This window comes from Gavia stellata, chromosome 11 (genome assembly GCF_030936135.1).
Source record: "Gavia stellata isolate bGavSte3 chromosome 11, bGavSte3.hap2, whole genome shotgun sequence".
Lineage (NCBI taxonomy): Eukaryota > Metazoa > Chordata > Aves > Gaviiformes > Gaviidae > Gavia > Gavia stellata.
The window spans coordinates 25,748,382-25,892,560 of record NC_082604.1 but is presented as its reverse complement, the minus strand read 5'-3'; the positions used below and the strand labels follow the sequence as shown (position 1 = coordinate 25,892,560).

The following is a 144,179-nucleotide window of genomic DNA, read 5'->3' as shown; positions in this document are numbered from 1 at the left end:
TAATTTTTCGGAAAAGCTCTATCTATGCCCACCCTGTAGATATGTGCGGTTGTAGATCTATGTATCACTTCTTGGCTATCCAGACCAGGTATTTATGTCTCTGCCAATAACCATAACTCCCATACCATTCCTTCAAAGCATACCTAGAATGCATGGCAAGATAATAATTTTTTAATCAATCATATTTTTTCAGTTTATTTGCTTCGTGTCTAGCCCTTCCAATTTTGCTGGCTAGACCATTATTTATAATTGATGCTCCTTTAGGGGAAAAAACAGTCTTTACAGAAAAGCTAGCATTTCAGGAAAAAACCACTCTGTTTATGATCCAAGCCAAGCTTTAATAAGTGCAAACTATTATCTGTTTGAAATTTATGCATTCTAAGCTGTATTTCATTTGGAAAATTTGCATTTGTCCCATATGTATTCAAGCTAGCAGGCACAAAATAACTTACACAGTTTTTCTTGACTATATAGTCTGTCTGGCAGTAATTTTCCTTCATCATCCTGGTTACAGTACAGTTTTCAAGATTCTACCCTGACAGGCAATTTGTGTTGAGAGCCTGTGGAAACACATATGGATTTTTTGATCTTGAGAAGGAAACGTAGTTTGCATAATGTGTATCAATTTAAAAATATGTCCTGATGCTCTCTTCTTTGAAACAAATTTGGAGTTGTTTTCTGTTTGACCAAAAATGTTTTGGTGAAAAAGTAGAAATGAATTATTGTCTGTTTTAACAAAATAATTCCAAAGACCATGCAAACTGGAGCCAGCTTAGGCTCTCTTAACTGTCAGTAGACAAGTACTTCAGAATAAAAAGTGACATCAGCATCAGGAAAAAAATACTATTTTTAGAAGATTTTTACACAAACTTCACCTTTAAAAACAACCAGTAGCTGAATACAGAGGAGGCTAAATCATCCTAAACCCCCGTCTCTGCATCCTTCTGCCCTGTCTTTGTTGTGACAGAGCAGAGCAGTGTCCACAGTGTAACTGTGCCACTAGCAATGGCCGATGTGTTTTCTGGACCTTACTTGGAGCATTGTTTTGTAGCATTTAAACATGTTCTTTCCTGTAGAAAAAACATGTTGTTAGTAGCCACGTAAATACAGTTCTTCATATCATGTATTCTATAATAATGCCTTACTGAAAGGCATTGTACATGGGATACTTACCTGTTATCTTTAAAGAATGTAAAAGTAATACATTATTCTAGATAAATTATGTCGCAATCATTGTTACAATACGCAAGGCTACTTTTAATTACAAAGTTTTGGCTAGGAAAAATGCAAGACTTTCCTTTTAGTTTATATGTGAGATAATTTTCTGCAGAAAAATTGGCATTCAGCTTCCAAAACTTAAATGATTCATACCGACTTTCTGAGCTTTGGATCAAGTACTTTAGCTGGAAGAGTATCAAGACCCTGTTTTGTATGAGGTTTGGACCATTAGATTTACATACATGGGAGATGAAGTAATGCAGAATTTGATGCTGGCATTCTATACGTCACCATATTTATAATTAGGTTATTTAAGTTTCAGCCATTTTATGTGTCTTCTCCAGTGTTCAGTTCTATTTTTTTGTTTCATTTACTTAGATCTGATTTTCATAATCAAACATAATTTTGTATTTTTGCAATCAACTTTCACAAATGTAGATCACACAAAATAAAGGCGTGCATGCCTAGTTTCTCCCAGAGTCACTTTTCTTGAAAGTAAATGTAAAGTTTCTAAGGAAAAAAACAACTGAAATTCAACTAAAATCCATCTGGTGGAGTTGTGCTATAAGTTATAAACCGTCTGTGTTTCTTAAAGCTATTCCTGTTGCCATTACCTACCTTTGTTCTCATACTGTTCTTGACAACAAGGGAAACCAGATTGGTTAACTTTGTGGGTTTTGTCTATTCCGTCCATATTAAAATATTTTTAAACTGTTTTCGAAACTCTGTATTTAAAGCTAAAGTTAGAAAGAACACCTGAGCACAGAGGCAACAACCTTACCAAGATTGACTTTTAGGTTTCGTACCATCCCATGTTCCTACTTCGGTTTGCAATCCCTTAAATTTGTTTCAAGCTTCGGTTTCAAACAAAATCAAAGGCTGTTTATTCCTGTTGTGGAATTATTGGAAGCAGCTTTTACTCCATCAGGACTAAGGAACTCTGAAACTCTTAAGACGTTTTTAAATGGATTTCCTCTTTAACTTTAGGTAAGGTACATAGGGCTTAGCCCGCTCATTGCTGAGCTGAAAGATGCAGAGCTGAAAGATGCATGGGAAAGTAAGGTGGTCTGTTGAGTTCAGTACTGGGAAGTTTACAGGCAGATGAAGACCAGGCATGTGGGCCTTCCTAGTCAAATCCCTGCATCGCATTCCCTGACCACATTTCCGTACCCTGGGCTCAGCCCTTGAGATAGATGAATGTTACAGTGTTTGTGGCCCTCAGGCTTGATTTGGCCAATTTTACTTCCACCCAGCCTCGTGCCATTCCCAGAGGAGATGAGCCACTGAGTGCAGCTGCGTGCCAGTATGGGGAGATGGGCTGCAAGGGAAGGCTGCCAAAGGAGGAGAGGAGGCTGCTCTTCAGAAAAGTCACTCTGTGTCTGTGGTGGGCTGTAGCACCAATGTGCCTACAGCAGGGGCTGATAAATAGACAGGGAGACACTGCCTCCTGTGAAGGTGAGGTCTCAGACCCAAGATTTCAAGCTTTCCGAGGTTGGAGAGCTATGAGTTACGTTCATACTGAAAATGAAGAAGGAACAGAAAGTAGAATTCTGGTTTTTTCTTAAGGTCCCTTTGTTCACTTTCCACAAACTCATGTAGTTCAAATTCCACTTCCATGAACATTTACCAAAAGCCAGTTTTAAAATCTCATATACCAGTATTTGCAGGAAATGAACTTTAAATTTGCTCTGGAACAGCTTGTGCTTGTGACCAGGCAAAAAATGGAAATCACATCGGTTTTACTTACCTGACCATGCACTACTAATACACTTTCAATAAAAGCAGAGTATTTTTAATCTTCAAGAGGAGGCCGGGTTAGTTATTAGTTGTGAATTACTCGCTCCACTTTGTCATACAGCAAGAACCTTGTTTTCTCCCTTCCTCCACCATTTTTGGCTGCAGGTACATACATGGAATGGAAGCTACCAATCAATCAGCTGTGAAGCATGTTATACTTTTAGTCACATCAGATCCCATTTAAGATGGTCTGGAGTATTAAAGCTATTTAAATGCAGGCCAACCCCTGAACAGCATAATCCCCTTTGCTTGATAAGAGGGGGCTGGTTAAGTCTGCTGGGAAGATGAACCCAAGCAGGATGCACGTTCAAGGAAGACGCTGGTGGAAACACGCCAGTTATCCAAGGAGCTTACTTGACCCTTGTGGTCAGTGAGCTGAAGCTCATGCTCCGTGTCATAAAATACTCCAGCATTTCAGCCTGTCATTCAGTAAAAGCCCTGAGATCAAAGTCTCTATTACCTGTTTGGTTTACTGTCAAAACTGTCCTTCACACTTCCCAGAACTCCAGGGCTACATTGTCATGTTCAATAATTTCTTAGCATTCTTCATAAATAGGGATTTCCTTGCTCAGCCAGAGCTCCTTGTTTGATTATAAACCTTGGGCTCAACCTTGGGCTCAGCTAAGCACATGCAGAAATTATCTCAAAACTGCACAGAGGAATGCACATCAAAGCATCTGAGTTTACCTGACAAAAAGAGGTATTGTTCACCTTGAAGAGTGGTGCAAAGACTAGGTAATTAATTTGTGCTTACAAATGCCTTGAAGAAAAAACAGTAGTGCCTTTATTGGTCCTGTTTTGCCCAAAATTCAATCAAAAGTATCAAAAAATGGAGCCAAGTTTCAAGTTTTTTTGTGAGATCAGGTGAGTTTCAGGTTTCATTACCAAGTTTCAGGCAGCTCTGTAATCTGCAGCCTACGCATCTGAAGGTAAAGCAGGCCGATACCTACAAAGAAAAGCACTTTGCAGTAAAAAATGGAAGGGATTATCTCAGTGCTTCCAGTGAATACAGCTGCTGGATAGTGTTTTATTTGTTCACTTTGTAAGGATAAAAAAAATGAACTTGTCTTAAGCCATTCAGGTTTAAGACAGGCTTTATCTCCCTGGTTGGAGGGAAAGATTAGCACTTATTAGAGCCTAATCTTAATCATATCCATTTATAAATAGGGCTTCAAATTGTCTAAAATATTTAAACATGATGAAATGGAAATACTTAAGACAGCTGAAGTCTTAAGAGAAAAAAAAATCGAAAACCTGAAGATTTATCTACAAAGATTAAAGTAACTTTCATGGCAAAGCCCTAAGAAAATAAAAGATCAGAAGAAGGACAACAGCAGCCTTTGCTAGTGTCTGTACAAGGCAAATGAAGTTATAGATGTACTAAAATGGCTTAAAGAAATTATAAAGACTTAACCATTGAGTTGCTGTTTCATAGCCAAAGACAGCACAACCATTTTCCTTTGTCTAATCATTTGTTCGTCTGGGTGGTTAGACAGTCTTCACTTTTCATATAAAAGAGTGTTAAAGCATTCAGGTGTATTCAGATATTAAAAATAGAAGTGGCCCTTTTTCCCAAACTGTGGGAAAGAGAAAACATAACTTCTTGTTCATATACAGATCTTACAGTGAAGAAGCAAGAGAGTTACTCGATGATCACAGGGTGAAGCCAGGTGGCAAGTGTTGCCGTGAAGACATTCCACATTTTAGCCACCTGAAATTTCCACCTCTGCCCAGGATCATCCTTCCCTTTTGCTCAAAAGCTTCACCATCATAACTGAAAATGGTCTCTTATGCCCAAACCTCTGAGAAGCTTGGATGTGAAAGGCCTTTTCTTGAAGGCTTTTCAGTAGAGAATTGGTGTGAAGAGCAGGATGGCAAGATAAGCGCAGTTATATCCAGTGTTGAGAGGGGTTTGCTGTCGTGTTTAGTACCAACAATGGCTTTTTCCAGGTGTGTGCATCATCAGATGTAGCCATCAAGCCTGAATATTACCGTGTCAGTGCTGTATTCAAACAGATGGACAGCAGTTTTTTTCTGGGTAGACAGGGAATTGGCAGTTGGGTTTTTATGAAAAGGTAGGCTGAACTTGGTTTGCTCCTTCTCCACCCCAGTTACTGACCTATGATAACAAATTTTTAAATGCCCAGGGTTATACAGATGTGAGCCTAAACTCACCTTGCATCCATTCCTCTCTTCCTCGGACTCACAGCACTACTTTTCTTACCTGATATCCCAAGCCTCTCAATGCTGCTTTTCATACAGCCATTTATAAGACTGTTGCTGCCTTTCCATGACCTGTCGTTAATATAGGTCTCATATAGGTCTTAGCTGTTTTAGGGCAGCATTTATCTACACTGAACTGAGCAATTCTGATGTTTGAAGTGGTTAATAACCTTTTCCTTCGAATTTCACAACTGCAGCGTCTCAGTTTCTCTCTATTCTGCAATGAGAAAAAAGAGGAATCAGGAGATAGTATGTCTAAGATTATTTTTGTTTACAATAACATGCACAAACTTCCTAGAAAGATTGAAACTAAGAAATCCTCAACTGAACTTTATATATCAACATTCACTTGGCATGGTTAGTGAGTGCACCTCAGTTTTGCAATTTATTTCTGTAATAGATTTGTAGACCTTCTTCAAAGCCTTGACAAGGTATTTCTATGTCATCATCAATATTTTCTTCAAAAATTGAATATGAGAAACAGTAAATGGGCATTTTGTACTTGAATAATGATTGGCTTTAACAGCAATAACAAATTATTTCCCATAGCCCTAGTAGAAATAGTTCAACTATTTCACATATGTAAAAAAGTGACACAAAAAGGAATGCAGATCACAGTCAAGTTTTACAGCCAGAACACCAACATATCATCTTTCAAAGAACTTTCACTGGAATTGCATGCAAATATGAGGAAATATTGCTTATTTAGCAAGTCTGTAGGGGAGAGTGAGAGATGCTTCTCTGGAGAAGGTTTTTAATATAATCATTAAAATAATTCCATCCAGCAAAAGTTTGCAGTTTTGCTTTAGCTAGGCTTTGCAAGACTGCAGTCTTGCCAACTTTTCTACACTTTTACTGTTCCTTTGTTCCAGCTCCTATATATTTAGTAGACTATGTGCAAAATGTGATAAGGATGGTTTGGTCTGCTTGTATGAAAATCCTTTCATTGCTAAACCACTGCAATGGCATATTGAAATAAGAAAAATCAAAAGTTCAGATCCTGTTTTTCTGGGCTTGTAGGGATATCAGCTCTTAGAAGCACATGTCATACTGCTATCATTTCTAACTTGCTGAATAACTTTTAACAAGCTGTACAGAAAGCACTGTGATCAACAGACAAATGTTCCTGGAGTCATTGACATTGAAATCAGTGCTAGGTGGGTCAGAAAAGGTGATGGAGCAAAACCGATTTGTGCATCGTCAAACTCTTTGTTATGTTAAAAAGAGAACTCACCTGATTCCTGTGTTCAAGTTGCTGGGAAACTTTCCAGCATAAAAGATCTTTGCAATTTTTCCAGTTCTGTAATTAAGTCTTGAATCGTTTGCAGCAGGCCTTCAGAATTCAGAAAGTCTAGAGAAACGACTTTTATTAGTTCTGTACAAGTTTGCAAGATGTAAACTTTGAAAAGATTTCTCTCCTCCAACAATTTATTAACAGATACGCTTAGCTCCCTTTAGGCACATAGCTCCTAGAACGGTACCTGTATCTCTGGATAAGGTATCTAAATGCACTGCACAATGGATGGGAGAGGAAAGCATCTCAGGAAGCTGATCTAAAGCAATGATTGTGCAAATTCTTTCATTCTATGCGAGAATTTCTTTCTTGTTCTCATTTTAAGAACTACAAGTGTAAATATATCCACCCCTAAAATATTCTGCTCCATATCCCTCCAAAAAGTGAAATACTTTGTCCCTTGATCATCTAAACCAGAGGTCTCAAATGACCATTTTTGACCTCGTAGCAGAGCCTCCTTTCCATAATTAGTGATTTGTATAGAAACGTCCTCTCCCCTACTAGCAAGCGGGTTTTCCCCAGTCTCCTTCAGGCTCTGTTTCTGTGCTTTGTTCTGAGCTGTCATTGTTGGCCTCTTTAAGTGACCACCTTTATTTTTTTTCTAATTGTGCCTACTTCGATAACGAATAAGAGATGAAGCCTGTGAACTTCAAAAAGAGATGGGGTTTGGATTTCAATTATGCTAGGTGATTGTGAACAGCAAGCTAATCAGACTGGGACACATCTGAGCAGAAATTGAACTGTGATGCTTAGGGAACTGCAGTATCAATATCAACGATCTATTTTCCATGTTTTTACATTATTATTTTGGACTTGGGTATCTCAGTTCTGCCTGAATACTGCTAGAGGTGCCAAAGGCCTTTACTAGATAGATTTCTTAATGTGCTTTTCACAGAAAACTGTTTACAAAATGCCATCATTGAATGTAATCATTGTAAACACTGGTACTCTACAAATGAGCCCTCTCTCCAAGTAAAATCCTAGTAGACCCCACAAAAAAGTACTTACTGTCTCGTAACTACATAAGGGTGTGGCTGCTACAATATAGAGGGTGGCTGCTAGCTACATCTGTGTTAAAATTACAACCTTGGTCACGGCTCCACCAGAATTTTAGATGAAGCAATTAGCATATGTTAGATATTTGGCTATAAACAAAGATGTCTTTATAGTGTAAATTTTGTAATCTAGTTATTGAATCATTACTGAGAAAAGACAAGACGGAATGTCTATCAGGAAATTGCTGACAATACCACAAATAAAGAAGAAAAAGATTCAAGTTGTGTTTAAAAAAAATCAACAAATAAACAAGCAAGCACAAAACAGCTGTTGTATTAAGAACAAAAGAAGAAAAAAAGGAAAAAAAAAAAACAACTTCACTGTAGAAGAGCTTCACTGGAGTCCTTTTTTGTCCCAAAAAGCAATAGAAATTAATCATCTCTGCTGGCATGCCAGAGTTACAGACTAAAACATTAGTCCTGCAAATAAATACAAGTGAAGATCTCGCTGTTAGAAAATTCATGTAAAAATCATCCCAGCAGAGGAATAAGATCAGACATTTTCTTCCAATTCCAGCAAGCTGACAAAAGAAAGAATTAGATATCAAGTCACAGTGTGCATGAATTAATCAATATGGATTTCAAATACATCTCCATGATAGTTGTATTAAGATGAACAAACAATTATTGCATGGGCAAAGAATAAGCTGCCAGAGAAACAGAATTTTTATTCTGAAATTCAACTTTTCTCATCTTTTTAACACTTACTGAATAAAAACAGTGCTTAACTACAAATAATGAGATTGTAATTTCAGAAAATTACATCTTACTATCTTTATGTGATTATTCCATATGTCTTCCACTTTGTGATCTTTTTCAGCGTTCCTGAAAAAGCATGAAGCCTACATATTCAAAGGAAAGGAAAATTTACTTAATGCTAATCATTACTGTGAACTTTGATTTTTCATCAGTTACTAAATGTCCTTGGCATTAGAAAATACCACAGTGAAATGTAATGTCACAGAACATTACCAATTCCATTTTCCTTACCAATTAAGCTGACCTTACCTGCACTTATTATTTATTTGAACAAGAAAAATCTAAACACATAATATGTATTATAGTCAAACTACTGTTGCACATCTCTCAAGTTCATGTAAAGTTGACTGCTTTTGTGCTACACGTTGGGGCTTATTCAGCATTTGTTCAGTAGAGAATTACTACTTAAGGTACAATTAGTGATATTGCATTCTTCATATAGTTCCTTGCTTTCACAGAGACCTATGTAGTTCTCTAAATGCCTATCATTATCCGAGACTTTCCATAATTCACTTCTGAAGACATTCCAATAAAAACACCGATTGTGTAATCATTAAAAACAGGAATTTATCTTCTTTTTATGGCATGCATTTGCATGTCTTACAAATGATCTGCCATTGATTCAAACTCATAATTTAAGAAGCATCTTAGTTTTCACATCATAAAACAATAGAAATTTTGTCATTAAAGGCATATTGTTAAAAATGGTAGTGTGAAAGGGTGTGGGGAATTCCCTGTCTTCCCCCCAGCACCCATTTGCTGATTGCCATCATATGGTGCTGTAATAAAGTCCCAAAAATGCTGCCTTATAGTAGTGAAATAAAGAAATGAGATGTGATTACTATTCCCCAGTTCAGCAGTGCCAAACACTACTACAGTAGTTGTAAGGGACTTGAACTGTATCTGGATGAAGAACAAGGGAAGCTGGGATGAGTAATTAGGATTCTTTCTGAAAAATATTCTAATATAAGTACTTGCTTGTTTTAATGCTTAATTTTATTCCGATACAGTGAAAAATCTTAGCAGAAGGACTGCTGTGCGAAGGAAGAGTAGCTGAAGATCAGTTAAATCTGATATAATAAAGAAAATAACCTGATAGACTTCTGCTGTATTCTAATGCGGGAGTCTATGATCTGTTCTTTTATAAGAATAAGTCACTTCTCCACTGAATGAAGAAATAGCTTTTATTTTTCCCTTTTTTAAATCAACAAGATCCACCTTTGGGCCATGAAGAACAGGCTGCATTTGCCCCTTGTGAGTTGGAAGTATGGTCAGGAGTCAGAATCTGCCACCACAGGCCACTGTCCCATCACTCTTGCAGCAAAGAATAGTGACACATCTTAGTAAAATACTTTGTTAAGTCACAAGTTAAAGAAAGACAAGTGAAAATTATACGGAGAAAGAAAATCTGCCTCAGTCTTTTTATGGATGCTGTGTAATATGCATTTTCTTTAAGGACCTAGCACAAATAATCATTGATAGTAACTGGCTTGAAATAGCGGGTGTTTTTACCATCTTCCACTCAAGACACGGCATTTCATTTTAAAACTTACGCACAGGGCATATTGTAACTATATTGGGGTTTAACTGTAGTTATTACTTCCCCTGCAGGCATTTGGCAAATAGAAGACTTAAAATGGCCCATTTAAGTGATGATGGATATGCTCAAGAACAGTGGTTTACAACTGAAAATGTGCTGGTTAAGAATTAAAATCTGATACTGGCAAACTCCATCATAAAAATAAAGTCAAGTTATCTCCAGTTCCCTATCAGCATCCTTGCTGGATGTAGTAAATCACTTTTTCGGCATTAAAACAAGTTGAGAAGCAGCATAAGGACCAGAAAACTAGAGCAGAAATTAACTTAAAGGCAAAATTAACATTCCCAAGGTGTAATACAAAAGTGGTGCCAACTGTCAGGGCGCAGCAGTGCAGGGTTAACTGGTGCTGTGCAGTGAAGGGCTCTTCCAATCCTTTGCTCCCAGTCTGCAATATTCAGAAGTCAAGCAAGCAGGGTTCTCAGTCTGCGCAGAGCAGGGGTTCTTGTCTTCGCTGGGATGGGTGGCAATGAGTCCAGGAGGAACTAGGTCTGCTTACCAAAACCAATGGAAAAATTCCCATTAAATTATGAGAAGCAAGATGAGAGCTTGATACCATGAACATCCTCATAAAAGCCTTCAATTTTTACATCGTGAAAAGCAACAAAAGATAATGGGAAGAAGTACAATACCAAAAATATACTACTTAACTGAAGACTTAGTTCTACCTCTTCCTCCTGAATTTCGGTAAGCCAGTCTCAAATCAGCTGACCTGTAATACATTTTTGTACCACTTCTATAGCTGTACCTTATGCAGAAGCATTAAGACTAAGCCGGACTTTTGTGGCTGTTGCAAAATCTGGTAGTTCTCATGATTGTCAGAAAAATGACTAGAATAAAGGCAAAAAATTATGTCTAGTAATTGGTGATTAAGGCAATAATTAGTACTTGATATACGTGGAGAATGCCGCTTATATTAAAATACCAGTTCTCATTCTCTGGGGAAAGTGTCGCATTGATACCTCAGTGATGGAGGACTCTTCCTTACTAAAGCTGCTTATGGGCAGCCTCTGTGTTGACACTGTTTCACCCTTCTGGGCAGTGGAACTCACCAGAATAAGTCTAACCAGATCAAAGTCTGCACTCAGCATGATTTTTTTTTTTTTATTATTTGCCCAGAGGAGGAGTAGAAACAAAATTTGCAAACACTTCCTATGAAAAAATTACAATGGTATCAGCCAATATCTTTTAAATAAAATTAAAATCTAAAAGCAGGTACTGCTTGGAGTCTGTCTACAGAAGGCTATCACTCCTAGCAGAAGAAAGAATTTCTTTGTTTGCGTGAGCAGAAGCCTTGATACATGTGAAAATAATTTGTGTCCATGGCAAGAACTTGCAATACATGGTGGTACCTATCCTTTTAGAGAAGTAGATTATTGTTTTTGCATTAGTAGTGCACCATCCTTCAGAGTCTAAAACCCTTTATAGTCAAAATTTCCCTGTGAAGAGTCAAATTTGAGGTTGCAGTAATGGCCAGGTGCATCGTTAGAAGTCATTTACAAGACAGGGACTTTTTGCTTGGGGAGTTCCCAATATCGCAACTCCTTAAGCTATAGAAAATACATTCTGTATAACAGTATCAAGAAATGCTTCTGACAGCTGAGAATCTAAAGAAGATCACTGATGTTTTCAGAGCAGCTTAGCAGCTTTCCTGTCCTTTACAGATTAGCCGTTCATGTGAACAGGCTACGGTGGTGCTGACTTCCAATTCCACTGAGCAAAGTCTTAAATCTGTCACGGATCACAAATTCATTGTAAACCAAACATTTAGGACATAGGGGAAAGTGGGGAATAACTGGCAAAAAATGATTCTGCAAAAGCTGTAGAGAATTTACCATCTGTTTTGTTTTCTATCCAGGTACTTCTGGGCTCTGAACAAGCTTTTGTGTCTTGGAAATTCACCAGTTTTATAGCCATCTGAAAAAATTCCTTGTTGCTATGGCAATACCATTTTTTCACGATGAATCCTTCTTGAAGGTAGAGGACATTGGCAAGATTAAATGTAAATCTTTTTTTTTTTTTTTTTTTTGGTGGCGTGACAGACAAAAGTGGCTGGAGCGGGGAGAATTCCTCACCCACAAAACAAATGTTACTAGTATCATCTTCATTTGAACAACATAAAGCAGCTGTGTAATAGCGTTGTTAGCCATCCACAAAACACATCCATAATCCCCTGAAACTTGTGGTACGGTGCCACCGATGCTGCTTTGTGAATGAGTTGCAATGTTCTCCATGTTGCCTTTATGCCTGGAGGTCTGTTCTAATGAAACAGAAAGTTGAGAGATACCAATAATGATCTCCCCTTCCAAACAGGCCGTTAGTGTCATCTTTGTAAAGGTGATAGGTAAGGAAATTAGGTATCTCTGAAAACTGGCAAAATCCTTGTCAGATTCACACAAAAGAGGATGCCTTGTCATTTTATGGCAAACCACAGCAGGTGGAAGCTACCTGCAGTTACAGGCAAAGTAATGAAGGCTAAAGAGTGTGTGAAAAGAATGTGATAGCAAATGTTCTCTTTTTTTTTTTTCCCCTCTTTATTTTTTTTCATGCACTCTGCCTGCATACCAACACACCTCCAGCTAACGTCCCCCAGATCTGACCCTTAAGATGAGCAACACAACAGACAGACAGACGTGGTAACACTTCATATCCTACCCCCCACTCAGAGCCCTCCTATAAATACAATCTGATGGCTACTGAAGCCGCTATCGACCCTGCTTGTGTAGAGTGGAAAATAAAAAGAAGCCACCCCTTCAGCATTAAGACCTAATCTATCCTTCTGCAGCTCAGACATGTGCAGTGATTTACGACCAAATTTATTCCGCCCCTAAAATGCACTTAACATCACAAACAGGCTCAGGGAATACTCAAAAAAATTAAAACACAGCTCAGCAGAAGCATGGCAAATCTGTCTGTTAACCTTACGAGTTTCTTCAACGGGTAATACAGAATAAAATTAATTTCAAAAACAAAACATGAAAAAAAGCAATTTAAAGATAGCATACTAATGAGATCTTTTGGTCTCTAATAAATTGATGCCAGGAGCTGAAGATATAAAGTGTTTGACTAATGGCATTCCAGTGTGGGTAGCATGTTAGAGATACAGGTGATTTTTTAAGTCACTCGTGTGCTTTGACTGTCGTTATTGAGAGTACTGATAATTCGAAATCTTCAACTTACTGATCACACATTTGATTCTAATTCTTATTTTTGAAGCCTGAATCAACTGCAGTTCCAAAGCGTCTCTACTGATGTCACTAGCATTACAGCTAAACTGCTTTATGCCAGTCAATCAGTAGTTCAGTTTATTACAGCCTATTTTTTCCTCTCTTAAGCTCCGTACTCATCTTATTCTATTCGTCTGATGTTGTCATTTTTACAACCTTTGCAGGATATGAAATTTATTTAGTGTTGCAGCCACCTACTGTCAGTGCTCTGCTCGTGCCATGTTGTATCAATAGGCAGCCTGAAAAGAGACCTTTCCGCCAGTGACTGACTGCGGGACACTTGGCAGCAGTCAGAGAGAGGGTGTTTGATGCAACTTGTCTGTTTAAGTATTTCTAACAGTGGGGGAACAAATTGTAACAGCTAGTAATCACCTGCCTGAATGACTAGACTTGCGTCGTAGATCTTTGTCTATGAATACATGATAAAAGCCAGGTTATCCCTTGGTAGGTTAATATTTTTGAGAGTCTAGAAAGGGCTCTGGTAGGAAACAGTGGTTCAAAGCAGCATTAAATATGCTGCAGACTTTTTATTCTAAGTGCAAATCAGTGACTGTACTTGTTAAGATTGTATTAGAATGACAAAAAGTAATTAAAATAGACTTACTGCCTTTCTAAGTTTTGAGATGTAAATACTCCTGCTTTTAAAAACATGAATTCATCTTTTCCATACAGGTTGCACACATTTAAAATGTATTATCAAAAACTGTAAAATCGCCTTTTGAAGTATTTTTTTAATCTTTCAGTGTCTGTCTTGCTTTCTGAAACAAGACAGTTGAAAATACTCATTAGACAAGGTTGGAAGAGAATGGAGCTACAGCCAATTCCTGACAAAGGACCAGAATTTGACACCAGAAATCACTTGTGATAGTAATGAATATTTCTTTCCCCCCGTAATTTTAGGGAGGATCTCATGAGTAAAGTTTGTACACACAGTAACCCTGGGTGTCAGATTGTAACTGCACATGTGGCCATAACCCCTTCATAGGGACCAAGTCCTTCGTTTGAGATGTTCTGGGTAGCTACAGCTTCCTTGTGCAAGCTGGAACTGAACAAATGCAGCACAGCGGTCAAGGACTAAGGTCTCCAGCCATCACCTGCCTGGTCCCACCATCAGCAAGGCTGTAGCTGCAGGGTGCCTGCAGAGCACCAAACACATTCATGCTACGCATCAGGAAATCCTCACCTAAGGATTTGATTTTGCCTGTATTGAAGCCAACGGCAAAAATTCTGACTTCCAAGATGTAGGATCAAGCTTTAGACAACATGTATTTGATTCCAGGTGCTTTTTGGTTGTTTCTTTAACAGTCTATCCAACAGAAGTGTCTACGTAATCAGCGTGTCTCTGAAGGTCAAAGATGATGGTTTTGACAGATATCTTTAACACACTTTTAAATGAATCCATTTCTTTTAGCATTATTTGCTACGTTGATTTGTGGTTGTTACCATGTGAAAAATTCTTTAAAATAATAAACTACTCCAGTTGACGCCAGTAGCAGGGAATCCATACGTTTATTACACAGTATAGACAACAGCAGATCAGGAGATACTCACCATCAGTATTTCCTTAGCATCTCAAAGCTTGTTTTAAGTGCTTGTCCCTCTAACCCCTACTGCCCCATTTCGAGAAGCAGAGCAGCACCAAGAAGGGCAAAGAGCCTGATGGAGATCCACCTCAGCTGCACAACGCTCAGCAGTGCAGGGACAGAGGTAGTCTCCAAGCCAGGCACATCCCAGTAACAGCGAATGCAGAGCTTTGCTATTAAGCACTTGTCATTATAGCACGGTTTATTGCACTTTTTCCCCTCCGAATGATTGAAACCAATTAAATTCTTGAAACCAGAAAAGTGACATATCTTCAAAGTACTACACTTCTCTGAGAAAATTAGATAAAACGGTCCTGACTTTTCTGAAGTTTTATTGCTCAGTGTCTTTAGCTCATATGTAAGGAATGTGATTCTGTGATTCTGTGATTCTGTGAACTTGTCTCATCTTTTGGGAGCATTATCTCTGACCTGTAACAGGACTTTGTGTATATCAGCCTCTCAAGTAAACTTCTGCATCTGAATGGGTGTCAGATCTAATCATGCAAAAATCCGTATAAGTGAAAGTTACAATTCATATTTATGGCTTTCTTACAAGTATCACTTGGCTTAAGGTAAAATATACTCACGGACACAATGAAAATTGTTTCACAACTTAAAGGAGAGGGTTTCTTCCCTCCTGAGAAACAAGGTCGATGATTGACTTGTTTGGCTGATTTGAGCAGCAAATGCTATATAGACAAATGTTATATTACTCTTACATGCAATACTAAGCCTGTAATACTGTAGCATTGTGCAGTACTCACATGCAAGTAGAGAGTGGCTCTCATGACATATATGAACCTGGATTTTCAATTGTGTAATGCCTCCATCCAGAATTAAGTCAAGATCACTACAGGTACTGGTATAAATCTGACCTTAAGTAACATTTAAAGACTAAATTTTTTCATTGAAGCTTGGATGCCCAAGTCCAACTTTCCTTTAGAAATGCTAGTTTCAGATATTGACTCAGAAGTACGCTTCAAAAGGATCACCAACACCCACACACCCTTCTCCTCCATTCAAAGAACTGCCACAGCATATTTATTTTGTTCTGTGGGAATCTTATTTATCACTTGACAAGCACTATACAAAGAAATAGGATATCTCTAATGTGTTAGCCTAGAGTATAAACTTCAGTCACATTAAGGAGCTGAAGGCAGGGATTTTAAAAGCATCTCACTTCAGCTCTTTTGAGAATCCTGCACCAAACCCATAATTCTGTTTATCACCTGCACTGTCCTAAAGGCATTATCTGAAAAGGAATAAAACCAAGGGGACTCTTCCCATTTACTTTAATGGGCTTTGGATCAGTGCCCAAACATGTTAGGTTTCGGAGATAAATATATATTTAATTTAGTCAAGTTTTCCAAAAGAGCTTCTGTTGAGATCAATAACGAACTTACTGGTCTTCTGGGAAAAGAGGTGAAGCCCACGCTTACCGCACTGCTGTACTGCTGAAAGCTTAAGCAAAAGTAACCTGCATTTAGGCAGTGGTAATACCAAATGCAATTTAAAGTATTTAGCTTTCCTATGTTAACAGCTGTCACTAACTACTGTTGCAACGCTGTCTCATCTGAATAACCATCACTAATACATTAACTGTTCCCAAAACCCATTTAAAGGATTAACGTGTACGACTACCTGGAAAACAGTATCACAACTCCCCACCGTTTGGTCTTAAAGTAGGTTTGCCTTGAAAAATAAAGACTAAAACAAGGACACAGCTAAGCTTATAATGAAAAACAATTTGATTAATGCACCAAGGCCCACAACAGGCATGTGCCAGCTTTGTACCAAGAGGTTGCCGTCCTGAACCGAGCAGTGTTAGCTGGGCTGTCGGGTCTGCCTTCGGTAAGAAATTAATGGAGGGAACAACGTTTCAGTTTAATGGGATGATGAGACCTTAAGAAGTACTTACTTCTATCCCAATTTACCTGACATTTTTGTTTGCCTTGCAACCACTTTTGAAACAGAGTTCAGAGCTCTGTATTTGAAACCAATATATTACACAGGGTTTGTGATGATCTTGTCCTGCACGGCTCCATGAGGGATTGCTCTGTCCCATGTCCCTTTCCTTTCTTCCCATCGGAAAGGAAATCAAAAGCAACTTCGGTGGTCTTCCGCAGTCAGCACAGGGGCTGCAATTCAGCCCAGCCTTTACCCGGGGCACACTGTGCAAATGCAAAAAAAATCCTCAATCCATCACTAGCTGAACAGGCGTACGTGAACAAAACAGCTTTAGCCTAAAAGCAATCTAGTCTAAACCAGAGAAATATTGTGACATTAAAAGCACTGGAAATACATTATAGAACATCTAGAAAGCTTTTAATCTGGATGAGTCTGAGATAAGGCTATTGTCACTTATGGGAGTCGTCACAAGCGCGTTTCAACTCAGTAATGTATTATCCGGTCTGTGTATGCTCTATCTATACCAAAAACATGATTTGTGGCCGTTTTACAAACATCCATTGTCACTCTGCGTATTTTAAATTCAAGCTTGCTCAAGCTTTAAAGGAAGAGAATGCCATAAATAATGTTTTAGAAACTTCTGAGATTGACCGAAAAAGCTTTTCTGTAGATAAAGGTGACACTAGTTTAAAGTCCAATATATTGCCGTCTCCTAGGACTAGAAGCAGGTGTTGTGGGAGGGCAGGACTCTTCTTTGTTCAAGAGAGATGTTCAAGAGAACGTCAAGAATCTTCTTTGTTCAAGAGATTTAATTTCAAGCCCTGAGGACAGAAATAATCAAGCCTAAGTCACTGGTACAGCAAAGCTGTCGCCCATTTGCACCTCAGACCTGCATAGCTGCGATCTGGGGCAGATGTGCAACAATTGTTTTCCATTTCAGGGAGGCAAGAAAGGGCATCGCTACAGCAGATCAATTTTTAAAAATTGGCCTCTGCTTGAAACTCCTCAGGTCTGAAATTAAGTTTAACTGATATGAAGAAGAAAATGTTTCATGTGAGCATCAAACAGTCAAAAGGGAAAGTACCCTCTGCTCCCGCTGTGCTGGCAGATACATCTTTCTGTCACCCTTCATAATAATCATCTCTCTGCCTCTTCACACCCTCCAACTGTGCAGCGGTCAGCCAAAGCCTATCTGCTTCTACCCTGCAGTTAAGACCCTCCTGTTGATCTTTGCCATACCGTTTACAAACCTACCTACATACTCATGTGTAAGAACTGCTTGTTTCATTTCACTATGCCATTTGATTATTTTAATTATCTAATTTAGAATTAGAGTTTCTCAGAGCAAGGATAATTTTTCACCGCTTAGAAAGCATCAAGCATCTAGTATGCATGTAATTGAGGTCCTAAAGTCATTAAGGCAACAATACAGGGGAGCTGTAAAAAATTATCAGAGAACACACAGACAGAAGATATGAGATACAGTTCTGGCAAAAAAAAAAACCACAACAAAAATTTAAAGTTCTATTCTTCAAGTCTTTGGCTTAATTACTTAACTCTCCTCAGCTTGCCTTACTTCATGAAGTTGTCTACCGATTCTTATATCCGTGCCACTAGGTGCTAAAATGGCTCTGAATTGATGAACACATATTTGATATTACCCATTATTGTGTTACTCTGCAACTATGTTCTTGTAGGAGGAGATTTCATTTACTTTAAAATGTACATGATACTGGAAAAAACAAGTTTTGATCTTGTAAACAACTATGAACTTGAGATTTATTTTTTTAAAAGCATATGTAAACCTGAATAGTCCTGCTGAATTCAGTGTGAGTAACGTCTCAAATCTTTGCAGGATTTGGTCTGGAAAATTACACATGGAAATTATTCCCCAACAGGATATTCTGCAGATTGACTTAAACTTGAGGATGAGCCAAAATACTAACATTATTTCAGTAAGATATGTAAATTGGTTTGAATAAAGTCTATTTAATAGTGAGAAAATACTTTCCAGTAGAAATGATAAGACAAACACTCAACCATATACTGCAGAGAGCAGTATTTCTTGAGCAGAAGCTGCATCTGAGGCTGGAAACCAGCTCGTTGTTTTCTTCCTACAATCTGACCTTGCTCCTTAATGAATAGCAAAGCTCCCAGTGGAGAGAGAATTGGGGCTTGAGTTTTTAGAAAAAGTACCTCTTAAAACATTTCCGTCAGGTTAAGCAAGCACTTGAATAGTCAATTACTTTCCGCAAATTTATCCAGAACAGGTATTAAGCTAGAAAATGTAGGAAATTAGGTTGTCTACAGAGATTTCTTGCCCTTCAGATTCAAAAAGGAGATTAGAGTAAAAGAATATCAGAATATTGGGGGATTTTTCATATCCAAAGAAACACAAAATTTTTTTTTCATTTTTTAGTCCAAGGGAAAAGAGCCATGATTGCCGTGATTAGTGTTTTGACACCACCTAATCCAATCAAGCATCCAGCTCAGCTGCTAATTGTCATTTACATATGGCTTCACAGATACAAAGGGATGTCTGGTAGAACTGTGAGGTCAAGTTCGGGGTCAGTACTTATTTAATCATCTGAATTAATGAATATCAAAACTTGGGGACAACACATGCTTTGGAAGAAAATCACAGAATCACAGAATCACTACAGTTGGAAAAGACCTGTAAGATCATCAAGCAAACATCAGATTCTTCTCTGGCCTCACACTCACATTTCTCTTTTTAGGGTTAGAACAGGAAACTCTTGACAGAAAACCTTACATTTGGAAGAAGGTAAATAACTGACAAATACTTCCCCTGGACCCAAACTATTCAGTTTAAATCACATCTGGATTTTATCGCTCTAAGTTTTAAAACACTCCAAGAACATCTGAATGCCTAGAAACTTCAGCTGGACTTCAGTCAGAGAAATGATTCAAAACTGACAAAAAAAGCATAAAAATAACCTCATTGATTTCAGTTACTTTGATGAAAAACACAGGACAAGCTAGAGAATTGGGATCCTAGTTAAGACCTAAGAGCTGTGCAAGAACAAGATCCCAAGTAATGACGGAAAATGTTGCCCCTAAGAAAAAAGGGAGTGCATTGTAAAAACTAACAGCATGTAGCGAAGGCAGTTGCACGCTGTATATGGTGTTCTTTATACACACCTTCCTTTGTAAGAGGAGGTTTATTTTTCTTCCAGCTTTGCTTGCTTCTTATTTCTTTTTATCTTGCCTTCACTGCACACTTGCTCACAGAGTTGCCTTGCTTGTTGCTCACGATCATGAATTTCTTTTGGGAACAGGCTCTTCGCATCAAATACAGCTTTCAAGGCTACAAAACAGGAGTGAATTCCACATCAAAATGAGTTATACATTCGGTGAGGTACACTGTGAAAATCAGGCTGCTGGAAGAGGAAAAAAAGAAAAGAGGTAGACCTCAAGCACGATACTTCACAGACAACAACAGTGAATTTTCTGCTTCCCATTTTGCTGACAAGTTTAGCTTTTTGGTAATTTTGCTCCCAGTTAGGGAACCAAGGCATGTTCAGTCCTGAGGACCCCACTGTATCCATCTCTCCCTCGCACCCTTTGAGTTCATTGGCCAGGTCTAACAAATCTGATGGAAGAGTGAAGATCTCAGAGAACTTAATTCCAACAAAACAGAAAAACAGATGGACTGGATGGAGGAGAAAAAGCCTTTTCTTTGGAGAAGTACAGCAATGTAACGTTGGTGCCTATAAAAGAGCAGGGAAGGACAGCCCTTCTTTGGGGATGCCCCCATTCCTGGGAAATCCTCAGCCAGAGCCAGCACCTTGTTGGGCACTGAAGTCAAACCCAGTCAATCTCAAGGGAGAAATCCCTGGGAATGTGCTTTCACTGGTGCTTTTGTAACTGCTTATTATATTTTGTTTCGTCCCCACTTAAATCTCTATTAAAAATTTATTAAAAATGACCAAAGGGAGAGGCCTCCCTCTCTGTACGTGCTGCCGGTACCAAAACCCTTCCAGTGTCAAGCAGAACTTCGCTTTTTATTTTTTCAAAGATGCAGTTAATCCCCTGCTCGACTCGGGAGACTAGACTGGCTTTTTTTCCTTCTCCAAATCTCCATTCTTTTAATTTATTATAACTTCTATCTGCCATTAAGAACTCAAAAAAAAAAAAAATCAAATTATCCTCTACTGAAACAAGAGCATTAAAACTGTTAACTGAACATCTGCATGACTGAGCAGGTTTACCCTGCAACCATTTCTTTACATATATACAGCAGGCTGATCTTCAGGGATTCCTCCAGTCCCAGATTAAGGACAAGATTCTTTCTTCTCATGTGCATATATCACTCCCACTGAAGTCAGATTAGTTCATTAATAAGAACATTGAGCTGTTACTGTGACACCTGATAGTGTCTCATTTGAGCAGTGTAGGCTGGAAGTCTGTACTACTTTCTTTGGGAAAGAGGCCTGAGGAATTAACTTGTTAAGAATTTCATACACTCGTATATTGTTAACCAGATGATGAGCATTGCCTCATCAGAACATGGATGAGCTGCAGAGATCAAAATTGCTGCAATCGTTTAGGCTAAAACTTCACTTGCGTTTAACAAGCTATGAATCCAGTACGCGAAGACTGCATTTTATTCCCACGTGATTTTTAACGCTGTAGAGACCGTTCAAAAAAAATAAAATCAAAGGTACACAATACTCACTGAGCCCTGCTCGTTACTGTTCAGGCAGGAAACAATACCCTTTGTGCAGAGAAGGAAACCAAGAGGCAAAAAATCCAAGACAAGTTTTTGTCCAAACTGTGGAATCTCACCTTACAGCTATAATTACAGGTACTTAGCTCTTGGGAAAGCTACAGGACTTTAGCTATTGATTTCAGTAAGCTTAGGATGAAACTTGCAATGATTTAAAGGATTAGAATTTTAAAGATGTAAGCTGCATTTCTGGCTTCAGTTAATTAAAAGGAACATTAAACTCCCTCCTCCATAAAACTAATTAATACATTACCAGGGTTTAATACTTAATTGGTGTATTTCAGATACAAGAAAGCAATTTAAACACGCACTTAAATGTGAACAGTTTTGGCTAGGAATTTTTGTTAAAGTTAGCTGCAAAAAGAAGCTGATGCCTATTTACTGATACCCTGATCCGAAAGGCAGTAGAGCGCTGCCCTTGGCTTTAATGAGAGATGGTTCAAAGCCTCAAACAACAAATCAGTTCACAGTGCCTATGTCTACAGCACAGCCACTGCAGGAAAAATTCTAAATAATCAGTGTGCTTGAGGTGTAACTGTGTCCACAATACATTAAAAATACTCAGTGGCGCAAACTGGACTGACATGACAGAGATTTGTATTGACAATCCAGCTGTTTCCTCACTATAGTGGTCACTGAGAAGCCAAGTCCACTTAGAAATAAAATACAGATTTACTAACAGCTGTGCTTATTTAGTTTGATAACGGTGATATTCACACATAGCAATTACACTTCATTCAAGTTTTGCTTTTAAAATTGCACTGCCCGCACTGTTTTTATGGCATTATCTCTCATTTACCTCTCATTTGGAGCAACTCACAGTGATGCGGGAAGTGCAAGACTTATTCTTCTTTTGCTTGACGAGGATGAGCTTTGGATAGTTAAAGCTAAAATAATGGAAAAGTTCTAAAATGCTGGACTCATCTACATTAAAAGCACAGTATTTTACACCTTGCCTTTCACAGGAAGGGCAGAGAGAGGTGGAGAGAGACAGGGAGTGAGAGAGACACTGCTAATGAAATCCTTACTGAGAAATAACATCCCTTGGTCAGATGAAAACAGGCACGTCGTTAAAAAAATTAAAGCTTATATGACAATTAATTCAGCTTCAAAGTATTTAATTTAAAGATTGCACATTTGGCCTTGCTGAGTCAGCTGTGAAGTGTCTAACACAATCATGTTCTTTCACCTCATTTCTTTCCACAAGCTTAGCTATTGACCTTCGCTATCCATCTCACCGAAAGCCGATAGTGTCTCACAGAAGAGCACCAAATACTGACCTTCAAATAACGGATATTTGTATCTACAAACCGTGATCAATTGAATCGTGTAATGTGCATGGTTTTAAGTGTCATATATCCTTCATGCCATAGTCAGATTGTTAGCTATTGTGTTTCGAGAGAAGAATAGGGAGAAACTGCAAAGCAAATTGCAAAGCCGTCAGAAAGCCTCATCAAGGATGCAAAGACACTAATGAATGCACAAGTCAGTTTCTAATGAAACGAATTAAGCAGTTACACAAACCTTGCCAAGAGCCAGCTTGGCTTGAACAGTGGAAAGGTGTCTCTGAAGCAAGATGACACCTAGATGGCAAATACCTATTTTAAGGAGACTGATGCTGCTGACATTTTATTGAGACTTTGTTTGCTTGTTTAGTAGGGACACCTAAAGCAGAATGTTGTGTCTGAAGGTGCTTGGTAAAGGCGGAGTACAGAAGCAATTAGGTTTCTCCAGCCTCCTTTTTAGTACTATGTTTACTTTCAAAACATTTCCAACTTTGTTCCATTTCATCAAAAAGTTCTTTTTAATGACCAATTATGCCATCACCAGGCACTTACACGTTCAGCATTGGTCAGGGAAATGAGGAGTTGTCTGATGCTGCTGGGTTTCGACTGTAACTACACTAAGAAGAAAATTATTTCTCAAGTTAGCTGAAGTAGCCCCTTGCCTAGCTTTCATTCTCCCATCTTCTGTCATTTCACAGTTGAATGAAGCTTATGTTTTCCAAATGGACTGAGGGAAGTCTCTCATCTTATTAAACATCATACTTGGGCAGAAATCATCTGGTACAATATCCAAATATCATTTTCCTCTCATACTCTTGGATATATTTTTTAAAAATCTCTTCACAAATTAAAATCCTTTTTCTTTGGTCAAACAAATTCAGAAGCCTGTATTTCAGACTCATTTTTTCAATTAACGTGTAAAGCCTGATCCAGTGTCTGATGAAAGAAGTTCTGATTTTTCCAATCAAATTCAGTGGGTTATGGAACATGCCCTTACAAAGTAAGAACTTGTTGAGATAGGATTATATGTCTTACTACTTACTTGAAGCCTCAAATCACCTGCTAAGCAATAAATCTTGGAGTTCTCGATTACCTTCATCTCATTTTAGCACAGATGGTAAAAGCTAGTGACCTTTATTTTTTGCCTTTCTGTGCTGAGAGCTGGAGTAATGAGAATATAATGAAGGTCTACTTATTTTCCAACAGGCTAGAAAGACTGAGATTTTCAGAGCACCTCTCCGCTGTCTTTTCCCTAAAGTATTTCTCAGGGAAAAGAACAAAGTCAGACTCATTCATGCTATCAATCTCCTAAAGGGCTCCAGTATTCAATGACTTAAACACACCTTAAAAATCCAGGTTTACTGAAAAAACAAATGCAATTGTGCTTCTATGATAAGTTAATTTTTCTCATCTAATCTTCATAATATTACTCTACCAAGCAGAAAATATAGTTACAGGCAAAAAATATTCAAGACTTCTAAACAGATGTGTAGGATAAAAATATGATTATTTTTTGCTCCTTAAGACACAGTCAGTTCTTTACTATCTTTTTGGGGGGGGGGAAGTCACCTTTCTTTCCTAAAACCAGATTCCACTTCTGTTAAAAAGCCAAAACTCTGCCTGCTCTAGATGGGATCCTTCCTAAATGAGATGAACGCAGCGAGTACAGTAAATGCCGGGAAATTGGGCCAGCCTCTTGAAGATAACTGATAGTCTTAATGACTACTTCGTTTTGTAAAAACAAGTCTGTACGGAGAAAAATTCAGGTGCTATGTTTCATTTGTTGCTGAAATATTTAGATGTCATTTGAAACGATGATACTAAGAGAGCCAGTTGGGCCCCCATCAAAAGCAAAAATGTCTGTGGCACAGCTGAAATAAATCTGTACGTGGCTGCAAGTCGCATCACTCGTGGAGTCCCCGAACACAGCAGACTGAAGGCAAGCGTCTCCCTCAAGGTCAGGCTCACAGGAGGAATCTGTACCCATCGATCTGGGGAGCAGTTATCCACCGTTTGCTTGCCAATGTCTACATTTAGATGTTGCACCTGCTGTCGCCTTCAGTCTTTTTCTTGGCTACAGAACTGCGAGATTCATCCGTATTTGAAAAGCATTTGGGGGGGTATATTTTTTATATACATACATTTTATATATTTATTTTAAAATATTTATATAGCTATATGTGCATATATGTATGTAAATATGGCATGAAGCAGACCTTTAGGGAAGAATGCAGAATAAAAGTTTTATTGCCTGCCAGCTAAGTAGTAAGCTTTAAACAGCCACAAGAACTCTTAAGTAGTGCTCTGCTTTTAGGCAGATGATACCTTTTATAACATGGCTGAAGAAAGAGGTTTGAAACTCTAACTATCCTTCAGTAGGAAGGCTCTTATTCTTTTGGGTTTTTTCCATTGTGAAAAGGCAAATTAAAAATCAACCCCAGAATATACTTAGAATGTGCTTAGATATACATGTAACTAGGGAAATTATGTCAAAATAGCTGTTTACCACTTCACTGCTTCATGTTGTTTTGGCATTTAAAAGTTTCTTTCCTCTTTGAATTTTTCCCATAAAAATGAAACACTTTTTTGGCTAAAGTATAAACAGAAAATCCAGAGGGTAGCATGTACTGTATCCTTTCCCCAGGATGCCCCCCCCCTTCCAGAAATAGCGACTGTTTCCACAATACGGATGAAAGGATGGGACATACAAATGTGTTTGCAAGTCTATGCAGCTTCTGTTTCAGCAAGCATAAGCAAGAGGACTAGTTGTAGCAATTTATGGTCAGACCAAAAGCCTTTTAAATCCAAGAGAAGGTTTCTTCGTGATTACGGAGGGCTTCAAATCAGCTAAATAGCCATTTGCAAATTATATGTGAAATGACCTACTCGTACAAATTCAAGCTAGATGTTTAGCAAGTGAGCCAGAAATTCAACTTACAGAAAAAGGCTCCTAATCATCTTTTTTTAATGAAGTTTTAATTATGTAAAAATTAGTAACTGGTCTAGAGGTTTATACATTACCATAAACATCTCCAGAACAGAACATACTCAGAAATGCCTCACATCACTGCAGAATTGGAAACTAGGACATGTTGATGTGATCCCACAGCAATTTTTACTAAAAGCACTATTTCTGAGGAATCTGGCTCTAACAAAAGAGAGACTCCCTCACGAGGCCACTTTCGAGTAAAATATTTACAAGAACACCCAAAAGCCAGTTTCTTTTTCATGTGCTTGTAAAAATGTACCAAAAGTGGAACAACTTGATCTATTTATCTTTGGGCACTTCTAAAACTCGGAGAAAAAACCTCTGCCATCCCCTCCCTAAAAAAGAGGTCTCCCAAGGCACCTGTTGGGCTGGACAGTGGAAGAAGAGGCTGGCACCTCTCCGTGTTCATTACCATGGTTGGGAAGAGGCAAAAAATGGCAATGCCTCGGAAAAATGCCTCACAAAACAGCACTTATTTAACAATTTGCTATTTTCCTATCAGAAAATATGGTGTTGGGTGCAGTTCAGGTCTGATTTCTAACTGCTTTATAGAGTGAAATCTAGGGGGAATGCTTTGGGATTCGATTCCTGATTTAAAGTATATTAAAAAAGTTTTTCACTGAGTGTTCTTCTTATCTGCTGCTCAGTCTTTAACAAATACTTTATCCCTTGTAGAAATAACCCCACATATAACAAAATTACCTTCAATTTTAATTCATTTTAATGATTCAGATGGTATTGCTAAGATTAAATTTGTGAATGTTATCTAAAAAATATTTTCATACTGTAGGTGTTTAAAGATTTTATGTTCAGAAAATTTAATGCAAGGAAGTATTTTAGTGCAATTGCATTTTACTCTGCTTGTATTTTCTATAGTCCATGCTACAGAAGGTTATTGAAGAATGAAATCCTTAAAAGCATACCAAAGCGATAAAGATTAATACATCATATTGTCAGCAGGACTAAACATTATCTTCCGTAATAGCATCTAACAAACCACACATCATTTCTGAGAAAACAGAGTCCATAAATGTAATAATAAAGCGACGTACACTATATTAGCAAACAGGCATCACACTATACCATCCCCCTTCCATTTGAAGGAGACAGTTTCTAGCACACAGACGAGATGCACTCAGCACCTGACACCTGGGCGATGCCGGGAAATTCCATTTGCTCTTTGCACATTGCATGGATCCATGTTCCTAACTGGGGGATGGGGAAAGCAAAGCATGAAAATCTTGAGAAAGCACATGAATTTACTTAAAATGTGATTTCTGTTAGGTTAACAAACAAATGGTTCAAATCGGAGACAATCTCGATGTTTTATTTTAACATAAAATCTTGAAGCCTTCCAACATTCTCCAAAAACTTGGGTCTGAAGTGTCCTATATTTTCTGCCTTTTTATCAATTTTTGAAAAAAAATTGCCAAAGCATACCACTGCATAAACCCACCTTTTATAAGTTACTTACAAGTAAAATCACTGTTTATCCTCCATACCAAAATTAGGAGATTCCTCTTCAAGAAAAGGAATTGCTTTTCTTTGTGCCTTCATACTCATCAGCCTTTTTCCTTGTACTTGTTTTTTGCATTATCCTTCCTGTGAAAGGCAAGATTTTCAATTTGCTGATTTTCTTCCTAAAAGTACAGAGCAAAGAGTTGCTTGAAGCTTGAATAATTTCTTATAGTCTTCAAATAAAATAAGCAGACTCTCCTATATGTAAATATATCAGTTGTCATCCTTTTCCCGAAAGAAAAAAAGGAGACAAAGGAAGCAAGCACATATCTCCCTTGAGACAGCCAAAGAGCTATGGTATTTATTTCTACCATGGCAGTTCTTAAAAGTGTTGTTTTTGAAAGTCAGAATAACTACCGTACCACAGCTACTTTTCATTGGTATTTCATCTTTCTACCCAAGTACTGCCTAAAGAGGGAAAAGTTGTTCCTAAGGTATTCCAGCTTTCCATGAAAGAGACCCTGAGCATTGCTCCGGTAACACAGAAAGGGATGTGAAGAAGAACGAGCAATGAAGTCACCCATTAAGAAAATGGGAAGTAACTGGGCTGTATTTTTGCTATTAGAAGAAATATGTTGATGGATGCAAGTGCTCCCTGTGTCACTGAGAGCAACACTACAGAGAGAATGGGTGCATCGTCATCCCTCTGCACACAGGTCTCCGGAGGGGTGACACAACCGGCATCTCTGGGATATCCCGGGCAGGAGATGGGGCTGGGAACCTTCTCACTGGGCCCCAGACAGCAGTCCTGGTCAAAAAAGAAAATACCCAGGTACCTGAATACAGACAGGAGGAGTCTGAAAGCTTCCCGAGGACCATTGCTTACTGCTTGTGATCCCGGCCCTGGAGGATTGGTAAGGAAAAGTCTCCTTCTGCTAATCGCTTTTTGGGGTAGATGGGAGGGGGAAATAAATAGGTTTTTTTAGCTGCCTGGTTGAACACTCAGTAGAGTCAGTAAGAGGGCTCCCGTGGACTTCACTCAATGGCTTAGACCTGAAGTTTGAAGCTTTGCTCCATTTTTCCCTTTGCTAAAAAAATAATAATTAAAAAAAAGCAGTAAGTAAAACCCAATTCCTTTGCACTTGTCCTATCGAATTAGAGAACAAAAAAATAAGGTCGACTGATTTCTTTGCACTCTACCTATATAGTCCATACTGTCACCTGCCTGACCTGTTAGGAGATCCTGACTCACTTTATCAGTAGCCGTGATGATGGATCCAGCTCCAGCATGAGCACCACACCCTGCCATCATCTGCCTCCCCAGGGTATTGCAAAGCTTCCACGGGAAACAAAGTTTGCTCCACGCTCCTCCTAAAACACAAATGTGGCCAAACGGGCAGGCTGAGCAATTCTCCACAGAAGCAGCCTCTGTTGTGCACGAACTCATTGTTCCAGTCACTTTTTAAATATCAAATGGGACAAATCTGCAAATAAATTTCATCCGCATGAAATACATATTGCAAGTTGGTTGCTAGATGCATTCATTTCCCTGAGCAATGCAAAATGCAAGAGAGTTATAGCACAAAAACGTTCTTTCAGAAATTTAACCTTTATTTTCTATTCATGAATACTGTGATTGGAAGTAAATCTCTGTGTAAACAGTTTTCGTTATAGGAGTGCAAGTAACGTAAAACGGCATACAGATGCAGGAAAAAAAAAATAGCTCTATGAATAGATTTCTTCGAACATAGTAAATAAATCCATAGCTTTTCAAATTGTTTTGGAGACATATGATGCAGATTCGAAGAATGCCCAGTAAAAACAACAGAGAATATATTTGACATTCTCAAGACAGAAAACACCTGAAGATACCAGTACAAAACCAAAATGTGCCGTGATGTATTTGCTATGCAACCTCACTGACTTTAGAGCAATTTCATGGGCTATAAATCTGTACATATTATGATTCTACGTTTGTTGCCAGACTGGGTTTTGACTATTTAAATTCCCTGTCAGTATCAGTTATGGTTAAATCATTTCACATAAAAAGTGAAATGGATCCATAACAAGACTTAATGCTTTATTGTTTGAAAAACTATTCCAACATACAATTAAAAACTCCAAGGTCTCTAATTGAACCAGGTTTTCTAGGAAGAGAAAATTAAGGATTGTTACATGCTTAATAAATCAGGGCCATTAATAACACCCATTTTCACTAAATTTCATTTTATTCATTATAGACAAATTGAGCCAAGCCAGTGTACAGAAAATACTTTAAAACACCTGCCGATGAAATTTTCCTTCTACCGTCTAGAAAGAAAAGCCTCATAATAGCATGCTGAAAACAGTGTCAGTCATTAAAATCACCTGCAGACATTGCGTGCCTTCTAGAAGTCCTTCTTTAAGCACAACCACATCGCTGTTTTAGTCACGGTGTATCTACAAGAGATGTTCCCAGCTTTTATCAAGGAGCTTGTGTTTGTAAATAGGTATGACAAAAAGTCACAGCTAATCTTCCCATTTTTGTACTTAACTGCTTTATGAATCCCAATGTCTTTTGAAGAGAATTTGCACATTCGTACAATTTTATTATAACGAGCTAAATTCTGCCATCCTTCATCATGATAAAGAGAATCATATCCCGGAGATTAATCACTGAATTTCAGTAGAACCATTCATTGACTAATGATCAAACTCAACAAACAAGGCGGCAGATGGTGGCCATATGAGATTTCTAGTGCCTTCTTTAATGAGCACAAAACACAGCCTCTACCTCATTTGCACATCCCAGCCACTACATCAATGAGTTGTCTACACACAAGCAGCTGCCTGAACAGAAAAAATGTTGCCTAATTACAGGGCCAGATCCTCAGCTAACACAAATTGGCCTTGCTCCTTTTAGATCAGCAGAGATGGAGAATTTATATCACCTAAATATCAGGTTCATGACTTCTGGAGGGGGTCTGTGGGACTGCAGGATCAGCAGCAGGCACCTTGTCCCCGAGGGCTGCAACAACCAGCTCCCCGGCAGCGTTGGCAATAACTCTACACCAGCTTACGCAGGATACCAGCAGCAGGCTGAAGAACAGACCCCTAAAAGCTCAATAAGCTTATTGTTCCTTTGACATACCAGTGACATTCACAGTATTGTAAGCCTTCCTCATCTAAAATATTTAGCTCCTTAGAAGCAGTCAAACAGATATGCATCCTAGCTGGCACATACACGCAGTAGATCACTAATTTATTCCTTACAGCCCTCCTGGGTGCTGTATGTGCTGAGACAACTGCATTCCTAGAAATGGGCATAAATATCTGTATTTATTTTCCCATCATACTGACTGGGGAGTTGGGGAGAGGGAGACAGAATAAGAATCATATAGAGAAAATGGCTTGACAAATACTCTCAGTACACTTCCTTCAGTGGAGTACTCGACATTATTTCTCGTCTACTGTGCTACAGTTTAGAGTGGGCCATAATTACGGATTTCCAACTGGCATGATGATTATTACATATTAGATATTAGTCTGTAAAGACTGTCAAACCAAGGAAATTTTCAGGTTTTTAGTAGCCTCCAGGGTAGGGCTCTGCAAGACTCGGTTTCATGAGCAGTTAGTGTTATTTATAGTCTAGAACTAAACAAGGCAGAAATTAAGGGAATGCTCCTTGCTGAAGGTAATGATATGAAAATGCTGATGTAGGTCTGTGACAGTAGGCAGAAGCAATAGCCTTGAGAATATATTGAAAGTGTGGAGGTGAACAGAGCGAGCACCACCTCAAGGCTGCTTTGTGTCACTCTGACAGGACAAAGTCGTAAATAATACACCACCACCACCACCCCCCGCGGTCTACACTCAATTATCAGTAATTTAGTAGCACCCGGGATATTATATGCATGGGATAGCGCAGTTTAAGGTAGGCATTTTCCATACTGCTATTCCAACCAACTTTTCCACCATAGCTCCTGGACTAAACAACACTAACTTTAAATGAATCAGCCAATCCTGAGTCAAACTTATGGGGAAAAAAAAATTCTTACCAAACCTAATATATACGTGCACTATATGAAAGTTCACCTTAAAAAGGTTAACAGAACTTGCATTCCTATAGGAGTGTAATGCTGGTCACTGGAAAAGAAAAAAAAAGGAAAAAAGTGCTTTTTGTAAAGATCAGGCTATTAAAATATTGGTAAAGGTCTTCTAAGGAAGTGAGAAATGAGTCTTAAGGCCTTTGATGTTGTGTATATCGCTAGCAACTCCCATGGACCCACCGCTTAACCCCTGTCCTTGGGAGGGAGGGGGTTTCGTTTCAGGTTCTTATCTCAGAAGGAGACCAGCATGTATCATCTAAGGGTGACGCAGAGCTATGGCATGACTGGGAAGCTCTGCATTATGAGGATTACATTTGGGACCAAGTCAGAAATGCTCAATGCTGACTGCCTGTAGACTTTGAACTAGTTTGCTGCCCAGATTGATTCCTTCAGTCTCTGAGATGGGAGGATGGGAGAAACGGGGAGGAGTGAAGCATTTCTCGCTGCCCCTATTAGGCCAGTAATAAGGTATATTCTCGAGGGCTTTCAGTCCTGCCTCCTTAAAGTCAAGACATGAGCTTTGACTCGTATCTTCTTTCAGTGCCTGTGTAATTGCCAATTCTATTAGCAAAAACTGAACTTGCAATCTTCAGTATCAAAAAGCATCTAAATGAAAGGCTGAAATGCTTTACCTGCTATCTCTGCTACAACGAGCTGCTAAGGAACACAACCCAACTAAGCCAGCGAGTTATTTAAACAGCTAAAACCATACCGATTCAAAATTAAATCAATGAGGAGTAAAAATTACATAGAGCACTACATTGGAAATCTTTTTAAAATTTTTTGTGTGTACATTGTACTTTCATGCATGATGTGCTACACGGAAAATGTTATTTTGATGCCTGTACGATGATACGCACCCAACTGTCCTTTCAGTCCCTCTGCTGTAAATCACACACATCCCTACATACCTCTGGGAAAAAAATGCTTGTATTTGAAAAAAACTTGTCCACGGTACACAAACTCAGTATAAACATACATTTGTCCTTGACTCTCAAAATTATCCGATTTGGTCACATCTGGTAAGTAATACAGCTTGGCCACCAGCCAGTACCTCGGTCCTCCCCCGCCGTGCTAGAGCCAGCCTCGTGTGATAACGAGGGCACGTTCCCGGCTGATCTATGAGGCAATAAACATTCTGCTATCTGTAACGAGAGTACGTGGCAGTAAAATGCGGCACGGAGGGTATGATACTGATACCGACCCCCCTTTCCCTTCTTCAGCTTGAACAGAAAATTACTTCACGCTGTTCAGGTGGAAGGCTGTAATTACGCTCATAAAAGATGCACAAATAAAACAGTCACAAACAAATGAATCTCGTCACGCCTTACTACTACGGAGAAGTGTTTTATCAGTATTGTCTTTAACATGATTATTATTTCTAATAGGTTGAACTGAATTTTGAACTGAGTTGCTATAAAAATGCTGTCTGCTGACAAATCAAAGGATAAACAGTAACTGCCAGAAATATTATTTCTCTACCAGCATTAAACACTGCACCCGGCTTGCAGCAGTACCAGCCTTATGGGTTATATATTCTTATCAGCAGACATATCAGTCATATTATATCATGGCTACAGTCACCCAAATATATATAATGAGTATCTCATAACATCTGTTACCAGCAAAGTACAATGACATCCTAACCTCAAATGACACTCAGATCTACAGCAGGGGTATGTAGATCTTACCACCCGAAGAAGCGCTGCCGATGCTTTTCCAACGATCAGTGCTTAAGAAGATGTCAGTACTTACACAGAATTGTATGAAAGCCAAGGAGGTTTCAGTTAAGCACTGCATTGATAAAATTCTTCCCATTTCTGTTTCTCTATTGATTGGAAAGAGACAAACTGAGGCAGATAGCAAAATTTGTGTCTCCCCAAGGATCACGATAGCGAGATTGTATAGGATACAGGTGGACATGGCAAAGTTACAATCAGGGAAAACATATAGCTGTCTTTGTACCTATGGTAATTTAATAAGACTTTGCCAGATAGAAATAGGAGGTAGACATAATCAGTAACAATAATCTTTTCTTTAATTTTGCCATTTGCTTTTAGGAAGAAAAAAAAGGCAAGTCAGTCCAGTGATCCCAGCTGAAAAATTACAGGTTCAATAGGCTGGTAGAAAGAAAAATAGACTGATCTTCACCAAAATAGAGGCCTTACAGTCCTGTCTAATGTGCAGATTACAAACAGATTTTAGTCAGTCTGCAACAATATTTTGCATAGTACAGCGATGTTTTCTTGTCTGTAGATGAACGTTGACTTTCTACTCACCACACCAAATAAAACTTAACTTTATTTAAAAGAATCAAAGCCATATCTACAATTGGAAAAAACAACAACTCATTGAAAGGACACCGTAGAAAATAAAACAAACTCCGTCGCTCTAATTAGAACCTTAAGTGCCTATGCGAGAACACAGATGAGTTGTTCTCAAGCAGAAGCCACTTAGGACATTGGTCTTGTAGCACACCATAAAGCCCAGGAGGGCTGACTGGCTCCAGAAAGCTCAGGCAGAAACTCAGTACTCGAATGGTTCCAGAAAGTGTGCTGACAGCTAATCGGGATTCATTTCATCTTGTTGTTAGTCGCCTGTATTTTGACCATATCCAAACCAGTTTCCTAGTCTCCTACTATGGTCAATGGCGCTTCAGAGAGCAGTTCATCCCACCCACGTAAGCAAGCTAAGAACATAGTCAGCCTATGCTGCTTGGAGGCAAAACCTACGTTTGCTGGAGACAAAAAAATACAGGAAAAAAAAAAATCAAGACAAACACTTAGATGATTGAATTTGGGTGAGGTGAAGTTTAGACCGAGGTGTCAATTGAAAACAATGTAATAATGAATATTATTCTCGGTTCATTGCAAACATCACGGATTCAGAGGTTCAAAGGGAGTTTTAGCTACTTATGAGCTACGATTACTTTGCAGGCAGGCATGTGTGAACAGCAACAGTATGTTCTCACCTTGCAGCTGGGAGTTATTACATAAAAGCTGTAAGTACTATAAATACGCAAGGCAAAATATGTAGAGAGGCAGCACGCACCCTTGGTACTAAAAGGCATTTTTCCCCATTTCCAGCGCATTGCCAATACCTTGTATCATGCATGCTTTTGGCCATAAGTGGGAATTTTCCTTGCTGAATTTATATCCTAAAAGGCACAGAAAGATATTTGTTTTGAAAGTTTCAAAGGAGACAAAAACACAGAAGTGATTTATCCCTTTTTATTCCTCATCTCATAGTGAACAACTGCTGCATAAGTCATCTCTTTAGATAAAGCAACATCTGTATTCTTTGAATTTCTAAGTTTACAAATGAAATGTTTGCAAATTACGTCTCAATATTTTTCATAATAATGGTATAAAAATTTATCAGAGAAGTGCTTTCTATAATTTCGTTTCTTTTAAGATCTTGAACAATTTTAAAGTGCATTTTCTCCCCTACTATAAAGCCGGCAGAACAAAGCCTTATGAAGTCAATATTGTGGCAATCCTATGCCGTAAACACCAATCTTACAATAGCCTGAATATGGACGGACCCATGGCTTGAAACAGGATTTGTCGTGCAGAGCTGGTGCCTTACTCTGCAAGAGATATGGTAAGGCATTTCTTCAATGGTGCTGCAACTTTTAAAGCAATATTTAGTGATGTGCAGCCAGACCTAAATCTTCTTCCTGCACTGAGTTGCCAACCAGCCGGTGAGTTACTAAGCTTTGAGAAAATTAGACTTTGATCGATTTTTAGCTTAAAAAACTGAAGCAAACAATACGTTTCAACAATTTATCCTTTCCTGCTTTTTCTTATAACATGTACGGTACCTGTCCCAACATCCTGTTTAGTACCAGGACTTGGGAGATGTCAACTGCTCTGTCCTTTCCAACACTAAGTTTACGATGACAGTGAAATCAAACTTCTAATTAGGAAAAAAAAAAACCTTAGTATAGGCAAACTAGAAAAATGCTCTAGTAATTTCAGAGTCAATAAAGCAATGAAGGAATATAGCAAAAACAAATATATAAGCAAAAAAAATTGGGTAACAGAAATTACTAAGTCACATACTACTATGACCAAGTCACATCCCTCCCATTATGGATTTTTTCCCACCGAGACACAGAAGAAAGGAGCACGGACAGTATCCCCCATTTTATGGGCAGAGGAAACAGACAAAAATTAAATTACATGTTGCAGGTCATAAAGTATGATAGTAAGAGAACTGTGTATCAGAGGCAGGATATGAACCAATGATATGATAGAAGATGCACATTTTATCCAAATCCCCACACTTCTGTTTGCACAATTCAATGCTTTGAAGGAAACTCCTCTGTTTTTCTGGTAAACCTATGCACGTTCAGCAATTCTGACATCTCCAGCATACAGCAGACTTACTGCCCTTACGCAGAAGCATCTATTTCATGTGCAATAAAACTAACGTACTGGGACAGATGAGATTCAGCATGTGTTACATAGATTGCTCTGGGTACGCAGACTGTCTGGGACTGCAGGATCCTGTTGGCTTGGCTTACAAGTTAAAATACTAACCAATGGTATAGTAATTAGTGCTCTGCTGCCTAAGCAGTGTCACTGATAGGTACATGTGGCCTCTTTTCCCTTTCGGAGGGCTGTAGACACCCCTCCAGCCCAATGCCTCACTGTTTTCTCAATCACTGCTCATAGGGCTTTAGAGATACCTACCTATCTCCGTTGAGCAGGCTAAAGACTGAGGAAGAATTCAGGTCACTGATATGCCCCCTCCTAGATCAGTGCTCATCTGTGCTCGAACACGCTCACATTGTATGTAATGATTTTTTTTTTCCATATATAACTGAGTTTTCCCCGCACTAGCCCAACATCATGCTAAAACCCAATGAAATAGGGTCTGTACATTGCCACACACCGATATGTGCTTTTCCTAGTCTGATATTCATTAATACACAGTCTGGCTTCTACAGATTAAAATAGCTTTTCAAAAGATGCAGTTTGGGGAAATATTGGTAGTACATCTCATTTTAAATGTAACATAATTCATGCAGCAGTAATTTATATTGACAGTAATTTCAGGTAAGATGTATTTGCTATTAAAGCTGGAACGCATTTCACGTATTGGTATTGCAACGATGCATATTTCATGGCAGGAATCTATTTTAAAGGTGTTGCATACATTTGTTTTATGTAAGTGAGGTTCAGGGAGGCTTCATCTTATTTACAAGACAGAAAAACTGAAACAAGGAATTCCCTTGCTGTATCATCCCTGCTGGAAACACTTGACCTCAGCTTCAGGATACTAATTTAAAACTCTGACTATTCTTAAAATTTGGACTTTCCCTCGTTTATTCTTTGAAGAGCACCATGATTGCACCTGCTTTTTTCTTATTACAGCTATTTAAAATAGGGCTATGGTTTTGTAATCCTGCTTTTTAAAAGTCGAAATGGAAGACAGGTATAATATATAGAAAAGCTAATAGACCTAATGTTCTAAGACAGAACTTTTGTATTTAGACAAGTCCTAATGTAGCATTAAGAGAAGCCTCTTTTCCAGGAAATGCATGTTATTATTATCATTTATTAGGGCTGCCCACTTCTCTGAAGTAACCTTCCTCTGAAAGCACTTCTTATTAGACAAAGCCAAGAGTTTAATTCACATTAACCTCAGCATCAGCATTCTGGATAATGGGGAAAGGTATAATGGCATAAGCTTAATCTTTCTTACAAGACTGAAATCAAGGCAGCAAGAACAAAACATTTAAAAGAGTTTGCCATTATATAGAGAAGTTTCTGCCTGGGAAGTACCACCAGATACCAGAAATACTTAGAACTGGCACATTTGATTTAGACTGCCATATTTCTTACAGCTACACAGCACACAGCCAGCTTTCAGTGAGTTTGTGGTAGACTGAAGTCAGTCCTCTTGTCCAAGCCGCAGGATAAGCCAGATATACAATGTTTTTGGAACCAAATCAAGCAACTTTCTAAAGCATCACCAGAAAAGTTAAGCAACAGCACGGTCGAGCAAGCAAGCACCGTGCTGGGAGCCACAAGACTGATTCCTTGGCCAGCTCAGCTGCTGAATTTGTGCATTACTTTTATTAAACTAGTGCTCTTTCCACTACCACCTTTTTCTCTGCAGCACCATGAATTCTCTGCATATAGATTTTCTGCTGTGGATATACATGATGTGTTTTATTATACAGCTGGTAAATGAAATTGGATGTGTCAGAGCTGGCCCCCTCTGAAGAAGTCAATTTGGTCAGTAAGTCAGGAGGAGTTTAGTGTGCATTCAGGTTAAAAATTAACAGCGCTGTATACTGGCCAGTTCTTTGTGAAGTGGTATTTTCACCTGGAGCATATACACCAAGGTCCAACACTAAAGTCTCCTTAGCCCATGTGGTGGTTTGCAACGTGACCAAATGTTTGAGAACATTACAAACGTGTTTAATTGTTATTGCCTTTTAACACACCAACATTTTAATACACACTGCCAGTGTCAAAACTGGCAGGTTATGATCTTTACCAACGTAGCTCCCATTTCAAAATCTTGATCTTACAGTGACAAATATATTAACCAGTAATGACACATCTCTCCAACTGATGAGTACTCCAACTAAGTTTTCAAGGGTCTCATACTACACAGGGCACAGCATGTTATAGGGCCTGCTAGAAAGCTGCACTAAAGGGCAGCAAAAACCATTGAGGTCAGATCCTTGTGTGGTTTCTGATACAGCCTCTCTCATTTAGCTGACGGGAAATAATTGAGTAAGAAAAGTGAGATTTCTACCATATGGTGCACAGTCCTCGAAGCAAGGATTATGTGTCATGGTTTATGTGTATATCTAGGGTTTTAGATGAGCAATGAAATCAAACTCTGTTCTCCCAACGGCATTATGGCTTCAACATCTTTCTTAGCAAGGCAGTGGAAAACAATATGCTTTTGTCTTGACATTTTGTAATCGGGTAAAACTGCGAGAGAAGCCAATACCTTGAAAGGCTAAAGGAGAAGGATGGGCCTTCCTACACCTTTACGGTTCCACTTGTGCTCCCGGTTAAAACCTCATCTCACTTGCATCCAGTGACACAGTGCTAAAACTCAGCATCCCCATGACAACCAGTAAACGGTTTGATTTTCTGCCCACTGCCAGTCAGCAAGAAGATAACAGTAGATCCTGTGTTTGAGCTAATTACCTAGGGGAAAGCAGAAACTGTGATGAAATATAAAGTCTTGCTATATACATCTTCATTACAATAATCTCATACATATGTGCTCTGAACTTACAAAACACGAAAATCTGAAATGCAAATCACAGAGCAGTTGGCATTGATTTTTATTTCTTTCCTCCCTTTTCAATTCATTAAAAAGATTTCTGATCTATTAAAGCTCCCGGGAAGACTGCTGAGTCGCTCCTTCGGAGTCATCAGCAGGGGTGAAGCAGGGCATCACCACAAATACAGCCGCACACCAATTACAATTTGGGAGGCACGTCTAAGAGAAGCTGTTTGGCGGTTAGGCAGATCTTCCTTATTTCTCTTGAATGACCGACACCCTGAGTAATGAATCACCAGTCCCTGGAAAGTGAAATTCAAGGAGACGGAGAAGACAGCAGCTGCATTTAGAATTCATCGGTAAGATCAGATTTACAAGTTAGGAGAAAGTTCATTTAAAATCCACTGTGATTGTTTCTTTTCTGTGTTTTGGTCAGTGGACATGAACTTGATCAAAGACAACAAACTCCTAGTATCGTTTGCTGTAAACTTACGTCAGAGTCATGTTTGATCGCCTTACTTCAATCCAAAGTCAAGAAATCATCTTGCAATGCAGCAGAAAGGGTCATTTCTAATTGTCCTATCACAGTTATAGCCCTATTTTTATAAAATAAAACTGTGTCTGGCACTTGATACTTAAGAGGCATCATAGCAAGCCTCCTATACGCGGCTTATGACTGAGCCACCGCTTGTGTAAAGATGCTCCATACGTGCTCAGTGGTATTTTCATCTCACAAGTAAAACATACACACTGCACTGTTCATTGCAAAAAATAGCTCAGGAATTTTTCCTGGAAGTAAATCCATTACATCTTTCAAATTCTTTTCACAGAAGTTTCTCACTATTTCTCTGAACTTTTAAAAGACAAGACCCTCTATTTCTTCATAATGCGATCCAAACCTAAGAAAATATCCTGGTTCTCGCAGCCAATGCGTACAACTAAACTGGACAAACCGTACAGCATAAACTAATGTTTGATCTTAACACTTAAGGCCATAAATATAATACTAATCTATTCTAGCAACAACTGGTCAAAATGATCAGAAATATTTTCTTCTATGCTTGTAAAAAAAGTTCAGTGAAGTGAGGCAGAGTGAAGGTGCCCTTTAGAAAGTCTTATTTAATTACTTAAACCTATTTGAGAAGCAATATACTTCATACTTACCACATTACAAAGACTGCTTCTGCCCTTAAAAAACATCTCAAGCAGTGCAAAAACTAAACTCTGAATATAAGCAAATTTCCTTTTAACATGAAATTTGGTATTTTCTTACACGTTCTAAGCTCTCTGCCAATTATTGAAGGATACTGAGAGGGTAGAGGTTGCTCAGAAAGGAAAGGAACGGGATAAAAAGAAAAGAGATTATCTCATATATTAAGAAATCATGCACTTCTCAAAATATGCTGGAAAAGTTAAAGGGAAAAACAGATCATGGGACCTATCATGTCTCACCACAGAGGACTAATTTCAGAAGGTTTTATACATACATGCGTATATATATATGTATAATGCTTTATAAGCAACTAGCAGAATCAAGAGCATTGAACAGTACAATCACACAAACATGAAAGGAGAAAAAATTTTAAAAAATGAAATAAAATAAAAAAGATTCCAAGGCACACTGCAGCAAGAAGCAACTTGCCAGAGTCAAAGATGAGAGGAGTAAGAGCAAAACCAGGGAAAAATGTTGGTTTATTAGAGACAGAGTAAGATTTTGGCAATGCCAAGAAGGCTGAAGTGTTCCATGCGTTATTTAATTAGTCTTATGAAAGATGTCAAGCAGGTGGTTAATACCAATGACAGCAAGGTAGGAGCTCTCCCTGAAACAGGTCAGCTCATAATCAGACAAGACGGATGTTTTCAAAGTCTGAGCAGTGAACCTCAAAATATTAACAATTCTCATAGAGGAATCATGGAAAAAAGCACAATAGCAGGAAACTGGAGAAGGCAATTGTTCTCCCTGTCTGCTAGAAGAGGGAGAAAAGAGATGAGACAAGAAAAACATGACAGCATTACTTCCATCCCAGAAAAAAAAATGATCAGGAATAATATAACTATATTACTGTTAAGGAGCAAAGGGTAACGAGGTGAGCAGTGGCCGTCACTCACTGATTGAGAACAAAGCATATCTCATTTCCTTTCACAGCAACATAACAGAAAGCAGCAGTTAATTTCATATATCTTGATTTTAGGCAGGCGTTCTCCTAATTAATTGTCAAGATGAAACTGTTATAGGAGAGAAGCAAAGCAGGTGGATAGTCATTGTGATTTACTGCCGAAGTGGGAGGGCGTGCTCCGTCACTGTGTGTCAGCAGGTGGGCAGAGGTCCGGCTCCCTTTGGTGACTTCGTTTACCATCTTGAGTAGGGAGGTGATCGTGCCCCCGTACTCGGCGCTGGTGAGGCCGCACCTCGAATCCTGTGTTCAGTTTTGGGCCCCTCACTCCAAGAAGGACATGGAGGTGCTGGAGCGTGTCCAGAGAAGGGCGACGGAGCTGGTGAGGGGTCTGGAGCACAAGTCTGATGAGGAGCGGCTGAGGGAGCTGGGGGTGTTCAGTCTGGAGAAGAGGAGGCTGAGGGGAGACCTCATCGCTCTCTACAACTGCCTGAAAGGGGGTTGTGGGGAGGTGGGTGTTGGTCTCTTCTCCCAAGTGACAAGTGACAGGACAAGAGGAAATGGCCTCAAGTTGCGCCAGGGGAGGTTCAGGCTGGATATTAGGAAAAATGTCTTTCCTGAGAGAGTGGTGAAGCACTGGCAGAGGCTGCCCAGGGAGGTGGTGGAGTCACCATCCCTGGAGGTGTTCAAGGACCGTGTGGACGTGGCACTGCGGGACATGGTTTAGTGGGCATGGAGGGGTTGGGGTGGTGGTTGGACTTGATGATCTTACAGGTCTTTTCCAACCTTAGTGATTCTGTGATTCTGATTCTGTGATTCTGTGATCTGGGTGATGGAAAGGATCTGGTGGCAGGGATCTGGGAGGTACTACCTGCCAGTGGAGACAGAAGTAAAAATCGTGATAATTTTAGCTGTTAGTCTTTTACAAAACCCAGAAGTTAAGGATATATTTACATATCTGCAAGACTTGTGAAGTATCAGAACTGGTAAGGCTTCCCCTGCAATACCTGTCCCGTGCTGGAGAGAGGTCCAGAGAAGATGCCGATCAAGGAGAGCAAGGAGGCATAGGTATGTGATTATTTTAGCATAGAGGGGACTGAGGAAAGATGTGATAACAATCTCCAATTACCTGAAGGCTGTTGCACTGTGAGAAGGGAATCCCCTGTTGTCCGTGACCACGGGAGGATAGGCAAGCATTGGGGACCTCAAATTGCAGGAAAGAAAATTTAGTTAGACGTTACAAAGAGTGTCTGGTTTTTTGGGGTTTTTTTTAGGACAACGTAGGTCTAGAATAAATTATTTGCAGAATTAAGGGAGACTCCATTACCAGCAGTTTTTAATATGTTAGAAGAACTTTTAATGGCACAGGGCTGCCTGCCGGGACACTGCTTCTACCCCTGTGGCTGGCGTCTGGCAGGCAGAGGCTTATGATCAACTCATCCAAGGTAATTTAAACAAGGAGTGGAAGAGAGAAGTTCATATCTAGTGATAAAGAAATGGAAAAAAAAAATTTAAAAAGATAAATTAAAAGAACTGACACTAAGAAATGTAAGCTCTGTTGCTGACTACGTCATGGTTGTCAGATAAAAGACACACAGACCCAGAAACGTGGTTGTACCCCAATACGAGAGAAAGTCAGAAAGGTGGGGAAATTGGTTTAGGACTGTACAGTTATGGTTACAGCTCCAGACAACTTCTAGAAACTAAAGTTTCATTATTGCTTTTGCGAGATTTGATTACCAAAGCAGAAAAATTCAAGATTTACTTGACCTAACAAGCATTTCATATCAAAGTTAGCAGACTGGTTACTTCTGTGAAAGCTTACCTATTCACGCTTACCCATGGCCAGCGTGGGAGCAGTTCAGGTTATGATCTCCTGGGATGGTGAAGGTAGCATTGAATTTAGCATTAAATTCTACGCCTCACTTCCTAGCTTTTGCAAAGAACAGTTTTCTGGATGAGAGGTTGTAAGAGGTTTTTTTCCCCCCTTTTAAACCATTTCTAATAGGTATTTTTATGAATACATTTATTGGTAATTGCAAACAATTTTCAGTGTATAGCTGCGTAGTTAAATCTTGCTTTTTAAACCAGGCAGACAGTATCCTAACTGAGTAAGTCAGTTTTTGCAATAGATGCCGGTGGAAACAGCGCCCATTGCCCAGCTTTGGCTGACCCTCCACATGTGGTGGCACTGTTCCAGTATGATAAGAAACGAACTTTTATGTAATACGATTCTGTATCTATCAATGGGTGATATTGAACACGCCAAGCTCAACAGACGTACTCACTGGCCAGCAGATGCTGCTCATTTCAAGAAAATCAGCATCTAAAATTGAATGAGCAGAAGACTAAATAGCAGAAGGGAAAACAAAACGCAGGGCAGGGGATATCAAAGGCCCATCCATCAGTGCAAGTGAAGATGTACATTTACAGCCCAGAAAACTCAAGTTTTGCAGGTACCCGCCCAAGACGTACTTATCGTCACATCCAAGCATGGCTCCAGATACTAAAAAACAAAACTACCTTTAGTAATAAAAACCACAAGCCACAGGGCAAGAAATTAGGTTTAAATCTAGACACTAACTACCCTAAATATCTGAGGGAAATAAATCTGTAATCTAGATCACATCCATTTATAGATGCGAGACAGATTTGCTCTATGGAAGGGGCTGATTCATCTAAATAGACTACCAGACTTGTGTTTTAAGCTTTTCTGAGATGATTCTGTTCCCTTTCACATGGGTATTATTTTACTGCAAGCTTTCTTGAAGAAATGTTCAATTTCAGAAAAATGAACTAAAAATGCAACATTTCATGTCAAATCCATGACGCTCATTGCAGCCAGAATTAGCTGTGGTATTTAAGCACCTATTCCCAAATCACGATGCAGCAACATCTTATCCTGTTCCTCTGAGCCTCTCCAGTAGTTATGTGAAATGCTGTATGCAGAAATAAGAGAGAGATGGATAAATGGTAGACAGCAGCAAAAAGATTTCTAACAGCAAACAACCACCATTTTTTCCCAACTTCAAATAGGGAGTTGTTCAAGTTTTAAGTTTGGGCTTAATTTCACAAGGGAATACTCTTGATAGAAAGCCCAGACTATTCGAGCAGCGAGTGTTTCCATTTAGCAAGGGCAAGATTTTTTCCATGAGTTTTGTATACAGCGGTATTTTAGAATCCTGAAGTTAAAAGTACCCTTTCGCCCGTGCAACTTCTCCATTACATTACTCCTGTTTTAAGCATGACAAATATGCAGTAAGAGGGCCAAAGAAGCATGTAGTCTAAAGAGATTGAGATGAAGAACCATCACTCCGCCCAGCACTGACACAGCTCTCCAAGTCAAGGGCTGCTCGGTGCTGCCGCATTGGTATTGCCTTCTTGGCAGCATTTTGTGTCACAATTACTGCCTGTGTTTAGGTATTTAACTTTTCAGTGTTACATCAAAACAAATTGATCATCCAAATTCAGGCATACATCTAACTTTTGAATACCACTACCAAAAAATCCTTATAGCTGTTTTTGTCCCCAAAATAAAAGCACCCAGTGATGCTGCTGTCTTAAGGGAATTAGTCATCCTTTCCTTTTGGTTCTGATTTTGTGGCTCACAGAGCCCTCAATTTCAACAGCTACACTGAAAACATACGCATCTGAAAACAGTGCTCCTTCTACTAAGTAACACTTTAACAAAATTAATTTTATACTTAATATTCCAAATCCTGTTGAAGTCTTAAACAGAAAACATACAGGAATTTGTCCATTGCCCAGGGAACAACTTCTACTGCCATGATGAATGCATATGCATGTTTTATACCATAAGAGTAGTAAAAGAAGAACTCTTTGTCAATTATAAGTGGGAGAGGACTTGTACTGCCAAAATACAACTGTCATAGCTGAAGACCAGGTAGGATACCAGTGCTAAAGACTCAGCTTTTTCACTCATTTCTCCAGCAATTGCACAGAGTTAGGCTGACCTACCATAGCTGAAAATCATTTCCTTCAGTAGCCTATTTACCCCAGCATCAAGACCAAGCCCCGTGTCTCCTCCTTCGCTGCTCAAACACTGAGTTAGTTCCTATACGTGTTCCTATAAGGTCTCACAGAAGGTTGCTATTGCCTCTTCTGGCTCTAAGCCGCACCACCGTGTTTTTGTTATGGTGTGATGCATCTATACTGAGCTACAGACAAACAATTTTCCGCTTACATGCTGGCAAGTGACATTTTGATTCAGCTTCCCAAGACAGGAAAAAACTCTCAAATACCGATCTCGCCTTCGGAGCCTGATCCAAATACAAACTATGCTTGCAGACGTTAGATTTCAAATGCACCAAAAGCTATTTGGGAAAGACAATTCAGCTTATACTTTACCAGCATAAGCTCCAACAATTCTAAAAGCTGTTTTAGCACTGAGTGTTGGCTGACAAATTGTAAAGGGATAATTGCTAACCGTACAGGCTCCTATGAAGAGATTGCATTAGTGTCTCCATTAATGAAACACCAAAGGAACTTCTCATAAACAGAGTTTAAAATAATCTTAACTTCTATTAAAGCTTTAGGAGACATGTTTAAGAAACATTTGTTTCTTTAACCTGAAAACACTTTGTCCAGAGGGAGAGGATTCTGAATTGTGCTTTCAGAAAGGTGGGCACAGGTAGATGGCTTTGACAGCAAACTAGATCACTGGCTGCTTTTCTTTGTTATTTTCCTTTTTTAATCAGATTGTAGCACTGCTACTGTGCTATAAACATCCATTTGCACCAAACAAAGTGATGAAAAAAGTCACAATACCCCATATCAGAACACAATATGCTCTAAGGTTTGCATCTCAAGTAGATAAAAGATGCTGTTTGGGCTGAGCTCAAGAAAATGTTATCATCAGGGGCGTTCCCCCGTATAGCAACGAAGGCTCTTCATTGAGATGCAGGTAGTGCTTCGATACCAAAGACTGCAGTGCATCATTAAAGTACTGTGAAGACAAACAACACTCATGCTGCATACCAAGTGGTATTACATTTAACTGAATCATTTTAGTATGAATACATCCAGGTCTGCCACTCTGAGCCACTTGTGAAAAACGTGCTGGCAGAAATGGATCTGCACCAATTACGTTTCATGCATATTTCAGAATTAACCTCAGGGATACGGAAAGGTGGCAATAAAGAGGAATTTTGTAACCAAGTTCATTTGCAATTGGCAGGCATATGAAAACTAACTTTCCACAGAGATAATCCTAGAACATCTCAGATTAGGAGTTTTATTTCTATTATGGTTGTTTCACTGAAGCACAGGGCACGTGAAGATTTTGCATCTCTTTGAAACACCAAACCTTTGTCAGAAACTAAACCCCTTTCAAATATGAAAGGCTGGAGGACTTCAGCTGGTGTGCCAGTGCCACTAAAATTTAGAAGCAGACTACCCCTATTTCTCTCCAGGGAGTGTCACAAAATGTCACAATTAGGCTACATCAGTAGGAGATAATTTCCTATCCAAAGTAAAGGGTTGTTTCTTTTCATCCCTCTGAACTTTCTGAAATCTCTTCCAAGGACACACTTTCAAGCTTTTTTTCAGGGAAATGCAGAAAGGTCGGTTTGCCTTTTTCCTTTACCTGCTTCAAGCCTGCATTGCACAGGACACTACTAACAGCCTTCCCGCTGCCTCTGACCCTTCTACTAGTTTACTGCTCCATTTCCAGTATCATCAGTTCATTATGAAGTGAGATAAAGGGGCATCTCTGAGCTTCATTAAAATAGAGAGAAGAATGGGATTTCAGATCTCTGGGAACAAGCCAGCAATCTTCTGGACGCTCAGCTGAAGCTGAATGCCCCAGATCCTCAACACCTGTGAACATAATAGAGAAATCACCAATTATCTCCAGTTTTTGCTTCAGAATAGGATTCCGAAATGAATAGCTCGCACTGCAGAAGGTCTGCCTTGCTTATTATTTTCCTCATTTACCACTAAACACGTTTTGGTTTGCTTTATGAAGAGTTGTCAACCACCATTTTCCATTATTATTTGTTTTGTATCAATAGCCAAGGCCTATGTACTATTGTTCATTGCATGAATACACAATATATTCCAGTGATATCCTGTTCCTACTGCGGCACGTTATATTTTGTGGCTTTCACATTCCTTTACAAAAGATTTCACATTTGTTGTGTGGAGCTGCAGAGAGGTTTGTGACTTGCGATGCATGTGGTCGTGAGGCAGGGCGGTGGGGACACCCCAAACAACACACCAAGTGCACAGTTGCCCGCAATTGCGAGGGAATTAGCTTGATGATCCCCGTTAGCCCTTCTAGTCATCTATTCTTAAGACACCGTCTTTGTCTAGACAGGCTTATGTACTGCATGTTCAAAGGAGGGGGGCAAAAAAAAAGCAAACAGGTGACTTATCCAAGGTCACAAAGTAAGTAAAGGGCAGGGTTTGCGATCAGTACTATTTCTGATCTCAATACAATGTCTCAGCTAATGAATCACGCTCATTTTCTTTTCCGCAGTTCATGCCTTTCTCATTTGATGTGTCTGCATTGAAACGTATTTGTTTTATAATCAGGCAAATGAGAGGAAGCAAAGCCATTATATCTAAAATCTCTTGCTCACAGAAAGAAATTAGAGTTATCGGAGAAAAAGTTGAAACACCAGCACTGGCAGACCTAAGTTTTGCAAGGGTCTCCAAAGACCTGGAAATATTGTAGATGAGCTCTACAGCCAAGAAGGCCGGTTAGGAAGCGATACGGTAAAAATCTCCTGTGGAATCGTACAGGGACTGAGGCAAGAGACCGGCAGCTTAGACGGAAATATCACGGTATGTTGTGCACATAAATGAATAGGCAATTTCTAAACCAATATTTACTTGGTATGTTGTAAAGGGCTTTTAATAAGTCTATGGCAGAAACTGCCTCAGATCATAGGAAATTGCCCATTCTGCAGGGATGACGGGGGGGTCCATTCTTTGCAGCATTCCTGAAAACATACTGCTGCAAGATATAACTTAATGCAGATAAGTAATCGAGATGCAGACTCCTTCAGAGTTCGCTGTGCATTTGCCCTGGTTTCCTTTCTGCCATCCAGAAGAGGCAGAGATTTTACTTAATGAACTATCCCATTTCTCAAAAAAATGAGTGGATGACATCCTTGATAAATTGTCTTAAAATCTATATATTTATTATAGTGGTAATCATACGTAATGTTTGGGTTTTTTTTAATTCCATCTTCAATTACCTGAAATTTCACCAAACTTATTTTCTGAACTGAATCTTCTTTTTTTGCAAGCTGACATGTCTTTGGAAATCACAGCCACCATTTAACTGATGCGATAATTCACTCTGATGAGTAATATGCATACAGGTAAAAGAAATATGGGTACAATGCACAATCATAGCCACCATAATAAATCACGGTAAATTAGTAGAGAGAATTCATTTTAAAATTTTTAGCATAACAGTTAAGATGAGGCAAGAGGAGAAAGCAAAAGCATAAACTCCTTGGGCAATACTGAAACACATAGCTGTAGAGGAGACTCACTCTCTCTCCACACCAGCACTAGTATATTACTAACACTGGTTGCACTTGAAATAAAGGCATTTAATGAAGAACTATATGCAACTATGAAAAAAAAAATTCAAGACATTGATTCATACAGAACTAGGCACATAATTAAGAAAGATATTAAACTTGCAAACCTGCAGGCTGATACCAAGACCATGAAAGAAGCTCCCCACATTACAATGAACTGCATTTAGTTTGAGTAAGTCCCAGAGATGTTGGATCCTGAAAGGTTGCCAGCACTCATGCTTCAATTCAAGACTGCTCACATGCTTAAGTGTGTTTCGGGAGACCTGCCAGGGTTCTTGGCATATATTAGATATGACTTTATGGAGAGCAAGGACATGTACATTATCTAGCACGTTGTCAAGTACATTTAATCCTGCAAGGTAGTCAGCGGCATCAACCCTTACGGCCTCAAAGTTGTAGGAGATCCACTGTTTTAGAATGGACCAAGAAAGAAATCCACTGTGGTGAAACACACGACACTGCTATGTAGTATATATAGCTTATACAGTTAGGATCCAGAACCTAACTGTATAATGTGAGTATCTTCACATTTTATATATATATGTGCATTAATATATGTGAATCTATATATGTGTGAATATATATGTGACTATATATATGTGAATGAATATGCCAAGAGTGAACGCTGGCAACTGGCTTGGGAACCTCTACTTCTAAACCATTGCTGTTTCTTTCAGGGACCTCAATTTTGTCCATGCTATTAGGCTAGTTACTCTTCACTCAGCAAAGCAAATCCAGGGCCTAATGTTTACAATATACACTAATTATTCTTCCACAAATACACAGTTACTCTACAGTATGATGATGACGGGATCAAAATGCGTAACTACCTGAGAAACCCCCATGTCATTTTTTCTCTAGTTAAAACCCAAATGCATTTTTAATTTTTGCTCTGCAGTCCATACAGAAAGACAAATGAGGAAGTTTAAAAGCCTGATTGTTGCTCGAGGACTTGAATCTGCAAGGTTGTAAGTGGCATTTATGAGAAGTTGTGTTTCACAAGCTTGGTAATTTGCAGTTTGTTACAAAGACATAAACTTGTTTCTGACTAAATTGTATTGTAAGTCATGCTCCTCAGAGAACATCTGACTAAAAGGTGATGTTAAAGTAATTTCCGTACCATCAAACTATGCGACAAATTAGAAACTTCATAGAGGAGAAAACTGGGGAAAAGGAGCAGGCTGAGATGGAACAAATTTCTTTACGGTAGTGCTCAAACAGGGAAAACTCAGATATTGCTCTGAAAACTGCAATGCTGAATCAGTTTTAAGCAGCACAGCATTTGATTTTCAGCTGTTTGACAATATCTTACTCCATTCTTAGAAAGGGGTTTTCAGCAGCGCCCAGATACCGAGCAAAACGTTCTCCAAGGAGCAGACTCCTGGCAGGTACACACAGCATAGCCGCCGTGGTTTGGGGGTTTCGTTGCACAGGGATCTGACCCCCAAAGTTATCTCATAATAAGCAAGACAAAAAACAATTCTCACATCCTAAGTAAAGGATTGAATCTGCATGTACTCCGGCAATCATAACTGCTGACTGCAATAATGTGACATTCTGAGGGGGAAGATCATTCAAGAAAAAAATTTGCAGCCTTCCTCATAAGAAGAGGAAGAGTCTTAAGAAGAACTAGCTGGTGATTCAAACAAGGAAACTAGAGCAGTGAACAAAATAACTTGTAGCTGCCAGAGACAGACTTAACTTGGAGAAAAAAAAAAGGTCCCATCAACCTTGAAATTTCAAATCAGGACATTTACTAAAGTAGTTGCACCAACTGCAGCATGGAGATCCCGTCTTATTAACAATCCCTGTCTGGCAGGTCTTTACATTTTATCATCACTGGTGTGGCTGTTTTCCTTAATGAGACAGAAGGGGGCGGTTCTTATGAGAGATTGAAAGACCTAAATGTGTACAACTTGGGTATGTGACAAATATGGGGGTGACAAAGTGTGAGAGTCATTAAAGGCAGCCAACGTAAATAAAAAAAAATGTTTAGTGTAGTGGAATGATTATAAATGGGAGGAATGGTATGCAGCTAGGATGAGGGTAATTTATCCTGAATATTAGAAAAAGCTCTAACAGTGAGACTGAATTCATGTTCTGTGCTGTCAAGGGAATAGGCTAAATGACTTGAGAGGGTTTTTTCCTTCTGTAATTTCCATCATCTTATGATTCAGTGATATGTTTCCTTCCTACCTTTGCATTTCATTCAGGTCATGCATAGGTACAGTACTACAACAAACCTCCTCAGCCGGTGGGTCGAAACCTGTGATGCTGTGAGCAATATATTATAAAGTTTTTCCAGAAATTTAAAAATCTCTCACTCAAATGCAGTAATGCCAATTGGATATTTTCTTGTCGTTTGATAGTTTGTATTTTCTTCTTATAGTTCCCACTGGACAGCTATACTAAAACTAGCTGCCCTAATGATAATTGCATACATAAATCATTCCAGGCCAATTTATGTATGTTCTTGTCCCACTACTGTCCTTTCACCTGACTACATGTTTTCCACCCTATTTATTACCCTAAAATATATACGAATGCCATCACAACTTCCCTCAGCCTAGAAAGACTTATCAAAAAACTCCAGGTTTACAAAAAACCAAACACTCTCTGCAAAAGATTATGACGAGAAGAATGAGGAGCCTGCCTTCTCATTTACTCAACGAGATACTTTTCATTTTAAACTGAATTAAAAGTTATTATAGAATTTTTATCAAACTATAATTATGACATTATGTTTAAAGTGCTAATGAGTGTCCAAACATTAGCATCTCCAAATGTGAGAATTAATTCATGCTGATCATAAGCTTTATATCAAACCTCGTACGTAGCAGTGCTCCTGTGCCAACACTCCAGTACAGTCTGTACTGAGAAAAGTTCTTGCTGGAATTTGGGTTACAGAAGCAAATCTGTTTACTTGCAAAAACAACAGCTACAGCAGAGCCACTACAAAGAAAAAATAATGCATTCAATAACTTACATATCCCTCTAACAAAATGGATTGTACAGAAACTTCCATGAATCAGTCACCGGTTATCGTTGCTACCAACTGGCAGTAGCATGTCTGATTGCTACAAGCATCTGCTCTAATCTCTTCTCAGTTGACCTGTTTCATCCTGGAGACTCTAAAAGGGCAAGAAAATAACTACAGTAGGTCTTCTGTTGCTCGCAGATCTAAAATTGTATTTATCAAGGAGCCAAACCAGCTTTATTCGGAGTTGTATCCATGCCACCAGTTCTTAAAGATCCCAAAATATTTCGATTGTTACGGTCTTTAAAATAACCCATCTGTAGTTTTTAGTTATCAGCACAAAATAAAACACATTCAAATAATAATTCTTGTCAGCCTTGTGTTTAAATATAGAGAGAGAGCTCTGAAGTTGACACAAAAGGGTTCAGACTCAGAAGACCAGTCCTGATCTCACCATAAATATTGAAAGAGTGTGCCAACATGTAATAATGATGCAGTAAGATCACTATTGGGGAAAAAAAAAAAAAAAAGAAAAGAGGCACATATATATTTTGAACTTTAGACAGAATTGATAGTTTGGAGATTTCCCTGACATTCAGGAATGAATTTATTCCACTGTAGGGGATGAAGCATATATGCCACCACTTGCTATAATCTACTACTGTAATGACAAGAATGAATCTCATACATTCTATTTAGCTCAAAAAAAAAGGTCTTCCCAATACTTTTCAGGTCCCTGGGGAATATACAGTGGTATTGCCTTCTCTGTGGGCCAGTCACTCTGCTGAAACTCTGACAGGTGTAAATTAATTCCAGTTCTAAGGAGGGTGTTGGTTATTTTGAGCTTTGGACACCTGAGACCATAAGCTTATTTCAGATGATCTATTGAATAGCTGTCGGATGGTAACGATTTTTGGTTGCTGGGCTCAACCTGATCTGGTGAAATTGGCTGGAAGCTTCTGTATCTTATTAGTAACCTCCCAAGCAATTATCCCACAGCACACATTTTACCTTGATTTCTTCAGCTGTCCTTTACTAGCCAGAAGGGGGGTAAGGGGAGGGCAGTGGAGAATGAAGTTAGGAAATACAATCCCATCTCCTCATGACAAATTCCTGACTATACTAGTAAATGCTGACTCTTTCATTTTTATGTTAAATAAAAATATGAGAAACAAAGTGAAATTCAGCTTCGTAATACTTGCGTAGAAAAATCACAACCAATTCTTATATCAATTCTATTACTATTTTCTTCTTGCTATTTCTGCTAGTCTATATTTTACATTATCATGATAGTCTGGACTGCAAATGACATATTTGAAGAATAACTTATTTCACTCATGAGAATAAGGATCTCTGCTTTATGAAATGTAAACACACCCTGATTTTCTAAGGTGCTAAGCAATCCACACTAAATGCTTTGCCAGTGGGACAGTAAGAGCAGAGGCAGAACAACTCATGCTGTGTCTTGGTGGCTAAAACCTGAAGTCAAAAGGAAACAAAACAAAATCATTTTTCTTATTATGATGTATAAAAAGTCTTCAAGCCGAATCTTGAATTTTCTTCCACTAGAAATGTTTTAATTCAGACTTTAAAAAAAATATCAATGGCTAAAAATTAAATTTCTAAATGTAGCATTTTTTTTTAAAAGTGTAAAACTTTCTTTTGCAAGTGTTAAACTAAATAATCTTGATTATTATCTTTTTTTAAATAATATTCCCCCCATAGACACACTTTTATTTTGCTAGTTAAGTACAAACTTTGAAACTAGCTGTAAAAATGTATCAATCAGTCCAAAGTGGCCCTTTTTATTCCAAAAGAATTTTGTGGTCAAAGCAGCTCATTTAGCTTTACTCGAGACCGGAGCTTCAGTACATCCATTCAATATATCATCACATGCTCCAGGTCACAACCCCCTTCCAAGCGATCTACAATTTATAAGACCTCTATAGAACGATAAAGGGAATTGCTGTTGTTTTACACCCCTGTAGTACATCATATATACCCATACACAATGAGTTTACACTATCCAGGTGCTTAAGCATTTACTCCACCAGGACCACTAGCACTATCTCTAGCTGGCTGCAGGCAAATTATTCACTTAGAAAGTCAGAAAAGCCCAAACACCCGCCCGCCACATGAATGTACACCAAAAATAAATAAAAAAGAAACTACAGTATTCAAGGAAGGGGAGAAGTGAATTCCTGGCCCCAACCAGTGACCAGCAAAAGCATGTGATGGGTACAGTGCAAACATGTGTGGAAAGCAGTCACTCAGTAGCCTTTAACACTCTTCCCGTAGGTGTAGATAAGCCTCAGGTATTTATAGACTTTATCTAATTTCCTGTCCCCAGAGTCTCCTGCTCAGTTACACAATGTCTTCCAAGAACTCAATTCCACCTTAAGGCCATTTAAGTTCTTTTTCCTTATAAGGTGTTCAGAAGAAAAGGCAACTTCTTCCTCCAATAAGGAGGAAAGCCCACTTTTAGTAGTTAACACAACTATAGTCATCACACAGTCATAATAATTCAATCATACAATCATATAAGCTTCTAGCTGAAGCAATTCTCTTTTTGTCTATCCCAAATGTTTAAGCAGAGATTCATAATCTCTCTTCCGACCTTGATTAGATTTTTGAACAAGCCAAACCCTTAATCTCTCTTCACAAAAAGATTAATCAATTCCCTCGATCTTCGTAACTGCACTTCTCTGGTTCCGTTTCCATTCAAGGCAATCTTTCTGAACAGAGGTAGCCAGAACCATACCTGCACTTGTCCAAGTCATCCTAACACTGTCCATTATAATTATAAAATATTTCCCTGACTCTAAAAGTATTGGGGACGCTTCATCTACTCTGTTTCAGGAGAATAATCATGGGATGCTTTCTCACGGCTCTCACACTGGTGACCACAATCGTTCTTCAATCAAGATATACCCCTGAGATGTTCTGCGTGTAACCAATCCGCCTAGACTCACTGAGATACTGAAAAAATAAAAACCTGCCGCTCTCCCAGCATGGGACTCTCAGAATGTCATCGTCAGGTCTGCAGACGGTCAGTCTGCTTAGAAACATTACTCTGAGGTAAAAAAAAAAAGAAAAAAAAATAGTAATTGTTAGTTACTACCTGCATACTGTATCAATAAAGTATTAGGGAAATGATTTCCCAAGATATGCACCACAGTTTCATTTTTTATTTTCAACAGACACACTATTAAAGCCTTGGTTAGGCCAAACCAAAGAACATGGCATATTGTAAGCATGTATTTAACCAAAAAGTATGTGCCAAAACATCTTCAGAACCAGGTCCCTAAGTCTAACCTACAAGGGGGCTTAATGTAAACACGTTTTCTTTATCCCTTCTGACACCACCATCTTCCTCTGACTTTCCCCTTTTTCCACTTGCATTTCGTCAACTTGTCTCAATCACAAAATGTAATTTATAAATGAGTTTTTACAACCGAATTGCTGCCATCTCCTGTGAGTAGCCTCTGAAGCAAAAGATCGGCTGTTAGGACAATATATCTCTTTTCCCCTGCTCTCCACTGTTTTGACCCCATGCGGTGCTAACCAAGGATTAGGAAGAGGTAGACGTATGACCTGACTACAGCTTGAAGTCAAAGGTCAGCCTGTTCCCCACTGCCACCACCTTACATCAAGGGATTTTTTTTTTTTAATACTGTTTTGAACTCCAAGCTCTTTCACCCCTAATTTGTCTTGCATCACTGCACAAAATGAAGGGTAACAAGACCCTACTCTGAACTGACCACTTTTGGTATTACAATATAATAAATAATGCTGTAGAGACCACCTAGGAATAATTTTTCATAAAGATTAAGAGCTCTTAGTGTATTCTTAAAATAGAAGAGATGCTAAAGACGACACTTTGTTCAAGCTCCCAATCTTTAGAAAAAAGATGAAGTTCAGAAATTCTATTTATGACATAAATAAAACCTATTTAAGCATATAGGGAGGATGGGTAAGACCCCTTTTTTGGTTCCCATTCCTCTTTGCGGCAAACGGGAGCTAGCACATTACACAGCAGCCCCAGAAGCCTTGCACCTGGAATAAAGCAGACGTTGTCTTGGAGGAGGATGTGCGTTAGGGTACTTGCTGATGCCACCGCTTGAAGCCAGGAGAGGAAGGGCACGTGGGCAGTAATAATAGGTGGCTGCAAGATGTCCAGGTAACGTCACAGCCCACGGAGCAGCACAGAGCTGCAGGGAACCGCAGGTAAGTTCCACCTGGCACCTCTGCAGGGACTGCAGTGAGGAATGAGCAATTTAAGATACCTTAGCATTTTCCTGCTCCGGGAAGAAAACACGCAGTAGACATTTTAATGAGAAAGTAAAGATTTTCACCTTCCACACAACCATTTTCTACAAATTATGACTGTTCTCCCCCAGTATTTGCTTCGCTGATTTTCTTCTGGCAATATAATCTGTGCAGAAAATTATCTGAGCTCTTTAGCTGAAAGACACTGACTTATTTATTTTACCTCAACTCTAAAATATTTAGAGGATACCATCTAGTTTTTGAGTGTTCCCATACTGTAAGTGATTTGCCTTCGCTCACATTAATATGTTTCTCATTCCAAAGGCTATGCAGCACTCTAAAATGTGACAGACTCATTGGCTTGCAAATCTTTCCTTTATGCTTGGGAAATTTTATTATTATTATAGTAATGTAGCTGAGATCAGGGTCCCATTGTGTGTACTCCTTAAATAATGAACAGTGAACTGAGGCACGGAGAAATTAAGCATGTTGATCGAGGTCAGACAAAGGTTAGGATCGCTGGAAGCACAGCCACCGTTTGAGACAAGGCCACCCTTGTTCTCTGCCAGCCTTTGCTGTGGTGTCAAAACTGCACCGAAACTAGAGACAAAACAACTGATCCACCGCTTTTAAGAAAAAGGGACCACTTATGCCAGCCATACAGCAGAAATACGAGCAAAAATGAGACAAATGCATGCACAAGTCCAGTATAGACTAGATACGCGTGGCCCCGCATCCCTGTTCTTCCAGGCTCTGTCCCAGCTATTACTTTATCATCCCAGAACAGGTACGAATTCAAGCTGCCCGCTAGGTCGAAGGGATGCTGGCTGGCAATTCACAGCAAACTTTTCCAGCTGTGTCACGTGCAACGTAATAAGATCTGACTTCATTCATTTAAAATGGGAAATAAATCTTGCGGTGCCACAAATTTGCTGGCACAGTCAAGAAAAAAACATCTAATTTTTGTCATTGAGAAGAGTTAAGAAAAGGGACTAGTTACTCAGGGGGTGGGTAAAAGATATTAAAGGGGTTTTATATTTATTTTTCAAGTGCCACACTGATGGCAGTTCTGGCTTGGGTATTGAATACTGTGGCACAAAGGAGGGATTTTTCACAGTAAGCAAACTGCCCCTCTAACAAGAGTGATCCATGGAAAAAGGAAACTGAATCCTCTCTGCACCTGCAAATGATACTGGGTTTGATTTTGCTTTTCAGCGTAACAATCGTTACCTATTGAGTGATGTTCTACACGTTGGGAAAAAGTTGATATACTTTGGATATACAGTTATATAGTGTTTGCAAAACAAAGATATAGTTTTATTATCTACAGGCATCCCAACACTATGTTTAAGCCAGGAAGCAATTGTTTTGAGGTGGTGAAGAAGCAATAGTGGGAGTTACAGTCGTGCTAAAGCCAGCACAGATTTCCCTGCACACCAACACTTTCCTACAGAAACAGGCTTCCAACTCTGCCACGTCTGGGAATTTTTTAACACCGACAAAGGCAGCTCTCAGGAATAATGTTCCAGTGTCACACTTTTTGGAAGAAAAATTTCAATCCTTATTTTAATACTTATTATGGAATTTCAGACATTGTCTTTCTAGTTTTCAAGTTCCATTCCCAACAGCATGAATTCTTTTGTCCAATTTTGAATTCTTTCACCAAGATGTATCAGCAGAAAGCGGCCTTTTACTGCAGAGACTAAAGACAGAGAATTTTAGATGTATCATCTGTGAGACGTGTAGATTGTGTGTTGCCTTTTTGAACTCTAATAGCTCAGGGACAAAATCCATACAAAATTATCTCTTTGGTTTCTGTTGCTAAATCAGCTACAAAAATCTGAGAAATGGAGCAGCTTTTACAGCACCTTTGCTTCATGGGAAGGAGAGAGATTTCAGCAAAGCAGCAACAGTCTTGCACTTGATCCTAAACATAACCACCCAAAACATGTAAAATCCCCACGCATTAAACTATGCTAATACACTCTAGTCTACAATGTGTATACCCTATAGTTAGACTCTACCAACAGTGGAGTAAAAGGCAATTAGAAGAGAAGCAATGCCATCCCAGCAACCAGTAAGCGTATATACAGTATATGCAACCAAAAATCTTCTCCAGCTTCCACCGTGGTGAGTAGCCACACATTCATGAATTTGGATGGAAACATCTTTAGACATTATTTAAAGGTACAACTAACTTGAAATCATCATCTCCTGACACCCACCCAAGAAAACCCCCCACAAAACTAACACTTGCCACTTTGGATAATTTTCAGAGGTCAAGAAAACAAATGTAAAGGCCAAGTTTTTCATTCATTTCTACCACATTATTCTCCTCCAAATAGCTTTTTGGAAATATAAAAGTGACGAGAAGTTTTGCCTGCAAGGCACCCAAGTAGCAGAAGGTACAGGTATTGAATTAGATTTGAAGAAGCCTAAAACCCACAAAGCTGCCAACTCCTAAAATTTCGTTCCAGGTACTTGGTTCAGAGAGACTGACTGTCTAGAGATGAAGAGAAGCAACGGTAGTTTGCAGCTGGACCATTCCCCTGGTAAAAATCCATTTACTTTAGGCATTTTTGATGATGAACTTTTCCACTTGTTCCTAAAGTTAGGCTCAAAGGACAGTGACTAATAGCTTGGAGAAGAACTGAAATTGGAGCTCGCAGTCTAACACACAAAATGAAGCCCAATGACTGCTGCTATGAAAATAAATGGCAGTGTGTAGGTGTACCGTGTACGAATGAACTCCATCCATTTTAAGCAGCCTCAAAGGCTACAGGAGCAGAAGAGTCTGGAAACAAATAAAAAGTCTGTGCTGAAAGTTACACCCCTGAGCTAAAGCTGTTGCCTTGCACAGAACGGCTACGGGCAAAGCGGGGACCCAAGTGGACTCTAGTCCACCTGCCCTCAACCCCAGACCCGGAGACTACAGGTGCTTGCTCTAAACTCAAGAGCTATACAGAGACACAAATTTGGGGCCGGTAGAAATAAAGAATGATTTTATACCAAAATAATTAGTCAGTCAGGAAGTTTTGCACCTGATTCTTCTTATATTTTAGAATTGCAATACACATAGCGTGGAGGAAGACGTGGTAGCTGCTCATCGACTGTTTCAAGAATTGGGCAAACAAAGCAACGTCAGCTCAGATTGGGGCGGGGCTGTTGGTTTCCTCCCCCAGTAAAGGCAGCATGAGAACACCGAGCATGTCCCACCGGGCTCCGTGTCCTTGCAGATGAAGCACTGGTACAAGGTTACACATCACACTTGACATCTCAGTAAATGAGAATTGGCCAAATGGCAGGTTTGGTCTCTAATTATTCCAGTGCGTCAGCCTTGCTGTTTAATTTGTGTCTAACAGACATGATTACAACAGGTTTTTTTCCACCTCAGCTGTATTTTTCTTATGCATTGCTCTGCTAATGCAAGATGATTCCGTATATTGGCAGAGAATTACAGAAGCATTATTGCATGTTCGTGAGAAAAAGCTCCAGATAGAAAGAGGTCAACATGTTGAATTTCACTTACTTTGGCATCATCATCAGTTGTTATTGCTTGTATTTCGTGATACAAAGGTCTCTCATGCTGGAATGAAAAACAACCCATACTTAGCTTTTGTGTCTTGGTAAAGCAGACATTTGTTTTCTCTTTGAAAAGAACATCTCCGTTCTCATTCAGCTATTTCTGATAGAAAATATCGACTTGCACAAGGCTTTACTGTTAAATGCTTGCTTTGGTTTTGATATTTAAACCATGTAGAAAAATGCAGGTAAAACTCAGCTCCAATTATATTTTCCTTTGCCTCGTAAACTTTGTAATTCTTACCAAGTAGAAATAGATTTTTTTCTCCCATTACCCGCAGCAACCAAGGCTTTTTGTGAGGCTTCAAAGGAACTTGCGTTAAATTTGAGTTTGACAAAACTCAGATAAGCAGCACAGCTCCCCAAATACTAGTGCTGGGTTAACTGATCACAATTTGTCTGCAACTGTGGTGTCGCATGCATGGGAATTTTACCCAGACACAGTTATTGTAGAGACACTCTAGATTCAGAGGAAGCTTACAGCTAGGACTGAGTTTTGCTTCTTAACCTTTGTAGGCAATATTTATTATCCTTACTGCATTACGTCCTTGATAGGCATTTCTGATGTCCCATTCCAAACCACTTAGGAAAATTCTGTTCGTCATTCGTTAAGCAGATGTAGAAAACAGCACAAAATTGTTAATACCACATGACTAGGCAAACAGCGGTGAAAAACAGCTACCACATTTTCCTCGATAAGCAAGGCAAAATCCTTCCAATTAACATTTTAATTAGAAAAATTTACTTACCATGAAAGTGTCCTGCATTTTCTTAAAGGTTGTAACTCAGTCTGCCTTCAAATTCCTCCACAGCATTTTTCACTGTGGCTCTATCAGAGATTAGATAAACTCCTTTTTTGCTGCTGGGTAGGTGGATTGTACTTGTAGCTTGTACTTGATTCTCTTTATTTTAAAACTTCAGGCACTCAGGCTTCTATTTCACCCATCACTTGTCCTTGGAGACTAACGCAGCTGTGGGGAAAAGAGCTATTACCTACTGTGAAAAGCCTAGCAGTTACAATTATGAAATAATAAAATGTCAAAGACATGTCTAATTTAGATATTGTTGTTTAAATTTTTTAGCTTAGTAAAATACTACAAAATATTCTCTGAAATCATTCTATCCATCAGGTACAATGACCCCTTTGATTGCGATACCAAATGCAAATTCGCGAACATTTCTGCAGCGTATCCGAATGTGCAGTAGAAATCAGCAATTGAAAATCTGTTTTGCTCACCTTGGCACCAATAGTGGAATTACAGCACTAAGAAACAAGTTTCCTTCTTGAATACAGTTAGTAAGTAGAACACTTATCTGTAGGGTGAGAAGAGTTCACAACGCTAAGCCTTTTGCTTCCCTTCCTCTTGGTGCTCCCAAGCATCACAGTCCCTGCAAAAACAACTAAACTTCCCTCCACAGCCGCCTGCAGTTACTGCTTAAAAAAGGAAGCACCTATGAATCTTTAATAGCAAGAAACAAATTCTAAAGGAATAGCAATAGCAAAGTCTAACCAAAGACTAACTTTTAACTTAGCATTTTAACTGAACTGTTCTGACCAAACTAATCTTTACCCAACAATGCACATTGTCTGGAACGGTAAACTCCTAAACTGCAAATTCTTGCTGTATACGCTGCCAGGTAAAGTCTTACTGATCTTAACGCAGTTTGACCTGTGATAAGAAGCACTGCAAGATGGCAGAAAAGTAGAAGAGATTAAACCTTTTCTCATATAATCGTATACTCTGATAGTGTCCAGGTACCCTTATCACAGTCCGACCTTTTTATGAGTGCAACGCAGGCACAAAAAATTCTTGCACCTTAAATGTTGCCAAGCTGCACTCCTCATCCTTACAACGGGCATTAAAAAAAGCCACGTACTTGCACACAGCTTTGAAAAATAGTTATGAAGATGACATGCGATATGTGCTAGATTAGAGAAGAGACTCGCATATGATCTCCTAGGAATCAATCCTGGTGTAAATGCCTAATGAAGAGCTTTTCTCCCCCACACAACACGAGTCCTTGGCACGACAGTGTGCTGCCTACAGACCCTGCAGCACGCACGTTCTGCTCTTACAGCAGCCACACCTGAGTGACAGCGAAGGAGGAAAAGGCACAAATTAAGAAGTTATGGAGAAGATGCTTATGCCATCCAGCAAGACAACTGCTATGCATTGTACCTCCTACCAGAAGCGTTTTGCATTGTCTCAGAAACCAAGCACAATGTCTACAAAATCATAACCCAGCTGGGAGGCAGGAGAGCAGGACGGAGAAGCTAAGGGACATCACCTCCACAGAAATCTCTAGATGAGCCAAATCCTCCTCCTCCACCTTGGAGACACTATCTCCAATGAATTTTGTGGCAAAATTCAAGTTTATGTTACGAGTTAGGTATTGTTATCTCAGCCTCAAAGGAGCAAATTCAGCATTGCCTATACCTCTACTCTTTTTAGAGGAGATCTAAAACTTGGGATTGTGTATCTTTAAAAAGTGAAGGCCAAGACTGTGTACAATTCAGCCCGAGACTAAGTGAAGAAGAGGGAAAAAGAACAATTGGTTGTGGACAAGGTTAGTGAATTCTTCATCATAAGTTAAATTTATGCCACATATTAAACTTCAATATTTGAAGATTTTTTTTTTCCTTTCAGACTGTTTTAAAATGACATCTAACATGAGGAATAAGGACAAAGAAGCTGGCTTTAAAACAGAACTTGATAGATTTATGACCAATATTATATAGTACTTTTTAATTTCTGCAACAGGAAGCCAAACTTGATGACCCAGGAGCATCTTTTCAGTCTGATTTTTTTAGCACTATGGTTGCTGCTAGGAAGTGGTTCCCTTCCTGAAGCATATTTCCTACTAGTCTCTTGAAAGCAACATCTGCCCAGAAGAGTATGAGGCAAACCGAAACAGTGGAGTGAAAAACGGCGAAGTGAGCAAATCGTTATGCAAAGCTAGAAGAGTTCCCAGAGCTCACAAGTAGAAACTGCCTGCAAAACCTTTTTCAGCGGGCACTGGTTAGTTCTGTGGGAAGATGAGCCAGACTGAGCATGGCAAAGCAATATTCTCAAGCAGAACAGCCAGTGCCTACTCCAAAGGTAAGTGATAATCACTGCTGTGCAAACGTGGTTGTTAGTATCTCACACATTAAGTTACATTTATTTTATTTCCCCTTCATAATGGAATAATCTAAAACTTAGATTTGTGGCAAGCTTGTCTAGATAACCTTCTTTTCATTCCCCACCCAATGCAAAGAAGCATACACAGTCTCTTTGTAAAACAAAGAGAGCAGGTAACACCTGCAGAATGAACAAGGCATGTCTTCCCTTGACAGAGAAAGATCCAAAAAGAACATTAAGAAGGAACACTTCAGTGGTAATCTAGATAAGATCATATGAAATGATAACACTTAATCAAGACTGGTGATATCTCATCTTGCTGCCTGGATAAATGAAAGTTCTGACACCAGAACACCATAAAATTTCATCCTTACCACTTTATGTCAACTCAAGATAAAGCTTATATTGAACTGGGCACCTGGCACATCTCACAGACTTTTAAACAAAAGTTTTTATCAGTATTAAAACAAGAAGCTTCTAACCAGAAGTAAGTCCACCTAAGTTTTTCTTCATGTCTTTATAGGCTGAGAAAGATCAAAACAAGTGATTAAGACATTTCTTTGCTTCATTAACAAATATACAAAGTTTTATTTTATTAGATTGGTTTTCTGTATGTTAACATTATCATATCAGTTATAACCCACATTCACAGCAGAAATTTTCTAATAGCATTTTGCAACACTAACTGCTGTATTAGATATCCTCAAGAGAAACTTCTCTTCAGCTACTCAGATAACTTGAATAAAGTGCAAAACCACAATAAAGTTTGACAGACATATGCCCCAGCTCATATTCAGTGGAAAATAAAATTTGTAAGTCTACTAGATATGGATTCACTGCACACAACACAAGAGTGTGACCTGGAGACATCAGTTTTCAAGTTTTCCCATTACCAGACATTGATTACAATGAATAATTTTCCATTACTTTTAAGGGTAACAAAAAGAAATCACAATAAGGTTACAAATAAAACAAAACACATTGTGCAGACTACCTGAAGCTTAGCCCTATACTTGGTACCTTTTACCCAATAAAGGTTTTAGGAAGAACTGATGAACAAGAACAGTTCATTTCTTGATAGTCTCTTTAACTTCAAGGAATCAATTAGCAGGACATAACACAGCATCTTGTTTGGGACCCACGTCATAAGTTTGTTTTGTTGAGGAGGTTTTTTTGGCTTTGTTTTTCCATTCAGTTGTTTTTTTTACTATACCTGCACACAAAAATGATATCATTCAACTCCTAAGGATTGCCAACGCTAGCTACTGTCCCTCTCAATCCAAGAAGATAGAATAATCTCAGAATTTTATTGGAATTAAGTCAAATTCACGAAGTATAACCCAAGCTTTCATGTCTCTCCTTACAGCCACTGGTGCAGCCTCCCCAGTACCAAACACTTTTCAAGCAAATGAAGTATCAGAAACTCTGGGTGCCTTTCCCTTTCTTCTACCTAACTAGTTTTCATTAAGTCCTTCAGTGCTACAGCTTAAGTTAACGTCATCTGCAAGGAAGACTACTCAACCTTTTTACTCACAGAATTCAAAGATGCAAATTAAGTATTACTTTAAATTAGTCAGGCTGCCTCCTTTGTACCTGCTAACATTGCTTCTCTTCTACCACTTTCCAAGAAATGACAGTTTAGCATGCCAAGCTTTAATAAATAACTAAAAGTTTTAACTATAAATTGTATATGCATCCTTTAGTCATGTTACTAAGCTCAATCTGCTAGTAAACACAAAACACCACTGTCAAAACAGAAGATAGCCTGAACAGCAAGCTTTAAGGACCACATCCTGTTTATAGCTTTATGTAACCAAGAAATTCACAACATACATTCCCAAGAACTCATTTTTACATAATACTCTCCTTCGCATTGTTACAGTTCACTACAGTCAGTGCTTTCATCAAGGAAACATTTCCATGCACAGATACACAGCAGAACATCCAGTGCTACTTTGGAGGGCTGCAGATATCATTTTCCCCTTTTAGATCATTTAAACAGATAACTAAATTCAAGGTCCCAGCTGTTGTACTCTGGATAAGGCACTTGCCCCAAATGAGCAATACAGCACCATGCCAAAAGTCTGGCTGTACCTTTTCTTCATCATTTATACCTAAACAAGGAATAGTTCTGTAGCAATTGTGCTCTTTCAGTCTGAAGCGATCCTCCTGCAACAGCTTGTGTAGCTTTATAAACTGCTTCACATTCTTCCCTAAACTTACTAGTTATGGCCATATAAATAAATATTTTGAAGACTTTCAGAAGTTTATTATACAACAATTCTATTTCAAAATAAACTCAAGGTGCACTTTGAAGGGGCTTACAAGATATTAATTAGAACTTGTGAAATATTACCATGAAATCACAATGATAAAATTTGAATACGCCCATCAGCAGTTCTTAACCATCTATGTAGACAAAATTTGTGAATCGAGGTCTCACATGGTTTCAATCCCTGAAAAAAAAAAAAAGTTGCCTTATTGGCATGCATAGTATAGACATCACTAGTGCTACCTGGAAGAGTTCTATCTTCTCTTCTCTTCCCTCCCAAAAGGGTACCAATATAAAACCCAGTTATCTTAATATTTTAAATTTACCTTTTGCTGCATAGTCAGCTGCATATATTTAAAGTAATTCTCTGCTCAAAGCCTCAGAGTAATCTAGGAGTAAAAACCTGTTAACTCACCACCAACAGAAGATTAAGAAAGAAGTGGGTTTTAGTTTCTATCAAAACAAAAAAAAACCACCTCACTTCTAGGGTTCTTTATTATTTTGCCAAAGACTTTTTAATAGAATTATTCTGGTATTCTGGTCTAGTATCAGATCACAGCCAAAAATCTCAGTTTTAAGGAAAAAACCCTCATTTTATACTGATTCAAACTGCCAGTAGCTTTAAGCACCCAAATAATTTTAATTTTTCCATTTAATGAATGTTCTGCAGTTCTAGAAAGATGAGATATGCATTGTTGTTCACATACAAAAAGACAGTCTAACAGATGTAAACTATTTATTGAATATTTGCCACCAATATTGTTAAATACATAATCTTGCAGTTTTCCGCTTTCAAGTTAAAATGTCAGAAACAGAACACCAAATATTTACAATTCTTATAAGGAATGTTACATAATGACACATTAAGGCGTAAATTCTTTTGGCTTATAATTCTGAAAAGAATGATAATAGCAAAAAGTGATGCAAAATCTTCATTGTGAGATTATGATTAAGCTACAATGTTTTACAAAAATATGGTGTAAGATGGCAATAATCCCATTCAAAATCCTGCATTAGGCCCCTCAAGAGGGGCTGATAATTTATACAGTCAAAACTTTAAAATTTACATATAAAGGTACCCTATCCACCATTGAAAAGTACAACTCTCAACATATACAGTTTTCAGGCCACAGTTTTGAAGGTCTGGAGTATCAAGTTGGTTTGATGAATTAGTCGGTTGGCACTTATGAACACATTTATTGCCCTGTTAAAAGAGAAAGATATTGCTTCAGACATTTTTAGAAATATGTCATTCAATAAATACAGCATTAAGTTTGAGCAAGTAAGTATATTGGCATTTAGGCTCTGCAAATTGGAAGCATATTGATGCTTTACCATATCATGATCTACCTGAAGCTTACTGCTGGCAAACAGATAGACTTATTTACATAGCTAATCCTAGAGAGACTACGTTTATTGGCAGGAACGTAAAGACTTTGGCTCTCAATCATTGAAATATCAATCATTTGTTTTTGGGGTTTTAGCTAACTAAGAAAAAGAGCTGAGCAGCTGATCATTAAATGCCTGTTCTTTTCAGAGCTGAACATTTTGATGATCTTACAGGTCTTTTCCAACCTTAGTGATTCTGTGATTTCATCCCCTAGTAATTTCAGAATTTGCAACTCTTTCCTCAAGAAATACTAAGCATGCATGCATATTGAAGCAACATACCATTTTAGTTAACTTTTTGTTAAGAAAGAGCTGCGGGGTCACTGAGTTTTTCAGCTCAGTAATGATGCCTGTTAGCATGACTTTCGTTTAGTGCCGTTACTTTCTGGTGGGAGCAGGGTATCTTATTCAACATGCAGTTCACCTTTAAATTACTTCTGATTCCACAAGGATATGAAATACAAGCCTTACCTGGGATTTCTTGCAATACTGATAATACCTAACACACTTAAAGCTTATGTCCACAATACACAGCATTCACTTCACACAAGGCTAAACAAGGTTGGTCTCTTTCAATATGGTTCATGCACATAGAACCCTTTCCCCGTTTTTTCAGTCAAATAGTTTTCTAATCAACTGAGACTGTTTAGACCTAGTTCATGTGGAAAAACTTATCTATACATCTGTTCAGTAATCATAAAGCTACCAAGGTTAAATTTCTCATTTTGGTATCATAACCAAATTTAGCCCCAGTTTCAATAAGAGGAGAAAAAAAAATAAGAGTGCTTTCATAGGAGCAAGGTAGTATTCACGGCTGGTCCCAAAACTTCTCTCTCCTTTAGTAATGCACCATCCCCTGGGTGCTCTTAAGTCTTTGCCAAGCTCAACAAGACCAAATGTGAAAGTTAGTTCTCATCTTTAAAACAGTAGCACACGGAACACTTTGGCATTATCAAAGTCTGAGGGGGGAATACACTTATCAGCCGAAACAGTCACTACAGTAAAATATACAAGAGTAGCGACTTCAAAACCCAGGGTGAAGACCTAAAAAAAGCCTCGGTTTGAAGGCTAATATGTTCAAATACAAAAAGATTAACCAGCTGAGCAATTCCACATACTGCAAAGCACTATAAAAAGCTATGAAGAAAGGCCAAGAAAAATGTTAATCAAAGAAAACACTGCACAGATGTTCAGTTTTTGCAAATGATATTTCAAATAGGTAGATTACTTTTTTCAGTAAAGCATTCATAAATCTTTTGTCCTTGTATATACACTGAAAAAGCCACACAAGCCCATGAAATTTCACTTCACATATCCAAATTCAAAGCTAATACTGCACATGGGTGTTGTATGGTGGTGCATTTAACAGACTTCTCTTTCCTCAAAGGCATCACAAAAGGAATACAAGTATTCCAAAGCAGCCATGATGGTCTACGGACACAGGTGAGGAAAAAAATTAGGGAAGTCCTGAAGAAGTTAGCTTACACCCAAAAGCTTGTCTTATTTTCCCCTGTTAGTCAACAAGACCTTTCATTACATAAAATGTTAGTACAAAAACATACTTACTTTCCATCTTTAAAATAGGTTTTCAGAGTATCACTGAAGCTTTTGGAGTATTTTACAAACTCTTTCTTTTGGTGCTCAAGTGCCTAAGAAACAAAAACACGACGAGCAGAGCTTTAATTCACATAATTTGGTACAGTCAGAATCTTGATGTTAAACTGAGAACATTAGCTAACATTATGTAGGTATAGGAATTTTGATTTCTTTAGACGACATGGAGAGAAATCACCCTCTTCCTATAAAACTGCTGAGACCTACCATACAACAATCCTGTTGTTAAAGTATATGTCATTGACCAGTTAAGCTCTCCTATTCATCCTTTGATCAAAAGGATACACTTCCTCTTATACTATTAAAAATGTTGTATAAAAAGAGTTATTGCACATACCCGCCGGTTCTGGTATTGGTATTTCTTGAAGACATTATTTACTGTGTCAAGAAGTTCCTTTATTGCACTCGCGATGTCCCTATTTGGCAATAAAAAGAAAGACTAGTTGTAATATCCTTAAGCTATGCTATTTAAACGTTGGAATTTAATCCCCTTCTAGTAGTCAAATACTTCTTAAAACAGTCTCTACAGAATAAGTGTCAGACAGGATGTAGCAAGACCAAATGCTAAGAGCTAGACCAGCGACACAGGAATTCAAACTAAGAATCAGCAAGTTAAGGTCAGTCTAGTAATATGGGGCTGTCGTTAAAAGTCCTCAACTCTGTCCGCTCATTTGTAAGGCAGGATCAGGCTCCTTTCCAATGGGAACAGTGTTGCTAGCATCTTCTACAGCATTTGAACATTCAGTTTTAAATACAAAGTTTGATCCCTCAGTCTGCAGAAAAGTACATAATACAGTACTTACTTGATTGTCTGAAGAAACCTCACTCTGTCATTGATCTCATCAGGAATCTTACTAAGAATCTGTTTAAGTGCTCGTGCCTTTTCATTAAGATCTTGGAATTCTGGTTCTGGTCTTTCAATCATATACTCTAACAAGAAGAACATATGCAAAAATACCATTAGTTTTTCCTCAAGTTTCCAGTGACAGCTAAAAACACTACTTCACAAAATGCAGCAGTATTGCCATGTTACATTTGAAAGTGAACAGCACAAATGTAGCCATGACCAGAAAACTGCAGTGAATACACTCTGCATCAATAGAAACACAGTGCAACAACAACCTGGTTTATTGCAAGTTGGCAAAAGAGCCCATCTTACTTTATTTAAGCGAGACACTGAAGACGCTACACTAATCAAATGCAGTATTAAAATAATTGAAAGCCTACTGTATACTCCCCTTCTCTGACAGTAAAACTACTGCTTTTAATTTGAAGCAGAGAAAAGGAAGGTGAATAATATACTCCATATATGCTTTCTTCTCGTTGTTAGCATTGCAAAAGGTGAACTATGCACCCACATAAACATAGTTCTAAACATGCATCTTCTTTTATTAGTCAAGTATGTTTTTTAGGAAGATTTAACTTCTCCAAAAGAGGTATTCGGAAAAAAACAAATACCATGAAGAAAAAAAAATCTATTAAGAAACAAACAACCTCTTCTGAAAATAGGTACAGAGAAATGCATGTTCCTAGTTAACAGTGTAATTAAAAACACACTTATTCAACATAAGAGGTAAGCTATTACCTTCTACATCATCAGCTGCCATACGCAGAAGAGACTCTGTGAAATTCACATCCACGCTTTTTTTCTCCAGGATTTTCATAATGATGTCCTGTGTAAGACCTGGATTTTCTTTTTCAGCCTGTATGGCATAGAAAATTTTTATTCTTAAGTTTGCAAGACCTGAATATTGCAAGCACAAAGGCAGATTTTCATGTAACTTGCTTCATATATTGCAGGACTTTGCTAGAAACTTTAAAAGTTTAATGGCTTTAAAATAGCAGATTACATTGAAAGCCATTCTTCCACGACAACATCCATTTTTCTTAGATTACATCAGTGGTTTTGTATAAACAACTTTTCCAACAAGTCTTTCCACTCATTTCGATTTGAATAAGTTCTTCATGAAATTCTATATTCTATTTTATTTCCATAAACAATAATATCATATATTTTGAGACAAAGATATTGTATCCATTGGGATGTAATTCACTCAAACACAGGTGCTACTCCTCCATCTTCCACATGACATTTTATAAATGTGCCTCTCATGAATCACATCATATGCTCAAACATCATCTTGGAATTGCTTTTTCAGAAAAAAGCAACTTTTGATTGATGACATATCTAAGTAAAGCTAAGCTAGACTAACATTAGAGGTAATCACACTACTGGTGCTGCTATCAAAGAATTATGCTGTGTTGAGCAAGAATGAGAGTACGTGGGTTTTTTTACGCTAGCACTACCATTTACACCAATTTCTCAGTTTTTACATTATCTGCATTCAGCTTAGCTCCTTATCACCAGTCGTAAAAACATGTAACTTCTATGAGCTCTAGTTGAGACTTAAGACTGTCTAGGTACAGACAGTGTAGAAACAGGGAAGTATTGCTTACTTGCATAGCTCACATGTTAAGATATGTCATGTCTACAATTATTTTTTTTTTAAAATTTCAAGAGATCCCCACTTCAATAAAGCAGTATAATGGAATTTCTGTATTTTCATTGTTTAGGAATATAATAGAAAATTTAGGAGAGTCTTTTTTCCATTTACCATTGGATGCAAATACAAGCATTGAACTTATCCTCATCCAAAAAACAATCCCATTACCATTCACTTTGTAAACCATTTTTAAAGTCTCCTACATGCCTATTTCTCATGAGCACTTATTCTGCATAATCTTGTCGCATTTAGACTAAGTTTATTACCTTCACTGACCGATTCCTCATTTAAGCTTTTGTACTACACGGACAAGACAAGATTCTATTTGTTTGAAATTGCTTAGTATGCTTGTGTCATTCAGATTTCTACTCATAAAATTTGCAGGCATCTCACACTTAGTCCATGCAATTGTCCACTTTATTTTTATTTTTAGACTATTGGCTCAAGGATGCAGTCTTCAAACATGAAGACACAAGGAAACAAGACAGCAGACTTTTTAGCTTCATCATATATGGTTTACCTTTTATCCAATCATTCTTCAATGTAAGTTACTTCTCACCTTAATAAAAGCTGCTCTCAGTGTCTGAGCTGCAGATAGATTTACTCTTTCTAGCTGCAATAAAAGTTTAGAATTATTAGCAATTCTAATGTTGTCAGAACAAAACAAGACAAGTACTCATGCCTTGCCTTATATAGCATAATGAAAAGGGGCACTGACAGAAGCATTCAAATTACTGGTCTCATTTGAGGGAGAGATACTATAAAGTTTGATCCCAAAGGAAAGACTTCCCCCAAAAATAAAAACATTAAGATCAAACATGTCACTGGACATATTTTGCATTTATCCAGCCTACAGCACAAGCCTGACAGAAGCTTTTGAAAACATCTTGACCATCTCTGATACTCGCAGAAAAACAAATATCCTATTGCATTACAGCCATTAGCAGTGAAATTAAAATGCATCAAGCTGTTCACAGGTACACGTTCAACAGTACGTTACTTCCTGCCATAGAATGCAGGACCTTGCAGTTTTGTGAAAATCCTCTGTAAAAGGCAAGAAAAAAGAGCAGGGCCAAGACAACTAGCAATCTTTGACGAGCATGAAATTGTATTCAGGGAAAGAAGGGTAAAACCATGCATAGAAAGATGGTTAGACACAAAGCTTTCCCACACAAGATGAGCAACCTGTTACTGTGATCATATTTCCCAATGTAAAGGAGATTATTACATTCTAAAGCAAAATGTCATTTACCTCATTAAAGACAGGGTACATAACAGCATAGAGAGGCATGGAAACCATAGAAGTGGTCTCTGCTTCATTCTTCATCTCTTCCATTGTCATCCTCATTCAAAGACCCACTTCTCAAGAAAACACTATAGAAGCAAAAAACTCCTCATTCACTGAAATGTTTCTTCTTTTTCCTCGTTGTGCAAGAATACTTGAAGAACTTGGAAAATATATTGTCCTTAAGTGTGCGAGAAAAAAACAACAAACCAAACACAATTATGAATGCTCATGACTGACAGGTTCTAAAAATGAAAAGGCACAGAACAACATTAGTTTGTTACTACCTAGAAACTAGGAATTACTTATAAATATTGAATGACAACTTCAAAACGCTAATTGAAATCTAGTAAGTAAACAGATATTTTAAAGAGTAAGGTACTACCAAAACGTTTTAATTCAAGTTCTTATGGAATTAATTTTCCTGAAAGAAATTATTTGATTTGATACATATTACAAAAATCTTGCCACCACTCGTAAGCAGCAGCAACATAAGATTCCTGACAACTCACATATATAAAAAGCTTAAAAAGCATTACATGCTGCAAACCCAAAACCCATACAGACGCATTATGACAATTAACATTAAGACTACCTATAAATACTCCATATTTTTGCATATGCATCAAGCTGTGATTCTGCTGGAGATCAGTGTCTACTTTCTACCCATTTGAATTCCAAATACTACATCTTTGTTTTTACATAAGCAAAAGTCTTAAGTTGTGTTTCCACTCAGGGTGTGTCAACAGCCATGTTAAGTCAATGGAAAATTATTGTTCCAGTAACTGAACCTAGGTTTTGGAAGTTCTCCACCCAGTCCAGCTCATCAAACCCACCATGGAGTGAGCATTGCTCAGACCCAGAAATTATGTTGAAAAGAAAAAGGTCACCCTGCAGTTCATAAAAAATGTTTGTTACAGCCTGCTATATTTTCCCGTCCACAAGATTCTTTTAAAATATTTTATGTAACATAATTGAGTTTAAAGACCTAAAGTCCAAGTTAGGAATAAAGATACACAGAAAGACATTAACAGTTTTAATTTTTAGATTTGCTTGGAGTATTTAAGGCACTAGAGTTCTTCCTCCTAACAAGCTTCAGACATCAGGCATTTGTACATCCGTATAGTGATTTTAATGACATCTTAGTAAGAAGTGAAAAAAATGAATTTTTTAAGAAACAGCAGAAGCTACTGCAGTAATCAATATCACTTCCCAGCAGTTCGAACAGGTTAAAAAAAAATGCCAAGATACTTCTTCAAGCTATATTCCTCATTATGCTCTGCACTGGCTAAAAATCTTCAGGCTGTTTAAATGGAAGAACAGATATTCTTTTTTGCCCAGGGCAGGTATATAGTAGTTTAGCTATAATTATACAAGTGAAATTTGTTATTGATTACAGTAACTTGGATGACTACAAATATCATGCATGTCTCACCTAAGCATGTGATTAGGCAGTATGAATATACCCAAAAGCAAGAAAACAAGCAAAGAACTGGTCTCACTACAGAAACAGCCAACAGTTAAAACGTGATTTGAAGAAAATTTAAACATGAATATAGTAACAAGGAACAGCTCTTTATACAAGTCTTCTGACATGGACGACTTATTGCAAAATCTCATCTTTGTTTCTCTTACTGTTCCAACCCTTCAATGTGACATATATGAGCAGATTCCTACAGCCACAGCATAGGATTACTGAGACTTTAAGAAGGTGTCTGTATAGATGAGGTATGTCCACATGGATGGAATTGCAAAAATCAGGACTCTCACGTTTTTATCACCTACCCATAGATATTTTACAGCTGTCAAGAACATGGAAGAATACAAGTGAATATTCATCATTCCTCAAAAAGTTGAGTATCTTTAAAGAACTTGTTTCAGAATTACATGAATTCATGCAAGGTCTACTCACATGGGGGGGGCGGAACTTGTCTGAACAAGTTTTCGCTCACAACTGCAAGTACAATCTGTCCCATTTATTATACACGCATATTCCCTGCACTGAAGACTCTGGCATGTAAAGGGCAGAGTGGATGGAGAGCTGTTTGGTTTACCCTTTGTTTAATTCTGCGTTTCTGGAAGTTCAGTAAAAATATATACTCATGCAAGATACTACACTAATAAGCACAACTGAAGACAGCATTCACAGATTAATTTACTGCAAGTTTTTATCTTGAGTACTGTAGTCTCAACAGAATAAGTTTTTAAAACAGTTAAATCAGGTCATTGAACATCATTCTAGTCTACCCAAAAAGATTTTTCATCATAGGAAGAAGGACAAAATAACCATTAGATATAATTACTTTGTTTTTATGGGTTAGCAGTATCCACAAAGAAAAGGAAATACTAACTGAAATGATGGATTTTTATGATGATGAAAACCTATTACACTGTGGAATATCATGAACAACTCATTTTCTCCCCAAGAGCCATAAGCTATTGTTACTAATCCACAGTACAGTTAAACCCCGATATAAAAACAATTATACACCATCTATTACCTCTTTATCAGGCACTGATACTCTTCAAACAAAATACAAAACCTTGGACTTATATTAACACAAAGGATACAAGCATTGTGACTGAAGACAAGAGGTAGATTTAAATGTACATGCACACAAGAAATACATAAGAATACCAAATACTTTGTTGCCAACATATGAAAAGAAATATATTCACTGTATCATACTGGTTGCTCATTATTCCAGAATTCTTCCCATCTTCCAGAAGATACACTAGGTAGTGTTATGCTGTCATGCAAATACCTGACTGCCTACATTGCCACACTATTTGTCCTTGCAGCTACAGATCAACTTCTTCACATCTTTCAGATGTAACTTAGATGCACTGCAGTCTTTGCTAGTGTTAAATAGCAGGGATAAAAATCCTCACAAAACCCCCCGCATTTATTTGCATTACAGAAAGATAGTTTGTCACAGCTGCACTCAACAACATACAAGTATCTTTGAAGAAGGTCTCAATCCTGATTATGGACCAAATCCCCATGAAACTGAAGTTGCTGTCCTACTATTTAGATAAATTAGAAAGCCCACCAGCCTTCAAAATGGCCTGACTAAAGCCAAAGTTTAATGCACATTATCATGTAGCAACTAGGAGCTTTCAGTACGTTTGGTATGTGATCAAAAGCAGCCATCTGCATAGCTGCCAAGCTTTATGGCAACACTGTCTTCTAAAAGCTTAACTTCAGGTCACTACAATCTCAAGTCTTTTATTTGAGATGAGTTTACCCTCGTTTCACCTGCCAGTTGTTTTTTTACACTCTCAAAAAAATGGACTAAGATTCCATGAGAAGGTGATTTATTAGAACAGCACAATGGAGTCGCATGGTTCAGAAAATCCTGGCAAATTGCTGTAAGATGCAAAAAAGGTGTCACTCTGCTGGCAAACTTGTTAATTGGTCTGAGGGGGAAGACAAGGAGAAGATAGTAGGATATGCTGTCTGGACTAGACAGATGCCAAATATTGATCTGCATGCAAGCCTGATCTTTTTTGTTACAGTGATCCCACAGATTCAAATCTGCATATGTGCAATTAGAAGTCATGCTGCATCATCAGATGAAATCAACTATCAGAGAGTATGTACAGAATGATATAGAGAATTTAAAGAGAACCTAAATTTGAGAACTATGCTAAGATGCCAGCTAATACAATCCTACTGCTCAGTCTTAAACCATCGAACACATCAAATCATATTCCAAGACTATATATATGTATACATGGAGTATATACATTCACTGTCAGTACAAATCTTACATTCTAACCTTTCAGTTCTAGCACTAACATATTATCCCAGCTATTCAGCAAACCCTGAGAGAACTGGTACACTTTAGATGAGGAACAAATTTGGAAGGATTCTTTGATAGACCTACTCCCCCATATCCATCCAGTGGGATTTTAAATCATTCAGCTGAACTTTATCAGAAAAAAATACATTAAGATAAACTTCCTGTAAGCCAAACAAGGTAAATAGCAAAACCCACCACACTTCCCAAAATGTACAGCTACTGTTAGAAGTATCCAAGGTGATAATTTGCTTTCTCTAATCTGTCATTTACTGACAGACTTCTGGTCATGCACTAAAATCAAGTAGCAGAACTGCAGATCTACTTAATAAGAATATAACCATCACCATATAACTACAGAATGCAATAATCTTTCCCAAACCCACATCTGCTCGTTGGCCAGTGTGAAAACAAGCAAGGTATCCAGGAAAAAAGGTGTTTGTATAACACTATCTTTTGAACCAGTGTTCAAAATGAAGGGAGCAGAGTCTCTCACGATTATAACTTTTGAAGAGTTGTTTTAAAACAACAGAAACATTAGATATCAGTTGGCAGGATTTCAATCTTCAGTTATGTCATCGGTAGACCTACCTATACACTGATGTTGTCTCTATTCCCTTCTCCAGGCTCCATCTACCTTAGATCTGGAAAACTTTAAGCACCTAGCCAGTCATACTCTTTTTTAGAAAAGTACTAAAGAGGAACAAGGCCTGAGGCAGTGATCTACCAGAATTATTACTTCAATGGTTGGCTTCTAGCAAAAATTACAGCTCTATTCCTGCTAGAAAAGACTATCCTTACTGCCAAGAAGTTCTGCTTCACTTTTTGCAGTGAGGATTCAAAAGGAGGTTTTACCTTTAACCTGATGTGAGACCCCTGACTTACCAGAAAAACTAATTTAAGCTTAGGAAGAAACCATGGCGGAAGGGAAATAGCAGCATGAAGTCTATCCTGAATTCAGAGGCAAAGAGCTTGGCTCCTATTTGTAAGGCCAATGTGCATGGGAGGAGGGAGTTTAGGTAATTTACTAATTACAGTTGCAAATTTTACAGAAGAAAAAAAAATTGCAGAGTATGCTCTTTTAACTATATGCATACCCTACACATAGCTTGGTAACTAAGTTTCCCTTATTAATGGTCACTTAAAAGAAATTAAAAACCCCACACTCCTTTTCCTTGTCAGATGGTAACTTACCTGCCAGCTCTGTATTTCAATTACAGACTGTAATTATTTCCCATTGTATAACTTAAACTATATGGTACAAAGCTTAAAGGCTTTATGCTTCAGATACAGAACTACCTTCCTTTTTTAAACTGAGGTGATTTCATGACAGTATGGTTGAATTCATTGGAATTGCCATACAGATCAACAGCTATGATAACAATCTCTGTATTTTAAAATCAGTAAAGATAACAAGAAACTTTAAAAAAGATACTCTACTGTACTGATTCCATATTCTATTAACTCTTACACCCAGCAGTTTCACTGAAGAGTTAACAAAAGGAATATCACCCGGAAATAGCATTGAAGTTTTAAAAGCATCTTTAAGTGCCTTTCACCAGAACAGAGATATGCAGTTTTCAAACATCTCCACACACATATAATAGCCACTTACAATTGAGTTCACTCTGACAAAGCATAACTGCTTATGCATTTGATTATTGTAAGAGCAATTCGTATGACTAATTCAGAAATCACATGAACTCACAATAAACCCAAGATGTCTATTTTTAGAATTACATCAACTTAAAAAAAAAATAAAATAAAATACAAGCCTACTCTGAAGTCAGGCTTACAATTAGTTCATATTCTTTTGCAACCCTGAACTTCAAAATGGAAGTGATTTAGTCTGTCCTAATACGCCCAGCTTTTGTGTCTGCCTACCACATGAGAAACTATAGCCTCCTGGACTGTGCCCCAATTTCACTAGTTAGCAACATTAAAATTATTACACAGTATAACTGAAACAGGTCATGGTTCTTAGCATATATAATCACAACAACATATCCCTGCTGCCCTTTCAAGTTCTTTTTGGGAATGGAAAAGTAAAGCTATTACTCTAGCAAATGCTGACAGGCAAGAGAGTTTCAAACACACAAATACATTCCAACAAGTAAACAAATACCAGAGGGCAATTAGTTCCTCTGATAACAGGAACAGCACAAACCTGGCCCAAGGTTTCAGCCATCTACCTGTGCCCCAGCATGTGTAAGCTACAGGAAAGGAACGAACCAAACTCACCAGTTAAGTGAGCAGCTTAATGGGACACCCAAACGTCTCCCCAGACTGCTCGGTTACCAAGAGGAGCACAGCCCGGGCTATCTGCTGTCCCTGCCCGGCACTTTGGCTTTCCGCCGCGGAGCGGGCTGGCCCCGGAGCCGCCAGGTTTGCGGGGAGGAGCCGAGGTGCCTTTTTCTCTCCCCCACCTGCCGAGGCACCGACCGCCGGCACTCGCCGCGGCCACCTGACAGCGCTCCGCTCCGACGTTAGAACGAGCTAAAAATAATACACATCCGGGCCTACGCTTCCCAGGCCCGGGCGTCCCCCCGGCCGCCCTCCCGGGGCTCGCCAGCCAGCGCGGGGCGGCCCGGGCCGAGGGGCCTCAAGCCGGGCAGCCCCCCCTCGGCCGCTCCCCCCCACCCCGAAGAGGGGAGGGCCCCAAACCACGAGCGGCGCCGGGGGACGGAGGGCTGTGGGAAGGACAGGCAGAAGGACAAGCCCTCGCTCCGCTGCACCCCCGCCGTGAGGTCAGCCGCCCGGCAGGGCCGGACCCTCTCCCCCGCAAGGGAGGGGAAGGGGCACCCTCCGCCTTCCCCACACGGCGAGGCCCGAGGCCGCGCTCACCTGCGGCGGGAGCTACCGGCGGCCCCCGCCGCTCCTCCGCCCGCCCTGTCCTGTCCTCCCCCCGCCGCCCCTCAGCCGGGCCCCAATGCTGGAAGGAGTTTTACGCTTCTAACGCGGCACAGCCCCGAAGGGCGAGCCAGGCCCTGCGCAAACACACTAGGAGAACCCCCCCACCGCCCTCCCAACGCGCTGGCTCCTCCGCGGGCACCCGCCGAGAAGGGAAGAACAGCGGCGAGGCACAGCACCTCACCTCCCCCCGGCCCACGGAGCCCACGGAGCTCTCGAGGGGGCTTCGCCGCCGCGCCGGAAGCGCCTGCGAGGAGGAAGCGTCCGCCGCTATTACCACACACCAGGCGTTGTCCGGAACTAACCGGCAGCCGCGCGGGCTCCTGGGGTTTGTAGTCCGCCAGCCGCGACTACAAGCCCCACAATGCCACGCGGCACCCGGCGCCCGTCCTCGGGGCGGAGGCGGAGACAGGCGGGGGAGAAGGAGGCGGGCGTGCCCAATCGGAACGCGGGGCCGGAGGGTGAGGGCGGAGCCTCCGCGGGGCGGGGCGGTGAGACTACCCAGGCGTTGGCGGCGGGGGCAGCACAACCGCGGCGGAGCGCGGAGCGGCAGTTGGACCGGCGGGCAGCGGGCGGGGGTTTGGTGACAGCAGCACCAGCACCAGCACCGGGCCGGTGAGTGCGCTTGTCCCTTCGCTGCTGGCGGTAGTGGGGGTCTGCGCTGGGCGGTGGCTCCGGTTTATGTCTTAAATGGAGTGAAGCTTTTCTATCGCCCTCTTCGGCACGCGTGTCCGGGGGGCGGTAGCGGCTGTGGGGAGGAGCGCCTGCCCGCGCGGGGGCCGCGGGTGGGAGCGCTGGCACGCCCCGGGCTCGCGCCGCGCGGGAAGGCGCTGCCGCGGCGTTCCGTTATTGCCTGAGGGGAGGCAGGCTGCGCCCGCCTGAGGGGAGGCTGCGCCCGCCTGAGGGGAGAGGAGGCGTTTGGGGACGGCGGTGCTTCCCCGCTGGTAGGAGAACTTAAGAGGGGGGTAAAAACAAACGCCAAACCCCTTCAGGTGTTCGGTCACCCTTTGTCTCTCCACCTGCCGGCAGCGGCGGGGAGGAGACCGCTCCCGCCCCCGAGGAGCCGAGGCGTCCTCGGCCCCGCTCGCCAGCACCAGCACTTCGTTCTGAAGTTACACTGTGGTAAGTGTTGCAGCAATAGTTCTTAAAAACTCGTCCGTGCCGAAGAAGGTGATGTCATGCAGGTCTGTGTGGCTTTTCTGGTCGCTACCCGCCCGGAGCTGGGCTTCTAAAGCCCTTTTTTGAGGGGTTTCTCTCCTGCGTGGCACAGTTGTTCTGTGAATTGGTTCAGTGCTCTGCAGACTATGTGTACACGGAGTATTTTGTCTTTTAGCTATTAAAAAATTTAAGTAAACTTGTGTATTATTTGTCGAGCTAATTGTGTTACTGGAAAGCCTTAAGATTTAAAGTTTTAAATGATATTTAAAATGAGCTCAACTGTTGAAGTGCTAACTCAGTTTTGGATTTGTATCTGCATTTCTGATGCACCACTATTAAAACTCGCTTTTTAAAAAAAATACTGATCAGTATTACCTAATGTTAATAAGACACATGAATTCCAATGCAAACATATGAGTGAACAGCTAAAGCATTAAACTTGTCGAACGTTGGCTGTAACTTCTTGCAGCAGTGAGGATGGCAAAGTGGGAAGACTTTGATATCTGTCTGTAGGAACAGGCAGATCATGTGCACATATCCATGTGTGTTACCGGTCCCCATCACCTTCACATAGGTAAGCAAGAACACTAGGGGAGAAAGAAGAAAAATAAAGTATAACAATCCAGGTGTTTTTTTATGTGTGCTGAATTTTCTCCTCCCCACACCACCCTGTTTTATTTTAATCAGATCTATGTATGATCTCATATATGAAATACTCCACACATCTTGGTATTAAAGGGCTGCTTAAGTACACTTGCGTAGTGTGTATGAATTGTGTATTATTAATCACCTACTATCTCTGATTCCCCAATTCTTGTCTCCTCATTTTTGATGTGGTCGGTACTTCAGTCTAATGTAAAATGATGCTATTCTGCTTAGGTGAGGGATGTTTACCAAAATGTCATAGCACAGATTGAGGCAAATGCATGTCTACGGTATTTTATCCTTCAGTGAAATTAGTATGTTTTAAAGTAAAGGTATAAAGCTGCGGTCCTACCGGTGGTAACACTTAAAATAGAATATGCTGTCTCCCTCCATCAATTTTTTTGATACTTTTCCAGATTCTGGGGGGGGGTTTGGTTTTTTTTTTAGGGATTGTGTTTTGGTTTGTTTTTTTTTTTAAAGTGAGGTCTTGGACCAGTTTCATACTTTCCTATTTTTATGTTCATTGTATTTTTCAGAATTGTTGTGGCTTGTTTGAGTGTGACGAGGAATAATTGTCAAGGAGGTGAGGGAGGGAGGAGGAATGGTTTTTGGCTTTTTCCTTAAGGTGTGGGTTGTCTACAGAATTACACAGGGCAACTTAAGAGGTAATACAAGGTGAAGGCTTGTGGCAGTGTTAAGTTTGCTATTAAATGCAGTTATGAGTTCCAAAATTTATCTTCACAAGACTTTCCATCCTATGTATCCACATTCTTAAGTCAAGTTTCAGATTGAGTTTGGGTTTTTAAATTTGCTTTGACTTTTTCTCCCGATCTACCATTTTCCGTGAATGATTTGTTCACACGTATGTGAAAGTATTCATGAAGCTGTCAGTCATCTACTTCCATATTCATTGTTGAAACCACACAATACCCCGTATGTATGTCTGTTGGCCTCCTGAACACCGTAGCCACAGCACTGCCAGCTCAAGTTGATTCAAAAAATGACCTGGGATTAATGCACCTCTGAGCTGCTGGTGACTGGTGTGGTGTGTTTCTGTGCTCGTTCTTAAGACTTGGGTCTCTTGCTACTTCCTCTCATCTTTTCCCCTCATATGGAAGAATGTGTATATATTCATATGCTGTAGAGGAGCGTGTGTCTGTGAACACTACATTGTTGCGATAACTCTTTTGAAATTTATTCTGTAGATGTAAATGTCATGTTTATGTGTAGTTTAATTAAACTTCTAATCTCACGTATCACAAAATGTAGCAGGGGAGAGGAGTTAGTACTGGTAGGATTTTTCACATCCAGATCTAGCTACTCTTAGCTTTTTAAAGTCCTTTTCAACTAACACATCTAATTTTTTTTGTCAAAATTTCGAATTTGTTTTTTGGTTGCTCGTCATCCATGAAGACACATTTTTGGTGTGGCTGAATACCTTTTAAAATAATTTCTGACAATCCGTGTTCTGTGTAGGCAATATGTTATTCTGTCCTTGTGAAACACAGGCTGAATATGTATTAATATAGGGTACATCTGAATATGTATTAATATAGGGTACATTTGTCCTATACACTGTCTTTAGGCTGTGCTCACCTTCATTATGCTGTGTGTTCAAAATAATGTTAAAAATTGATGCATAGACATGGCTTTAAAAATTAATGCCTGATTATTTTATGTACACTTGCGTATCCCTGATAGGGTCAGTCTGTCTGGTTGCGTGTCAGTATAATGGGCAGATGGTAGGGAAAGACGTCTATATAGTCAACTGTGATTAGTGATAACATTGTATTTTTTTCTCAAATACATGAAAGACCAGAGTAGTTAAATTTGGAAATATCTTTAAAATTTTGGGGGTTTAATTTGTGTCTTTTGAGTGCTGTTAGTCTTGTGAAGTGGATGACAAAAGGTTAGCAGAACTTGAGGTGGAAATAATGTAACATGCATTCCTGCAGGAGGAAAGGAGATACTTTCTGAATCTTGAATGATTGACTTGACATAACACATTTTCTTTAAATTTCTTTGTAAAATTGTGCTGGAGATAATGAAGCTATCCACTTCAAGACAAACAAATGAAAAAAACCCCCACAATTAAATAATAAGGGTAAAGTTACGGACTTACTTTCCCTCTGTACTTGGTATTTAAAGCGATACAAGATGACAGGGATGTAAGTAATCTGCATCAATCACATTAGGAATATATGTATTTTTTTATAGTGTAAATAGCTTAGTATAGTCATTAGAAAGGGGGTTTATGTTGGAGAAGGTCTGTAACAACACAGTACTGTCAGAATTCAAGTAGGATGAATTCCTGTATGAAATCTCTTCAATGTCCCGACTTCACTGAATGAATGCCATGTCATCTTTTTTAATTTTCTCTCCCCAAAATTCTATTTCTAAAAAGGTAATTACATATTGTACTAAACATAAATGTGAAAAGATAATACGTGCATTTTGCTACTAAGTAATGCTACACTACATTGTGTTATTCTAAAACTAAAAGCTTCAATTTATTTTTTTCTATTAGTCTCGTACACATGCACGCACTCTGCTGTTTGTTGATCCCTCAGCCCAGCCAAAATCAGAGGTACGTGTGCAAAGTTGTCTGGTGACTCCGCATTTAAAACCAGCAAATCTTCCTTGTGGTGGGGTCACTGCCTGGCTTCGCTGGGCTGTGCAACAGTAGTGTTCTTTTCTGCCTGTTTGCGTTTTGAGTAGTTCTGAATAGCATCTCGTTTGGTGGCCTTAATAAAGTCTGTATGATAAAGAATTGTTCTTATGTGGTGTGATTAAAATATCAACTGTAAGGTCATGTTCTGCTTTGTTTAATATATTTCAAAGCAAATGATTATGAAAACTGCAGACTGTGGCTAATGTGATAAAAGCTGCATGAGATATCTGCATCCTTTTTGGTCTTTTAGAGTCATTGCAAAGCAGCTGTAGCTATGAGATGGGAAAGGAGAAAATTTCATATTGATACAAGCTAATGAGTTAAATATGTGTCTGGCTTTTGGGTTAATAAGATTTGACCTCCTGTGTTGTAAAGGATTTTTGGTTTAGTTGAATGTTTAAATATTATGATAATTCTTGAGAAATATTTTTTCAGACCTGGAGACTATTCTTTCAGGAAGAATCAATAATGACAAGTAATATTCCAGCTAGAAGTTGTTAAACAATGTGGTTATATTCAGTTTTAACTAAATAGCTAGCCTATTAATTGGAAGACGTCTTTCCAATTATTTATGTACTTCAGCCCTGCAGTTTTTCACCATTACCATTACATCTAAACAAATAATTGCTTAATAATGTAAAGCATTTCTCATCTGCTGTGTATGTCTGACAAATCTAAACTCATGATGACTTGATGGGGCTAATGGACAATTGGCTTCTTCTAGAAAGATCAATTCTGTCAGAATTGAAACTGAAACTGTACCATGTGTGTGGTGGGATTTCTTAAATATACAAAACCAAGCACTTGTTAGCTAGGAATGATCTCTCCAAACCTCAGAAGAACTTCAGTTCCTGTGCTCTTCTGTTTTCATCTATTTTTGTCATCCATGTTTCTGTATGTGCAGTGGGTTTCAGGGACTTCCTCATCTGAGAAGAGAGAACTATCATTTCCTTTCTAACTTTTTTGAACAACATATTTAAGGTTTTGTTTTGCTTTTGGAATTCTGACTGAATTCTGAGAATTTTGCTTAGATGCCACAGGAAAGCAAACGCTTGACTTGCCTTTGCAATAAGATAATATGCCCAAACACTTGCTCACTAGTTGCATTTTGCATCTGGTGCTTTGTGAGCAGCGATGCCATTCGAGCCCTTGATTCTTCTGTAAAAGTTTGCAGCAAGCTGGAGAACTGGGACATCTACTTTTCAACTTTTTTTTTTTTTAACTGACCTTGGCATGTCAAAGTAATGTTAGGAGCATGGGTACTTTGCTAAAGACAACCTGTCTGAACTCCTCACGATCACTTAGCCACTGGAGATTGCCTCCTTCCTTGACAGTATAGCACGACATCGTTTTTCAGTAACTGTTTCTATGTCTGAGGTAATGTTCACTGCCCCAGTTTTCCCCTTCTCACTTATGTAAGTTGTAGTTAGAAAGAAAATAGGTTTAAAGATTTAAGACATCTTTTTTTAATTTGTACACTAAAACTGCCCTTTTTAAATGCTTTTCTTTCTACATTTAATTTAAAACAGTTCTTGGAACATTTGATGATTGTGTATTTCACATAGCAGTTTGAGTTCACTGAAGCAACTCATGTTTTCTTTCTCAGATATCTTTTTTTCAAAAGAAGCGTTTGCTCTACTTTCAAAACTATTTAAAGCTATTAATCAAAATGTAAGACAACACAAACAGCTTACTGAAATATCAGGTCTTCAACTTGAGATCCTGTTAATGTAAAGGAAAGATGCCTAGGTCCCTACCCAAATTGCTGTTGAGTATATGTAAAGCCTGTAGGTGAACGATAACCTTTTCATCTGCAAAGAGAAATATGAGAAGTGGGAGGAAGAAGAGAGGGAAGCCAAGTTATTTTTACTGTAAATATGTCAGTTTATTGACTTGTTAATTTCAGATTTATTCAAAAAAGCAGGAGGAGGAAACAGTAATGTCTGCCAAAAACAAAGTAATTAGTGGGAGTTGAAAGATGTCTAATGATTCTTACAAGTACTAAAGAGGAATAAACTAGTCTCTTATTAAACTGGATATGGACTTTCAAACACTGTAGTAATTCTATTTTGTCTTTAAAAGCATGTGCACTTACATATGGTGAATAAAACCCCCTTTAATAAAGTAACATTGTTTATTCACAGTAATGTTACAGGCAGCAGGTGTTTTTGTTATTAAAAAAAAAGTAAAAAACCAAAGCTGACTCCACGCATCTAAAATAAAGGTTCAGATGATATTTGACAAAGCTGATGTTTGAGTTGAAGATGACAGAAGAGACTTTTATTTTAATGCTTAATGTGTCTGCTACACCTCTGTGGTCTAGCGTGAAAAATAAGATCTTGTTTCACGACTGCATGCGCTATGGACCATCATCTTTTTTTTTCTTGTCCTGCGACTCTGGCTGTGATTAGTCCAGTCACAGAATTCATGAACACATCTGTGCTCCCAGTTCTCTCCATCCAAAGATGCTATTAGTGGCGGTCTGCAAATTGAGGAGCTGGGAAGAAGAGGACAGCAGTGTCTGAGAATCTCGTAAGAGAAGTAAGGCAAGGATTTGAAAAGAGCAACCATCTAGCACATACCATGTAACCCTAGGAGATGCAGAGCTGAACTCTTTTAATTCGACACTGTTTTGGTCTTTGGTTGCTATGATTTCATTTTCATCGTGCAGTAATATTGATGTAAGTATCACAGGATAGGGGTTATGTGTTGTTGGTAACTTGATAGTAGTGAAGGTCTGGAAGGGATGTTTTGCCTTTGCCTTAGGTCATTCCTCTGCATCAGAACTGGGCCTTCCCTCTTCATCTGCTTGCCTGGTTTATCAGTCTCGCTCAGCACCCAGGCCTAATCGTAGAGATCTCCCTCTACATGCTCTAGCATTTCCTCTGCTATGCCCGTGGTGCTCTGTGCTCCTGCAGCCCGCATACAAATCTTTGCTTCTTTTAATCTCCAAGGGGCATTGCCCATCTCCTTACTTCTGTCGTCTGAAAATGCCATTGCAAGGAAGTAGAACTGTGAGAAGTACTAGCTGTGGCTTTCTTTTTAGAGTAAGCATGAGTAGTTTATTACTACCAGTTGAAACAGAAAATAACAGTAGTCTGTGAAATATCCCACTCCCATGTGAACTTGTCCAGAAGTGGGGTTTTTTTAAAAATTTTTTCTTTAAGCCAGAGATAAGAGAATGGCTGATGAACAACTTCTTCCCATATCTCCCCTTGCCCCTCATCTGACAAACTCAGGTGTGTAAAGAGCATCTCTGAATACCTATTGGGAATTCAGCAAGACATGAGGTAACAGTCTTAATAGAAGGATGATGCGTGATAGGATTAACAACGTTTGTGGTGCTTTGTAGCTGTAAGTGTTCTCATTCTTCCTGGGGCAGGTTCTGAAGTCTCGTGTGCCCTGCATGCCTGAATGTAGCTCCTGAATTCACTGTCACCTGTGTGGCCACTGCATGCTACAGCCATGCTTGTTCTCAATTTCCTGTAGGAGAGTGCCTTTGATTAGTCCTCCCCAGCATCTCTGAGGCATAGAAAATGTCATGGTAGCACAAGAACCCATGTGGATTTTAGAGCTGTTGGAGTCGTCACTTGCACAGAAACCACTTGGCGTCATCTGTAGCTGGCAGTTTCCATCTGCTCTCCCTACCGTGCATGTGTTGAAATACTAAAGAAAGCAGAGTATTAGATCTATGAGGAGATACCAAGAAAAACAAATATCAGAAAAACAAGCAAGCAGAAATGTCTAATTACGGGGGATATGGAGCAGTGGGGCCTATAGAGAAGATACCCATGGAAGTGAGTAAGAAATAAATTGACTGTAAGTAGATTTATTTTGAGGGGATGATATGCATGAAGCGAAAAATGCCATTGGTAATTTTTCATATACAAATGTGAGGGAGGAAAATGTACATAGAACATCAAAACACAGTACACTTGTGAATTTGACATAACTGATACCACGTCTTCATAGATGAAGTGACAGCAAAATACCCTTTAGCTTCAAGAGGACAAACTTCCACTCAGTTGCAATGAAAATAAATTCTTGAAGTGTTGGAAGCATATTGCTCAACAAGAACAGTAGCATATCTTGTATTTGGAAGGAGAGGAAAGCAACATAAATTCAAATCTGCATATAAGAATTGTTACCAGGAGCTAGGTCTAACAGCATATCATCTTTACCCATAGTGAAAGCCGTGTGGAGGCAGGTGTATGATAATATGTGTTCCCACTGTGTGTCATTTCAGGATTGGTAGAGACTAATTGAATTGGTATTCACCATCCTTTCCTAATCCTTATCTATGTAATTATCCTATCTTTGAGTTATTACGTAATTCCTTGAATTGTAGGAGAATGTAGAAGAATCTCCAGAAATATTGCTGAAACACCAAGAGAGCAAGGACAAAATAGAATTTTTGCTTTCAAGGGCTCTAGGATTGTCGTGGGAGCTCAGAGAAGCTAACAGCAGTGGATAGGATAGTTTTAAAGGAAGAAGAAAAAAGCTTACTTGGTTTTAGATCCTCGGGTAGTGGACAAGTCATTTAATCTATACTTAACCTGCGTTTCTCCACTATAAAATGAAAACAGACTCTTCCTGCTCATAAAATAAAATCCAGTAATGAGTGTGAGGCATCTGGATATTAGTTCATTAAAAGGTAAAGGTCTATTTGAACGTGATTAATACTTTTAACAACCTTAATGTATTGTATATAAGCCATGTAGGCAACTAGGTGGTCATATAATTCATCAGGCATGGCAGTCTTTGCTATCCTAGAGCAGCTTGGTATAGATTTTTAGAGATATTAGATCGTTCATATTACTTACTCTAAGGATAAATGGTAACATTTATCATAGACTTCCCGTTTTTATTTTGTAAATCTTTCAATACAATGATTGAATAACACTTCGAAAGCTAACAATTGCAAATCCTAGATATTGTTTGAATTGTAGAGGTATTTTGCACTGCCCTGATCAAAGTACCAAATATCAATAGACTTACACAACACATAAATGTTAGAGTACAGCATTCATTTAGAAAATATTTGGGATAATGTATCATTCACTCATCAAAAAATTCAGTGTTGAGTTGAATTTCAGTCAAGGCTGGGAAAGTACTTTATATCCTTTTGAAACAAGAAATTGTACCATCACTGAAGTCTTGCAAGGTTGTGCATAGACAGGAAACAGCATATTAACATGAAATTTCCATCTTGTTTCACGCTTAAATGGAGTAGATCTGAAGTCAGTTCATTCAACAAAACAGCAATTTGAAACTACTTTACAGAGCTCACTTGAGGCAACGTGCTTTTGCTAGTTCACTTTAAATGTGGATTCTGGAGAGTACTGAAGATTTTTTCATATTTAAATTACCACTAGTTTTACTTTCTTACATTTTACCTGGCTGACTAGAGAAATAAATTTTTCTGACTGTCTTCTAGCTTATACAAAATATAATTAATTAAGACATGCTATACTTTCTCCCCAGAGTCAAAGTATAGTGTTCAGCTGGCTGACTTGCATGAATAATCCATCACTGTGAATCATTAATTTAGAAGACAAGGTATGGTAATTGATGTCTTTATGCAAGCTACAGAAATGCTTAGGGAAATCACTTATTTTTCTTGTTGGTACATTTTTAGATTTGCTTTAGAATATTTCTAGGCCTGAGCAGTGTTGGGCTGTAGCCTCTGGAACAGATTCACCTGAGATTAACTGTTCCTGTGGGAATGTGATCTTTTTCTTGGTTTTGAGTGAAAATCTGAATATTTTTATTCTGAAAAACTATTACAGTCGTAAGACTTAACCTTGGGCTAATCTTGTGCGCATATGCTGGATGAACCCCTCTTTAAGTTTTGAAAGTTTCTAGTAAAGAGGCCTGGCATAATGATAGTAGCAGTAGCCTTTATGTGGTAAAAATGCCTTTCAAAAATCATGACAGGGATTGCATGCACTAGTATATACTGTGTGGGTTGGTATTTAGACCTTCCTATATTCTGATATGTTGGAAGTGATTACCTGATGAGTTGATAGCATGTTTCTGTATCAAACTAAGCATATGAAAGGCTGTTGATATGTATATTTTATTGGAAGACTTACGCTTGAAGATAATTTTGCACACAATTTACGAAGTTTGCTTGTATGTTAAATGATACTGTAACCATCATGTCTGTATGGCAAGAAAAGTTACCAATTTTGTTTCCTTTTCACTCATAATTGAAATGTTAGGGTTTACTAGTCTACAGTGATACATACCAATGTACAATTATTTTATCTGTCTTCAAAACAAGAAAGATGCAGCTAGGTCAGTATTTGAATGGGAGCCGACAGCTTGGTGGTATTTCAGTAGCAGTTCAGAAGCGGAATGTCAATAACCTGTAAGAGGCATCAGGTTGCTGAGGTAGAAACACCAAGTGGCAATGGTTTTTGTATTATTACAGATCAAAGTAGTTTCAGCCTTTTTTTCTTTTATTGCCAGTCTCTTATATTTGAAAATAAAACTTCTATTCTATCTCTAAATTCCTCCTGTATCAGTAACCAAAGATGTTTGTCTTCAGTTTGAATCTTTCAACTTTGTACATTGTATTGCAGTTGCAGAAAGGTTATGAACTCCTCCTCAAATAGGCTTTACATTTTTCATTACATAAAAAGAATTTTATGAACTTAGGAAAGGTTTTTAATGCATACATGCAGATTTCATATATGCAAAATATGCTAGAATTAAAGTCTTTCAATTGACTTTAATGGGTGTTGGACTAGATGTACGTAAAACGGTGGTGTTTTCTATTCCATAGAAGAAACTTCCTAAATACTTCTCATGTGTTCAGTAACTGAAATGCAAAGTGGATCGTTTCTACATATAGTCTGTAAGTTGCAACGATTCTGAAAACAAGCAGTCATATGGTTTTTTGTGCTCTTTTTTTTTTTACCCTGGAATATTTACCTCCCATTTAGGCACCAAAATAGAGGCTTGTTATCGCATGTGCTTGGCTGCTTCTGTTTGTTCTCAGCTGAGCCCTGGTGTTCTGCACTCTCAGAAATCCAGCCCCGAATTTTGACATTATATATAGGAACAAAAAGAGAACATGTTCACAATAAACTGGCATTTAAGCTAAATTCAAATAGGCTTTGCCGTTTTGGTTCAATTTCATAAGGCATTAGAAGTATCGTATTGCTGGCAGCTTCAGTTATTGAAAAATGGTAATCACAACTTCTATAAAAGTAAGATCAATCATGTTTATTAATGCTTCCTGTGGACATACAGTGACTTGGTCCTGGGACATCAAATATATAATTGAGTTGTGTAATTAACTTTTTTCCCCTATGGACTGAGTGGCTAAACACGCAAAATTCTCTGAGTAGCTCCAAAATATTTTTGTAATACTAGTTCAAGCCAAGCGAAAAAAAAATCTGTAGTTTTTCAGGCCTTTTAAAGAAAAGCAAAGATGCATAGTGAACAGAACTTGGTTCCTAGTGGGGTTTATATGCCAGCCATAAATCTCACAAAACAGTGACTACTTCTGTGTTTCTGTACCTGACGCGGAACAGAGATTTGAACCGTACTTGCCTGCTTGGCCAAAGAATTCCAAAATCATTGAACCAAAAGAGATTTTGAGCTGGGTCTTTCTTGGTTTTCCCTTAACAGTTGTTTCATTTTGCGTAGAACATAGATCGGGAGCAGGTTTACGTAGTCTTTTTCTCTTGCTTTCCCTCTCGTGCATCTTCTATGGGAGATCACTATTCATTAGGTAGATAAAGTCCTTTTCAGCACTGTTTTTCAGTATTTAAGAGGTACATAGTTTTATAGTTCTTAAAATGGGGCCATAGAATGTATATGGGTGGGGATGTACGTGTGTATGTGTACATGTATGTGTCTGTATATGTATCTTTTTCAGAACACGGAGGATGGAGAAAAAGTATGCTATATATGAGGAACTTTGAAACTCAACTCCTGTAGTTCATCGACTTTCCTAAGTCACAGTCAACTGTCTCTTGACTCCTGACGTGCTTGTCTAACCTTCTTAAAGGGATCTAGTGGATATGGGTAGATCTAGAGACCTCCTCAGGCAACCTATTCCAGAGCTTCATTGTTTTTGCCAGCAAAATGCTATTGTTAAAGTCCAACCTGACTTTTTGTTACTACAATTTGAGACTCTTCTTGTCCCATCATCTATGTGCACACAATCAGAGTAGTATTTTAATTCTTTTTTTTTTTTCCTTCTCCCTCCATGATTGATATCAAAGATAGAGACTGGAATAAAACATCTCCAAACTGGCAAAATTTGAGCTTTTAAATCCACATTACTTTCATGCTTGGCTACTTCAGTGGGCATCATTGTTAGTCCAATTAAAAAATAAGCACCCGCCTTAAAGAATTCATAGCTGGACTAGTGTCACAGTCAAGCTTAGGAGGAAATTACTTAGACACAGAAAAAACTTCTGGTTTTTGAAAGGCACTGCTTGACAATATAAGCCTTTATTTCACAGTAACCAGCTCGACCTCTTTGACAATTCATTAGCAGTATCATAAACCAAATACAGAATCTGAGACATCCACCATTTGATCAGGATATTACAGGGAAAAATTTCTAGTATGTGTTCCTGGATAAAGTAATCTTAGCAATTGTTAGAGGGAGTGGTGAGTTGCTGATGTCAAATAGCAGGTGAATATGGTTGCAGTTCCCTTCCTAAAACAATTCAGCAAAAAAGGCAGTGGTGAGACCTATGAAAATCTGATCAACTTGAGGACTTTGAGGTAGTGAGTGCCCTAATTTTGTAACGTCATGGTCTGGCTCTTCCTATATAAACAGGTTAAGCTAGCAGAACCTTTAGAACAAGTACAAGGAAATGTTTGTTTAATAAGGCCACAGTAAAGATTTTTTTCCCAATGCAGACTCACTGAATGGGAGTGTAAGCAGTGTTTGAGGTTAGGGATCAGCTGTGGCCATTCAGGCTTGTAATTACAGCTGTGGTAAGTGTGTTTTCAACTCTTGCTGTACTGAGAGTTTTCTTAATCCATTATTTTACTAGGTCTTTCGTTGCCCCTCCTAGTACATTGTAACAATTCCTGAAACCCTGTGAATCATGGGAAAACAAATGTTAGGCTACTAATTTCTGGCTATATAGAGACATAAATTCAAGTCTTAGCCAGGCAAGTGCGTGGTCATGTTTGACATCATTATTATTGTATTTAGTAGCTGCAGTAAGCATGCAAATATTACAACTGTATATGCAGTGAAGACTGGATTGTTTAAAGTCTAGCTTTTTAATTTAGCATTGGGGAAAAAATGTGTAGTGAACTTTTATTCCATTATTATTAATAGGCTTGGTTCCTGTAGACTTTGGGAGCTAGAAGTGTGTCCTGTTTAAGGTTTGATGTTCGCTGCAATTGGCTTCCCTATATTTTTATGAAAACAAGCATGAAGCTGATGTCTCAGCTGATTACTGTTTGCTCTTTAAGCTGTGCAGAAATCCATGCCGTTGAATGTCAAACAGGATTGGACACTTGCTACAGTTGAGCTGCTTTCACCTGTACGCAGGCAGTTTACTGCTTAAAACAACAACTCTTTGAGCATTGTTCTTCATTAGAGAGCCTGTATCTTCTGCCTTGGATGACCTTGAACAAAGAAGAAATAAACTTAAAAAGAACTTTAGGTGGATAATTTCACACTGTAACTAATGTTACCCCTTTAAATTCTACCACCATGCGTGCTTTTGTCCCTCCAAGAGGTGGGCCAGCCATAATTTTAAACAGTATTTCATGTATCACAGTGATAAACTTTATCTGATGATGGAACAGAGGTGGCTGAGGTATACAATCTAGTTTCCACAAAGCGTACAGTTGATCTGTGTGCTTCTTCAAGGATTAACAGATTCTTTGTGCAATTAGAGATGAGCTTTTGCCCATTTACACATTGGGGTGTATTTGGAACCAATAGAATAACTGTTCTGTGGTGAATAACTAAGAAAATGTGCATGCTTTGGGCAACACTTTGCATACAGCTGCACCAACTCCAGGAGGTCTGTATGAGGCAATGCATTCTGGTTGATTGTTGGCTAATGAGTTTGCTGCTGAGATATATTGATTGAAAATTAAAATATCTTTTCTGCTGTGGCTGTGTCCGTGGAACTGGTTGGCACAAATTGGGTCTAAATTCCTTGCTTTGAGGTACAGCTGTCCACCTTACCTATTTAACAACTTAATTTAGACATAACAATCGGATAACCTGTGGAAAGCTTGAAAATTGGGATCTTGTATACAGGCACAAGAATTCAGCTTAGCCTATTTAGTTTTCAAAGCCACGCTAATTAAAAAGATTAACCTAATTTTTAATAAGAATGTGTATATTATCCACCAATATAAAATATTAGACGCGCATGAATCATAGCATATCATACAAAAAAAATGGGAGTAGTATTATAGTCTCTCTAACAAAAGGTAGAATTAATATTAACTTGCCATAGGAAATCCTAGAGGAAACACCTAAGGCTTGCTGGAAAACAGGTATTCTATTTTTGGGAGGGGGATACGATGAGGTTTCAACCCTCATTTTTCATTCTGCGTGTTGGAAATGACTTGATTACTTTGTGTAAGCTATTGGAGTTTTCAAATTATAAAAAACCATTTAAAAATCTTAACAAAAACCCTCAAAAAAACAACCAACCAACAAAACCCCAAACACCCTCTGTAAAACATACCATGAATGTGTTTATATAGCCAAAGGAGATTGTATAGATGGGAGCCAGTGAACAACAGAAGTGGACTGTTTCTTCAGTGCTTCATGATTGCTCTTGTTCATGTGAATTGCTTTAGTATTTAGAATCAGATCTAACATGATACAAACTTCTCTGTGTGGGAGAATAAGCAAGATTAAGACAAATTCAGCTCCCTGCATGTGTTGTTTAAATGGCTCATCATTGAGAGGATACTTGGAACAGCATCAGTTCTCATAACCACAAACCAATGAGGCTTGAACAGTGATCCGCAGAAGTGTGCTTCAAGGCCAGATTCCACCTTCCAGGCGCAGCTTGAACACTGGACTCTAAACTGAGCTGTTTTGTCCATGGTGAGCCAAGAGGGATGTAATAACAGCTATAGGTCTCCAAGGCCAGGATAAACAAAACTATTAGAACAAAAATGTGAATATTTTTCTTCCTCTCCCCTCCCCCAAGTAAAATGAGCCTTGTTTTTTGCCTCAAACTGAAGAAGCTATATTTCTCTGGTTGTTGCATATCTTCTGTTGTGGATAAGATACCTGCACAGCAGGGATCTTTTTTTTTTTTTCCTCTCTGCCTTTCTCTTTCCATTTCCAGCTTTTCCATTTATCCCTTGAAACTGCTGCTGTTCCAAATATTCTCTCTGAACAGTTTCAGTAACACATGCAGGGCACTGAATTTGCTTCTTGTCTTCATACCCTGCCAGCTCACCCAGTTTGAACAGTATGAGGCTACTACTGTTTCCTTTTTTATTCTTTTTTCTTACACTGGTAAGTTCATGGATGCTTATGAAGAAGCAAGTGGGAGGAAGGACTTGAAGGATGATGTGGAGAAAAAAAGTGAGGATTTTAGTGGCCATTCTGCCCACTATGCCACGCTAGCTGATTTTTCCTCCTGTCCAGAGACTATATGAGTTGACCAGTTGCCTGTGTTGGTGTCTGTAATTGGGCAGATGCCCTGGTTGCTTTCCTTTCCTTTTCTTTATCTTTTTCTTTTTTTAAAGATACTTGCAGAGCTGCTCTCAAGTGGAAGCAGTATAAAATTGGAGTTCTGGAGTTGGAAGAAATCATGGAGATAAGAGAGACAAATGAAAATATTTGAAAATACATGAAAACTGCTAGTTGAGCGGATAGCAATGATGCTGAAGCCGAAGAGGCAAGAATTGGAATTGGCCTTAGGGCAGGAGGAAGAAGAAGTTTAATTTTCTTCTCCACGTGGTCTTCCCATGCTTCTCACTCCTTTGGGAAGATTAGTGATCAGCATTCTTCACATCAAAAAGAAATTCTTATCATATGCCTTGTTTGGAGTTTTCCACTGTGTGAAATACAGAGTGAAAAATCCTGCTACTAGCTGAATTTTGCATCCAGATTATTCTGTAGTTTTTAGGAAAAAAGTCTTTATTTTGTAACAGATGTTACGCTGTTATCTTAGAGAAATATTTGAAGTGGCGAAGCTTACATAGTAGTGCTAAATTTGTCTCTCAGTGTTACTGATTTTGATGAAATGTACTTGTTCATTGACTCTGTTTTGCTGGTTCAGAAGTAAACACCCTCTGAGCGACTCTTCATTCTTGTCCTTTTGTCTCTGAAGTTTTTGTGCAAGACCAGCTTTACAGGCTGTTTTCCTTTTGATTTTCGTATCAACTGTTGGCTCTGTTGGTTAGGCTCAGCACACTTGCCAAAACAGCTTTCAACTGGTTTTAAAAACAGCCTTTTATAGGTCCTGTCCAGCTTCAGCTGCTGTGCCAGGACAGCTCTATTAACGGGATGGTAATGGCCTGGCCACCTCTGCCAGCGTGGTCCCAGGCCAGCTCCAGAGCAGCTGCCAGCACGGAAGGTGCCAGGGCTGCCAGGGTGGCTGGAGGAGCTCTGCTGGCATGCTGCTGTGTGCCAGAGTTAGTGTGGGCCAGCATTTCATACCGTTCTGTTGCTGGCTGTCAGGACTGTGGCTGTCATGACAGTCTGTCTGATATATGCAGTTGCTTCTAAGAGTAATTGTAGCTGGCTGGAAGCTCACCGATGGCTGCGGCTGCTGCGATCTTGCATCTTCTGTGCAGAAATGGACTATAAAGCTGAGAAGCGTTAGAGAAACAATGTCTGTGCATTATAAATAACAATCCTTGTAATGATGAATTGCCATTTGTAATTAATCAGGGTATAACATCTACTTTTACTGCTAGCGTTAATTGTTGGGTTTTTTTCCTAAAGCAATCTGTGTATCTTATTACTGTACTGTAAGAAACTAATTCTTATCTAAGTAATGTTAACATAAGTGAATAATAACTCTCTTGGCAATAGTGACATTACCTAAATGTAAATGGAGCCCAATGTTGATTGCGAGTCTGAAGCCAATATTGTTTTGTAGGAAAGCAAGCTGTTTTGTATGTCATGCTTGCATTCAGTTTATGAAGTGATAGACTCTTTTTCTGAAATCCTGATACATTTTAATTAACTTTCTTCATCTTCTCAACATAGTTATATCCATAGCCTGATCTTTTTTCTTCTGAAGTCCTTGTGAAGGAAGCTGAACAGTGTATTGAAGAATTAACTTCTGCTTTGAACTTTTGAAACACTGTTTCACAGCTAATATATACCCTGTCTATTTAGTTATTTTGGGATGATTTAAAGACTATCATTCTTCATTGCATTCTGTTAAAGTAATTTAAAAATTTTCCTGAGTTGGTTGGTAGGTTTCTGAAATGCATATCAGCAAGTCTCCTCCAAAGAGACACTATTTTAAGGTACTTCAATGCAGTATTCCCTATTCCTGCGAATCACTGAATAGTCAAGGGCTCCTGTTCTGTTTTTGTTTATCCCTAATTAGTTGTGTCCTTCAGTCCTCCAACTTTTGAAGGTTTAGAATTGGCTGTGAGAGCTTGTGTAATGCCAGGCAAAGTATATAGTTTAATGTAACATATGTCAAGTGACTTTATGCATAAATATGGAGTTGCAAGAAAAAGTGTATGGCACTTGAAACATTGTATTCCAAACTCACTTGCTGTAAATGCTTTCACAAAATGTATTATTAATATTTTTTGGTTCTGCTGAAACTGTAACATCGTAACGCATTACAGCAATGTCTGTGACATAAGTGACAGCTTTCATCACTTATAAAATTATGCTCCAGTACATGCAGTAACATCGCCTTTAGACTTAAACTGCAATGATTGCATCTGGCAGTTGCATATGGTGAAACTTAGCTACTGCCCTTTTAATTAAATTATAGTTGGGAGCTTGCTTCTGGGAGCTTGCTGATCAACTGAATTTCACAGTAAAATAACAGAAATGTGACTTATTGTAAGTAAGGGAATTTGCAGTACGTGCAAGAGCAGGCAAGAAGTTGTTCTTGTATCTAAAATAACTGATTGCAGTGTGCCATCTCTGCTGCTTCTGATAGAAAACGACCTCTACAGAATCAGATCACACCCTTCCTCTCCCTTCCTTTCCCAAACCACCCTAAGGAAATCTGAGGAAGGAAAAATAATGCTACTGTCTCATTTAGGGCATCTTCCCTAGATGGTTGCACTGTGAGTGGAGTACTGTGTTGGCCTTTTCATTCTGTATTGGGTTTGTGTGGCAAGGTTTTGGTAGCAGGGGGCTACAGGGGTGTCTTCTGTGAGAAGCTGCTAGAAGCTTCCCCCATGTCTGATAGAGCCAATGCCAGCCAGCTCCAAGACGGACCTGCTGCTGGCCAAGGCCAAGCCCATCAACGATGGTGATAGCACCTCTGTGATAACATATTTAAGAAAAGGGAAAAAAACCAAACTGTGCAGCTGCAGCCAGAGAGGGGAGTGAGAATATGTGAGAGGAACAACTCTGCAGACACCAAGGTCAGTGAAGAAGGAGGGGAGGAGGTGCTCCAGGTGCCGGAGCAGAGATTCCGCAGCAGCCCGTGGTGAAGACCATGGTGAGGCAGGCTGTGCCCCTGCAGCCCATGGAGGTCCATGGTGGAGCAGATATCCACCTGCAACCCATGGAGGACCCCACGCTGGAGCAGGCGGATGCCTGAAGGAGGCTGTGACCCTGTGGGAAGCCCGTGCTGGAGCAGGCTCCTGGCAGGACCTGGGGAAGTGTGGAGAGAAGCCCACGTTGTACAGGTTTGCTGGCAGGACTTGTGACCCCATGGGGGACCTGTGCTGGAGCAGTCTATTCTTGAACGACTGCACCGTGTGGAAGGGACCCACGCTGGAGAAGTTTGTGAAGAACTGTAGCTGTGGGAAAGACTCACGTTGGAGAAGTTTGTGGAGGACTGTGTCCCATGGCAGGGACTCCACACTGGAGCTGGGGAAGAGTGTGAGGAGTCCTCCCTCTGAGGAGGAAGGAGCAGCAGAAACAGTGTGTGATGAACTGACCACAACCCCCATTCCCGGCCCCCCTGCGCTGCTGGTGGGGAGGAGGTAGAGAATTCAGGAGTAAAGTTGAGCCTGGGAAGAAGGGAGGGGTGGGGGAAGGTGTTTTAAAATTTGGTTTTATTTCTCATTACCCTACTCTGATTTGATTTGTAATAAATTAAACTAATTTCCCCAAGTTGAGTCAGTTTTGCTCGTGACAGTGATTGGTGAATGATCCCTCCCTGCCCTTATCTCGATCCACAGGCCTTTCGTTATATTTTTTCTTCCCTGTCCAGCTGAGGAGGGGAGTGATAGAGCGGCTTTGGTGGGCACCTGGCACCCAGTCAGGGTCAACCCACCACACATTCAGAAGAAAAATATTCCAAAAGTAGAACTTGTCAAAATTGGTCCTTGAGAGCCTCTGGTTAAGACCATCTTCACCTCCTGTGTCTAGGCATTGTCCTTCCTTCCATAGTAAAATCAGTCCTAAGAGGAAGTTCCCACTGCTGGGCTCTCAGATCTAAGGTAAGGCAACTTTGAGGCACCTGTATGGACCTTTCTGTCTGTCTTGTTCTGTTGTTGTGGGAAATCCAGCCACTGCACTTCTGAACAGAAGATGCCCCAAATCTTAAACTTACTGCAAAATGTCAAACAAAGAAGTTGTGGAGATCCAGTCACTGTTTTGATGGTATATTAAGTTTTAATTTGTTAGTCAAAGAGTATATACAGAAAGCTGTCTAATATCAAAACAAGCATAACTGATGCTTCTGAAATGAAACACACCGATTCTTTCAGCCAGTTCTACTCTTGTCAATAGTGAATCAAGGTCAACATCTTCACCACAAGACCAACACGCATGGGAGTGACCTCATTCAGAGTGGTGTACTGGATTGACAGTCCTCACTGAAAAATAAATATAAGATATGTGGGGGGAAAAAAAAATCAATCTATGCCTGATTAAGCTGCTTCTATGGGACTTGGCAGGTAGACCCTCCCGTTTGATCTGTTGAAAGTAGATCCAATGTCATATTTCAATCTCTAGCCTTTAAGCTCTCCCCAGTCAGGCTTTGTTGACTTTCTCAGAAGGGCTACTTGCACACCCCCAATTCTGAGCCTTTAGAATCCCCAAATTCTCTAATACTGCGAATTTTCTCCTTTGCAGAGGTTGTTTGTTTTGTGTTTTCTTATTTATAGCTTTTACTTTGTGGGACACATTGTAGCTGTCACAAATAAAAGCACTCTGCCAAACAATTTTGAATTTTTTTTGCTTCTAGACAGAAGAAACAAATAAAGAAAGTGTGTATGGATCCTTACAATTGCAGGCCTTATAGTAGTAGTTTTTGAGGTAAGACCACCTTTTCTTAATTGTCTAGACATGGATTGCAATGTTTGCTTTAGGCTATTCAAATTTAAGTATTTTGGACATGGCTTCTCGGAATCTCTTTTTACTTTTTAATTGGAGCTGAGGGATTATGCTTGAGGAAGCTCAATTAAGACAACTTTGGCTTGCATAATTGCCTCAGCAGGTTAGTGACTCAGTGCCAAGCTCCATGAAAGTTTAAAAACGTTTGGGATGTAATGGTAGAAATTGTCAATATGAAAGTTTTCAGTGTATCATTTTCCTTTCAGGTTTTTTAGAAGCTGCTGGTGTTATGGGGTCATTTAAAAAAAGGAATGAAGAATCCTGAGGGGCATGCCTTGCTGTGTGTTGGAGAGCAAGGTTTTAGTATGGTCCAAGCACTTCTTACAGAATGACTCTTCTTTGTCTTAGTCACTATATACTAGAGGTTTAAATACCCCAGTATTTGCTATATTGTTATTGTGCTGCTTTCTGATGAAATTAACCTCAAGGTTTCCTGCTCCAGAAGGCAGTGACTCCATAACTGACAGATGGTGATAAAATCCCATAACTTTATTACTAATGTTTGTGCAGATTGAAATATGGATGTCGTTGCACATCTGAAACAAACAGATTCAAACAAGCTTAATGATTCTAGATGTGTCTGTAGGATCTCTGTTTGACAAGGTCATATGCTCACATAAGCTAAGGATAAACATTTTTTAGAAATAAACATTTTTTGCAACACAGAAAATGTAAATACCTACCCTAATAGGACGAGTTGACTTGCTGGCTAAATGTAACCTGTCGTAGCGAGCATTTATGTGGCTGCCTGGTATCAAGAGGCATGTATAATTTCATGTGATTGTCACCACTTCCAATAACCAAACTACTTCTAATAACCAAAGTACTTTGTAGATACCTTCATGTACTGCTTGTGCTGTCCATGATAGCTGTAACTTAAAACATTTTATGGACATCTAGTTATTCTCCCATTTCCTTGGGTGTATTCTTCTGGCTATAAGCAATAATACCTCATGAATTGCATATCTGTTGCTCTGAGAATTGGTACTTTCATTTACCTCCTATCGCCTTCAGGCAGGCTCTCCTGTATCTCAGCTCCATGTGTAAGCATGCCCCAGTGACTTGTGTAAGGAGACCCTTACAGCACTTGGTAGGATGTAGATTTCCCATTTAGATGCTCGATTACAGCGGTTAGCCTTTGCACTGCTGTCCCCTGTATGCCTGCCTGTTTTCACTTGTTATGTAAAAGAAATTATTTTTCAGATCAAGTCAACTCAGGTTATAGCTGTGTTTCACAGTACACTGTCATTCCCTGTGCTGGAGGGAGAGAGTGGCTGAATGATTGGGAGGAAAAGGACGATGAACAAAGTAAGCAACCAATGGGAAGAAGTGCCACATCACTTCTGTGGGATTTTTCTAGAGGTAAAACCGCAACGTTCCAGGTGTGAGAATACTTTTGCTCCAGTGATGCTAGCTGGAGATGCAATTTTTGCCCAATCTTTAAATAAAAATCTGAAAGTTTGGATTCTGGGACAAAGCAGAAAGGATTGAAAAAATGATTCTGATATTGTTCTGCAGTACAAACTGATGGAGTGGATTTGTAAGAGCCTTGAGATTTGTGGTAGCAGCCATGTTCCCTGTTGTGGCAGAGCAGCATGCCCAAGGCAAGCCTGAACCAGACCAGGAGCTCTTCCTTACTGCTGTGTACCTCCTTTGCACATCCTTCAGGGTAGCCATGACAACCACCACCTGGTCCTGGTGAACAGCTAATGATCTTGTTAACTGCTCAGTGCATCTCCTCTGCTCAACCGGTGTTCGCTGGTTTCTTTTTGGACGGAGAGTTGTGTTGGTTTTCTAAATTGTTATTATGCAGTCCTTTCCTCTTTGATATTTTATTGTTTGGTAAGATTGCCAACAAGAAATCATCTAGAGTGAAGATGCCTGCGGCAATTGTCATGTTTACTAACTGGCAAAGCAGTAGTGGCTGAATTTCACCAAACCTGTGTCCTTTCATAATTAATCTGTCACAAACATGATACAGTTTTGGTTGGGTTTGAGAGGAAGGAGGAAGCACCCAGGTCCTACCTAGATAGATAGACTGTGTTTTTTTCCTCTGACCAGCAGGGCTTGCTCCCTAAGTAAATTCATCTCTCACTTTATAAAATTGTTCTGCTAGACCTCTGTCTGTTCCTGCAGATGATTTTCTTTACAGGAGAGAATGTAATCAATCCTGTTAATCATACTTTCTTTTCTCCCCAAGCTTTTCTTTTATACACTGATCAGAAGAAATCAGCAGTTTTTCTCGTTTGTCTTTCCCACACCTTTGGTGTTTAGCTTGCATGTAGCCAAGAGTAATCTTTAAGGCAACTAATCTTAATTTAGTCTCTGCTTAGTTTAGCTGAGGAATTAAGGCAATATATCATGGTTTTATTTTGCAGATTTTTAAAGCCATAAATGAGTTTCTTTATAAAACCCACAGTCTGTGAAGGTGTAAAAGACAAGGAAATTAAAACCTCTTTTTTCAACCTGTCTGGCATGCACAAGGTACTAGAATTCAACGCTTAATTGAATTTTTCGCACCTTCCTACACTGAGTCCAATTCTTACTGTTTCAAAATTCACAGTACTTCATGCCTGTGAACTCAGTTTGAGTTTGTTGATATGATGTCTCTCAAAATACCTTGCTTTACAGAGGATACTTGCCCTTTTTGCATTTTTCTGAAAGCATGTGTAATGAGCTGAATAGTTCAGAGTTTGTGGGTGTGAGGGGGCGATGTTGTTCTACTTCCTCTTAGTCATTCCAGCCTTATGCCTGGGGAAAGGCAAGAGCAATAGTTAATCAGTCCTGTATTCTAGCCTATGAATCTTCAAACGTTATTAAAACTGGTGTTCCTTCTGCCCGCGTACAGGACTACATCTGTGCTGGCCATAGGGCAAACTAACAGAAATGCTGCCTTTACACTGAGCTGCTTGTGACCTGTTGTGGAAATGTGGTAGGCTGGATTTTGGGACTGATGAAATCTTTACAGAAGGTGTCCGAAATTTTGAATGAAAAAGTTTCCCAGGAATTGAACTAGCCATGACCTCAATGCAAGTAACTATTGAACAACACATATCTGGAATCTCTGTTTTATTATTTTAAGTACTATGTAAAGGAAGTGACAAATAATAAGAAAAATCAGAAAGAGAGGAGTGCCTTCATTTAAGATGGCTCCAAGAAACTTAAACCCTGTACAGAACAGTGTCCAAAAGCAAAAGAAGCCCCCAGACAAAACAGAGCAGGCAAAACTGTACCCAGAGCAGAAACACCAGGAGAGTCAGGTAGGAATGTCAAACTGAGTGGAGGTGGTATTCGAGTAAAGAAGTATCTGTATGTTAGGGAAGCCCATTTACATTGAAATTGTGGTAAAAGTCACCAAATAACACCTGCACAGGTACAACAGTGCAATAATGTCTCATCTGGAGGTACAGGTGTTTCTCAGGTTTTTGAAGTGATGCTGCATTGTTTAGTGTTCTGTTGCTGCTTTTTTTCCCTGAGGACAGTTGCAAGCAAGAACGAAACTAATATTCTGACAAACCTCTGTAGCTAGTGATGATTTGTGATACACAACTGTTTCTTAAGAAGAGGCTATTGCAAGGAGAGTATTTGTCTATTTGCACTGATTCTTTGATTGCCTGGTAGGAGAGAGTGGTGTTCATGCACCAATTAAGATAAAATAAAACAAAACCTGGCTTCTGTCTGAGAGTGGCCCTGAAATGAGAAATTCCTATCTTTGGTCTTCACATCTGTGTGATTGAGGAGTGAACGTAATTTTAACAGCTTTGTTCACTCATATAGGTAGCTGATAAATGCAAAATGCATGCAGTAACGTTTGAAACTGATGGGTTTTGATTTTTGAACATTGTTCAATGTGGACTTTGACTCCTTTTCGGCTGATGCAGTATTATTTAACTAGATTTCATTGATGCAGAACAGCAATGACAGACTGTACTGCGGATGACTCTGAGGAAGAGTCTAAAAAGACTGACTAAAAAGTTTGATGATACTCATGGGAATTGTTTAACTTCCTGGACATACATTACATAATGTTCAGCTTCATTTCCCTCACTTAAAGTATGTTTGTGAATAGGGTACAGTCAATTTAACAAATGCTCTCCGTACTGCTGCGGAAACAAAACAGAGTGCCCTCGACTCTTACTGAAGAGAGATGCTGAGAACATGCTGCAGCATAGTAAGTGCTCAGCTGTTTGTTGGATCAAGACCTGCTGCATGAAGAGGCATGAGAAAGCATAAAACCAAAAGTAATATAGCCTAAAGTAAGGCAGAATCAGAGAAGCAGTAACTGTTATGACTAGCATGATAATTAAGAGCTGGATTCCCAGTTGTCAGCAGAACAGTGTACACTTGTACCAGAAGTGCAGGAAAAATTGAACTGAAGAATACACCCCAGACATCTCAGATCAGACCGATAAGATTGGACCATTGTCACATTGGCTGGCAAGGCTTGATCAGTTGTCTTCTGTTTTACAGCCTTCTCCCCACTGACCATCTCCCACAGATCTTCAGTTTGCTTTAAAACATCTTCCCTTACATTGTACTCTTATTCATACATTGTGAGAAAGTTGTATTTTTCACAAATATCTTGAGAGAGCACTGCCAGCAAGAAAGCTGGTCGTGTCCTCTGCCTGTACCTGGGTGCTCATTCCTGCCTCCCTGCCTCTCTTCCTTTTCCCTGGATGTGTATTTGGGGAACTTCACAGTGAACTCTATTAGAAAACCTCTCTAGACTAAAAGTGATGTGGAAGGGGAAGCAGGGTGAAAACCTAAATTGTTTGGGTTTAGTTCATTCGTCCTGCAAAATTTAATTCTGCACAGCTCAACCTCTTGCATTGACATCAATGGGATTTAAGCATGTATTTAAAAACTAGGTTTAAATTTGGTACTTCGTGTTGTAAGAGCATTTCAGTATAAATCTTATTTGTCCTCATCTATGTACTTATTCTATTTTCTGTCCAACTGAATAATTAAAAATATTAGAACTTGATTATTTCACATGAGGAGCTTTTCAGGGTGGTCGGGAAGAAAGATGACTTTGATTTGTATATATTTTTTTTAACACTGTCTGATACCAAATATTTTATTAGCATTCAAATAGTCTAACCTACCTGTTAAGCACTTCATTAAGATGTATAAATTTCCCCTCTCCCTCCTCCCTGCAATGATTTAAGCCTGTCTGGCAATAGCACATATGACAAAGATCAATGATGGAGTGCTGAATAGCTGCCTCTGCAGCTAAAAGACTGGGGAAATTTCCTTTTTTAAAACTGAAGATTATCTTACGTATGTTGTAACCTCGTCGGGTCTCAAAGTGAGCTCAAACAGTTCTTTATACAGGTGTAAAAGCCTAGCTATCTGTATAATTGCACCCGCATTGAGCAACACAACTTGTTTGCTTAGATTAGGATGCGAGATTCCCCAGATTTGCAGGCCAGTTTAAAAGCCACGATGACGCTTTGGGATCGTCCTCAACAAAAGAAAGACGAGCTTCTGCTTATCTATTTTTTTGAGTACCATTTTTGACACTGCTATAGACCTCCTGCGTGATGTAAGTCTATAGGCCTTTCTCACCTTGTACAGCTTTTAGGATGAGAGACCAATACCTGGGCTCAGTCTATCACGGTGATGTGCTGAATGAAGTCTTATGTTATGTAACTATTAGGAGATGTGTGCTCTTGTTTTTTTAAAATAAAGAAATCTAAAATGCCCAGAATCACAAAGAAATTTGGAGAAATCCAGTTATTTGCTATAACAGAAGCCTTAATATCCTTAAAGTCAATAATTAATAAATGAACAGGCTAAAAAAACCTTAAATGCTATTAAAAAAAGCAGTTATTGGGAAGTTTGTGGTATGTTGATAATGTTTTGGACAATAAAAAGATTGTCTCAGTCTTTATGAAATAAATGGCAATGGTCATGGCTCAGCCTAAAGTGTATTCCATTGGGTGGCAGTGAAGTGCTGGATAGTTTTGTAAGTGTACTGAAATACATAGTCATTAAGTAAAAAGCACAATATGAAGCTGGTGCTTCAGACTTCTATGACTACTTCTGTGCCATTCTTAAATAGAATAAGAGTCTTAGGTGGAGATTTTTGATACCTTACTAAGAATCAGAGAAAGATTGTTCAGGTAGTCCAGAGAGATGAAGTGATGCCAGCATAGAGGAGGGCATATTAGAAATTGAGAAAAGGGGCGTATTTCATACATCTTCGGAAGCAATCATGAGAAAGGAGATGTGGGGCAGGGGAGAAACAAGGTTCTAGCTACCGCGTTGCACTGAGAGCCTGTCCTTTTCCCCTGAACGTATGATTGCTGCACCAGTTCATCTATTTAATTTACTCAGTGAAAAAATAAACAAAAGGCTGATCTGCAGCTAGGGGACAGGAAGAATCTTAACTAGCAACGGCATTGGTTGCTGCCAAGGCACGTATGTGTACCCTGTTGCTTTTTATACTTTCTCAGCTAAAATGTGAGTAATAATGCTTAAATTATGTATCATTCAGTGTTGTGCTAGTTAATTAGATAATGCTACATAGTCCTTTGAAGATGAAATGCATAATATAAATGTTGCATAAAGCTTACTAAGGGTCTCTGTGTCAGGTGTATAGAAACTCCTGGTAACTGCAGAGACAGGAGAGCTGGGAAGCATAAGGCAGAGGCACTTGGGCTGGCTGCATGCAAATTGACTTCAGTCGAGCAACAGAATAGCACATTCACGCAAATTTGTCCCATGCTGACAAGCCCTACAGACTGGCACAACAACACGTAAATGCTTCTAGACTAAAGCTTTTAGTCTTGTACTGTCTAACCTACTGCTTGAGGAATCTTTGCTTTGTTATGTGTTAGAGATATCGTAATTGGCAAAGAGAAGAAACTGAAATGCAAGCTCTGTTGGCTTGATATTTCTGACCCAAGACACTTGGCAGTAGTGGGTCATATGCCAAGGTAGCATGAAGTTTAGAGGAAAAATGGAAGGATGGAGACATAAGTACACTGCTCCAGGAGCTGGAATTTTAACAGTATCAGTAGTGTGATGAGCTAAACTGGGATAGAGTGAGAACTGTTGCTTTCTGAAGCAGTTAAGCAAAGCTTAGAGGATGGATTAGTCAAAAGCATTAGTGCTAACCCTTTTTTCTATTCAGTTTACTTTCTTGTTTCCCCTGCTGGATCTCACTCACTGGTGAATACAGTAACTTTATCCTCTGAAGATCTTTGAGCAGGTGTTGTCTCTTACAAATTACTAAATTGTGCATTGAACTCCATAACTAGGGGGTTTTTCCACACAGGTTTAAGACTAAAAGCTTACTAATTTTTTTCTCTCAAGTTGAATCTTTTATTACTTAAACAAGGTCAACTTATTTTCTCTAAAATTTATCTTGCAGATCTTAGAGTCTCAAGACATGTATTTCCTTGGACTGTTGTCTTTGCTTGTGTTGCAAAGCAAAGCCTTCAAGACAAATTTTCCTGATGAAACAATTGCTGAGCTTTCTGTGAATGTTTACAATCAGCTGCGAGCTACAAGAGAAGATGAGAATATTCTTTTCTCTCCTCTGAGCATTGCAATAGCCATGGGAATGGTAGAGCTTGGAGCCCATGGAACCACTTTGAAAGAAATTCGACATTCCTTGGGTTTTGACAGCTTAAAAAATGGTAAGGCCTTTTAATCATGTTTTACTTTGGGGCTCTTTGTCTTAAAGAAACAGATGGCAGTGTCTGAACAACGATGGAAGTGGCCTGGTCATGTCCATGGGTTATTAATCAGTAGGTTTCTTGGCATCCTGTTTGATGGCCTGAGCATGCTGAAGCATGCTTCAGTGGATTCTGTGTAAGCTGAGAGATGCTAACATACAATCCTGGCTTGGGCACCTGAATCTTAAGCAATTGCAGTTAACTGTTGATCTTGGTTTCCGTTTGCAAAATAAGCATGCCTTTGCCTCTGGAGTTATAAGAAGATTTTTAGAAACATCTGGTTTTAGCAATATTGCATATAAGAAAGTATGAAAAACTTAGTAACTGAACTGGAAACGTCTCTTACTTTGACACAACTTGTTTGGTTCTTGTAGGTAGAACCTGTAGGTTCTTTACCCTAATTCTATGTCGCTAATGTTCTGTCTGCATTGCATAATGTTGCATACAGATATACAAGCTAATTTAGCAAATATAAGCATCTCGGCTGTTTCAGCATGATACACCACATGTTCCCATCAGCCTTTCTGAGAAACAGGATTCATTTCTTTAGCAGAGAACAATAGTACCACACCGTCCCGTTTGTAGTATGGGATGAGTCAGGTCATGCATCTGGATGTAGTGCTGTGCTGTGGAGTGCAAGCACACTCTGTTAGAGGAACCAACTGTAATATGACTGCAAATGGAGGGGATGAGTGAATGGCAAAAAAAAGACTTTGAAGAGGCAATTTCTATGAATTTTACTGTCAAAGTAATTGGTTTGAAACCTGAATGGAATTTCTTATTCATATGACCTACTGGACTTTAAGTCTTTGGTGAAACGGTCTTGGGGAGGAATATCTGAATACAGTGTTCAAGATGTGTTCAGCAGTACCACTGAACAGATGATGCCTCTCTGTGGAGACTACAGCACATATTTAGTTCTACAGTTTGTCTCTAAAACATTGATAAATTAGCCCTTAGCTATAATTGAAGAAGTTATGCAGTTGATTTGAGCTGGGCCATTCACTATTCTTGCATATGAGTGGTATTCAGTGAAAGTACTCCAATGATTTCTGCTTGGAATATATCATTGCATTCAATTTTTAAGCTTGGGTTTGTTTTTTTTAATTAGAAATTTCAGCTTCAGGTTGACAATGCAACAGTACAAGCTTCCTATCTTAAAGCAGACTACTTTAATCTGATTTGTGATTCCTCATTATCCAAGCAAATGATTCTGTACTACCCCACACAGGATCCTGGGAAATTCTAGACCTGTTTTTTGTAGAGAGAAGTTTATGGGGAAGTCTTTAGCTTCAAAACTCCATTTTTCAAAACTTCATTTTTCCTTAAACAACAGGCTTTTAGGATGTAACGAAAATTCTGTTAAGGATTTGTTGTGGCAAGACATAAAAGTGTGACTTGTAAGAATAATTTTTTTTAATTACTCTTTTCTTGTTGAAAGGATTACCATTGATAGCTTTGTCTGTGATGGGATCCAAATGTCTTGTTAATTACGCTAATTATAGGTAGTAGAAAAAATAAGGTCTAAATGATACGTTCTGCCTTGTAGATTGTTCTTTCAGATCTGAAGATGTGTGTAGGTTGAGAAACAAGTTTATTAAAGAAAAAAAATATTTTTTTTTTTTTTTCATAAAATGTCTTTGTGAATTTCCAGAATAACTTTCTTTTCTGAAACTCTGAATCTGTTTTTCTTTCCTCAGGTGAAGAGTTTACCTTCTTGAAGGACCTTTCTGATATGGCAACTACTGAAGAAAGCCATTATGTTCTGAATATTGCTAACTCTCTCTATGTGCAGAATGGATTTCATATCAGTGACAAATTTCTGCAGTTGGTGAAAAAATACTTTAAAGCTGAAGTAGAGAATATAGATTTCAGCCAAAGTGCAGCTGTAGCTAGCCACATCAATAAGTGGGTGGAGAATCATACAAATAGTAAGTCCACGTGATTCTTTTATATACTTCCTGCAGTAAGTGTTTGTGTTTCCAAAGTTATACAGTGTTGTTGAATTGTTGCCTTGGCTTTTATCTGTTCCATTTGAGACTAAAGTATCTCCTCCCATGAAAAGAATTCCAGTATCAGCTCTCTGAAATAGATAAGTACTATGGCTAACTGCAGAAAAGTTGTCTACAAAGCGGGTATTGGCCTATGCTTTGGACGTGTGGAGTATCACTAGTTCTCTGAGGAACTCATAGTTACAAGGTACTGAGAAACAGAATATGAAGGAATACAAAAGATCATTTTGAACCACAAAATCAGACTCTGTGATTTAATCTTTTCCAATGTGAGGAAACTAGATGGCATGTTGAGAGAGTAGTTGATTTTAGGAAGACTGTCAACAGAGTTTCACAACGAAAATTTGCAGCAGGGGTAGTAAGCACAAAATTACCAATGTAAATATGGATATTCAGATCTGCATGATGTAGTGCTTGCTTCACTTGTGGAATCCCAAAGATGTGACACTTTCTGAATACATGCAGAGCCTCAAGGTATGGGAGTGAAGTTAGTTCCCCGTTGTAGGGATCAAAGCATAATCTCATTCTAGTTCATCTGGCACAATCTGGAGGTTGATATTTTAGGAGTAACTCAACAGGGATCTGGCTCTGACATCAGTCATACCATTGTAAATTTGAAGGTATCGGAATCCCCTGTAAGAAATTAACACATCACCATGTAGTCTGAGCATTTAAGAATCCATAATGCTTTATGGAAATGTATGGCACCAAAGTGGAAAAACACTTCATATAATGTTTTTATTCTGTTTTGGAAATGATTGTTTTTTCCAAGGGAAAATGGCAGCTATTATATTCGTAATAAATTCTGCCCTTTATCTCAAGCTACAGAAATAGAGGGAAGTGATGCAGCAGATTGCAGAGTGTTTTCAGAGAAATGTGGTGTCTGTCTGAAGGAAAAGTAAAATTCTCTTTTAGAAAGAGCAAGTTCTCCTGCTTAATACGTGCCACATGTGCTGACCGAGCTCATAACCATTGCTCTGGAAGGAGCTGTGCAGAGCTAACAAAGGCAGCTGTGGGTCTCTTAGCATTAGGTTGCGATAGTAACAGTCCCTCAGCCTAGTCTCTGACCACTAGATCTCATTCTCTCCTGCCTGCCAGCTCTGACGGAGGAGGCTCGTTTTCTCATTAGGAAAGGGGTACAAGACAGGCATGTTTCCAATTCCAGCATGTTAAGAATGATGGGTGTCTCAGAGCAGAAAACATAACTGTCAAAGGTTTCTCTGGCCAGAAAAATTCTTAACGTACATTAGTGTATTAACAAGATGTGGCTGAAAATTGTGAGGGAATATGATGTACCAAATAGAAATGGAAAAACTGGAAGTGTATTCCTTCTTAATTTTTCCTTTTTATTCCAACCACGGAGAATGAGTATGGCAGTATGGGTCACATTTTTAAGAATGGTCTAGATAAAACAAAGTACAAACAGCAAGCCAGAAGAAATACTGCCCTGTGATACACAAATTTCACACCAGTTAGTTGGTGTCATATGCTCCAGAAAGCAGAATTAATCTGTATTTTAAACCATGGATTAAGAAGTAATAAGTAATAATCAGACAGAGGAACGTGTTTATTTTAACACCTTGCATTGCAATGTCAGTTAAAAATAAAAGTGAGCAAGAAACCTACCTGAAGTAGGCTGTAATTCTTCAAGAATAGTGACAGATCTGGTTAGTGCACAGTGCACCAGTTTTAACAAACTGGAAATTATTTTGCTGAAAAGCAAGCCATTTGAGATGAGCTAAAGCAGGTAACAGACTGTTTTCTGATGTAAATGACTTATTGAGGAGTAGGAGCAAAGCAGCTGCCATGCTCAGCTGACATACCTCCCATGAATAGAGCAGATGCTAGATGTTTTTTTCTCTTTTGCTTTTCAAGAGCTAATGTCAGTGGAACAAATGCTAGGAATTTATGAGGTTTTTTATGATTAGTCCTTACTTTGAAGTCTGTTGGACATTATTTGATTGGAAACTGAATGCTTCCTTCAAAATTGGCCCAGGTGAAGTTCCAATGGGTATACTTACACACTTTAAATTAAGCACCCATTTAAGTGCTTCTTTGGATTGGAGCCAAAATTTGTAAAAGTTCTGACCTTAAGAGGATAGTGCTGAACTGTATTATAGCACCAGTGTAAACATTTCTTATGTGACCCCTTTTCCACTTGGTTTCATTGTGGGGTATATTTAAATAATGATCAAGAAACAGTTGACTTAACATGTACTCGATGGAAGGGTTTACGCGCCTACACTGCGATTTAGGTTTATAAAACACTGGCAGTTTAATTTGAGATTTAATGGAACATCTGAATTGGAAATTACATGCTAGCACAGCTTTTTATTTTCTTACATTTTTCAAGGTGTCTTAAGTCTTGATTTAATGCTCAATTTGACATGCAGACTGACAGTTGGTTTTCTTCTTAGATATGATCAAAGATTTTGTGTCTTCAGGAGATTTTGGTGCTCTAACTCATTTGGCTCTCATCAACGCAATCTACTTTAAAGGCAGTTGGAAATCACAGTTCAGACCTGAGAATACAAGAACTTTTTCTTTCACTAAAGATGATGAAAGTGAAGTGCAGATTCCAATGATGTACCAGCAGGGAGAGTTTTACTATGGTGAGTTAGAGCTTTAGCAATTTAAAGCTAGTAAGTCTTCCCTTATAGGTTTGTTGCGGTAATACTCATTTGTATTGTTGTCTGTTCTTTCACCTAGAATTTTAAATGTGGTGTTTGCCCAATGAAGGGACTCTGATTTTGATGTCTTTTTGTAATGTGTGTGCTTGTGTATTATAACAAGATACCAACACCTATAATGACCTCTTTCTTGATTACTTTTTTAGGTACATGTTTGGTGCCACATGGTGGATTCAGAATGTTTATCCGTTATATCTATCCTCTTCACAATTATTGAGCTAGTCCTGCTTCTCACTAAAATGTTTTTCTTTGGCTGTGCTAAATATTAAAATGAATAATGTTTGCTCATTACTGTTGTAATATCCTTAGGAAGGTAAAATAGGAGTTCTTTGAACTGCAAAACCTAATGATCATTTGTATCTTGAGCTTGAACTCCAAGTGGTACTTCTACAGTATCTAGCATCGGTGGTATTTCACTCAGTCCCATCATTGACAAATTCTCTCTCCTGAATAAAAAAACCTCTGCCCATTTCTGTGAAAGTCTTGGCAGCCTTAATAACTTTTAGACTTCTCTCTGTCTAACCAGTGGAAGTTAGGTAATAAGTTCAGAAGTATGATTATCTACAAACTGTGTGATTGCATAAGCTTGTTTTCTTTAAGAAAGCAGATGTAAGCCTCAAATCCTATGATGAAGAAATTAATGTACATTTTTCACAGAATAAAGAGGGTCATTTTTGTCTCTGGTATCTAATAAATACTGCCTAGTATTACCCTTCTATTTTTCCCCTATCTCCAGTAAAAAACAAAAGAAAATACTTCTAATAGCTTTTTTGTTGCTGTTTTTCTTTTGTAGGAGAGTTCAGTGATGGCTCCAATGAAGCAGGTGGTATCTATCAAGTTCTGGAAATACCATATGAGGGAGATGAGATTAGTATGATGATTGTGCTTTCCAGACAGGAAGTTCCACTGGTCACATTGGAACCACTGGTCAAAGCCTCGTTGATTAATGAATGGGCTAATTCTGTAAAGAAGCAAAAAGTGGAAGTGTATTTACCAAGGTGAGAATATGCTCCCATGTCAATAGAAGGGGACAGACTGCATTCAGATTGATTGGAGTAGCAGAGTAGGTAAAACTTGAACATCTTGATCAAGTCCACAGTTATGTAGCACCCACTTGACGGTTGCTTTGACAAGAAGGCTCAGGGGGCATGCACTGGGGAATGATGGTTGTTTGAGCAACAGATGAGCGCTGCATTTGCATCCCTTTCATATGAAAGCTCCAGAAAGGAGAATTTCATCATCAGTAATATATCCACTCTGAATGATGTTCGGAATGTTGCAGAACTCATTATGGATAAGTTCCATTTAGACAGGAGCCATAGAAATATTGCAAGTCTGAATTAGCAGAAGCTGAAATGTTTCATTTGGGTCCTAATTAGATTTCTATGTGCTGCTAATTTAAAAAGTTCTAATGGTATGTGTCTCTGTAGATACAAATGGTTGAGTGTTGAGAGGCAATTCCAGTCAATTTGTGTCTTTTGTCTTTTTTCTTAGTTGTAATAAATTCTGGTTTCTTTTTCCTTAGAGGAGCAATAGAATAACAAGACATTACTACCAGAAGGGATGAAACTTCTGTCAGTTCATTTGTAGACATAAGCTGTGTGTGCTCAGTGGCATATTTGCTCACATATACCACTTAGTTATCTTTCTTAGAATTCTATTTCATCTACCTTCAAATATTTTTCATGCTTGCCCTACACTTGACTTAGTAACAGAGTTGTTTACTACTAAATGTCACTAATAATGCATAGTTGGATCATGATGTCCTTCAAGGGATTCATAATGATTTCATTGAAGTGGTTATATAACAATATGGCACAAGTTTGATGTCAATCAGTTCTACTTATTCTACTTTTGTGGCACTGTGCAGCGTGTACATAGCAGCAGAAAAATAAACTGTAGTGAATGCTTTTAATCATTAAAATAGTTCTTGTTTTCAGGTGACTTGTAGATTTGAGTTTGTTATATTTCACATATAAAGAGCAGGGCAAGAATCCCTGCAGTTTATCAGCTTCCTTTCCAAGCAAAGACCACTTTGAAGAAGCTAACTGCAGCTGAGCACAATAAAACAAGGCTAGCCAGGATAAATCAGGTTGAGACGGACTGGTGCTCTCAGCATGCCCTGATTCCAACTTAAGATGCAATTCCACTTCTCTTTAAAGCTGTTATGCTTGGAGTCAGAGTGGTGAGGGAACAGTAGCATTTTGGGGCTATTTTTCTCTGCCCCATAGTGAGAGTTCCTTTCTTTTTTAAGTAGCATTTCCTTTGAAGAAGCAGGGAGAGCAGCAAAAAGCTGCATTGCAGGTTTTATAGAAACTGAACCTACTGTACGGTATTCCTGTGATTTTTGTTTGTTTTCCTCTTAGAGCTTCAGGTCCCAGGAGCTTTAGTATTAACAGTCCACCAAGGTACAGAGGAGGGGTGTTTCTCCTGCACTCTTGGGCAAACCTTACCTAGATGTTAATAGGAAGTAAAATATGAGGATTCTTTCATCCCTTAAGGTTCCCTTTTATAACCGAAGCATGTCACAGCCTGTGCATCAGGTGCTGAAGTTGGACATACTCTCCCAAGAATTTCTAGAGTGTGAGATCCACAACAGAAGTCTCTCTCCATTGATTATATAGGGAATCTGTGAAAACTAGCTTCCAAATTTAAGCAGCTTAGGTATCTAAAGTTAAATACGTGACTGTCATTGAAAACATACTAATTTTGTTTATGACTTGAATTAAGTTTATAGTGGCAGTTTTGGGGTTTGTTTGCTTTTAAACAAAAGCAGAGACTCCAGGTTTCTCTGTAGCCAGTTTCTCAGACATGAGTTTGAGGGTTAGGTTTTGTGTAGTCATAAAATGTACTTACTTATTCTGTCCTCAGGTTTGCTGTCATGCCTGTCGCTCTTATCTAAGAACGTCAAAGAACTTGGTAAACATTTGTGAATTAAGGCTATACAAAGGCAAAACAGGTACAACCAGATGCTGATTACCGTCAGTATTTTCAGATTATAAAAGATAACTATTGCCCCTCTAACACTGTGTTCAGTTTTGGGCCCTTCACTACAAGGAACACATTGAGGTGCTGGAGAGTGTCCAGAGAAGAGCAGCAAAGCTGGTGAGGGGCCTGGAGCGCAAGTCTTTTGAGGAACGGTTGAGGGAACTGGGGTTGTTTAGCCTGGAGAAGAGAAGGCTGAGGGGAGACCTTCTCGCTCTCTACAACTATCTGAAAGGGGGTTGTGGTGAGGTGGGTGTTGGTCTCTTCTCCCAAGTGACTAGCGACAGGGCAAGAGGAAATGACCTCAAGTTGTGCCAGGGGAGGTTTAAGCTGGATATTAGGAAAAACTTCTTCACTGAAAGGTTTGTCAGACATTGGAACAGGCTGCCCAGGGAGGTGGTTGAGTCACCATCCCTGGAGGTTTTTAAAAGACGTGTGGATGAGGCGCTTGGGGACATGGTTTAGTGGTGGACTTAGCAGGGTTAGGTTTATGGTTGGACTTGATGATCTTCAAGGTCTTTTCCAACCTAAACAATTCTATGATTCTATTCTATCATAAGCTTGAACTTCCATGTAGTAATACTGCAGTTTCCTTACAAAAATTCCAAAGATTAATTGCATGCTCCCAAGGTGTTAGATTTCCATTAGGGATTCAGAGGTGATCGACAGGATTTTATCAGTGCTCTGAATAAACACTTCATAAATATTTTATGCTGTGACTCAGAAAGGCATGTTATGAAATGTGGCCTGCAGGCTCTGTCCACTGAGAAATTGAAAGCAGCAGTGGAATAAAATTAATTTTTTTTATATCTGGAAAGATGCTATCCAATTATAAAGTGAACATTTTTTTAAACTTATACATTTGTAATAGGACCTGAATGACTAGCCAAAGCAGAGTTAATCACAACTTTCCAATTTCTGTCTGCATTATCTGTGTGCAAATGAAATTGTGTATTATTCCCCTTAATAGCAAAGGAGATATTTGTACAGAATTGTTAAATTATACTTTCTCATTTTCATTTTCAAATCATTGTTTCCAGCTTAACCCAGACTAAAGTGATCAACATTTTAATCCACTTTTTGCATAGGAGTGAAACAGACCATGAATCTAATTTACAAGGCTGTCTCTCTAACATAAATTATTTGAAGAGCATAGGAGGAACTAGTACCTAATAAGTGCTACAGTCTGCAGATCTCCTCTTATGGATTGTCCAAGTATGCCCAGCTGGCATGGTACATCCTCTATAATGGCCTTCTTGCTTTTTTGTACATTTAAAATATCTTAAAAATGCCTTAGATGGTGTTGAAATGCTAAGTTTTTAGCTGAAGGTTGTTTTATCTCTCTCTCTCAAAAAAAAAAAAGAACCACCAAAAAACCCACAACAAAAAAACCAAACAACCCCAAACCAAAAAACCCAGACACAGACAATTCTCTCTTTTTTTTAACATGCTCTCTTGAGTTCCCTTTTCATGAGGAACAGGCCAGTGCTGATTGTTCTTGAGATACAGTCATGGAAAGGCATAAAACTGTCCCACTGAAATACACGCTTAGCCAACTTCTGCAGCCCATGTTCAGCCCTGGATAGAAGGATCCTGCCAGAGAAAGAACCATAACCTGCCTTGCTTCACCTAGTCAGAGCAGCTGTATGGAGGGTTTTTTTTTTCTTTTTGCTGTTAGTGGGAGGTTTTTAGTGCTTACTTGTTTTCAGGCTATTAAATCATGCAGACTAGTTCCAGCACCTCAGGACAACCTAGCTGAAATTCCGACTGAAATGTTGGAATTGACATCAGCTGGCAGCTTTGTATCATAGGCCGCTTGCTAGGTTAAAACAGTGATTCAGATCCTGAGGGCCTGTCCTCCAAGCAAGAATATTGTTGATTTCAAGAAATGGAGCCATTCCTTTGTTTGCTTTTTGTTCTGCAGAATGTATTAGAACCAATCTGAAAACCTGGAATTTTTTGCTTTTGCTTATTCAGAACTCTTAATAATTTTTGAAATTGTAGCCTTTGGGATGAATCACACTAGGCTCTAGTTCACTTCTGTTGTATAATTAGAAAGTGTACCCTTATCCTTCTTGATTCTGTGGATCCTGAGCACCTAAGGACTTCACAAAATCTTCAGCATTTCAGAAGGGTTGCACAGCATTGTACAAGATGAAGCCATCTTTTTTCTGTCTTCAAACTCTGTAAAATAGAAGAAAGATATGGTATGTTTAAGTTAATGCTCTATCCAAAACCTAAAGGTTCAGATACGTAGCTAAGGAGACTCGATCACCTAAATGCATCATTTTAATCTAATGCTTGTGTAACTTCTAAATTTCATGAAAATACCGTAATTCTCTGCTAAACTCTCTGGAGAACTGTTTGTTTGTTAGTTTCTGAATCTAATTCTACTTCCTAAGCGTCTCATTCTGTTCTTCATTTCACATGGGAGAGATCCAAAGACGGTGGAAATCAAGGGAAGTATTTTTATTCAGCTATTTGGACTGCATTTTACACATAGCAAGTAGAGAGACTTTACAAATGAACGTTGTAAAAAATACACATAGAGCTAACTCACATCTTCAATTCTCCTTGACTTTTTGGCTAACAGCTGATAGGCAGAGTCGCTATCCGTTATTAATATCTTTCTGCTCAGTGCATTCTAAGGTGGTCTGTAGAAGCATATGTCCATGAACATGTTTGTTGGTGAACCTTCTAGAACTGCTTCAGAAGCTCTCCTCTTGACTCAGCAGACCAGTCTTTCTATTCTGGTCCTATGGTGAAAAAACCTCCTATTCAGTGGTTGAGCTTTCTCGGACTTCCGTTTGTGGTTTTTAATGCTCCCAGTTGCAACTGTTCCATGACTTCTGATACTGAGGTATTGAAATTGATTTTTTCATAGTAATTTTAGCATCTGAAGCACCTAAAAGATTGTGGAAAAAAAATATGACCATCTGGTTTATTATCTGTGACAAACAGTGCAAGTAACCAACCATGTGTCAGGGCTAGTATCATGTAGCTCAGCATTTCCAAAGTCTGGAGGCACAGCAAATGCCTGGCTTGGGAAATGAGATTGAATGTCTCTTCTGTGTTCTAGGTTGTCAGCTTTGATTTTGAATACCTAAATCACTGTCTGTAAGGAACGCAAAGAAATCCAAATATGACTGGAGGATAACTCATACCAAATGTTTACGTCGGTTTGCATAGCCTGAAATTATATTTCAAAGTGTAAAGCAGCCCTATTATTTTTCAAAAGAGGCTAGTTTTGATGTCAGCTAAAATATTTGAAATATCATTAATAATAGCTTATCTGTAACTCTCGCTGCTCTTCAGAGCATATGAGAAAGGAGAGGAGATGCTGTTTTGAATAGTGGTTTAGAGGTTTTTACCAGATAAAAAACTAAAAGGGGAGAAGGGAAGTAATTAGTTCTATTTTTGTGAAGGGATAGATTGGTATTTATACAGCTGATGTGATATTTTTGGTCTACTTTATTTGTCATTAAAAAGCAGGAACTCCTTCTTATAGATATTGTAGAGATCTTCACTCATCCACCTGTTCAGTATTTGCCTTTCCAGGGGTTTCAGTCAGGAGCATAGCCTCTATCCAGGAATTAAGTGACTGCTACTATTGTTCATGTAGGTGTTCTTTAGCAATATAACCAATCAAATTGTTTGCATTTTCTTTTTTCAGATGCATATTCAGCTGGGGCTTTACAGAGCTTTGTTTTGGTTTTGGTTTGTTTTTTTCAAAAACACCTCCCAAACCTCTTCGTTGATTAGTATGCAAAAGCATCTTTTGTCCTGCTTTCTTTCTGGGTCCCAATTTGTCACTTAGCAAATTAAGTATCTTACAGTGATTATCTACAGTTGGAAAAAATGCTTTTTTGCAGTAATTTTTTTTATTTGTGACCTCACATTTTGCTTTTCATGCAGACTTTTCTTGCTAGTGTCCTATCCTGATACTCTTTAGTAGTTTGACATTGCTACTTAATAGCTAAATTATCTTGAAAGCTGTATCCATTTAGTACTAATTGTGATGAAATAAAAGTTGAAAAAGGGAAAAATATGCCACTCTGAAATTTTTATAAAATGCATTTTAACTTTAATTTGCCTTCTCTGCATGTTTGTAAGGTAGATGCAGTTGGATGTGTTTTTTCAAAATGTTATAGTATAGTTTTAATATAGAAGGAAATATTTCTGGATTTATTCTGTGTGCACAGACAGAACCTGTACTGTTTAACTCTAGTTAACTTGGCATAAGGAATCATCTTAGTTCATCTTTTTTAGGGTTTTTACTGAAGTCTCTACAATAGATCTGGACTTACATTACAAGTGCATAGTGAGAGTGAAACTAGTTTCTAGTTTTGGAGCCTGTAAGCCTGTAATGAGCAACTTGCAGATTTATCTCTCAGCTTAAAGCTAAAATTGTGCAGAAGATCTTGTGAGCTCCCTGCCTGTAGTATTTGACCACTGTGAGTGTCCACAGCTTTCTAAGAGGAAAGTGAGTGATTATTCCTCTTGAAGAAAGCTAACAGGACACATTTTTCTTTCCTACAGTCCTATTTGCTGTTTTCAGGTCATCTCATCTGTGTACCTATATCTCATTCATTAAGATAATGCCATCTTTTTTTTTTTAAATGCTGCCACACGGACTGATGCAAAATATGCCAGAACATCATGAGCTTCCTCCAGTGCATAAATCTTTGTTGGTCTCTTCTGATTCTTTTGAGAACTGCCAAAACAATAAAATCACAAGAATCAGTTCTCGTCTTTTTATTCCAGGCGTATCCTGGAATTCATCTGAACTTGCGGTGCCACCAGTGATTTATCGATCCTGAACTATCTCCAGATATTAGTTTAACTTGCATAAAATTCTTCTCTGGGTAATGACTAATACCTATTCCATCATAGTTTTTTGGCTTCTAATGGCAGTTCTATGTTCATTATGAATGTAGATTGTGTATTGGATTTTTTTCATTCTGTGTAAATGTTGTAAGTGAGGAAGATCCACTTGACTCTTATCCAGTTGTCTTTTGATATCCAGATTGTTCTTTTTCAAGCTGCCAAGGCTTGTACGTGCCGAGGTATCATACATCTCAGCTCTTCATCAGCTGTTCTCTGCTCAGAGTTCTGGCCTATACTTTCTTCTGTAAAGAACATGTTCCTCCATGTAGTCAAGGAAGTTTAGTGCTGAAAAACAATTATTACAAGAAATTGCACAGAAGCACATTTTATTTTATTTTTGGCTTTTGCACAGGTGAGACCCTTCACTAAGGACGGCAGTGTAAGTGCAGAGTTGTTTCTGACTGAATGGCTTGCTGGAGAAACTGTAACAACACTTTACGGACTATATATTTTATGGTGTACAGTTATAACCAGTCACTGTTGGCATAATGTAAATCACTAATAATTTGTTTGGTCATTATATAGAGAATCCATAACTCACCCATAGCAAACATTTATAATTAGTCTCTTGCGTTTTTCTGTAGACTAGTATTTTCTGGTTGGGGCTGCCATTCTTATTATTACTCCTACATATGTCTTTGTTTCTCCATCTGTCCAGTCTGTTTCTGGCCATACATAAAGGACTTGAGTCTCTTTTTGCCTTACTGACATCAGGCATAACTTTTATAATGTTTGAAAAGAAGTCTTTGTAAATGGAAGAAGCTTTTGCCCAAAATCTTGCCCTCAGGATTAATTTCAATTTGTCCTTCCAGTGTAGTAACTTAGCCTAGAACATGGCTTTTCAAGCTAATGCTGAAATCCTGCCAGGTTGTACTCACATGTGCATTTGCGCTGACAACTATTTGTTTTCCCTGTTCTTTACTCACAATCAAAACCCAATTAAAATTTTGCCACCAGAGTAATTAGAAGCTGAGTCAGAAATGCTTTATATTCGTGTTCATAACTGCTGGTCTTTGCTTACACTGTCTAAATAAAAATGGAGTACTTTCTTACTTTCCTAGTCCTTCTTTGCCAACAGCTGCCCATGAAGTTTGTGCTGTCCTTTGCCTTATTTGATAGTCTATTCTAGTATATGTGCAATTAAATTCAGTTTTTATAGTAAACCTTTTGTTTAAAAAGTAAGCACTTACATTAGCTACTACATCATTTTGCACTGAGTTTTTATGGTCGGGGACTGTACATTCCATTAGCATATTTTTGATTGCTTCTGCATTAGAAAAAAAAATCCACCTGTAAAAGTAAACTAATTTGTTTGTAAGAATTTTTGTAGAAGGTGTCACTATGCTATACTACCAGTGCCGAATCTCCTACATTACATTATTTACCTTGGTGTTTCAATTGTCATTATCTGTAAATTTTAACCTTCTAATAACAATAAATACTGCTTACATTCTGGGCTTTTTGTAATTTTCTATTATGTTCTCCAGGTTCACAGTAGAACAGGAAATTGATCTGAAAGATGTCTGGAGAGGTCTCGGAATTACAGAGCTGTTCAGCAGTAATGCTGACCTCACTGCGATGTCTGGTAAGAGGTTCTCATGTTGTCTTTCAAGGTATATGAGGAAGTACTAAAATCACCTAAAAATAACCAACAAGCTCTTCAAAGTGGTTTTATGGAAAAAAAGGCCTGCTAGCAATTTTTTGATCCTTTGGGATTTTTGCATAATGTAAGAGTGTGCTCACTGTAGGAGCAGTTGGGGCAGGGGAGAAATCCATCGGGGGCGGGGGGGTGTGCATTTTTGGTGTGGGAAAGTTTTCTCCTAGTATTTCAGAATTGGATCTCATTAGAAATGCAGAGAAAGTGTAATACTATGCAAGAGGCAGATCCACATTAGAGCAATATATGGCTTCAGTGCCTTAATGGCAAATGGGGTTCGCACAACAAGGGGCTTGTCATCTTTTATCTCCAGAGGCTATTTGTTCACAGCGTTAAGAGCATTTAGCTGTTGTACAATTAGTCATCTACCCAGATACTTGCTGTATAGAAGCAGCACACGAAAGAAAGAGTTCTGAGACAAAAGCAATTTAGTCACATATGCTGCTTGCCTATTTTAATACATTGTCAACACTTTATTTTCAGAAGTTGAAATATCCAATACATTTAGAAATTCAGGTGGAAATAAGATATTTATCCTTTTAATACCTCCTAAAAGATACTGAAGTGGCACAGAAGGTAGTTGAGTCATCTTTGCCTGAGAAGTTGTTTCATTTTTGTGTCGATAAAAGTAGCCATGCAAGCAGTGTATTTTGCATGGTCTGAATTTTGGAACACCCAATTGTTCTCTATCTAGAAGCATGCACTAGCGTGAGATGGCTGTTATGGTTCTTGTAATTTATGCTTATATACCGCTCCCTGTATGTGTTTCTGCTCTATGGACTACTGCCTAATCAGCCAGATAGATCCTTAGCTGATGGGAAATTACTGTTCTTAATTGTCTGTCTCTGGAAGCAATCACACTTGTGTGGCTTATTCAAAATAGTGGTAATGAAGGCAAACCTTCCTCTAAAATTTACAAAAGAAATGTTTGCAATTTTCATATCCTTTTCACTTTTGCCATGTTTGAAATCCTGTTTATAGTGTATCATGTAGCTTATTCCACTGTTTTACCACTTTCACTTTTCCAGTGAAATTGTCTAGAGTTAGCTAATGTGAAAAGAATTTGAATAAATGAAAAATCCTTCTTTAAAAAAATACCATTTTTCTGAAGAAAAACACCTTCAATTTTTCTGCCACCCAAAAGAAAAGTAAGCTTTCCAATAACTTCTGGTCTATATATATAAAAGTATTTACTTGAGGAAAATTCTCCTTCTCTCTCTAAGGAGAATGGAAAATACACAGGGGAGATTGAACCACAAAGGCAGTGCTTGGCTCTTACTTCATTTCATGTGAAATTCACCTATATATCGGGGACTAATTCTGTAGTCGAGAGGTCAGCAGAAAGATTGGAACTTGCTTGTGTTTTAGTCCGTGTGACTAATGGCTTGTTTAAAGTTTTATATTTTTGATAATTGTACTGTACAAAATCAAAATACCATGTTTTGCATGACTGAATTAACTCCTCTGCCATTTAAAGATTAACTTGTTTATTAAATAATGTAGAGCAGTGTATAGAGAGAATTCATGACTTTTACTGTAACATTCTTGCTTTTCACTTTAAAGGGCATGTGCCACGCGGTGATGAAAAGGTCATTCATAAATTAAGAATAAGAAAATGTTTTTGAAGTAATGTCTTTAATGAAAGCCCCGCTGTTGATGCTATGGAGATGAAATTTTAAGTAATTAAAATAGAGAATTTGTTTCCTATTTCTAATTTTCACAGTATAAAATGGAGAGGGAGGAGGAAGCAGGAAAAATGATTGTGAAGAAAAATGTTGAAAGCTTGCTTTTTGCAAATAGCTGAATAGTACGTCAGGTAACAGGGAAGTTGAAGCCAAAAGTTTACAAGCATCTCAGTGTCAGTCCGCTGGAAAATCTGGCACTTCATGAAACCTTAAATGCAGATATTTGAACAAAATGCTTGTCTGGACACTTTTAATTCAGGAAGATACAAGTCATAAAAGAAATCTAAGGAGATTTTTGACAAATTCTGTTGTGTTTTTAAAAATACTCTCCTCCCCCTCTCCTGTTTCTCTTGCCTTTTGGATTATTGTCAAGGAAAGCCTTCTGCAATTTCAACAATGGCCCTAATCCTGTAATCAGATCCAGGCACAGATTGTTGAGTTCAGTGAAATTCTATGTGGGCTTAGTGGATGTAAATCAAATTGCAGGATTACAGACTTATTTTTCAATATTTAGAATTTTTTGCTTTTTGCACTCAATCTTAAAAATGGAAATAGGTGAGTCAGCTTTAGCTTCTGGGATGCCTGGATTGTGAGCAACCAAAGAGAAAGTGTTAATCTGGATGCACATTTTGAATGTTACTCTCTTGCAGAAATTAAGTTCTTTGTCAGTTCACACAGGTGAGTAGGAGGACGTTCCTATTTGGCTGTATAGTTGCATGTATTCTGACTCTCACTTTCAGCAAAAAACTTTGACAGGTTTTACTTGCATCTCTGATTCCATCAGGTGTTCAAAATAATCTTGAAACAACTTCTGGTATTTGGGATTTTATAATTTACACAGCACATAAACTTGCTACTTGAGTATTTTGACACCACTTAAGACTTACCCTTGGACTAACTTCAATACTAAAATTCTCCTTCCCTTTCAAATGATTATATTTCTTACTCTTGTATAATGCCTTAAATGGCAACTGCTTTCAACCTCAAGGTGACCTGCATTTCAGTAAGCAGTGAAGTAATCTTAATGCCTCACTTTCACAATATAAAGTTGTTAGAAGAGCACCAGCCCAGTAAATAGTTCATCGAAGTCTTGACTAAGGTAGGTATAATTTTTCTGGGACAACCTAAGCTAGAAAAGCCAATAAACCTGCATGCTTCTTTAAAATGAGACTTGCAGAGCAACCAGTTGGCAGCTATGAGTAGGAGTTTGCAAGCATATGGAGTGTAATGACAAATGAAATGTGATGCTAACAGAGTCATGTACATTAGAAGTAAGCCTCAGATTACTCCCACACATTACTGGGTATCTAGGCTAGGGTCCTGCAGAAAGCTTAAACCTTGATACCAAATCTCCATGGGATTTTTCTGAGATGCTAACAATGAAATCATGCTGGTTCCTATGAAGATCCAGATTTGAAGAAACTACTAGAGAAAAATGACATGATAGTAGATCTTCCCATAAAGGAAAGATGTATAATAATGACAAGATGTGTATGATATTGAAGTATTGTAGTCAGTGATTTGACAATCATACAATAGAGCAAAGAGAAGAATGCCTAAACACTAGGTGACAACGTTATGCTACCATATGAAAATAGATTAATTCACTTCAGGGAGAGATGAATGAGAGGGATGTGATAGTGGCAATATAAAGAGAAGAGTCTAGAGCAAGTAAATTGGGATGTAGAATTACTCTTTTCACCATCCAAGGACAAAGATACCTAATGAAGTGAAAGGCAACAAATTGAAACCAAAGAGAAAGTTTATTTCTCTTATGGAAAACTTAACCACAGAGATCTTTGCTGGGTATTCCTTGAGGTCATAAGATTGTTAGGATTAAAAAAAATTGCTTCAGACCAATCAAGACTATCTATACAACATTGAATAAAGGCGTTCTATATATTCTGTGGATTAGAAACTTGGTTTAGGGTGTAAGGCACATGCTGGGTGAGAGAATCCTTTTCTTTTGTAAGTTGTGCTGTAGTTTTCATCTGTAGGGCTTCTTAGATCTTCTTCTGAAGCAACGATAATACTACAGCTGGAGGAGTGTGCTAGACTAATTGGACATACTGATCTCATCTGCAGTGGTACTTCTTGTATTCCTGTCAACAAAATATTGTTTAGCATTTTTTTTTTAATACTCAGATCCTGAATACATTTACAAGTAGGCCTACTATTTTACCTGATGGTAAATGTTAATGCTGTCTGAATTAGGGTCTGTAAGCTCATCAGATGGAGACCAGTCTTCTGAGGTGGTTAAGTGTTATGATCAGAAATATACCTCTGTGTACCATAAGCATCACCACACTATGCAAAATAAAGCACTCAGGATGAAAATACGGGGTATTGCTGTGAATATTACAGATCATAGGAGCAGGCTTAAGTTCTGTAATTTAAAAAAAAAAAAAAGTTATTGAAATATGTGATTAGGTTAAGTGGGCATTTCTTTGTCTGTTATTAAACCTAAAAATTTATTTGGGTTTAAGATGAGGAACCCCAAACCAGCATTTTTCTATAAAGGCTGCGAAGTTATTGTTTTCTTTTGCTATGTGCCATATAGCTCAAATGCTCAATAGACCTTTGAAATGGTCTCAAGCAAGGATGGCAAAATACAGCTGCCTGGAAGGTAGAATTTGCAGAACTGACCAACAAACTTACCAAGAATTCTGTTAACTGACGTGTTGACAAAGGCAGCACACACATAAGAGACATGCACAACAGGAATTACTGATGTGCATGGATCTGTCACCCTTTTTGCCTCAGGTGTCTATCCATTATCACCTATGTAAATGTTCTTGCATATCCAGTGTTTGTTCTAAAACATTTTTTGAAAACTTTGAAAACTGAGTCTTAATGGGTCCATAACAGAATTGAAGCTTTAGGGGATGACTATTTAACACTCAATTGTAGTATTTAGTTAGCTTGTGATTTATTTTTTACAGTTAATGCTTGAGGCTTAAAGGTGATGTTAGTGTTGGAATGCAACCACATTGTGTTTTCAGGTGGCCCTTCTGTTAACAGTTAAGGAGACAAAAGCTGTGAGAATTGTGCTTAGTGTTCAAGACAAGTAGATGCTGCGTGTCCCATGTTTAAAAGTAACACTGCGGAAACTTTATCCTAGCTTTCAAGATAGCCTTATTGAAGGCTTGGAACTGAAGCTAGTACAATAGTTAGCAATCTAGTATATGTTTTACTACACACAATCCCAAAGGAAATGATTTGGGGCTTGTGTTGGTGAGATTTAAGTTAAGCAGCTGAACTAGAAGGTTTACTTCAGTTCTGAGTGTATGTAGCAGTAATGAGATCTGCTGGGGAGAGACATTTTAAACTGCTGTCTCTTGTGATTTTGGCTTGCATTAGTATTAGAACTAGTGGCTATCGTTGTGAGAGCCAAAATAAATGGGTAACAATTAGATGAACAGTCCCAAGTTTTCCCTCCTTAGTCAGCCTTCAGCTAGAGTTTTGGTGTTGAACATTTTGTTGAGGATCAGAAATGCAAAATGGTATAGCTGTCTCACTGGGGTGGTTAGATTAGATTTTCATGGTTGACTATCTCCCTGTTGAGAAAGCTTTTATTCCTTTCTTAACTGCCAGTTGTGCTCTGCCATTAGTGTGGATTTTATGCAGGTACAATAAATGTATATCTAATCCTTGTTATGTCTTTCTGATGAAACTTAGTCAAACAGATTAAATGGTGTTATGTGTCTTGCTTCCTGCAAGGTGCTGAGTATTCCAATAGGTCTGATCATTTAGCCACTGAAGAAGAGTAATGAAACATCCACTGACTTAAGCAGGAGTAGGCTTGGACTGAAATTAAAATACTGACAAAGAAGGATGGAAAACAAACAAGACTGAAAAAACCTAGTTCCATGGTGGTTTTTGCAATAAATATTATCTTCAGCTTCTTTTAAATATAATGACAAGAAGAAAGAAAATACCTGATTTCCCTGGAGGAAGTCTATATTGCACCTAATGCAGAAATAAAATTCTTTATGTATAAGTATTTGCCATATAATGTCATCATCCTTTTTCCCAATGGTTGCATTTAAAATCTTGTGTTAAAGGATTGTCTTTTACTCTGCCTGGTATACTGGTGCTCTAGCCAGTGCCAAGCTATTTTAATATCCATAGCGTAGGAGAGCACTATAAAATTTAGGTGAGGTAGATGGTGCTATTAAAGGTATTGGCAGAAGGTATTTTAATGCAACTCGTATGCACAAAGCTCTTATCCTTCCCTCCTTGGTATAGGAGGTGGATAATAGTGTTGGGGTTTTTGGCAGTGTTGGTTTGTTTGTTTGGTTTTTTTAAATACTTCAATCTCACTGTTGAGCCACTTGAAGTATGTTTCCTTTTCCTCTCCAGATAACAAAGAACTTTACCTTGCAAAGGCATTTCACAAGGCATTTCTAGAAGTTAATGAGGAAGGATCAGAAGCTGCTGCTGCCTCAGGTACCTGACTGAAAAGCAGAACTAAATCAAATGTCTGGTTATTCTGTGTTAATTGATTTTTTTAAACTGACTTGTTGTACAGCCAGGTAAGCTAAATAGCATGTAGCATGAAGACACAGCATAGCAAGTATACTGCTTTTCAGAAGAGAATTCTGGAAATGAAAAGTGTTAGCATTTTTTTAACATGGTGCGTTTCACAAAGAATTTTGAGCATCCTGTGGAAAACCTCTTCTTCCTTATTTTGCTTCTGATTGCCAGGAGGGTACAGACTGCAATTTACATTTTCTTTACGGAACTTAAGCATTCATAATTTTTGGTCTGCTAATTGAGATGGTCAGAGGCATTTGATCCAGAATAGTTAGAAGGAGTTGAGAGTTGTTTCAAGTGCATTTTAGTAAGCTTGTATACAGAGATGCAAGATGGGTAGTGCTAAATGCAAAAACATAGCTGGCCCCTATTAATGCTAGCAGGCCAGGTGGTTGTTTTACTTGGTTATCACATGCTTTTCCTGAAAATAAGTTATGTTAGTTGCCAGTATGTATCATTAGGTGATTTCTAATTGCCTCTACTTGTAGCAGTCTTTGAGGCAAGGAAGAATGACTTCCCTGGTCATGAATATCAGTAACTAGGTTGAATTGTAACATTAATATGGGCAGAGATTACTGGCATACCGGTCTTTGTTAACAGTGCAGTGATAATGTAAAAGTAAATGAGACACTGGGAAATAGTAATAATGTCCTGGAGAAATCCATGCATCTCCAAATAAAAATAACAGAGAGCCAAATTTTGCCTGATTCCCAGTTAATTTTACTTCCAACCTCTGCATTATTTAAAGACTCAAGCTAAAAGCTGCAAGATCAGCCCATTTAGTTGTTGCATATTGCACAGTTATTAAGGGTTACCTTTTACTATCAACTGCAGGCTTGGAGCTGTTTAAAACAGGTCAGCAGTGCTGTCTAACGTAATGCATTTTCTTTCTACAAGTGAGCAGCAGTCATAACTCCTCTTAAGGTGCTGGATCTTAAAATTTATAAGCTGCTCCCTCAGCCTGGGAAATTGTGCCACTCTCCATTGTTAATCATTCTTAAAGCATAAACAGGCATGCAGTTACTCTGTAGGTCTCTTTCGTTTTCAGTTAGATTTTTCATGCTGTTTCTTAGTGTCATTTAGTGCTGAGGGTATGGGACTTCAGTGTCTGCTCATGAGCTTCACAAGTATCTCTCATGAAGAGCAGGAGAATGTGCAGTGATATTTAACAAGTTGCCTATGTTCTTTTTCCTTTAGGAATGATTGCCATTAGCAGAATGGCCGTGCTGTATCCCCAAGTTATAGTTGATCATCCCTTTTTCTTTTTGGTCAGAAACAGAAGAACAGGTGAGAATATTGCAGACTCTTCCACATTTTTCACAGTACATCATCAAGTATACAAAAGAAAATTACATATTTTGATCAATGAATTGGCCTTGTATTATGAATTTTCCTTAATTTGTCTTAAAATACCTAATATTGAAAGACTGACCTTTTCTATGTCCCCTTAATGTTTCTTCAAGACAGACACCAAAATCTGACATAATCCTGAAAAATATCACAATTACGTGATTAAAAACCCTGGGGAAGAAAAATTCAACTTTTTTCATCAGAGAGCACAGTGTTACTGCCCTGAATATCCGTATTCATTGCATTCTGTAAGAGCTTGGCTGTAGTAAGACCAGTGAGATATGTTCCTGGTACCAAATGATTTGCATAATGGACAGATATTACAGCTATAAATAATTCTGTTGTGCTCTTGAAGTGTTCTGTGGCACGCAAGGGATGAGAACAGCACTCACTAGCTAAACGGGCATTGATTAAGTAATTCCTTAGATTCATATTTGTAATTTCTCTTAATGATGTGGATGTGACTGGGTGACAAAACGTTGCTATTCACCCACAGACTATCATATTGGTCTGTGTGTTGTGATATCTTACATGTTCTCCAAGCAAACTCTGATAGGTTCAGTTTGATGATTTATTTTTTTTTCTGTATTTGAGATCCCCGTCGTAGATATTGGTGTTTATTAAACCACTTGGATTGCAGTAATGCTTACAGTCTAGCTAGGTAGGGTGACTTGTGTGCAAGGCATGTTACGAACTCTGAGGGGTTTTTTTGACCAAAACTAAGTTGAGTGTCCTTGCTGTTGTAGACCCATAATTAGGCAAAAATGTGTCTGGAGGAGAGTATCTGACCTTTTCTGTACTTGATATACAAAAATCTCCCCCAAAAGAAAAGTTTAAAATCAGAACAGAGTAGAGCTTGGTAGCCTTGGGGCAGTTCTTAATGTTGCACTGGCCTTGTTGTTGAATGTAGAAAGAGGAATCACCAACAACTGTAGTTAAAGCCTGAAAGCTCATTACTAATCTAGAAACCTAAGGTTAGAAACCTTTATGGAAAAAAGTCTGTGATGGGTACCCGTATTCTCAAGAACACCCTAAGTGCTCATGATTGATTACTGTGTATGTATAAAGCAGGAAAGGTGTAAATTGTAATTAAATAGCGTAGGGGAGCAGTATTCATATAGAGAACTCCTTGTTGTGGGTTGCATGCTCTAATGTGGAGTAAATCTGTGAACTCAAAGTATCTATCTTATAATAATCATTAACTGATTGGTGTGGCGGCTTCTGGGGCTCACTTTTAATTCTATGAGGAACGTCCAGCAGCTCAGGCATGTGAGGGTCAGAAGTGATCATGAAGGTTACTCTGATTAGGTGTTCATGCTCCAGTTAAGGTTAGCTGCCACCTATGGAGCCCCCCCAGCCTAGAAATCGGTGCTGTGTCATAACCACTTGACAACCGTGGCAATACTTCATGGGCCTTCATCAGAACCATTGAAATGGAAGTGAATCTTTGTGTTGATTTCTAGTGGGTTTTAAATCAAGCCTTTAGAATAAGCAGAGCGGCACTGAAATGCAGAGGATTTCACTGTTCTTGTCTGTACTGTATCAGTCCTGAATACAGAGGTCCTCTTCTCTAGGGCTATTGATCCATTGCCTTTCATGGCTACCAAGTTCTCTGAGACAAAAGTTCCTATAAAAATTGTGCACCACATTCTCAAGAAATTATTATCAGTATTCATCACCTTAAAACCTCAACTTTTCCTTTCAGTTCTGACATCTTTCCTTCCCTTCCTCCCTTCCCACTTTTTCCACAGGTACTGTGTTATTCATGGGAAGGGTAATGCACCCTGAAGCAATGAATACAAGTGGCCATGACTTTGAAGAGCTTTAACTGCCACCAGCTACCAAAAAGAGGAGATAAGCACATAAAGTTTGAAGTTAATATATTTAAGGTTTGCTGTGTTTTCCCCGAAGATATGGTTTAAAATGCTTTCAGATCTAACTGTGTGCAAGTCAGTTTCCAGAGAAAAGCTTACAGTATTAATGTTAATGGTTCTGTTTCTGTCATTGTGATTGCCGTGTCCTTAAAATAAAATTGTGTACATGTCAACAACTGTTTCTTGTTCTAGTGAATTGTAAAGCAAAAAACCTTGCAAATCCATTATTCGTCATTTTTTTTTACAGTCCAAAGACTGACTTGATCAATGAGACAGGAGCAGAATGTGTACAGCTCTGAATAATGCAGATGGCAAACCTTGATGATAATGTATAGAGTTGAGGAACTACAACTGGACAATGTGATCTCTTCCTGTTCCTGTAAAAGTAGTAAACAGACTGCGATATGCTGTCTCATCAAAGTTAATGGAACAAATTAATCCTAGTGGATTTTATTCTACAAGATAACTGTGGTAGACTTTGTGTGAACTCTCCCATGTGTGATTCTAAAATGTTGCTTTTATGAATGCTCCTGCATGCGACTCTGCAATTCACCTTCCGTAACTGTTGATGCCAATAAAATTTGATCGCATGAGTATTTGAGACTAGTCAGTGTAGAATAGCTATGTATGTGACTGAAGTAAAATAGTTGGATAGTAATGTCATTCATGTGGACATATTTTTCTCCCCCAAAATAGTTGTTCTACTTTAGCCTAAGCTTTGCAGTATCTCACTTCAGTGATCTGAAACGATATTTATCAAAGAAAAAAAAAACAAAACCCAAAAAGAAAAAAACCACCCCACCTTAATTTTAAGTGTCTAAAAGTGTTCTGTTCATAAATAATGTCTAAAGGGACAACATAATCCTTCTTATTCCCTAACTTTTTATTGAGAATAAACTGACAGAGAGGAGAATGACACGTACTACAAATAGATATTAGCAGGGGAATTAGTTGCTGTTTCCATTTGCAAGAGGAGGAGAAGTACCAGTTGTCACCAGAGAGGCATATAATTATTTCTTCCCTCAATGTGCAAAATATAAAAAAGAACAGAAGTTATTCAAAAGGTAAGAGAGAATAGGAGAAAAGAAGGGAGGAGCTCCTTTGAAATAGATCATAAATACAAACTTTTGCATAATAAGTGGGTTTCTTCTCAGTCAATAGGAGTTTTCATCTTTTGCATTCTATAGGAACAACTGCGTATTGGCTGAACTTTAGTTTTAGTTATAGGCTTTTCTGGCATACATTCTCTTCACAACAGCATAGGTATTGCTCACAAAGTTATTCATGCAAGAACTTCCAAAATTTGACACATTGTTCAATTTTTTTTAATATTGCTGGTGCAAATCATGCAGGTCAAACTGCAAAGTGATGGATGTTCTCCATGGACGCTGGTTATGCTCCCTCGGAGAAAGAGCATTTGAACGCATTTCTAGCCCTGCCTCCTTGAATTGTTTATTTCTGTTGCACAGAAGAAAAATGGAGCTCCTTAGTGTATTGCTGTTGCTTACTACCCTTAGTGTATTATAGTCTGGACTTGGTGAGATAGTTTTTGTATTCAAATTCAGACAAAAATCGTAATTTTAGTTCTGTATAGCTAAAAATGTTATCCGTGGGAGAGAAGAAAAGGTAGTGCTTCTAAAAAGGAACAGGGGCTAATTTTACCAAGATACAGAACTAGGCTCACTGCTGGTAAAACCAGTTCCTTTAACATGGAGTTACACAAGGGCTGGTTCTTCATGTTTAAATGATTCCATGAACATCACCTAATGACTGTAAAAGTGATCCATATGCTAAGAATCTCTTGTGGTTTTTAACCTTATGGGAGCCTGATTTTTAAGCTATTACATTTTTTTCAGGCTAATTTTTGAGATGTACACTCTGAGTTGGAAAGACATGAGAAAGCAGATGACAACCCTCAGTCACATTTATTTTCAGTCCATTGAAACTTCTTCCTGACCAGTTTTGTGTTTTCTTTGCATTAGTTCCTTGCAGCGTAGATGCTTCTTATGAAGGGAAGAGCTGAAGATAGATTTGAACTAAAATTATGGAATTATGGAAGGACAGCTGCCAGTCAGAAGTATTTATAGAGGATATCAGGCAAGTGCACAGACTTCCCTAGCAGTTGGAGTGAGCATAGGTGTAAGTGGAGTGATGCAGAATCACATATTCCAAATCTGATTCTGAGAATTGCCTAAATAGGCATATAGGAAAGCCAGCAGAAACAGAAATGCAGACGCTGGTTATTTCACTTGATACTCTCCTAGTCCTTACAGATGGAAAATAGCCATTTCATGTTTCTTGAAAATTGAGAATTAGCTGGTTTTTAACAACATGAATTGATTTATTACCAAATTATGCAAAGATGTTAGTTGTAGACCACAATGAGAACAGCTCTCAAACAATACTGTTTTTCAGTAGTGATAATATCTTAAGTATTGTTACCAATTTATTGAGGTATATGAATACTATTCAGTTGTGGTTTTTAATCTAGATTTTGTATAATGTTCCTTTCAAAGATGCTATTGCTTTTTTAAGACAAAACTAGCAAAATGAGTTGTCTTTTTGTTGGGATTTTTTTGGTAAGGGGAATTTGTCAATAGTGGCTCATATGTGAGTTTAGGTGTGTAGTCTTAAAAAAAAATTTAAAATTGTATTTTGTGTTGGAGGCTATATCAGAAAATAAATTACTGAAACTTCTATAGTTGTGCTGTGTAAGTGACCCATGATATGACACTGTCTACTGAGATCCTTCTGTGATTGCAGGTAGTTTTTAAGCATGAAATGCCGTTGCCTAATGCTGTCACCTTCTCTCTTTCTTGCATACGTGTACTGGAGTCCAGGTGGAAATGCCTTTCAGCTGGAAAGAGTACTTTCCCTACAAATCCTTTTAGTAGTTGTGCTACCACTGGAGACTGACTTAGTTAGCTAAGAAGATCCCACTTCTACATGACCATGAGCACCAAACAATTTTTCCAGATTAGTACTACATTCAAACAAAAATTTGTCATATTATATGAATTAGAATGTTTTTGTTGCTGTTTCAAGCACTAATTTTCATTATCCTTCCAAAAGCCGTGATGATGGTGAAGTAAACTGTTGTTTAGGACAAATAACACCTGTACTTAGTAGGAGCTAGACTGACTTTTTAAAAAAAAAAACCAAAACAATCAGTTTCTGTGAATCAAGTACATGATATTACTCAAACAAATAAGATCTTAGTGTTACAGCAGAAACAAACAAAAAATTAGAGCTTTTGTGGCTAATTTTTATTTTTCAATGGTGGACAAAAGAAGAAACCACAAGATGTCACTCTATCCTAAGAAGCTGAGAAGTACTTTCCCATTGACAGTAATCCTATGGGAGTGTTGGAAAGCTGAATATCCTGAATGGGACTCAACTGTATGTAGGTTTTTGTAAAATCAATGAGAGTTGCTTGATTTTGGGAGCTTAATTAGACCCAGGTGCCTGAGGGTGGGGGCCTGGAAACAAACAAAAAAACCCCTGCTTTGTGTTGTAAACTTTTCTCTAATTCTTGGTAACAGATTGCTGGATTAAGTTGATTGCTCATAGGGAAGTTTTTGTGCAGTTCATAGCCTGTGTGATTGCATTGTGTACTTGGTGTGGGGTGAAATAAAAGCAAAGTTTGGTTTTTTTCAACCCATCTCCATGAACAGCAGTAGAGCTGTGCTGTGGTTACTTCAGAGTGTCAGTGCTACAACAGGACACACATTTTCTTGACTACAAGAGAGAAGTAACTAGGGTTGAAGTCATTGATACGCTGGCCCTATTATTGTTGTTGTTCTCTTTTGCTTACCTCTTTTATTTCCCCCTTCCCTTGCTGCCTTACATACAGTCACTAGAATTTCTGCATGAGCAGATTCCTAGCATGTTCTCCCCTTGTACAGTGAGGTTACACCACTGTCAGGTGTTATACTCTCTTCCTGGGGAGGAGGCAATTTTTTTCCTATGAGGATTTTCTAAAAAAAAAAAACAAAGCATACTCCAAAAGTGGTGTTTACAAGTGAATTCTTGAGTTGTTTCTGTCCCTTTTAATGGGCAATCTTTGCTTTGTCCCTACAGTGGAAAATGAAAATACATGAATTAAAAAGAGATGGATTATTTACCCACAAAACCCGGGGCCAGAAAGGAGGAAAACAGTACCTTAGTAACTCAGATAATACCAGAAAGAAGTGAGTTCACTTCCCCTGTGAGCTACTTTGCATCCACTAACACAGTTGATGAGAAATTGTAGATTAATTTAGCTCATAAAACTGTCTGCGGTCCCTGGGGATTTTTGGATCAAGCTGCAGCAGTTACAGGGGTGCAGACAGAATGAAGACTGCCTGCTTACTGGGGACCTTTTTTAATTGGTTCAGTAGCTTGTCTTTGGTTTCCAGCTGGAATTGGTTAAGGGCTGTAAAACAAAGTTACACATGAGAAACCACTCGCAATACACAAACATACTTGGTACTGTAAGACTCGTGAACAATGCTACATACCTGTTACCTCCAATGACCAGGGCCTCTCAAGTGTAGGACTTCTCTGTAGGTAGGAGTGTTCTTAACAACAACATCCACATGAATGTTTTTCACTTCATAGCAGTAATTAGAAGTCTGAGTCATGGACCAGTTTCTCTAGGCATTAGGCAAACTGAATAAAACGATAGACAAAAGTAATGTAATAAAATGGCATTTAATATGCAGTTTATAGACAATAGCGTAGTGCAGTAGTCAAGGCTGTAAGGCTAATGAAGGATATCAGACTTATTCACAGTTGCTCTGGCAGGTAGTTAAATGGAGAAAGGTGATGAAGATAAATGTATTATCCAGACAATAGGTGAGTCTCAGCTCCACTTGCTATTTTAGAAATTGTTCAGACTTTTTCAAAACACCTTACAAATGCAGCCTCCCAACTCTGTTAATGGCTGTTCCTGGAAGTCGGGCAGCTAATCATTCTCAGATAGGTGCAACTCCAAACCAAGCACAGCAAAGCTCAAAACGTTGGCAGCTGTTCCTAAAAAGCATGGTATGCAAAAGTCTTCATAGCACTCTCCACTTTTGACTGTGATCAAATAGCCTGAAAGTTTTTTTTCTTAAACGATGTATTTGCAACACTGTGTTCTGGAAACCAATCTGGGAGATAGTGGTAGAAAAATTCTATGTCTGCTAGGACCTGGCTGAGGAAAAAGATTGAAATTGTTCCTGCAGCTGGGGAATTTAGCCCATTGCCTGAGTTTTTATCTTTTCAGCCACACTGAATCACAATATGAATGATGTTTCAGATACAACCCATGCTTTACTGATAACAGGTTGTTTTACTATCTAGGTGTCATAAACATACATCTTCTCTTCCCTATGGAAGGGTCATCCTTTGGACAAACTGAGGGAAGAATTCCTACAGAAAAATGGTTTTGTATTTGTGTAGAAGTGCTTTTAAGTAGGGAAGAAAAAAAACATTCAGAGGAAATCTGGACTGTGTCTAAATTATGTCTTTTGTGTTCTCATTAAGGGGTTGGAATTGGCCATGGAAAAATTCTGTTTTTTCTTTCAGAACAATTTGTTTAGATGGGCTTCAACCATTCCTTCAAGTATTCTAATACTACCAAAAGAGTTTAGACCTAATCATTGTTTAACATTTTTACTCTATTTACATGTATTTGTTAAGAGTCATGTTTTAAAATCAAGCAACTTGCAGTGCTGGAATGCTTACAAGCAGTAACTGTATGATAGCATTGTCTGAACAGAATGAAAGAAATATGTCAAAACATGCTAAGAAATAAAATACATCAAGAAGTCCATCTTGCCCTGAGACATGTAAGGATCATTGTTTGGACAATGCCAAATCTCACCAGTAACCAACAGTCTGATACAAAAAGCCTATTTATTTGAGGCTTTTGTCATTGTCAATATACTTTGTAAATGGCATATTTCTAAAAGGAGCAGCCAGAAAACTGGTATAGCTTGACACAGAAATTAATAAAATTTCTCAAGTTTATTACAAGAGAAATACTGGTCTTAAAATTCATCGGCTCTCCTGGGAAACGTTCTCTTTGGGTCAGGCTGCAGCTTGGAATTACCAACGTGTAGTGGCAGTCCATAAAACTCTCCTGCTAACTCTGAACCAAGGATATCTCTTCATCAGCAGAGCTGCTATTAAAACCCGCAGTGAAAGCCACAGAGAGGTAAAAGAGGCCAATTCTAATGTTGCTGCTCCCTGTTTTACATATCTGTCTCCATTGATTTTTCCTCTACAGAATTTTCTCCTTGATCTGAACAAAAATAGAATTGGAGACAATGTGCTATGGTTTATAAGTTCACTTCAGATTTTTGGAACAGAAATTATTTGTGAATTGTCACAATATTTCAGTGCTAGTCTTTGTGCTACAATTTTGTAGGGTGCAAGTTGAACAGGCTAACCTTGAATACTTTTAATTCATTTATTTTCCAGTGTCATTCCAAGTTTAATGTGTATACATCTATAGAACAAAGTGAGGAGGTGATCTCTTGATTACTGACCTTTTGAATCATGACACGTGGGACAGAGAGCTTGGAAGCATGAGTAAAACAGCTTGCGTTGTATCGAGCACTTACGAAAGCCGAGGATGTTACCATTTCTTCCTCTTCACCATGATGATTACAACAAGGTAGGCATAAGCCATCCTAAGGGAGAAAGTGCAGTTACCTCTGAGCAGAAATTAGGGAATGTCTAGTTCTATAACCTTAAATGTTTAAATCAAGCAAACAATCACGTAGTGTCCAAAACACCCATAGCAAAGAGCATCATCAGAAAAAGCTATATTTAATCAGTCATCTGGAGCCTGTTCCAAATCCCTTTGTAGTCCATAAAAAAAAAAGACTGCCATTAGTTTCAGTCAGTTTTGGACCATGTGAAGATTCCTCTTAGGCCATGCCCTGAAGCATGAGGACAAAGAACTGGATGGGAACTGACGTAGCTATGATTTTGTGTGATTAGTAAGGACTCAAGTTTTGCCCCATTTGCAAAAATTACTTCAATGACACTTACCTGAAAATATGAAATGGACTTCTAATCACACTGTCTCTGAAAAAAAAAAAAAAAAAAAAGTCAAGACTACAAGCATGCAAGATATCCCTCACAGCATCCTTCTGGACAAGTTGTCCAACTGTGGTATGAGCAGGTTCATGGTGCGCTGTGTGAAGAACTGGCTGAAGGGCAGAGCTCAAAGGGTTGTAGTGAATGGGGCTACATCTGGCTGGCGACTGGTCACCAATGGTGTTCCTCAGGGTTCAATTCTGGGGTCAGACCTGTTCAATATATTTATCAATGACATGGATGCAGGAGTTGAATGCACCATTAGCAAGCTTGCTGGTGATACCAAACTGGGAAGTGCTGTTGACTCTCTTGAGGCACAAGAGGCCATGCAGAAGGATCTAGATAGATTAGAGCATTAGCCTATGATTAGTGGGATGAAATTTAACAAGTCCAAATGCCAGATTTTGTACCTAGGAGTAATGCCAGGCACAAGTATAAACTGGGAGAGGAGTGGCTGGAGAGCAGCCCTGCAGAAAAGGGTCTGGGGGTGCTGGTCAACAGCAGGCTCAAACAGGAGTCAGCAGTGTGCCCTGGCAGCCAAGAGGGCAAACCACATCCTGGGGTGCATCAAACACAGCATAACCAGCAGGTCAAAAGAGGTGATTATCCTGCCGTATTGGGCGTTGGTGTGGCCTCACCTTCAGTACTGTGTGCAGTTCTGGGCCCCACAATTTAAGAAGGATGTGAAGGTCTTTGAGTGAATCCAGAGAAGGGCAACAAAGCTGGTGAAAGGGCTGGAAGGAATGTCCTGTGAGGAGCAGCTAAGGACTTTGGGCTTGTCTAGTTTGGAGAAAAGGAGGCCGAGGGGCGACCTCGTTGCTCTCTACAGCTTCCTGGGGAGGGGAAGTGGAGTAGGAGGTGCTGATCTCTTCTCCCTGGTATGCAGTGATAGGATGTGTGGGAAAGGTTCAAAGTTGTGCAGGGGAGGTTTAGACTGGACATTAAGAAGCATTTCTTTACCAAGAGGCTGGTCAGACACTAGAACAGGCTTCCTAGAGAGGTGGTCAATGCCCCAAGCCTGTCAGTGTTTAAGAGGCATTAGGACAATGCCCTTAATAACATGTTTTAACTTGGTCAGCCCTGACTTGGTCAGGCAGTTGGACTAGATGATCGTTGTATCCAACTGTATCCCTTCCAACTGAAATAGTCTGGTCTGGTCTGTTCTATTCTATTCTATTCTAAGATGTAGAATTTATAAAGGTGTATTTTGTGTTTGTACACATGTCCACACACTCCATTAAACGTGGACATACTGCAAGAATCACAAATACTGTTGCTATTTTACTGTTATGTTATAGTAAGTAAGTAAGCAAAACTTAAGTATCTTCACATGAAACCATAAGATAATGCAATACAAAATAATCAAACCACTCTGTGCCTCTTGGTTTAGAGTCTGGAGGACTTTTCCTTGGTGCAGGATGCCTGTAAAGGAATAAAAAGGTTGCTTGCCCCTCTCCCTTTCTCAGTAACTCTTTAGGGAGCCTAGCTTGGCTAGGTTCCTATCTTTAGTTCCCTGAAGTTAAAGGAGATGAATTCAGGCCTCTTGAGACTGTTGGTAGCATATTCCTCTGCCTACAATCATTGCACAGAGAATTCGTAAGGTAAATGTAGGTAGACAGATGAAGGCAGAGAATCCTGGGGAAATAAAGGGATATCAGCATTTAACATGATGGACAATGGCAAAGCTCACCAGCGAGCCAGCCAGTGTCAACACAGAGGACCTTGAAGAGGACCCACGACCCCCATTTGAGGAGCTGGCAGAACTCATTCCCTTATATGCTGCCTCTGTATTACTTTGCATGTATTTTCTAGATACAGCAACTTGTTAGTAGATTTATTGGCAGTGCACTAAGAAGTATCTTTAAGACAAGTTAATTCAGGCTCTCTTAGCCTTGATAACACCTGCTTAAAATATGCTTCCTTCTACAAATGAGAAAAGTACAGATATTATATTATGATGATAGTTCCATGACAAGTGACTTCCAAAAAGCAACATAGAAGGCTATTCTTCAGAAGGGCCATTAACCATCTGGCAGCCCATTTTCCACCCTTCATTGTAAGCATGATAATCTGAACAGTATTCAAGAAAAAGGCAGATCGAAGTCTTCGCTGTTTCCACAGAAAATGCATCCTGACAACTCCATAAACAAAGGTTTTCAAGTGGAAAACATATTTTACATTTATATCTCTCATGCTGTAAAGCCCTGCTTATTTTTTGCATTTTCTGTACAAAGCCTTTTTTTTAAATGGAGCTTGGAGATTATTCATTTTGCAGGTGTGTTCACATTCAGACATATGGAAGACACAATCTCCTAAGAAACTAAAGGGGATCTATGATAGAGTTGTTCTTTTGTGTGTCATGCCACTGTAAGTATGGCAATACTGCTGCTGGTGACTTACGCTGCTGTAACGCTCTCTAAACCTGCAGAGACATAGATAGCTATTAGGGTTCAGTTTTCCCCAACACAGTTGGCAGAGGAGTATAAAATCACTTGCTCCTGTCCTCTATCTCAGAACATACCTAGAACCTAGCAGTTTAAAATATTGCTTCACAGGAGGCAAGGCTATTGTGTAGGAAAATGCTATTTCACCTGCTTTCACCTGCTAAAAGATCTGAGATCTGAAGAGAGATGGTGGCTCTGCCTCAGCTGTAGGGCTGGTATTTCTTTTGGCTTCCCCTCGACTCCTGTGCCTGTGCTCACCAAAGAGAGGACCTGACTAGCATGGGATATGGTCTACTGGTTTGCATGTCTGCATTTCCTTCCCATGGAAGGGAAGGTGCAGAGGGATGGTGGTTTGAATCATATGGTTTTGCTCCACAATGCAGCTGGAACACGGCCAGGGCACACACTGGACTCAGCCCTGGTCTCTGGTCCACCAATGTGACTGTAGCCCAAGTGACTCATTCCTCAGAAAATAACATTGCTGGAACAGAGAAAGTAACCCTCACGCTGAGTGACCAACAAGTACGGTTGGTGTAATGCCCTTGAGGCAGGGAAGGAAGAATCCTGTTAGTTTGGCACATAGGTTGAGGTTCCCACCCTTTTAAACTCTTGTGATGTCTTTCTAAGGCTGAAAATGGGAACAACATGATGCTGTAAATTGCTGATCATAAAATAAGATGGAGACTGATGTGCAGCTACCCACTGTGTCCCAAGCTACTGTCCAAATCACTGACTTGCCTTGTTGGGCCAAAGTGTCAATGGATTTATGTGGTAGGAAAATCCAGTGAACACTCAAAGCATTTAAAAATAAGCCAACAAATACAAAACATTTGGGAGCAGCAGCTGATGTTCCTTGAGAGATGTAACACATGATTTCTATAATCATAAAAGTATATTTAATTTTGTTTATTTAAACCAGTCTGTGTTTTACTGTGAACATTAATCATTTGGTGTCACACAATAGCACACTGAACGTCACACATTGAATCACATCTCCTGTGACATTGTTACGAATATTCTGGATGTACCCCACAGCTGTAGAAAGAAGTACTTCATGCCTTGCTAGCTATAGAGCAAACACACTCTAGCAGCTTCATTTTATATTCAGTAGCTCTACAAAACAGCAAAGGCAGCTTGCAAAATGAGGAGGAATACTACTGAAGCTCACCACTTTCACAATTCAGCTGCAAAAACTATGAGGTCTGAAAGTACACATTGAAGTACAAGTATCAGTAGAAATATTAAACTCCCTTAATCAAAAGAATTACATCCAGTCACTTAGTTTTTTAGTAAGATTTGTTTGCCTGAAGAAGCAACAACAGCACATAATGTTTCCTGCTGAAGACAGGCCTCCCCCAGCGTGAGTCAAGGAGAAAAGAAAATTCGTATTTCCCAACTGCTGGAATACAACATGGAGCTGGCAGAGCAAGACCAAGTGGAGCAGCTGAAAGATGGGTTTAGTTTATGTTTGAGACTAGTTCAGTGGCCTGGCAGGTCTGTGACTGGAGAATGTAGTGACATAAAGTAGTTTAACTGCACCTTCATAACCCACCTTTAGGCCAGCAGTGGACTTAGCCTCTTTGAAGTCCAAAGATCAGGATGGATCTGAATAGTATGTTTTTTAATATTTTTCTTTTCTTAAAGAAAAGCTGCTGCTTCTATCACCTCATCTCTGTTAAAGCAAAAATGTAAGGGGGGGAAATGAACCCACAAAAAAAATCTAGATTTGTCTTCAGAGGGAATTTTGCATGAAAACAGCTAAAGCAGAGAGAGGCACTGGATGAAGTAATTCTATTTCAAGCCAGTGGATTACCTTTACTGGACCCTGATTGAACCTAATCAGTTGGCAGGAAAGACTAATGCATATTGATGGTGCACTCCCCTTATCAGTGATTACAAACACATGCTCTGGGAAGTCCTGCCAACAGATCTGGTGTCCTACAGTACCAGAACTTGGGTGGAAAGACAGTGTTGTGTAGAGTAAGGGGAAGGTGCATCATCCAGGTGGAGATACTTTAAGGTCGTCTTTGTCTTTTGAATATATATGAGTCAAGAATGCCTCCTCTATCGAAGTCAGTAGACCTGATTTAAAATAGGTATTGGTGTCTGTGCCTTGTGAACACAAAATGCTTGTTACTCAGAAATTCCCCGTTTGGTGAGGCCAGCACTCGCACCTGTGTAGCAGGAGGTACAAATACTTAGCTGAGGGACAAAGCAATGGAAAATCAGTCCCAAGAATGCTTAAATACCCCCAGTACTGCTCAAAGGAGAATGTTGTGTAGCCCTCAGGATGCATGTGCTGTGATACAGCAAATGCAGTCTCTGACTTTGACCAGAAACACGTTTTCATTACATTTAATTTCTTTTGGCAGGACTTGCCAGTTTCTAGCTTTAAATGCAGGAATTGTGGACAGCTACAGTGTGTCTGTCTCCTTTCCATAAAAGAAGCGCTGGGGAGAAACAAGGCTGTTTCTCCTTTCTTGTAACACAAGGCTGCCATTTTTTCAAACTGAATGTAAGTGGGAGCAAATTATTTGGATTTCCTGACAAAAGCTGCATGAACAAAACACCTTTAATAAAAATAGATGGTTCTCCTCATAATGCTTCTCTCTTCTTTTCCCCATGATCATAGGAGGCCCTGCTTTCTGTTTTCAGCTAGAGAACATCTTTATTATCCTTGCAGACAGTGAATAACAAGACATTCATTTGAACTGCGTTTTTTTGGCAGTAAGACTCAGGGACAGAATAGGGATAAAAAAATCAGAGATGTCAGAAACAAGTTCTGCCTGGAAGTACACATTCATAGTTCTAAGTTCCTTCTTTGGTTTCAATGGGGGCAGGTGTCTCTGAATTTTAAACAACCTAATTATGTTTGTCATTCAACTATATTGCTTTTGCGTGCTTTCCCGTTCTTTCCCTCCTTTCTTAGCATATGTAGAGCTGAGTAGTTTTTACCATCTTGGCCCAGCAACCGAGTAACATCAACCAGAAATGTAGTTCAGTAAAACATATTGTATCACTGAAACAAAAGTAAGAATGGATAGATCTTTGAAAGAGAGTAGATATGTTTTAAAGTACATTTCTACTGAAATTCAATGGTCTTCCATGAAATTTTCACCTATATAAGAATACTTACACTCTGTTCCCCTGCCTGTGTTTGCACGTTAGTTACATATGTGTATGCATGTGTGTGTAAACATGCACACACGTACACACATACATACACACAAATGTGTATATATATACAAATACACATAGCTGTCAATGTGCATGTAAAACAGATTTGCTGTGCAGGTGGAGTTTGGTGTATTGTGTGTGCACGTGCACAACTAAACATAGTTCAGTATATGAACGAAACAGATATACATGTGAGGCAGGAAGGTACTGGGCAGAAAGGGAGGGAAAGGTGCAAAGTATTTCAGACAAAAGGAAAGGCTGTCTGGTAAAAAAAATTTGAGAACTGCTGGTATTGATAATGGCAGACTGAATGAGTCAAATATATTCTGAGTAGTTTTCCCATTCCGTAGTCAAAGAGATTATGCCTATTTATCTTGAATATCTAACATGTGACAACTTCGTAAAGCCAGTTTATTAAAGGAGTGCTCTAGTGACTCCTAAGTATTCCCATATTTGCAAGATCTGAGTTGCAGGAAGGCAGGGTTTTGATGGATGAAGTGAAACAATTTTTTCAATATAATTCAGGTAATCAATTCTCCACAAAAAAGGAAATATAACTCTTTAGCAGTTGGCAGCAGTTATATAAATAAATGCAACAATTTATGGAAATATGGTGGCATCTGCAATGATGGAAGTTAGACAGGAGAATAACCAGAGATACTGCTTCAAATGACACAGTGTAAAAGGAAGCTTGCAAGACTGCAACAGGAAATTGTTTATCAAAATGAATTTAGAATTATTTTCATATGATTAAAATTACCTGATGAAACTTATGTTCCATAAATTAGGAAGCACTTAATGAATGTTGTATTTCATCAGTAATTATTAACAATTAGCATATGAAAAGATGAAACGTGAGATTCATAATAAAGATGTGGATGGAGGCAAATGAGACTGCCCTCATATCAGAGTTTTCATCTCTGGGTGGCTTCCTCAAATGTCTGATCTTGTTTGTTGTGGCAGCTTCGGAGAAGATGTTTCAAATTTTGAGAATTAGACAGAAATGGCATTCAGACACGTTAAGAGTGACAGAAAGCTCGTTAAAATGAATGGCAGTTTACCTATCAATTTCAATGAGCTCTAAACCATGACCTCTGTAAAAGAATGCTCTGTTCAATCTCTTGTGAAAAATCTGGCAGATATCTGGCAGATATCTTTCGGATTTTTTCTGTGTGCACATACAAGTTTGATTCTGCTCCAGTTGAATTCAATGGCATTACTCTTAAGGGCTAAAAGGTTAAGCGTAAACTTATGTGCATCTGTGGATGAGGGATGCA

The 144,179-nt window shown here is 38.8% G+C and overlaps 2 protein-coding genes across 5 annotated transcripts; one reads left to right on the top strand and one right to left on the bottom strand.

Annotated features, from left to right (window-relative positions):
- Nucleotides 1-62,778: 62,778 nt before the first annotated feature.
- PDCD10 (programmed cell death 10) lies at nt 62,779-78,167 on the bottom strand. Of its 2 annotated transcripts, none has more exons than XM_059822532.1 (8): nt 78,095-78,167; nt 71,165-71,378; nt 70,472-70,525; nt 68,994-69,111; nt 68,212-68,338; nt 67,746-67,824; nt 67,361-67,443; nt 62,779-65,609 (listed from the first exon to the last, which is right to left on the bottom strand). In XM_059822532.1, the coding sequence occupies exons 2-8, from the start codon at nt 71,258-71,260 to the stop codon at nt 65,528-65,530; spliced, it is 639 nt and encodes a 212-aa protein (XP_059678515.1). In that variant the 5' UTR covers nt 71,261-71,378; nt 78,095-78,167; the 3' UTR covers nt 62,779-65,527. The 2 variants fall into 2 exon arrangements, with proteins under 2 accessions (XP_059678515.1, XP_059678516.1); XM_059822533.1 differs by lacking the exon at nt 78,095-78,167 and adding an exon at nt 77,242-77,279.
- Nucleotides 78,168-78,461: 294 nt separating this feature from the next.
- Nucleotides 78,462-132,907, top strand: LOC104264009 (neuroserpin). Of its 3 annotated transcripts, none has more exons than XM_059822640.1 (9): nt 78,462-78,525; nt 106,228-106,495; nt 108,235-108,465; nt 110,964-111,158; nt 112,030-112,234; nt 120,596-120,693; nt 126,813-126,899; nt 128,184-128,273; nt 130,088-132,907. In XM_059822640.1, exons 2-9 carry the CDS (start codon nt 106,246-106,248, stop codon nt 130,162-130,164), a joined length of 1,233 nt encoding a protein of 410 aa, XP_059678623.1. In that variant the 5' UTR covers nt 78,462-78,525; nt 106,228-106,245; the 3' UTR covers nt 130,165-132,907. The 3 variants fall into 3 exon arrangements, with proteins under 3 accessions (XP_059678623.1, XP_059678625.1, XP_059678624.1); XM_059822641.1 differs by lacking the exon at nt 78,462-78,525 and adding an exon at nt 79,010-79,032; XM_059822642.1 differs by lacking the exons at nt 126,813-126,899; nt 128,184-128,273; nt 130,088-132,907 and adding an exon at nt 123,101-123,419.
- Nucleotides 132,908-144,179: the final 11,272 nt, after the last annotated feature.

Bases quoted from the DNA above. Each gene is read 5' to 3' on its own strand.
- PDCD10 (XM_059822532.1), bottom strand. From the start codon at position 71,260: ATGAGGATGACAATGGAAGAGATGAAGAATGAAGCAGAGACCACTTCT. The intron at 67,825-68,211 runs GTAAGTACTGTA...ATTGCCAAATAG, and splicing joins AGGTTTCTTCAGACAATCAA to GGACATCGCGAGTGCAATAA. The intron at 67,444-67,745 runs GTATGTGCAATA...TTTGTTTCTTAG, and splicing joins ACCAATACCAGAACCGGCGG to GCACTTGAGCACCAAAAGAA.
- LOC104264009 (XM_059822640.1), top strand. From the start codon at position 106,246: ATGTATTTCCTTGGACTGTTGTCTTTGCTTGTGTTGCAAAGCAAAGCC. The intron at 108,466-110,963 runs GTAAGTCCACGT...TTTTCTTCTTAG, and splicing joins GGTGGAGAATCATACAAATA to ATATGATCAAAGATTTTGTG. The intron at 111,159-112,029 runs GTGAGTTAGAGC...TTTCTTTTGTAG, and splicing joins GCAGGGAGAGTTTTACTATG to GAGAGTTCAGTGATGGCTCC.